This window comes from Trachurus japonicus, chromosome 20 (assembly GCF_045865225.1).
Source record: "Trachurus japonicus isolate A0001 chromosome 20, Traja_1.0".
NCBI lineage: Eukaryota > Metazoa > Chordata > Actinopteri > Carangiformes > Carangidae > Trachurus > Trachurus japonicus.
Genome location: NC_140926.1, coordinates 14,713,986 through 14,832,553, shown reverse-complemented (window position 1 = coordinate 14,832,553; position 118,568 = coordinate 14,713,986). Strand labels below are relative to the sequence as shown.

At 42.1% G+C, this 118,568-nt stretch overlaps 6 protein-coding genes across 11 annotated transcripts; 1 reads left to right on the top strand and 5 right to left on the bottom strand.

Annotated features, from left to right (window-relative positions):
* The first annotated feature begins 3,562 nt into the window (after window positions 1-3,562).
* On the top strand, window positions 3,563-15,233 carry LOC146966667 (xin actin-binding repeat-containing protein 1). Of its 2 annotated transcripts, XM_085763763.1 has the most exons (10): window positions 3,563-3,601; window positions 4,024-4,166; window positions 4,250-4,343; window positions 4,447-4,821; window positions 5,140-5,218; window positions 7,209-7,336; window positions 7,541-7,588; window positions 13,118-13,248; window positions 14,845-15,032; window positions 15,142-15,233. In XM_085763763.1, exons 2-9 carry the CDS (start codon window positions 4,033-4,035, stop codon window positions 15,011-15,013), a joined length of 1,158 nt encoding a protein of 385 aa, XP_085619889.1. In that variant the 5' UTR covers window positions 3,563-3,601; window positions 4,024-4,032; the 3' UTR covers window positions 15,014-15,032; window positions 15,142-15,233. The 2 variants fall into 2 exon arrangements, with proteins under 2 accessions (XP_085619889.1, XP_085619888.1); XM_085763762.1 differs by lacking the exons at window positions 3,563-3,601; window positions 4,024-4,166; window positions 4,250-4,343; ... (3 more) ...; window positions 14,845-15,032; window positions 15,142-15,233 and adding exons at window positions 6,159-6,305; window positions 7,931-12,923.
* A 2,906-nt stretch (window positions 15,234-18,139) lies between these two features.
* On the bottom strand, window positions 18,140-22,756 carry slc22a13b (solute carrier family 22 member 13b). Of its 3 annotated transcripts, none has more exons than XR_015034538.1 (10): window positions 22,354-22,756; window positions 21,869-21,972; window positions 21,407-21,561; window positions 19,910-20,081; window positions 19,704-19,824; window positions 19,522-19,616; window positions 19,226-19,440; window positions 18,944-19,057; window positions 18,629-18,823; window positions 18,140-18,542 (listed from the first exon to the last, which is right to left on the bottom strand). XR_015034538.1 is itself a non-coding variant. In XM_085763760.1 (10 exons), the coding sequence occupies exons 1-10, from the start codon at window positions 22,726-22,728 to the stop codon at window positions 18,470-18,472; spliced, it is 1,614 nt and encodes a 537-aa protein (XP_085619886.1). In that variant the 5' UTR covers window positions 22,729-22,756; the 3' UTR covers window positions 18,140-18,469. The 3 variants fall into 3 exon arrangements, 2 of the variants coding, with proteins under 2 accessions (XP_085619886.1, XP_085619887.1); XM_085763760.1 differs by having other exon boundaries at window positions 18,949-19,057; XM_085763761.1 differs by lacking the exon at window positions 18,140-18,542 and having other exon boundaries at window positions 18,625-18,823; window positions 18,949-19,057.
* A 2,323-nt stretch (window positions 22,757-25,079) lies between these two features.
* oxsr1b (oxidative stress responsive kinase 1b) lies at window positions 25,080-62,398 on the bottom strand. 3 transcript variants are annotated; one of them, XM_085763666.1, is made up of 19 exons: window positions 61,849-62,152; window positions 53,955-54,067; window positions 48,077-48,185; window positions 41,560-41,701; window positions 35,197-35,252; window positions 34,838-34,947; window positions 34,431-34,532; window positions 34,158-34,291; window positions 33,717-33,765; window positions 32,439-32,504; window positions 32,208-32,330; window positions 31,916-31,993; window positions 30,046-30,081; window positions 29,750-29,938; window positions 29,541-29,596; window positions 29,346-29,398; window positions 28,860-28,928; window positions 27,858-27,922; window positions 25,080-27,627 (listed from the first exon to the last, which is right to left on the bottom strand). In XM_085763666.1, the coding sequence occupies exons 1-19, from the start codon at window positions 61,916-61,918 to the stop codon at window positions 27,553-27,555; spliced, it is 1,695 nt and encodes a 564-aa protein (XP_085619792.1). In that variant the 5' UTR covers window positions 61,919-62,152; the 3' UTR covers window positions 25,080-27,552. The 3 variants fall into 3 exon arrangements, with proteins under 3 accessions (XP_085619792.1, XP_085619793.1, XP_085619794.1); XM_085763667.1 differs by having other exon boundaries at window positions 29,541-29,598; window positions 29,761-29,938; XM_085763668.1 differs by lacking the exon at window positions 31,916-31,993 and having other exon boundaries at window positions 61,849-62,398.
* Window positions 62,399-63,315: 917 nt separating this feature from the next.
* Window positions 63,316-65,954, bottom strand: myd88 (MYD88 innate immune signal transduction adaptor). Its single transcript, XM_085763665.1, has 5 exons — window positions 65,523-65,954; window positions 65,125-65,256; window positions 64,557-64,734; window positions 63,809-63,900; window positions 63,316-63,720 (listed from the first exon to the last, which is right to left on the bottom strand). Exons 1-5 carry the CDS (start codon window positions 65,830-65,832, stop codon window positions 63,566-63,568), a joined length of 867 nt encoding a protein of 288 aa, XP_085619791.1. The 5' UTR covers window positions 65,833-65,954; the 3' UTR covers window positions 63,316-63,565.
* Window positions 65,955-68,877: 2,923 nt separating this feature from the next.
* On the bottom strand, window positions 68,878-74,247 carry cry-dash (cryptochrome DASH). Its single transcript, XM_085763158.1, has 14 exons — window positions 74,003-74,247; window positions 73,158-73,330; window positions 72,602-72,695; window positions 72,372-72,502; window positions 72,081-72,229; window positions 71,646-71,734; window positions 71,455-71,528; window positions 71,257-71,346; window positions 70,994-71,073; window positions 70,845-70,904; window positions 70,565-70,722; window positions 70,271-70,390; window positions 69,966-70,142; window positions 68,878-69,426 (listed from the first exon to the last, which is right to left on the bottom strand). The coding sequence occupies exons 1-14, from the start codon at window positions 74,063-74,065 to the stop codon at window positions 69,319-69,321; spliced, it is 1,566 nt and encodes a 521-aa protein (XP_085619284.1). The 5' UTR covers window positions 74,066-74,247; the 3' UTR covers window positions 68,878-69,318.
* Window positions 74,248-75,218: 971 nt separating this feature from the next.
* Window positions 75,219-115,826, bottom strand: map3k22 (mitogen-activated protein kinase kinase kinase 22). Its single transcript, XM_085763722.1, has 18 exons — window positions 115,419-115,826; window positions 106,474-106,557; window positions 105,831-105,875; window positions 98,935-99,038; window positions 97,764-97,801; window positions 93,877-93,976; window positions 93,540-93,656; window positions 93,140-93,254; window positions 90,801-90,934; window positions 89,326-89,399; window positions 87,668-87,729; window positions 86,049-86,120; window positions 85,345-85,509; window positions 83,522-83,670; window positions 83,270-83,401; window positions 81,957-82,086; window positions 80,479-80,656; window positions 75,219-77,412 (listed from the first exon to the last, which is right to left on the bottom strand). The coding sequence occupies exons 2-18, from the start codon at window positions 106,490-106,492 to the stop codon at window positions 77,184-77,186; spliced, it is 1,863 nt and encodes a 620-aa protein (XP_085619848.1). The 5' UTR covers window positions 106,493-106,557; window positions 115,419-115,826; the 3' UTR covers window positions 75,219-77,183.
* Between the last annotated feature and the right edge of the window lie 2,742 nt (window positions 115,827-118,568).

Here is a 118,568-nt window from a genome sequence, read left to right as displayed (position 1 = left end):
TAAGATATTACTGGATGTGCCAAAAATGATGTGAATAATTACTTAAGCAGAGCTCAGCAGAGCAAACAGAATCCTATTATTATCAACAGTATTTAACAGCTATAGAATAAAAGGCTTGGTTAATTATCTAAACATTTTGAACAAAAAAAAAAACCCAACAACAACTGATAAACACGTTGTTTTCTCACATTCACAAATGACAAGGCTGTTTTTATCAAAAGGCGCTGAATGAACACTGACTAGATTACATCAATTACGTGTTTTGGGCAGTGTCACTAGTAGCAGCAGCATGATTCACACACACACGCCACTGCTGAGTCACACACACACACACACACACACACACACACACACACACACACACTCTGCCCACCCTGTGTGTTGTGATGCACGCATATCATCCACCTGAGCTATACACTCATGACGGCCGACCGTGTGAGGTGCATCGTGGTGTTTGTGTGGATGATTTGTCACTCACATGCGAGCGGATGTCATCCAACCAGTATCACAACCTCTGTAGCACTGCAGGCCTCAGACCGTCTTTCCTGTGTCGCAAACAGGATCCTATGCAAATGATTTTTAAGAATAGAAAAGAGACCACAGAAGGTTAAACGGGGTTAAAGATACATAGTGGCTTATGATAACAGAATATTTCTCTGATACCCGATTAGCATGAATCAATATCATTAAACCTGTGGTAAAATATGCTTATATATGTGACAGGCTTAACATTAGTGAGCACAGATCTGACCTCATCTTGCTCAACTATCTGGTCTCAGCTCTCACTGCTGTACATTCTGGGTTATTTTGGTGCACTGAAATAACCTAGTTTGGCCTTGAATAGCCCCACTGTAAAGTTCCCACATAACCCAAATGTGGGTAAGACAATACAGAGCACTGTGTTTTAATGGCCTTTACCGCCCCCTACTGGATTTCCTATAATAATGCCATGCAAGAACAATATGAGAGGCCAGTGTGCTAGCTCACTTATAGTCAGTTTGCCCATTCAAGAGAGGCATGTCCACAATAAAGACACAGACAGATGTGTCTGTGAGTAAAAATCTGTGTCTTCCTGTGGCTTCAGACATGGCGGGTAATCTGCAGGTATTTGTGCCTCTTTCCACCCAGCCGCACATTGTCCTTGTTAACAGCTGGCTGGTGTAAGCGAGTGTTTAAAACGCAGACAAGGCCAGTAAACTTCCCCTAATAACACTGCACAGTTCACAGTCAAAGGCGGCGCATTGCATATTCCCTTTCATCTCTCCAGTGCCTCTGAGACAGAGACAGGAGTGGGTTTTTTGAAGGGAGGGATGAGGGTTGTAGTCAAAGGAGGGGCATGGGAGGGGGGAGACAGCCAGGCTGAATCTCTCATTTTTGCCCCAGGGGTGTGTGCTGCTGCTGTTGCTCTTTCTTTGTCTGAAGACTGATTAACAGAAAGCATGACTAAAGTGAGTGAATATGAATTGTGTGCGCTGACAAAAGCCGTCATTGTCTCGAACCTCCACTGCATTTTGCAAGTGTGTGAAATAGTGGCAAACACAGGTAACAGCCACAACAAAGATGTGTTAAGATTGTATAAAAACACAAATACTACAATGTAGAATATCCTCTCAAGTAAAAGCCTTGAATTAAAATGATCAAGGAAATAAATGTAAAATGAACTTGTGCTACAAAGAGCGTGCACCAAAAATAAATAAAAATGAGTCATCATGCACAGCGGCTCCTTTGAATATTGTAATGCTATTAATGTTTTAAGGCATTAGCTCTAACCACTTAATTTACTGGGGAGTTAATATTTTATAATCTTATCTAATGTTTGAAAGTAAAATCTTAATATCTTTAAATCTAAAATAACTGATAACTTTCAACGACAGCTTTTATGAAATCAATAAAAAAAAGACTTCAAATATTAAACCCACTATTTATGGTATTATATTTCACAGACTAAATATATATATATTTATAAAACAACTACTACTACTACTAATAATAATAATAATAATAATAATAATAATAATAATAATAATAAATCAGCTGTCATTTTGCATTAATAAAAAAGCTGTGTACTTATGCACAGAGATTGTAGCATAGCAATAATGTGTTACAATTACTTAACAGCTTAATGATGGATGTAATAAACTTTCATGTACTGTGGTGTGTGCCAGATGCCATGACCAGTGCTGCGTGTTTAACTCTAATAAACATGGTTTGCAATTTTACAGTTGACTCTCAGGAAAACCCATGTGTGTGTGTCAGGGAGGGGGGGGGATCTGGTTGGGGTCGGTGTGGGTGTCGGTGTTGTCAGCGAGATCATGAGGCAGCAGAGCTTCCTCCTGTTCTTGCTTCTTGACCCCTGAGGGTCAGGAAGTCTTGGAATTCCTGGGCGGAGACGAACTTCTACAACACTTGTTCCCGGCAGGCTTTCTAGGACTACTACACCCCCGCTGGTTGAAATCTAATTTAGGAGCTAAAAACACCTTCAAAAAAGAAAAAAAAGTAGTGAAAATTATTGGTTTCATTCCACTGGAGTTTATAGATGTTGTTGATAATGAGGCCTCCAAATGGGGGCAGAGCGTTAAGAGGTTGCAGCCCTGAGCAACATTGTGTGTCTTAGTTTTAAACATTTCTAGTTCAGTGTGTCATTAAAGTCATTTTTTAACTGATACTGGGGGATGTTGTTGCATCAACCCTACTGGCTCGTCCTCGACTGCACAGAATCACTAAGACCTGGATGCTGTTTTGTACTTAGGCAATGATGAGTAACATTTAGAATGTAAAGCTATTCCGGTCTCTCTATCAGTCGCTTAAAATCATTTAAATGCACCCAACGTTGCTCCGTCTGCAACAAGCCCAATGTCTCATGGTTAAGGTACAAGTGCTGGTTGGGAATTTTGGAAGACCACACGCATTCCAACCTCATGCATAATAGATGTTCTCTAAAATGCTAAGGTTGTTTGTACAGTTTACATTTTGTGGACAGGCAGTTTTTGTGCTGGTACGGTGTTATGCTGGATTGTAAATGTGTAAATGTGTAACCTGGCAACCTCTGTTAATCAGTATCTGTCAAAACCCACGCAAAAAAAAAAAACATCCTCAAAGCAACAGATGATTCACTCATTTCCAAAATGTTATTTGTTGTTTCTTTGTCTATGTTCCACACGCTGCTGCTGTAATGACCCAACTTCCCCTCAGGATCAATAAAGTTAATCTCATTTTATCTTAATGCATGGTCTGTTGCTGCTCAAAGATCGAGTAATTACATCTGAGCTTTGGAGGTTAAACCTGACATCAAACACTGTGGCATCTCCTGGAGACTCGTGTAGAGGCAAAACACACAATAAATACAACAGATACACCGTGAGAGGGATCATTGTTTTCACATCACCTATCAGTATTTCAGACAAAAGCCTTTATTACTAAGCTGTGTTTGGGGATTTATATCCGGTTGTTTGCCACTCTCAACATTTTTCCTAGATCACTTTACACCACCTGTGGTAATGAGGAAGAAAAAGGACTTTGCTCACATCGTGTGCAAGTCTTGTGATGCTGCGGAAGTGCTTGTGATTGTCAGAGAGAGCAGACACTGACTGACATCTGTGAGGTATCTGTAAGTATTCAACTCAAAAGCTGTTTTTTTTCTCACTGAAAATATGAATCATTATCTCTGGTTATTACACCTATTTGCATTGTTGTTAAATTGCATTGTATCTTCGAATCACTGTACTTTGCTATATCTCATTGATTCCAGACTCTGCATTATTGATGTTCTCATCTACCCTTTTTGTGACTAATTGGGAAATAGTGAAGCTTTATAGAGTAGATAAAATTCTCACTTGTGGTGTTTTGATTAAAAAAAAACAAGTTAAACATTTTTGCAGGGCTTAAAGATTAAACAGAATATCACATCCAGAGCCTGCTGATCCAATGTGTTGCAATAACGGCGATAATGTCATTGATTATTCATCGTGTTTTATAGATCATACAGTTATTTTGCAAACTCTGCTCTGCCTTGATGTGATTTAGTAATTTGACATGGAGTGGAAGAGTAACCTGCGGCGCACCCAGTCGCTGAAGAGTGTCAGGTTCGCCCCGTCATGTGACAAGCCCACCTGGTCAGAGACGGGGCGATGGGACAAGAAAGCATCTGTGTCCCTACTGGTTTCAAGGTGAAAGAAACAATCTTACAATAATAATCTACATCTATTTGGGTGCTATTGGATTATTAATAATGCTTTTGTGTGCTTAACAGGTATCAAACTACAGTGGAAGTAAGTGCATCAACTCAATCAATTCCAACTTCGGTCAGTGCTAGTGAAGCAAAGCCAAAGCAAGTGTTGGAAGAGGTAAGATCATTTTTGTGCTGTTTCCACTGTGCGCAACAAAGCAGCCACATGATCAATGCAGCTGCAGGAAAACATGTTTTCTTTCTGCGTGTATCGCTGTCAGATATCACCACCTCTTCTGGAGAGTAAAGAGTCTCATCTGGGGTCTCTGATGAGGAAAAATGAGGAGAGGGAACGGTCTCGAGCCAAAAGCAGTTTAACGCGCAGCAAGTCAATGGGAAGCCTTCAAAACAGCGGCGGCTCCATAGAGGCCCTGAAGGCTTTGTACGAGTCGAAGGCTGCCAAGCAAAACAAGGTGAAGAGCAGCTTCAGAGATGGAAACTTCAAGTCGCCTTACAAGGCGGCAGACATCATGCCCGTGATGAACGGAGACAGTGAGGAGGTAAAGAAGCCCGCAGAGAAAGAGACAAAACGTCCTGCTGATGTACCCGTAAATCACACCAAAGGTGGCGCAAAACAGGATCAAGTCACTCGAAAGGTAAATAAAATGCATCGTATTGGTTTAAGGTCCAGACAAGGAATTTGAACTTCTCAACAGATCACAACAGAAAATACCGATTTGTACTGTGGCTTTTACAAGTATTACTGATGTAAAAAAAAAAAAAAAAAAAAACCTCAGTAAATTGTAATGAACTTTTATTTAGTTGTCTTCTAGTGTTACTTTGTGTATGAAGTTGCCTCAGATCAGATGTACTGATAGCCGTTTCAGTTTCATTTTAAAGATTCAGGTTATATAGAAAAAGATATATGAATACATCTATTTCATGGCAATAATAGTTTTTATTTCCCTCTCAAGGTGGTGAATCAAACCCAGAGAGAAAGGAGGAGAACAATAGGAGGTATTGATTTTGAGACACTTGCAGCGTCTCAGGCTGGTGAGTAAAACATTACTTCCTCCTAGATCAAAAAGATTAATCTCAGTGTGCTCTGTGGTGACCAGCTGGCCTCAGCACAGTGCTTTCCTCACTGCCCACTAAACCTGGGAAATGAATGAAAGTTTAAAGTCTCATTCCACGTGACAGATGTCATAAAATGATCTCTCTGTTGAGTCGTCTCGTAGAACATAGAGAAGAGCTTTTAAATATTAAGTGAGGGGGATTCATTTGGCAGCCAAAGTTTAAAATAAAATAATAAAAAAGGTTAAAAATACATTAACAACCTAATTGTAAAAATCCCAGTCATACATGTTGCAATAATAAAAACACTGAAAATGAACTCTTAACACTCTTCCAGAAACGGACATGTGACCAGTAGAGAAACACAACAGAATAAAACTTTCTATTAAATTTCTTATTCATTTCCTCAGGAAATTTATTTTAATTTGGTATCAACTACTTTATGCAACACAAGACAGAGGCAATTTCTTTACTACCAGTAGGATATTTTCAATGAACAGATTCAAATTTATTGCGAGCAGAGTCTTTCAGCCAGTGCACAGTTGGTCAGTTTAATATGCAAATATGTGGGTTTTTTGTGTTTAGCTTCTCAGCCAAATTCTGTGGGGGAAAAAACGAAAAAACAAACAAACAGCAAAACAAATTAAATGCAATTTGCTAGTAAACATTCCCTTGAAAGCTCTCTGCCAGACCTGTGACTCAGGTCAAAGCTGTGTGGACGGTGCAAATGAAAGGGAAGAGGTGAAACGGAGCTGAATATCAACACAGTGACTTTGCAAGAAGTGCCGTGATTGACTCGACCTGGTGCGGCCACAGTCGGCCACTCCAGAGCGGGACGGAAATAGCCGGCATGTTACAAGTCCTGAATAAGTGCATGAGGGTTAAAGGGTCAGCTGTCACAGGGGCGGGAAAAAGACAGGGGCAGGGGAGCGACTGAAAGTGGCAGGGGCTGCATTACCGGACACAAGCCTGCAGTATACAGCAGCAACATCAGTTAGACAAAAACACACTTTAAGGAAATAAGGCACCTGGTAGGACGCAGGGAATCAGAGGCTGCTCATTTTCTGTAAGTACAGATTTGTGTTTGAAGAATGATCTGTCTGTCAGCTGATTACAATGTTATCTGCATGTCACACGGCTTGCACATGGTCTAACTCTAAAACGTCCTTTTAAAGCCATAAAGTTAAACACCTATATTGATACAGCTAACTGCACTTATGAATGAGAGTTTTTATGGCTACGTGAATATGCAAATACTAGAGTGTTTAAACTTTAAAATCAACAATAGGCTGCTTTGAATATTACAATTAACACTCACCAAACTCTCATCTAAAAGAGTCACTGTGTTCTGCTGCATTTCGCTGATTGCCAGCTGCTGACAGACGACTGATTTATCTTTGCCTTTATAAACAATGTTAATGTGTCATGTATTTACTTTTGCTTTTCTATGCCTAGTCAACTGCGGCTGCACTGACTTGTCTATCTTTTTAACTCTCAGTATGTGTGTCAGTGGAGTCAGGTATCTGTGCTGCTCCACCACGAGTGGTACATTTATAACTCGAGGACATGACAGCTGTTAAATATCTGCTCAGAGAGAGTAACTACTAGTGTCACAAAATTCATGACTATTAACACACCGTTTGTTGACGTCGAAGAAGTCAGCTGTATGCTATTAAAATGAGTCACTTGTTTAAGATGGTCTTTCTCTGAGTCACATGATGTTGTGACAGTCTCCAGAAATACACAGTGCATTATTTTGAGACAAGCCAGCTGCCTTTCTGTCAACTAACGCTAACCAGTCAGCACAAAAAAACTAAACTGCAACTACTTTTATCTTCACTTCAAATCCCAATCTTGTAAATTTGATCACATGCCACAGCATTTACTTGATTTGCCTGTTAACATGGATCTCAAGACATTCAAACCCAAATTTAAGTGGTTAAAGCTGCTGTGTCTGGTATCTTTGCAGATGAAAAGAGAAGGTCGATTGCCGACTTCAGAGACAGCTCTTTCATCCAAACCCAGGGATCCGTCTCAGTCAAAGCTATCTCTGCCCTCTATCTGTCAAAGGTGGCACCTCAGGAACCAACAAAAGTGGTAAACATCTGTCTATTCATTCAGTGCAACATTGTAAAAGATGTCAGAAGTCTTGGTTCTGGCTTTCAGTCAGTGATCATATCTGGAAAACTGGTCGTTAACATGCAGATTTGTTTGTATCCTTTCCTAATTAGCATGATCTAACATGGATCATACGATACAATGCTGAACTATATCATGTAATGAGTGTGTACTTTCATCTAGGCAAAAGATCAGTCATCTGAACCTGGCAAAAGAGTTAAACTAACCAAGGTAAGATAAAACATCACCAGACATTTTGCATGATGGTGTGCCCTGAACTGTATTGTCACAATAATGGAAAAACCTTCCTCATCATTTTCTAAATAGCCGAAGAATGAAAAATGTGATTGCTTTTCTCGTCCTTTTATTTTGATTTATCATTGTGGTTGCATTTGCTCGTTGCATTGGACTCAACTAACACACTGACGCCTGGTTGTGGAAAACAAAACACCTGGCATGATTTGGAAGGTAACACACAACTCTGGCTGCACTCTGGAGCATGGATTTCACTGGATAGCTAACTCCTGTTGAAAAGGACTCACACTGATGAGAACATTACTTTGTTCTTCTAAGATGGACGAAGACCCCCAACAAAGGACAGATGATCTGCCTCCACCTTCATTAGCCAGACAGCAGGCAGGACCAGAGGACATATCTGGGGCACATTTCCTACATTCAGTGCCAGCCCAACTTTCCAAAGAAGAGTTATACCAGCAGCGACAGAAATGTGAGCTGAGGAGACTCCTGAAGCACACCCACCCAGAGCTGAAGATGCTGGATGAAGTTGTGGATGAGGAGCTTGCTGAGGTGTTGAGCTCAGAGACTGGGGTGACAGCTGGTGAAACTGGATACGAGGGAGAGGTCCTCTCAAGACGCTTGATATTTGAGAACTGTGCCTTGAGTAACAAAAATGCTCCGTACACCCCAAAGATGCACATGGCAGATGGGGCGGTGGACGGAGGCGATGTCAGCAAAACATCAGCTGTGTTTGAGGAGAGGCCTTGCAGTGAAAGTGTTAAAGGGCTCATGGAGGATAACAAAAAACTTCGTCCGAGTCCCGCACCTAACAGAGAGGGTGATGAGGAGATGATAAGAATAGATGTTCACGCTACCAGGAGGTTATTTGAGAGTCAGTCTGTGAAAACATCAAGGCCAAATCCAGATAATAAGTTCCATGGGAAGGTTTCTATTTGCAGGGATGAGGCAGGGCCAGTCCAGAAACAAAAACATGAGTTGGAAATGAGTTGCAAAGAGAATCCACATCCAGGGCCATTTGTTCATGCTGTTGGTCAAAGCACTCACAGGACTTTTCCTGAAGGGCAAGAATGTTTTCATGATGAACAAGCCTTTGAGGATGCCCTTACAGGTATTTCAGGTGCAGGAGAATCTGAGGAAATTATCAAAACAAGTGCAGCTCTTTTCAAAAATAACCCGTTTATCACAACAAATATAGAAAGAGAAAATTCCTATGTTCATGGATCAAAATCCCCGATCCCAGTAAGTCCCAGTGTGCATGCATCAAAATCCCCGATCCCAACAAGTCCCACTGGGGCTGCTGAGGATTATTTAGTAACTAATGTCAAGAACAGAGCCCATCTGTTTGAATCGATGCCATTTGATAAAATCAGGCATCAGAACAAGGATGAAATTGAGACGTTAGTAGAGAACATCAAGGAAACCCTGAGTTGCCTTTTTGGCGTTAATGCTATACATTCAGATGGCTCTATCATTGAGGTAAATGAGACAATGATAGCTAAAAAGGCTAAATTTACACTATCACAGAGTGGGCCTGAGATAAAAGATGATGAGGTGGCTGAAGGTGGTGCACAAAACTTCATAGTCCAATTGCTACCACGGGCAAACCTAAAGCCTCAGATCATTTATTTAAAGGAGGATAGTAAAGGAATAATGGAGGCCACATTGGTGAATGTACCTGTTCACCAGCGTCAATTCACTATGGGCCAAGAGACTGAGGTTAAAACAGCCAATGTTGTTCAGCTTGTTGAGGACATTCTCAACCAAGATAACTCTCTGAGGAAAGGAGTGATCATTCAGCAGGATGCCAACAAATGTGCTGAAGTCATCGTTTACTCCCTCCACAATTACTTTGATGAGGAAGATGTGAAAAGTTACTGTGCTCCACCAGGACAAGTTGTGGATTTCGATGAACCAGAAACAGAGAAAACTGATATCTGTAGAACTGAAAATCAAGGACTAAGAAAAGGCATTGTCGAATCAACCATAAGTTGCCTTCTAGAAACTTCTCAAGACCAAACCTGCACAGGAACAATGAGGCCTGAAGTCACAGTGAAAGGAAACGTGAAACTGTTCAAGAGTTGTATTGAAAAGGGAGACCTGGAATATTTGAAAACTCTTCAAGCTGAGCCAGAAGAGGAAGGAGAAGAACTCACTCCAAACCAAACTGAGGCCGAACAAAGCACAACGCTTCATCATGAATCAACAGAGAATCAATTAGAGGAGAGTTCTCCGGAGTGGATCCCAGTGGATGTAAAGAGACTGAAAAGCATGTTCTCTGGAGATCAGAGACAGACACAGGAAAAGCAAAGCAGTCATAAAAACCGTGTCCAACCTACCACAATGTCTCATTCATTTACCAGTCAATCTGTGCCACTTGAAAAGAGCCAGTCCTCTAGGGAAGGCAATGCTGAAGTATTCAACTATGAGCAAAGTAAAAATACCTTTTGGGAGTGTGATGGCCAAGCACCTACGGGCACTTATCCACATCTTGAGACACAGGATGATGACGACAGGGTCCACCAAGCTGAATTAGTTCAGGTGGTAGATGACAATGACGAAATCTCGAACCTCCAAACTGCAATCAATAGCCTCCACCAGGCCACAATCGAGGCCAAGTCTTTGTATGAATCATCCCAAAACAAACAGAAATTCCTTGTTCAAGAATCCTCCCAGGGATCGGTTGCCTTAGGTACAGAAGGTGATGTCAAACACTCAAGAACAGACACAGGATTGAATCAAGAAAATGTGGACCAAAAAGTAGGCTCATGCACTGAGCCAAAGTGGGATCAAGAACCTAAATCAGTCCTCCATCATGAAAATACAGTGACGTACCATGCGAACATTAACTCTGAAAAGGTGCATAGTACTAAGAGCTGCAGCAAAACAGATCAAATAGCCACAGAAGTGGTCCATAAACATTCAGAGGCTGTGACTGAAACAACACCTGCACAACAAGAGGAAGAAGAAGTTGTTTTTGAGGGTAAAGTTAAAGAAGCTTTGGAGTCATTGGGGAGATCCAACATTAATGTCACAAGGGGGGATTTCAAAGCAGCTATGATATATAGAAGCTCTTCCAAACCCCACAAAGAAAGATCCCAAAATGTGGAAGTGGCGTCTGTTCAAAACCCCATTATCAAAGAGTTTTGCCCTTTGACTGAATCCAGATCCATTGACGTGCCATTGAGACAAGACGTCTCCAAGGAAGAGGTGACTGACGCAAATACAGAACCCCAAAGCCAAAGTGAAACCTTAAATAAACCAGCTGCAAGTACTGCCCCAGAAAAAAGCAAAAGGCCTCCTGGAACAAAACCAGCCGTCCCACCTAAACCAGAGCATCTGAAAGCAAAAAAAGGAGATAATCAATCAACCAACACAAAGAATCCCGAGGCAACCCAACCAAATACTATAAGACATGACATGAAAAAGCAATCGAGGGAAGAAACTGTTGCTCAACAGCCGACAACATGGGTGTTGTGTAAGGATGAACATATGGAAGATCCGTCCAAAACAAACAGTGGTGCAGACTCTGGCCCATATTCTTTAGACTGTAAAGATATTCAGATGTCTCAGAAAATTCAAATAACAGATCACGCCCAAGGCTCAGTCGATAACACTGAAGAGAATATTCTAATTCGACCAGGGGAGATAAATCCCACATCAAGAGTGGAAAAACCCCTGGAAAAACCCCCTCTCAATGTGAACATGAATGAAACAGATGAGAGTCATGTAGATTTTCATGAAGCATGCCAGAAATTTGGAGGTAAAAAGGCAGTAAAGAATGCCCCTGTTAAGCCAAAGAGAGTAAAAATCGCCCTGGCTGACAACAAGAGTCCACAAGATACATCTGGAAATAATAACTCAACTATTCTCACACATGCAGATTCAAAACCACAACAGACTATAACTGGTCCGTCCCACAGTGGTGCAAACACCAGTGGACAAACCGCTGACAGCAAAGACAACCACAAGAGAGAAGTAATACAAGAAAGCAAAGTTGAGATGAGGGGGAAAAAAGGACGAACCGAGACAGAAGACGAGCGCCGACAGCGGCTGTCAGTTCACATGGATGAGATCATGAGGGGGAACATAACAGCAGCCATGGAAATTTTTGACAACTTGCGAAAGCAGGAAGAACTGCAGAGCATTCTCTGCCGAGTTGAAGAAATTGAACAGGACACAAGCGAGGTTGATGTGAGGTCTCTGAGGGGAGTATTTGAGAACGTCCCTGACTGGGTTGTCAGTTCCAACAAAATGAAACAAAAAAAGGTAAAAGTGCAACCCAGAGAGGAGAAGCCACCGTTGAAAGATGACCCTGAAAGCAAAGCTTCAATGGCACATATTTTTGGGGATCTTGAAAGAGCCAGTGAGGAAATCATGAATCTAAAAGAGCAGACTTTAGCCAGACTTATGGACATAGAAGAAGCCATAAAGAAGGCTCTTTATTCTGTCTCTACATTAAAGTCTGACTCAGATATTGCTGGTTTATCGTGCCTGTTCAAAGAGTCCTTAGGGGCAGGACAAGAATCCCTATCCTCTACTAATATCAGCAAAATTAGCATCGGGTCAAGCAGAACTAAATCACAACAGGCACAGGAAAGCCCTACCTCAAAGAGACACACAGCTCTCCAAGCTGGTCTCAGTGCAAGCAATGGAGCAGCCTCTGCAAAAAAAGCAAGTCCCCCTTCTTCACCTGCCTTCATCTCTATACAGTCAGCTGCCAGAAAAATGGATAAAACAGATGTTTTGACACCAGAGACCACAATCTGTCCAACATGTCAGCAAAGCCCAAAGACAGAGGAGAAATTCCGGACAACAAAGACGCTGACGTGCAACAGCCCTGCTAAAACCAGAAAGAAGGACCCCAGAAAAGGAGGTCAAAAACAATCCACTCACAGTCCACCAAATCCTAAACGAGAGCTCAGTGTACTTGAGGTGCAGACTGACCATGAGGGAAACAGCGTTATAGGAACCAAAACAGTCACAGAGAACTATGAGAAGACTGATCATTTTGGTAATCGGTTTTACTCATCCAAATCTTCAACAGTTTTCACTACTCAGCCAGAAACCACAAAGTCCTCCACAGGTCAGCCAGTGGTCAGTCAGGTCACAACATACCCAGAGGTTCGACTGCCGATCAATCAGAAACCTTAAATCATTTACAGATAGGATTCAGTCAGTCACTGCAGTGTTTTTCATATTCTTAATGGCAAAGATGTCATGTAAATAATTTATTAGCCAAAATATTAGCCTAAGTATGTTGTTTATCATTGCTTGTTTGTTTATTTATAAAGGGTTATCATTCATTTAAGATGTTCTACTTCATGTTTGATTTATTATCAGCTTGTATTTAACAAAGTTTTTGGCTTACATTTGAAATTAAATACACATTTTTGGTTTTACGTAATGGCTTTGTGTTTGTTGGTATAAATGCTCATCTTTGTCAAAAAAAAAACAAAAACTTTTGGTTTAATGAGGCTTAAAATATCTGATTTTTCTCATCAGTTTCAGCCAACTTCTCAAGAGATGTGCTCTGCCTGTCTGAAGCCAGTTTATCCAATGGAAAAAATAACTGCAGACAAATACACTTTTCACAAAATGTGCTTCTGCTGTAAACACTGCAAGAAAAAATTAAGGTGAGATGCTACAATATTTTACAGGGAAATCACCTGCTTCTTCTCCTTCTTCCTTCTTCTTCTTCTTCTGACACATCAGCCCTGAATTGCATCTGTGGACAACTCACGATGCCAAGCTGGTTCCATGGTAGCCTACTAATCAATGACAAATTCAAAACCATCAATAAACTGAAAACAGATGCTAACACACAATGCAAGTCATAGGCTACAGCCAGAGAGCAAGCAGTAATAATTGACAAACACGGGCACAGGCTATTGGTGAGAAAATAATAATAAACAAATCTGTGTTTTATGTAGGCCTATGACAGTGAAGGTTGGCCTAATGGCGGCGGCAGCTCCAACTAAAGAGGGCTAATATTGTTCTTCATTGTTCGCTGCTACAACGCGTCTCAGCCATAACAGCTCACTAGCATCTGAGCGGAGAAACACTTTGACGACATGTCGTTAATATAAAGTTAATAACTGAATCTCACTCACCATGAAATCTTCGTACAAGTTCGCATTGTGTTTGAGGTGTTATTTCCCCCCCCCTCCGACCATAACTTCCGGCGGACCTGTTGCTGCACCTCACCTGCACTTCCTGCCCTCATCAGTCGCTTATGGTGCCTTCAGTGCCCACCTTATAGTCTGTAAATTACAGTTAGGCCTATAGAAATGATGAATCAGTTAACGTAAAATCATGATTATTTTTTCTATATTACAAACATAAAATAGAGTAAAAAAATAAAAATAAAAAAAGAGAGAGAGAAGAAGATAACATTAGGCTATTTCATGTAGAAAATCTACACTAAAATTCAGTAGCCTTAGACAAATTATCCATTTTAATTCCAGTTCCCATTGTCAAAATTGAGCATATTATTTCAAACTAGCCTACTGGGTGGTTGTTTTTTCACAGGGTGCAGTGCAGCTTTCCCTGCTTGTGTATACAGTCAGTTAAAATAATATTTGACACTACTTTTGCATAAAGCACAGATCTTGAGGCTGCTTCAGGGGATTTCTGACCTCCCTCTTTTTCAGTCACATATTCAAACATTTTCCAAGACATCTTTCAGAAGCAGGACCTTGAAAGCACATAGAAGGTGTTTGCTTATTGTTAGCATCTTTCAGACAGCCTTTCAAGGTTTGCTATCTTCAACTGTGAAATTCCTGTGACATTTCTCAGTCACATCTGTGTCTTAGCTGCATTACAATAAAGACCTCAGAGGATACTTATCATTTGTTTTCCCTATTCAATATTTGGAAACCATAGCTGGAAACACACAGTTTTAGCACAGCTGCAGGCTAACACTACACTGAGTGAAACTTGCAAGGCTGGGCTTTTTAAAAAACATTTATTTATGTATTTTTTATCTAAAGCTATCTAGTACTGTATAAATATAATGCAAAACTTTTTCTTTTTTTTCAAACACACGCAAGAAATATAATTCTATATCAGGGCCAATAGTTATTATGGACTTATTATAGACTAGACTGGTTGATTCATTTACAAAACACTAGCCTACACACTTCAAATGAATCTCACAGCTACAAAACCAAAATCCTTTACCTCCAACCACTTAATTTGTATTTTAACTGACATACTGTTTTCATTTGTAGCATGTACAATTATACACCTTTACACGGGGAGTTCTACTGCATATTTCACTACAAACAACTGTTCAGACGAAAAGGGAATTATGACGAGGGCTTCGGACATGCTCAACACAAGAACCGGTGGCTTCTGAGGAACAATGCTGATGGGGTGTACGATGAATCTGAAGCATAAATATTCAGTGTCAACGTGAGTACCGGCAGGCGCAGCAGAATTTCCTATGTATATTTGTTGTCATGTTCATGATCAATCATTATAGTGGCTTTAAAAAAACAACAAATGTTTTCTGTTTCTCTCCTCAGCTGAGACAGTGAACATGAAAACTCTCCTTGAAGATGTGTTTGAGGCACTTTATGATGCTACTGTCGCCCACATTTCACAGTGTGTTAATCTACAGTATGTAATGGTAATGATTAACTGTGCTTTGATGCATCACCCAAAATCATATTGCAGCAATGGCTTAATCATTGTAAGAAACTGTACTGACAGACACTGACACATCTGAGTGTCTTTATTCATTCCAGTTCATTAAATCAATTGCTTTTTAGTTCACAATTATTACTGTAAGATTTTCTATAGGCTATAATAATCTTTATTAAGTAAAACGGGAAACCGGGTTTTTAAATTTCAAGATGAATTTAAAAAATCAGATCTCTCAATATAAGTGTTCCTTGATCATGAATTCATCAGATCTTGCTTCATACCAAACCCAATGCAAAACCAGTGTAAAAATCATATTGAGCATACGCTATAATGACAAACACATTACAGTAAATTCAAAGGCCCTTCATTTAGGTGCAAATAGCTAGTGAAAGAAAGGGATATTTCAATTCATTAAACAGAGCCAATTTCAGGTGTGAAGAAATGCATTAGTTCCAGTTTTCAGTATACTGCAGAAATTATTCTGACAATAAAATAAAAAATGCTCAGCATTGCACAGTGTGTGAGCTCTGTGTTGACGTGAGGTCATACCATCAGCGTAATTGCTGCATGTGGTTTGATAAAACTGTAGTTGAACTGTTCAGTTTATGACAGTCGGTGACATATTTTATCTTTGTAATTAGTTCATTGCACAATCAACACAATCAATTTAGTGTCTGCATCTTAATCCTACTGTACAATAAACCTCATACAGCTCATGTCATGTAGCTTTCAGACCTGATAACGGATAAGGAAAGGGAGACAAACAAATGTGTATCTGACACACCCATGCACAATTCAATGTGCATACAAAGTCAGGTTATCAAAAAGAAAATCTCATAATCTAAACATCTGTGAACGAAACACAAGTTAGTTAAAGCTGATAACTGCCACTGATAGATAACGTTATGGGGAAGGGTGATGATTTTACAGTGCATAGTTTTAATATTATGTCACACTGGAAATATTAAAACAGTAGGCTATAGTTCATTGCATGTGTGTTGTTTTTAAATCAGTGTTTTAGTCTCAAAACCGAGACAACTATTTAATATAATTTCTTTTCCTTACAATAAGACAGATGCAGATTCTTATTCATCATAATGATTCATCTATTCCATAATCAGTTTAAAGGACTCACCAGCTCACTTCAGTTTGGTGAAACTCATTTTGTGAGTCTCAGGCAGCAGTAAACAGAAACCTCCAGCAGCAATGTGGATGATGTCATATATCACCATGTGATGTAATGGAAGACAGCATGGATGCACATGAGCACACATGGGGTTTACACCATAACCTGCAATAACACACAACGACATGCACCCACCAGGAATCTCATACAAATTTGAAGTCATTAACATAAAGTCTGCTCACTAAAAGAGATATATTTTTGTATTTATAGCCAGGACAAAAGGATGGAATTACCTTAATGACAACAGAGAAATTTGTAAATGATATTGGATGAGAAAGCAGCCACCCCACCAGGAGGACAAAATTTAAATTTGCCAAATGCTTTTGTTCATGACTTGCAGAACTAATTAGCTAAATGCTCCTCAGCCTCAGGCATAATTAGTTAGTGTTTCCATACTAAACATTGTAACTGTGGAACCTCGTCTTCTTAGCCATTGCCAGTGTGATCATGTTATCGTGTCAATGTTAGCATTTAGCTAAAAGCTAGATGTGCCTGTAAGCCTCACAGAGCTACTAGTATGTCAGCACTCCTACTCTTGCTATTTCTAGTCATTGCATCAACCTCATTAATATTGTATAATAAACTTTAAGGGCTTGTATTCAAAATAAGTTTTTCTTTTCTTTCTTTTTTTCAATTTGGACTCATGCCTTTTTTTCAGTGGCACCTCTGAAGTTTTATAAAGGCTAGTTTACTGTAGATGAAATAAAATAATGGCCTTTAAAAAAAATCATCTGACAAAAATGTGGCATGAGTAGTTTTGTTCGAGGTTTGTACCTGCCAAAAAGTGTCTGTACTGAGAGTCTGCTAAATTGATCAAGGACCAAGTTTTTACCTGCTTTACCTGCACATAGTACATTTTATATTAACTGACCTTGAATATATTGATGTGTAGGCCTGTGTTGTTGTTGGGAAAGGAACACTTGAATTGACTGTATTTATCTCAATAAATGCAACAACTTGTGTGAATAAATCAATTTCTAATAGTTTGAATAGGCACCTAACATTCATCTTTAATAAACTGTAACTATATAATAAAGAGATACCGTCTGTGAATGTTTTATCATTGATGAATAACTTGTTCAACAGTGTTCAACACTTTCAATTTACAGTAGTATCTGCATCTTAATCCTACAATAAACCTTATAGTTTTCAGACCCGATAATGGATAAGGAAAGGGAGACAAACCAATGTGTATCTGACACACCCATAATCTAAACATCTCCGAACAAAACACAAGTGAATGTGTTGAAGCTGATTACTGCTCAACTGCTCAGGATAGATAAAGTTACTGGGTGTGAAGGTAACAAGGGTGATGATATTACAGTGCATATTTTAAAATGATGTCACACTAGAAATATTAAAACAGTATAGGCTATCGTACATTGCATGTGTGTTGTTTTTAAATCCATGTTTTTAACATTATCAAAGCTTTGTTCTGTGGATGAAGGTCCCCTTTTACAGTGTCAGAGTTCATGGCCACATGGGGGCAACAAGAAAACCACAAGAGCATCACTCACACATTTGACATCATAAAGGTGGAATTAAATGTTGCTTTTGCCTCCAGCATCCATGTAACATTAGCATTCATTTTGAGTGGTGCTACTTAATGAATGTGAATTCAATCTACCAGCTTTTGAGGAAAATAACACGGCCCCCATGCTTAATTCACAGATCAAGGATGAAGAAAAATGTGACAACAAAATATATTTTTATTTTAATTTTCCATAATAGTCTACAGCTGAGTCATAAAACTGACATACTGTAGATGAGAAAACTCAACTAAATAAGTGTAAAGCAAAATATACAATATACAATTTTTCTATACATACAAATTCCAGTTATCGAACAGAGTATAACTTACTCAGTGAAAACAGATTGTAATATTGTGTATAAAAAAGAAATCTGGTGTTAAATATGAAACATAATACAGTTAAACATGTTTCAGTTAAACCACTGCATAACAACAAATTATTGTTGACACTTTTTCAGCTGAGAAGAAGCACACTACTCCTTCATACGATTTACATTTTAGTGCCGATTCCTGCTGTGACCTCTTTAGGGACGGACCCCGTCTCTGTCTGATCCTCAGGTTTTCTGAAAATAAAAAGATATATATTATTACATAACTGCTTTGACCTTCTTGTTGGAGAAATGCATGCTCTGTTGTGAGAGGGGCTCACGTTGGTTCAGCGTGGTCCTGGAGTTCAACATTGCGGGTTTCAGGCAGTAGTACACAGAAACATCCAGCAACTATGGGGACGATGCCGTATATCAGCATGGGGATGGTGGGATGGTAAACGTCCAGGAGCCGGATCAGTGGAGCGAGGATGCCCGCCACACGAGCAAACATGGAGTTCAGACCAACACCATTCTGTCTGGAATAAACAATGGGCTCATTAGCAATCTCGTGTTAAGCAACGTAGGGAAACTTGGTACTTTCTGTCAGTATGATGTATAATATCATTTTAATATTTTACCTCTGAGACTTTACCTACCTTACCTTAAAACAGTAGGATACAGTTCTGCAGTATAAACATAGACTGTGGAGAAACTGGCAGTTGCTGCAAATTTTCCTAGCACAGCTATGACTGTTACCACTACAGGAAGATCTAATGGATAAATGGTAAACACATTGGAGACACAAATAAATTGACATACAGTGTGTGTTGTCAGAGAGAAAAAATGCACATGTATCAAGGATCACAAGGCAAAGAATGAGATCCCAGATATGTTCCTAATAGATTACAAAAACACTCCATCGTAATGCAACAAATTACCCGTTGGGATAGCAAGAATCCCAAGACAAGCAGCACCTCCAAAGAACAGCACCCCTGCTTGACATATTCTCCTCCCGAAGCGCTGGAGCAAAGGCAAACAACCTACACGTGCAGGAATTTCTACAGCTCCAAAGATGAACTGTGTGAGGTAGATATCCAGACCAAAGTTGCCAACATTCAGGCTCAGTCCATAGTACATCAGACTTGTTCCAAACCTACAAAGTGGGAGAGATATCTTTAGTGCCACCACCACAAAGCTATGGGTGCCAATTTGACAGGTAGAGATAAATACTCACCAGACCAAGCTCATTACGATAGCACGTTTTCTCAGATATGATATCCTGAAGATGTCCAACATGCTTCCTCTTTTGGATGTACTCTCATCTTCTAGCTAAATAATTCAGAAGCAGGAGTATATTTGTAGTTAGTGTTTATTTATTCAGTACGTTTGCGTGTGTGTGTGATTGAGGCTTCTCACCTTGTACAGCAAATCCTCTGGGACTTTCCTCCCATTCACCTTAGCTGCTCTACGGATCTCCTTTATGGCCTCCTTCTTCTTGCCCTGGGTGATGAGCCAGCGAGCCGACTCTGGAAGAATCCTAGAAGGCATATACGAGTCCCTGGTCAAAACATAAAATCTATACCTCTATGGAAATGTTTAGAAATAAACATAAGGCTGCTGACCAGTAAAATACTCCTACAACGAGAACAAGAGGACTGAAGAGCACGAGCTGCAGGATCCTCCAGTTACGGACCAAGTAGGCGATGCCAGACAACATCATCAGTCCAAGAGGGAAGAAAGAGTGACAGATGATTGTGCAGAGAGCAAACTTTGAAGAGTCGCTCCATTCTCCCCCTTTAGAACAAAAATAAGACAGAAAAGGCATCAATTATGCTTCCCTGTGTGTTTGCAGGTTAAGATTTATCTTTTGTTTTTATAACTGTCGGTTTTACAACATCGTGTTTAGCTGATGTCCGTAATGAAAACCTGCAAAACAGACCATAATATAACATATCTGCAGTGTGACTCAGGGCACTGCTGAGACGTTCACTAAAATGTGATTGGATCAACAGACTGAGCTCCCTCAGGATTATTTCCAATGTGCAATATGTGCTGTAAATTTCTGCTGACAAAGAATCAACCATCAGTGACTTTCAGGTGGAAAGACTCGCTTAGCATGCCCTCTGCTTTGCCAAACAAAAGCTTTTTGTTTTGCTTATTAAAACATAATTGGGTCTTTTTTTTTTTTTAATCCTGTCTTTGGCTGGGGTGAGATGAGAAAGCAGAGCCTAAAGTGGAACAAAAATATTACATAATTCTTGAGGAGTATTAGTGTTTTAAAGGCCTGTTTTGAAGTTGGATGTCTTGGTTTCAGTTTAGGAGGCAACACTCACCCCCAAACTTCAAAACAACAGCATGAAGACAAAATCAGCTTATAATACTATTGTGTGTGCACAGTAGCACTATTGCTCTATCAGTGGCTTTAAAGCTTAAATGTGTTTGACACTGGCACCACATGGTGGTAGCACCACAAATTACAGCTATTAGGCGGTTTTAAAGAATTGAGGCATTATGTTGCAGAGTGGGTCCAGGTAGCACTGATGCTGGGGCGCTAACATATTATTTCACAATGGAAGGCATCATCACCCCCCTGTCAACCTCTGGCACACTCACTTAGCCAGATTGGCTCCACTGGAGAGCCAATCATACAGACTAATAAACAGAGTCGAAAGCTTTGATTTAAATGGGAGCAATACTTGTCCAATATGAAAGAGCCTGATTAGGAGATATGGTAACCAATCTAAACACGACAGCTACTGTAGCATCGCTGAGCACGTAACACGTTATGATCTGTTATTATTCTTTGTCTTTATCCCCCTTTTTTCCCTTTTTAATTGTGTTTTTGTTGTGCTGCAGCTTTCCTGATTTATTTTTTGTTAGATTGTTCTTGTCTTGTTTTTTCTCTCTCTCTCTCTTTTTGCTGGAGTGCAAGCACTGTATAATATACAGTAGATAGCCTATATTTGTTTCTTTTCTGTATACAAGTCTCAATATTGTTTCATAACCAACATTTGCCACATGTATACTTGTAATGTGTGATATTCAAAAATCCCAATAAAATATTAATCATAAAAAAAAAGAATTGAGGCATTAAGAACCTTTATGGTATTTGTACCTACCTATCACAAATGCATTGGCTACAATACCAGAAATGGAGATGCCTGCCATAAATTTGAGAACTATATAAACATAGATGTTGGGTGAGAAAGCAGCACTAACACCAAACACCAGGAGGAGAATGTGTGAAAGCAGGACCACGAAACGTCGGCCAAACCTGTAAAAGAATCAAGGCAGCCATTATATACACTGTATAAAATACTGCTCATCATATTGTCAAATGAGTTTAAGCTTGTATTTTACTTTTTTACTTCTAAATATACCATCATTATTAGAAAAAAAAAAAATCAATCATTCTGTGTCATATTACTAAAATAACAGCAGACAACAGACAAGCAAGGAGGATATGTGAAATGTGAATTTTCCTTATCAGCAATTGCAATACATTTCCCAATTTATTTTATAATATATTTTTATTATCAGTTTCTAATTCCTATAGTTGCATCAGAGTGGGGGGTCCGTACCTGTCAGCCATCTGCCCCAACACTAATGCTCCAACTAGAAGGCCGGCCATGTAGATGGACTGTGATGCCTCAATCAAACTGCTCCTGTCACACACCAGGTCAAACTGATGACACCAAGGAAAAAGAAAATAATAAAACTGGTGCAATTTGTTCACACTTGTCATCTTTCGAGGAAACAAACTTGAACAGCAGCATGTATCACAACAGGGATAAGAAGCAATTTAGCCAATTTAGCCTTTGCCAAATTTGGTGGCTCTAAAGGGACTGAAAGTGAAAGTCAGTAAATCACAGATAAGACAGCAGCCACACAGCAAAACTAAATGATCTTATTCACTTAATTGAATGAATTATCCACCATATTAACATCCAGCTAAAACTAATTATTGCTTTATAAATGATCCGGCACAAAACACAACTAGATGTTTGCAGATATTTGCCCAACACTGCTGTTCTGTAATAGTCACTGGGACATTAGGGTCTCTTACCTCTGTTACAATGCTGGAGGCACCTTTGGATGTTTCAAAATCTGATCCATTCATACATCCTGTTGTTGTATTAATCCCATATGCTTCAATCATTTCCAAATCTTTATCCACAGGCGTGAACATCTCACAGCTTTCGTACTCTCCATCCTTGTTGACGGGGATGGTGAGGTTTCTTTGCCTCTCAGCCGTCAGGTTTGGCCCTTGCTTCAAGATCCAGTCAGTGTTACAGTGATGTGGGAAGTTCATGCCAACAAAAACCTGACTGATGACATCGAAACCTACGAAAATACTGGGGATACATAATATAGCCACTAAACGTTTCTGAAATAAACCAAACTCCCCGATCTCCTTCAGGATCTGCCTGAAGTTGCTCATGTTGCTGTGTGGATGTCCTCGGAGGGAAGTGACAGAGAAATGTCCAGCTCAGAGCAACATCAAACCTGACTGTCCTCCTGCGAGTTAATGGTTAAACTAACAATCACAGAGCTTTTATGGCCCTCAAAGTTGCTAACAAACAGACTACCAAAGTATTAAAATGTGACAGGCTGAAGTCCAGCTGTTGTGCAGCTGTTCAGATCTGCAGCAGGGGCTCAGTGTTTACCTGAAGACTTTTGGACTTTAACATTGACTTTGTGCTCAGCAGAAATAAGTGAGCGCCAGAGGATGAGAGTGTGTAATCACATGTTTCAGGCTCTTGTGACGTAATAGTCATTTTATGATGGATATAATAACCAACTTTTAGTGATGTTTGATCCAATCAGATAAAGTGAGATATTGCACCTACTGATTTCTCTGCTTTTATAGTGATTTCTCTCTCATGATTCCATAAAGCAAAGTCTGCAGTGTTGTGAACTTGTGATTTCAGGTCTGAGAGTCTTATCAGGAACTTAGCACGAATGCTCATCAAAGTCTGAGTGGAGTGGACACATGGGGCCTCGTTCTTCAAACCAGGATTGGTCTCTCACACACACACACACACACACACACACACACACACACACACACACACACACACACACACACACACACACACACACACAGACGGAGCCAGAAATCTTTTAGCTTTGAAGTGCAAAACACAAGACTTCTCAAAACAACCACAACACTGAGTCTGAGGAATCACTTTGCTGCAGTTACAAAAAGCCGGGGCTTGGATTTTGCTTTCATACTCTCAGTCACATTATTATTATTTTTCATTGTTGGGCTTAAACTGATTCATTTGCCTTGATTCAAGTTAGGGATTTTAAGCACAACTAATTCACAGATAGTACAATCTGTTTTTTCAATCAGCTTTATATTCTCAATGATGGTTTGTTAGTGTTTATACTGTATTAGAACTGTTTTGCTTATTTCAAACGTATTCATTTCTCTATGTGCTCATCTCACTGGTTTGAGTGGGGATCAGTTAGAAACATGTTGGGGGAGTTAAAACTTGGCAAGTTCAAATCTGGAGTTCAAAGTCCTGAGAACATGACGACAATTCACAGCTGGAATAAAAGCACATTGTGTTCTCACAAATCCAAAACTTTAGACTTGATTTTAGAATACGTATGTACTATTCACAAATCACGTCCCATAGTAACCTTAGAAGAACTCCTCATGTCATGTGCTCCATGCACCAATCTGGATTCAGCAACATTTTAAACTGATAACAGCTGGTTTGCTGTTTGACAACTGTCACTTAAATCTCATCAAACCACACCCTGTTTTGAACTCGTGAATTTTTAGCTGATACTTAAAGATTTTCTTATTCAGCCCCTGAAAGTTATAGAGAAACACTTCAGACTTCAACAGAGTTTTACCTCATGAAGATTAGTTGATCATTTGTCAAGTACAACCCAGTAACTAAAAGAGGTAACAGTCATGGCTGATGCTCTGCTTCACCAAGTCCCCCCAACTTCCTAACAGTGCATTACTAAAATGGCCGGAGCGCCTCTTTAATGTTTAGAAAGCAGAAAGTGGACATACGGACTTTCTCTGGATGAATGGGTCGTAAAAGGTTAATTGCAGTCATGACATAAGATAGCGAGGATAATTAACTGGAAGGCAGTGAGAGCAGAGGAACAAATACAGCTATAAAACAGCTGTAAAATAACAATTACATTATGAGGGAAAACTTTCCTCATTGAAGGATACAGCGGGAAGACAGAAGTGTAAGTCAAAATGGCACATTAAGGTCAGGGTCTCACTGAATAATCCATTTTATAAACAGGAACAACTCACAGAAAATGGAGCATTTAAAAAACATAAATCAGAAAGCGCAAAGAAGAGGCTGATATGCTCGTTCTTTATTGATTAAAAATAATCAGAGAAACATGCTTTGAACTCCAAAACGATCAAAAATAGAGCAAATGAAAAGAATGAAAAAACTGAAAAGAGGTGGAAAATTCAAATATATTACAGCCTAGATGAGTTATTGCCTGGACAAAAGTGTTTTTGTCGTCATCTGTTCAGTTGTTCCAACTTTTTTTGTTTTTTCAGACTACATGTAAGCAGGAAAGAAGAGACAGTTGGAGAAAGGATGAGAACAAAGCCATGAGATCTTCAACTCCATTAGAAGCAGGGCTCAATCTATGCAACACACACACACTTACACGCACGCACGCACGCACACACACATTACAAAGACACTTCCCTCAGGGCTCATACACACCTATCCTGTCCTCGTCTGCTGTCAGCTGCAGACTGAACCAGGAGAATGGCACCAAATACTGCAGTTTGGAAACTTAAGAGTAACATTGGGTTGCTGACTTTGCTGCTCCCCTCGGAGGAGAAGACAGGGTCGACACACCTGCGCATCTTTATTTCAGGTATCTTCACGTGTAACAAGAACTACATTTCAAAGACACTGAAAATCTGAATCAAAACCTTGACATTATGTCAAAAAGAAGAGAAAAAATACACTTGGTCATTTTCAATTTAAGGCTAGCGTAAAATTTTACATGTTTAAAGTCAAAATACAAAGATTTTCTCTTAACATTTTTTTTTATCATCTGCAAGCAAAAAGTTCATTCAATATGGCATCTGGAGGGTTACGACATTACCACATCAACGAATTCGACAGTAAAACCTGACTGGCATTTCAGATCTACACAATGGAGCAGAGTGTTAAATGAACCTGCCACTGCTGCCGGTGCCAGTTAACTGTGAGATGCACATTCACCATCAAAAACATGTTGTTAATGCACACACTCGTCAAAGAGTGTGTGTGTGTCTGAGAGGATGTAACATCTGTGCTGATGACGGCTGTTTTCATTCAAGTTCCAAAACACATTTTTTTATCTTATACAAGGTTTTACAATCATAGCTGAGCTTTTCATAACCAGAGGATGTAAAATCTTCATCTTTGCTATTTAAAAAAACAAAAACATTTGTAGAGTGATAATGTAGTTCTATGACTTAAAAGAACCTCTGTAAACAGCCTCCACTTGGTGTTTCTTAAGTGTTGGAGGCGACTTTTTTGCTGTTACTCAGCTAAATTTTGTGGAAATTCATGTTGGGCAGGTGTTGAGCAGTGCATCAGGACAGCTGTGGCTCCACGGCAAAAAAATCAATTCAAACTTTTCAAAAAGGCAAAAAGTGAAAAGCTGAAGTGAAAAGCTGAATTTTTTTGTCTTTTAAGAGAAAAGGTAAATGAACGTCAAACATGACATACAGTAAGTGATCGTTTGTCCTGCAAAACCGGGGGAATTCAAAGCCAAATTTCGCAGTGTCGTCGTCATCGTCATCGTCTTCCTTCATGCAGCGCTACAACCCACTACATCGTGTCATAGGACAGAAAAAAGGCCAAGAGTGAAACACCCAGTATAAAAACAAATCAAAGCCAAATGTCATTATTTACATACTAGAGGTTAAATCAAATACTTAATGTTTATCCACATAAACAAATATGCACTTAAGTTGTGTTTTTTTTTTTCTTTTTTAAAGAATTTGAGAAACTGATTCCAAACAGACACAAACTAACTCCAACAGACATCTGCTCACACAACAACAGTGGTTTCAGCTGTTGTCAAACATTTTACTTTACAATTTTCAATTAATATTCAAATTTTGAGTATTATTATTATTATTTTTTTTAGAAAAGGCCAGTCTGGTTTTCTAAGACTTCCTGAATTCATTCTAAATCAATCATTTTTAGGAGCTCACTTAACAGGATAAAAATAAAACAGAGGTGAGCAATATCTTAACTGTATTTTCCAAATATTTAATACATATTGTGTTGATTAGTTGAGATTTCTTTTTACATTTTTTTTTTCTTATTATCAACAAATCCCATGAAAAGGCCAAAGCCAGCTCAACTGATTTTACCATGTAGCCTGAGAACTCCTTCCTTACATGCTCCTCCAAATGCACAAAATGTGTATCATTCCACAGATGAAAATAGTCCCAAAAAACAATGTTTACTTCTTTATGAGTAACATTTGCTGAAGAATTTAAATTTTCAGGAAACTTATTCGGCTTTAAAAGAATGAAATTCTCTGTTAATGATCAGTTTTTTAAGATTTAAATCAAATACCAATGGGCTTGGGAGTGAATGTCACACTAGGAAAATATTATTTTGATGTTTTTATGAGATTTGTTGAAGAAGAAAAATACAGAAATAAAACGTATCTTACTATTGGGAGTGTTCACAGTCAGCATTAAATGTTGTCACATTGTAATATCATCTTATAATTGAATTCAAGTTCAAAATAAAGTGAAAAAGTTGACATCAGCACTTGAAACCACTTTTGTACACTTCAGACAACATAATGCTCCATACGGTAACAGGGAACCTCCCCAAAACGTGCATTCAGTAGTTCTGATGAATATAAGGCATTGTTTACACTTATCAGGATTCAAGGGGTGTTAGTTCAGATTGTGCAAATGCATCACATATTAGAGAGAAAAAAGTAACAGAATGAGGGAGACCAGGATGAGAGCTGAAAAATGTTTGCTGTAGGTACTTGCATCCTTCTACGTATATACTGTAAACTTTTTTTTTCCGAGTGATTCTTACACTGTACGTTCTGATACTTCAGCCGACCACCCGAGTCACCGAGGTGGCGTTGTATAATCCTATGGGTGACAAAACGGTACTGTTTTCTTTGGCAGTAGTGGTTTCTTTACAGCCATAGAAAGAAAAAAATGCATTAAACTATTTTTTTTTCATATTTTCACATTTTTTAGGCAAGTCACGGTCCCAGGTAGAACAACAGTTTAACTAATGCTGAGCTGAGCAAAGCCCATAAGTTTGATGTCATCTGGTATTTCAGATCCCTCAATTCCAGAGGCCTGTGAAAACAAAAGGGACAATTAAAAACGGTTAATAAAAACACGAAGGACACTTCACAATATTTAGTTTTTTATCATTATCATTATAAAACTAATACTGAAGTATCAAGTGCAACATTCTTGATTGAATTGTAATACAACAACATAGCTCATACTGTAATGCTTATAGACGTACAAATGATTTTCCTAAAAACAAATTCAAAGCTTTCTATTTGAAATTCTGCACTCACCAGTTTGAAAGTGACATTTTTATTGGCTTGAGGCTCATCAACTATTTTCTGCAAATTTGCAGCAACTGCAAAGAAAAAAAACATGTTTCAGTCCAATAAAAACAAAATATAAATCTGAACCTGAACTACTTACACAAAATATCTCTGGGCAGAAAATGTGATGAAAAATGTGACACATTGGGCCTCACGCAATCATTTTTGTCTGATGACGTTTAAGTCTGATTCATCAAAATACCCCAAGAGAACAAAATGTGTAATTGTGTATATTTTTTCATCCAGTTTTCATTTTATATAAGCCTGCAAAATAAACTGTTTCTGAAGTTACAGATATGTGAGAATATTAAACACTGCTCACATCAGGATTTAAAAATGCAAACATTTGTGTTGCAACTAGTTCAGCTTCAACCCACTAGAAAAATGTGCTTCTAACCAATCAAATTGTCTTGGGCAGTGCTGGCCCTTGACGGAATAAAGAGACTAACACGTTTTCCAACAGTAAATAAGAGGGAGTCGAACCTGCTGCTGTTTTCAATAGTGAACAGCTCAGAAGAAAAGCTTCAGGGGGTTATTGTGACTGTTTAGTGCTCATCCAGCTCTGCCAGCTCACAAGTTCATGAGTGCAACTACATTAGCTCACTATGATGGCAAGATGTTAGCCACACCTATTCACATAGTCGAGCTGATGTCACTTTGTGGTGCAACTGTTGCTTTTTTGAGTGATTTTTAGACTTTAGACAACTCAGGTGTTGTAATGGAGTTGATAGAATGACGGCATTTTTTTTAACAAGTTCTGAACTATAGATATAATAGATAAAAAAGAAACTGTAAAGAAACATTTAAAAAATATGAGAACGTTTGTGAGTGTGACCTCAGACGTGCCACTTAAGAACAAACCTGCCAGTACAAGTCGTTTGTGCACGGGGCCCAATGTGAGTGTGACCCATTTCCAGGCCTCAGGTGAACACACTGAGGTAAATAAATGATGTGTTTTTATCCACTGACCTATTACTAAGTCCCTCCCGTCCACCAGGCCCGCTGACACCAGCTCCTGGGAAACACCATCTGCTGTGTCTGGAAAGTCAGAGCATGAGAGACCGACTGTGACACATGGACCAAAACAGTGTATTTTAGACAAAAAAAACCAAAAACAAATATTAACAAAGCAACTTTAATATGCTCCACAACACTGTGGTTCCTAATGTGACTGTTAAAATAGCTGGGACTGAGCCACAGTACTCAGAGGACTGCTAAAAATAAACAAAAACACGCAGCTGTGTTGCAGCCCCTTCTGTCCCCAGTGCCGACAATTACTGAGAAGAGCTGATGCGTGGTTTCAGCTCTGGGTTACTAGAGCTCCGTTGTAAAAGAGGTAAAAGGTAGAAATTCTCAGTTTCTCTTACTGATTACCAACAGGTCTTAACTTCAGGATATTCTTTAAACCACATCATGCAGAGGTTAAAAAAGCTTAAAAAAAGAAAGTCCACTCACCTCTCCCTGGCATAAATTCAAAGCGGATGTCGTTTAGCTCCTTCTTTGAATTTCTAAAGGAATGAAGGAAAAGAAAGCAAGGTCAGACGAGTTCACTGATTCTGAAATTGCAGTATACTGTATAAAGGTATCAAGCACATGAAAATTGTGTTTGTAAACCAGTTTTTATGTGACAAAATTAAAAAATGAACATACCTTAACCTTAATACCAAACTAATGGGAGCCTTCACATCTCCAAAAGCAGTTGGAGCCTGTCAAAACACAGACAGAAGCAGAATAACAGCTTAGAAAAACAGCCAGCACATCTACTGTATAGGAACAGAAGAAGTGATATCATAAATACAAAGCGGCAACCACATGATGGATACATTTGGAAAACATTGTGTTGGTGAGATCAGACTGACCTGTGTGGGAGCAGCAGCAGCAGCAGCAGCAGTGGGCACGCCTGGTGTGAGAGATGCAGCCTGGGCAGTGGATTGAGTGTTGACTGGTGTGGGCTGCAGTAGAGCCTGGCCTGCAGCCTGAGGTAGTTCTGCCTGACCTGCGGCCATCGGCTGGGGTTGACTACTTAACGCCTCCGGAGACTGGAAAACCTGGAGGAGACAATTTCACTTCAAGTCTTACTGCTGTAATGCTTTCATTACCCCCCTCCCTGTACTGTATAATCTCATTATTTAATAAAGATGAAACAGAAACTCACCTCTGAATTCTGTGATCCCTCCTTCACTCTTGGTGACTGATGGAAACAGATGAAAGAAGGTGAGACTCAGAGAGGGATTTCACCAGGGCGCTTTTTAGCGAAGCAAAAAACAGCACGCATGGATGCGAAGAACACACAGGAAGTGAGAGAGGTAAACAGATTAAAAACGGCTCACTCGTTTACATGTCCCATTTATCAGCCCACTTAATTCATTGTTATCTCTTTAAGATGAATACAGTGATAGATATAGTGGGAACAGAGATACCATAATACTTCAGCTACCTTGGTGATATGAGATATGAGCGTATCTAGTGAGAGGCTTTGTTACTCTCTTGTTATGCTTTCTGGTTGTATTAGGCTCAGTACAATAGCCTCACTCATGGGAATATTGGATTACTAGGATTTTTTGCATCAGTGTGATTACAGCACATCTAATTATCAGATATTTAATTCCATGAATTTGTCAGAAATCAGTAAGATTACCTGAAAACTATCTAGACTGTCTTCTGATCAAGAAATATAAATATGTTATCTATAATTGAGCGGTAAACGAGTGAAGACATGTTCTGCAGTTTCATATTTCGTTGGAGTTTTAGATTTGAAAAGCTAAGAAGCGTGAGTAAGAGGAAAGTCACACAGTTATCAAGTCAAACAAGACAAAAAAACCAAAAAAACGTTAAGACCGATTGCAGCAATGTAGAGTCAGACAGGAAGAAGCCTTGCAGGCTCAAATGAAGACAAACTGACATGACTGTGAGGACATGATGTGGCGTCTGGGGCTGAATCTGATGTCTGATTCAGACAAAGCTACAGGTAGTGTATTCAGGCTGTTGCTGAGGAGACTGTGTTTGTCTTTACAACACACACAGACTTTACTCAGATGCTCAGCCCGGCTCTAGAGGAGTAATAATTTCATACTGGCACAGAAAAGAAAACATTGATTCCTTTGATTATTCTACGCCAGTTCATTTGGGTGTGGAGATGTGTAGAATAATTTAAGTTCAGTTTGCCAACAAGTAGCCTGTGACAAAGCAGCATGAAAGCAGCAGAGAGACTGTAAAATTTGAATTCCTTGATGGCAATTAAACATCAATTACAGGACTGATAAGTAGATTTGGCTCGTATTGATTAAAAGTGATTTTTGTCAGTATGAACAAAAAATGATTTAGAAAGAGAAATGGAAATACAGATGGCTTCCAGGAAAGGGAACTCTCATTCCTATGATTTTACAACTCTCTCAAACATTACTTTCAAATTCAAAGGAATTAATTAAGCTTAGTTTTCATTTATCTTCTCTAAAAGGACAGACAACTACCTTTAATTTCTGCTGTTTTCCATTGAAAACCACTTATTTTGTTCCTTCCCATGTGACAAGTACCTCACTGTTTAAAAAGACGCCTACTATACTGACTAATGGGCTCTGACGAGGTTAACTTGTGGGTCAAATTCCACTTGCATGTGACCAGCATGGGCAGATTTCTGCTCAGAAACGATGCAGTGAACCTTCCCTTTCAACAAACCCCATTGCGTAACAAAGTCCGGTAATCGCTAGTTGTCTACTGATTGGTTAGTGTAAAGTTATATAATAGCAGAACAAAATCAGTGGGGGAAGAGTTTAGCCATGCACAGATTTACCCTGGGAATCAACTTAATGTATTTGTATTGATCTAAAAGTGAAGATGAAAGCTGATAATCTCAAGATAAAGTTGAATATCTGACTAATTGGACACACTAACAACCTTTTTGTGTCCCTACAAGGTCTTTCCTGTCCCTTCTTGGCTGTTACATGTTCCCTAGCAGCTAACTAGTGCGGAGAGAGTCCTTCCTTGTTAGGGGAACGCCATCTGTATTGTTGTGGCAAGTGAACAACCCTGGACGAAGGCAGCTCGAGTGGGTAGGCGAAGCGCACTTGTCGCCTGGGGGCGCTAACAGGCTTCACCTGCTGCTCCTTGGCCGTCAGACAAGAACATACACACACACATACAAGGGGAGACTCAGTGGAGAGACAATGCACAAACATGCTACTGCACAGACATGAGAATGACCATTTAAAAACAGGGTACAGCGATTAAAAAAAGGACAAAGACGTGTGGAGTGTAACAAAAGTGTTAATGTGTGCAGTGCGCGTGAGAGGGAAAAACGTAACCGCGGGTTCACCTCACCCTTAAGGCAGCCACGGCCGCTTTACCCTCTTCGCTTTCTTCATCAAACTCGTCGTCGCTCCATTCCCACTCGCCGTCCTCCGTTTTATGCAGCCGGCCACTGGAACCTGGAACTCGACGTACCTGACACACACACACACAACTGTCTTGTTATAGCAATTAACCAAACATTTAAATGTATTTCAATAAAACCACAGCAATATAAAAAGATATAAACCTTTGTGGTCTTACCTTTTTTGACCTTTCTGTTATTGTGGGCGCCCTTTGAAGTAACTTCTCATGTAAATACTCATGGGTCTGTCACGAGAGGCAAGAAAGAAAAGGATGTCACTACAAAGTTCTCTCTATCTGTTTATTCTGAGTTTAGACTGCTCTCTGCACTGACCACTACACTGAATTGCTCTCAAGCCTTCACATAACTTGACTCCAGCACATACTGCCTGAGTGTGCTGCTGCTGCTGCTGACCCGATATAACCCTGCAAGGCCTCTCCGGTCATCAAAACAAGAGCTCCTGGTTGTTCTCTGCTGAAAGTACAAGACTCACAGTGACTGAGCTTTTTCTGTCCTGGCTCTCAGGTCAACTGCCAGTGTGATTTTTTTTGGGTCTTTAAATAATGGATATTTCATTTGAGAACATGACTTCAAATATATTACTACTGACAAACTCTTGTTACCCACAGATGGTGGCAGATTTCATTAGATGTTATGCAAATCAATGATTATTTGAAAAGGATTCCTTCATTATTCCCACACAGGGGGGTTGCAGTGTCACAGCAGCAAAGGGGACGGTACAAAAAAACTGCAAAATACCAGTTGTAAACAGTTATAATATACAGTAATGTACATCTTCCTTTCCAGCCAATCAAACCCCCCGCCCCCGGTATGCTGATGAATCAACGGTGAGATGACAGAGCCTGCCCTCTGCTGTACATGTAGAGTACAGGAGCTCCAGCTGCTGACCAGGTCATGTCCAGTAAACCAAGCAGGTCGTATTTGGGCTGTGTGACATGCTGAGCCAGCACTCTAGTTGTTCCAGTTGCCAGGGTGCTGGGCAGCCGGAGGCTGGAGTTAGACTGCTTATCCCTGCCTTTGTTAGAAGCAGCTCTGCACGGCCAATAATGAGAGGAATGCTGCAATGACCTCAGTTTGGGTCAGATACACTGACAAATTGAGCCAAGTGAGATGGAGCCTGACTCTCACAAACACCTCAGGGAGAGAAACTTTATTGTTTGTTTTTATCTCTTCATTCCTTTCACATTTTCCAACTGTAAATCATCCTTCGACCATTTCAAACTCTCTGGAGCTAAAAAAAAAAAAACTGTATATAAACACTGAAAGCATTCAGATTAATTTTCAACAGAGGCTAAACTGAGGCAATTTAGACACAATCACTTCTGCAGGCTCAGACTTTTACTCATCAACCAGCTCAACCTGTGCCTGATAGCCATGTTGCTGACTCATTCTCTGCCTGATTCAGTCTCAGGCCCAGAGGGAGCTCGAGCACTTACCTTTGCTTTCTGAAAGAATTTATGCTTCAACAGCTCTGAGGATGTCGGCCTGAAAAACAGCAGAACAACATGAATTAGCGCTGTTAATTTGACTTTCACAGCTTTTACGTTCCCAGTGACAGAAGAACTTGAGATGGTTTGTTTAATGGAACGACTGAAGCGTGGTGGAACAAAGTGATTGTGATCAGGACAATAAAAGCAATTATATGCTGCTTTGCTTAAACGAGTGCTTAATTGTGTAAATCACTGTCCACAAATGCACGTGTCACATTTTTTTGTGCTAAGTGCATAATTAGCATACTGCAGATGAAGCAAAAAAAAACATTGACGCTTTGCATCAAACATGTGTTACATCTTCTGAAACATCTCCATCTACTGGAGGAAAGTATTACATGACAAACTATATGAGCTTCCTGTAAAGAAGAAGAGTAGAACCAGCACCTCTTCTCCGGGTCCTTCTGTAGACACAGGGAGATCATCTTCCTGAAGGACTTGCCATATTTCTTCACCATCTCCTTGTCTGTGATGCCGGTCTCCAGGGTTGGAGGGTCGTTCTGCAGCGTCAGCATCAACACCTGAAGACACCGGAAACATTTTTTTAACTGATAACTCACAAAAAGGTGCAAAAATCCACAGGGGAAGTCAAAATGAACCGACTTTGCATTTGTTCTGCACCATTACAGTAAGTACACGTTTTTAGCTCAGTGCGCTCACCTTCATTGGCGGGTATTTGTGATAAGGTGCAGCCCCTGAAGCGAGCTCGATGGCCGTGATCCCGAAACTCCAAATATCTGCTTTGAAATCATAACCTCTCACCTGCACAGACACATCAAATTCATCTTATTCAACAACTTATTTGAAGATGTTCTCCTGTCAGAGTTTCTCATAAAGTCAAATTATATGAGCCTAGGCACCAGAGTCTTGTTATGGCACCGGGGAATGTTTAGTCTTACTAGAAATAAAGAATAATGGCAACAGAGCTTGGCTTTCTATAATAAGTAATAAAAGATTTAACAAACAGGTTTAAAAAAAGCAAGTAAAACTAACTTTGGGATCTTTGTTGCCAGTTGATCTGAATGTCTGTTAGTGCCTGCTTAGATAAAGATGTGTTGAGGACCGACCTGCTCCATGACCTCTGGGGCCATCCAGCATGGCGTTCCCACAAACGTCTTGCGCACTTTATTTCGAGTCATGTCACCACCTGTGGCTAGAAAGGCACTGACGCCAAAGTCTGGAGGAGGGGGAAGAGGAGAGGGAGGGGAGGGGACAAAGCAGTGAATCAATAAAGGAATTGTCAAGGTAGATTTTCCTCCACACGCTGGGCCTCCTGTGCATAAATATGAGTCAGCGGTCTAACAGGGGTTAAACGAGGCTGCAGCAGAGGTGAGGCGCAACGTTCTGCTGCTTCACACCTCATTTGAGTCACTGGTGACAAGTGACCTGTGCCGGAGGCTTTTTTTGTTGCCTTGTGGGTAAATACCTGCAATTTGTACTGAACCGTCGTCCCCGAGGAGAATGTTTCCAGCCTTTAGATCTCTGTGAAAGACAAAACAAGAATTTGTACGTTACATAAATGCTTCTCACAAGGAGCTTAACATAAAAAGTAGAGACATTTTAACAGAACATCTTTATGTGACTGACTCAGTGGAAGCATAGGGTCTCTTCTTTACTTGGCTGCTTACTAATAACTTGTCAAATTGATTGATTTAGGTAGAAGGCAAAGGCTTCAAAGCGTTCACCTTTAAAGACTTTATTAATCATTCACACACACACACACACACACGGTAGTTGATTTGTTCAACCCTGTTCAGCCTCCCCTGGTGGCGATAAGCCGATTCAGCAGGGACAGCTGTCTGACTGCCTGTCTGCCTCCCTGCACCCTCACACACACACACACAGAGTTGCACACACTGCCGCTCGGAGCCAATAGTGCCATCTCACCAGCCAGACAGAGTTGTCATAGCAACAGACTTTTGGAGACAGAGTCGAAGGGTCAAGCGAAAGGCGAGGAAATAAAAAGTAAAGATGGGCAGCGGGGGTCACCGAGGACAACAGTCAGCTCTTTCTGCCCGTCCTGCCTTTCGGGAAGTGAATGTACATTTTAAAAAAAAGAAAAAAAGACTAATGAGAGGACGTCTCTGACAGGGCGATGTCCCAGAACATTGTGAGCCATTAAACTGACTTAAACATCTTCTAACAGATTGTGTTTTCACACATTAACCCCCCAGACAGATTTTTAAAACCGTGCTGACGGGGACATAAAGAGGAGCTGCAGTCTCACCAGCGGAGCAGTTCACCGTGTTACCAGATGGGGGCACTGGAGTAAAAAGCTTGCAGCTTTTGATGAGACATATATGCAGTTGGATGATTCCAGGAAACAAAGTGGTCTCAATGAATGTAAAAATAGATTTGGTCTTCAGAGTACTGGTTCGGAGATGAGACATGACACAGCTTCCAAGAAACAAAGGCTCACTTTCACTGGGGGCAAATGCTGCAGAGGTAGATGTCACAGCGGGGCAGATTGTTGCCCCCTGGATCACCAAAAAGATCTATTACCTGTGTTCTTGGAAACTTACTGGGTTGAAGAAAAGAGTTGTAGCAAAAAAAAGTGAAGGAGGTGGAGTTGTGGAGCACCTCTTCGCCCGCAGCTACAAGCTGGAGGTACAATCTTTTACAAGCAAGCTACTCAACACTCACAAGGTGCTGAAAACTGTAGAGGACACAACCGGAGCCTCGGAAAGAGGAAGAGTGGTTGTGTAAATGAGAGAAAGTATTTGGGGACTGCAATCTTTTACAAGCGGCCTACTGAAGACACACAATGTGCTGAGAGGACTCAAGAGCTTACGGGTCACAGTTCAGATGTTTGTCCAAAAGCTGCCGAATACTTGAGAGAGTGTAGAGGCCTCTTGAGCCGAGAGAGCAGCTCCAGTAAAATACCACAGCCGACAGATCTCATGCTGACTGACAAGGGCAGGGAGTGGCCGCGGAGGACGAAACGGAGCATGTGTGTGACATATCAGGACCGATACAGGCTGGAAACAAAAGATTGGGGATTCCCATTCCCACTGCAGGGGCAAAAATGACTGCTGGGATGGCAGAAGTATCCAGAAGCACGGAGTGAGATACTGAGATACAGAGCAGGGTGTTAGGTGGCTGTATCGCTGTCTCCTCTAAACTGTGTTTGCACTTATCAGCTCAGACAGAAAGAGCTGTCTGTGTAGTAGTAGATGTGGTGAAAAAACTTTGATGTGCATTTGTGTCTAGACGAGCTACATTACGTAACCAGTCGGAGCGAGGGATGATGTAGGCAGAGGATGAGAAAAGGGGTGGACGAAAAGCGGACATGACAGCCTTTCGCTAGTGGCTTTTTTGAAAAACCACAGTTGGAGACAGACGTCTGTGCTCCACGGCTCTCCACGCTTGTCCCACTGTCACTTTGCTGACCTCATACACAACAGCTCGGCGACATCGGGTCACAATATCTTCCCCTTTTTCTTGCGCTCCTCCATCTGAGGGTGTTAGCACGTACAATGAGGTTATGATTTAAGTCTTGTAATGTGAGATGTTGCTTTTTAAGGATTTGAGCGGGACCACCTGAGGCTGGGAGTATCCCAAAATACACAACCACTGTCCCTCTTCTCACAGGGTCCGGTTCTGTCTTTCACCGTTTTAAGATTCAGGGCTTAAGCACGGGCCAAAGATATAAAGTATTTTAATAAGATATCGTGGGCTCAGTCGGGGCCAATTACCCATTCTGGCCGTGTCACAAGATCTGCTTACTTGTCATCGCACTTCTTTCATCTTCCCAGGGAAAAAAAAGGAGTAGCTGTAGGAATGTCTTCTGCCTCTTTATCTGGAAACGTGCCAGAGAGGCGACCTATGCTACTTGAAGAGAGAGAAATACCCCCCAATGCATTTATACTGAGCTCCCTTAATGATATTGGACAGTGAAAGTCAGTATCTATCAGGCCTAAGAGTCTGCAGCCATGCTAGAGACGAGTGTGAGGCTGTACTTGGCTACTTGTGTATAATATTTGCTGTGTTTGTTTACCATAACACCATGCTAACATTAGCCGATTAACACTAAACACAAACTGCGACTGAGGCTGGTGAGGTGAGGTGAGGTATTTAGCATTGGACAAATTTACTTTTTGACCTGAGGATGAAAAGTTCAGCTCATCGTGATACTTGGTAGGATTCTTCCTCTGGAGACAACGATCAATCTATCCAACAAATGAAATATATCAGTCTGGACCAAGCGACATCACCATCTCCAGAGCTACTTTGCCAACATGGCATTTGTCAGTGTTGAATTAATGAATTAGTGAGTAACTCAGTGGGTTCACATTGAGATGAAGAACTTCAGGCTATGAATCAGAGCCATGACTGTTTGACATCACCATCATCATTTACACTACAGTCATTTCAGCTTGTATAAACTTTACAAATGAATACTAATCTCCATGATTTAGGTTTCATTTTATGCTGGATTTTCAGTTTAATATGCTCCGGTCTGACAGCAGACAGTCCATGTACTGTAGCTGCATCATTCACAAAAGAAGGGATTGAGACGATCTGATCGCGTCCCTCCGCGCTCATTCAAGTAGCACTGAGGCTATGGTTCAATGCAGCAGATTGTAATGCACTGAGAAAAAAAAAAAGTCTGCAGAGTGTAGACAGTCATTAACATTCACAGGAGAGGAAAAGGAGGAGGGAGGGAGGAGGTGGTGACACAATGCACCATGCAAGTTCAAAGAAATACTGTAGCAGAGGAAAAAAGAAAAGGCCAACCTGCAGTTAAAGTCCCAACTCCTACCAGTCATCCAGCCATAATAACAAGAGCAATAATAGCCAGAAGAATAACCGGCATATTGTGCTTATTGTTTTGTGTTGAAAAACATTCCAGCCTGCCAAAGGGTTGCCACACATGAAGAAGTGTTTTGCAACTTGAAATTATTGACAATTCAACAAGATATGTGTGGTCCCTTCATATTTATGATCTACTGAAATGAAATCCAGACAGTAGCCAGGTGGGGACAGCCAGGCTATGAAACTGTCAAGAGGATTTATCATGTTCATCTGGCAGCCACCGCACCTCTCAGCTCCACCACTCACCTCCTGTGACATCACATCCTGGTGCCAGGCTCACAGTGCCCCTCGCAGAGCCGTAAAAAGAGAGTTTATGAGATGCCCCGTGGGTCTACTGTGGAGATGAAATACCCCCCTCCCTCTTTTAACCGTGCCCTTGTTGACCGCACAAATATCTGTCCTGTGTTGTATTTTGATCGCTTTTTTCCATACTGTTCTCATTTGGTTTTCTAAACCAATTTTTTTTATTTCTTATTTTGTCAATTTTTTTTGCTTTAATCTGCAGCGAGAGCCTCTCATCTCCCAGAGGCAGCGGAACTACAGCCATTACCTGATCATTAGCAAACCACAAGGCGGATCATTTCCCACATAGCCTCAGAAGACGTGAGGCTTTCTGAGAATGAAGTAAGAGCTCGCCACGATTCGAAGATCACTTTCCGATGAGTAACTCGCAGGGCTGGTTTTCTAAGACTCCACTGACAAAATCCAGACTGGTGTTCTCCTTTTGTCACGTGTATGGTGTCGACCTGCCGGTCAAGTTAGAGGACAAGTGCCACCTTTGAATCAGCGACTTTCCGAGCTGCTGTGAACGAGGAGGTGGAGGAGTTTGCCGTCTTGTGGTAAATGTCTCTGCCTGCGCCTACAGTCCAGGCCGCAAGACTCTAATTGCTTTTCTGCCGTCCTGGGGGCTGGATGGAACATATCATGTGATGCTTTTCTCTGCCTCGCCCCCCCTTGCCTCTCTCCGTCACCCCTGCCCCGAGGCTCCGGCTCATATGATCCAGCTTACACATGAGGAACGCACAGAGCCATACGTGAGCGTTTTTTCGTCAGCAAGACGCAGATCAACTGGTGTCCTCTCACGTCAATGTTTTTCAGCGCTGGGCTGGGGGGGGGGGGATCACCTCGCATTTGCTTATTCACAACGTCACACCTCAGAGGCGAGGGTTGGACAGATGAGATGAATGGATGATCTATTAATGATTCTCCAACGTCTCTTGAGAAAAGGGCAGAGAGTCGAAGACGGCTTTAATTCAGGAAAAACATTTCCCCCTCTGTGGCTCTGACCGATAACCCTGTCACATTATGCTGGAAGTGGATACTGAAATGCTGCAGCAGACGTACACCACAGTGGACTTTCCTTTTAATTAACAGTGCTTTATTTAATGTTTATGCAAATTTCTATATCTGCCCACAGTTTCTGTAGAATAATGCGATTTTTTAATCAGCAGGGCAACGAGCTGACAATCTGTTCTGTTCATCTGCATGGCTGAAGACAATACATATATACATCCCTCATCCCTGCCCATGGTTAAAGTCTTCAATCAAGCCTCCCTCTCTTGCCTCTCATTGGCATGCTACTCTGAAAGCTGCTCAGCACTTACCCAAGCCAAAAAAGCTATGCATTATTTACACGTGTAGCCTGTCCCGGGCTCTGTGTGTGCCAGCGGGGGAGAAAAAAATAAAAGGACTCATATGAAAAAGTGAGTAATGAATATTAAATACAGAGGAGGTAGTGTGATGGCTTCTACAGTCAGCGTGTTGACTGAGTTCATTGTAACAGCCTGAGTGCAGGGACTTAGCCAGGTCTTGAAATGGCTTAGAGGAGAGCTTTCAGCTTCACATTTCCTGTGGCAGGCAAATCTGCCATTGACACATTCTCCACTTATGCATATTCAGTCAGTAACTCTTTAAGATTATCAGCTCGGAAGTGGCATGTGTTAAGTCTATTTAGAGGTGTCTTGCAGCAGTTTCTGACTTGAGGTTGCTGCAGTGTCGTTAAAACATCGAGGGCTTACATCGTGTGTATGAACTTAACATTAAAAAGAAAGATTAAAAAAAAAAAAGCAAGAGGACACTTTGATTTTCTTTTTTTTTTCATTCCTATCCATTGTTTAGTAGTGAGCCATAAATGCATCGTTAATGCTCTTTCTTCTTCTGGAACACTTGTTGCAGCCCCATTAGTGAAGTAGGCTGCCTTATCTCCGTACAGATCCAAATGAATCTTGTGACCTTTAGGAGTGAAAGTGGCTGAGGTTGAAAATGCCACTTCCTGGGTACAGCCATGTGTCTGATTGGATGAGGAACACACATCACTTCCACGTACTTTACTCTGCACTGAACCATGAATGTGATTAATTAGCATAAGCTGGCAGAGTCGACGGTTACTTTTTTGACTAAGAGAGAAGAAATAACGCCCAATAATGGAAAGAACATGATGGAAACAGATAGCACACAATGGTAAAGGGCACATAATGATGCAATTAGTCACCATGATTAATAGAAATAGCCAGGCTAATGAGCACAGGTATTAGGAAAGTGCCAATGTGAACACGTCTCCATATAATGGTATTTATCAATTATTATGAAATCTGCATTTAAAAAAACTATTATTCACAAGAAATGGTTTAGTTGCTCAATTAAATGTAGGTTTAATCTATTTTTTTTATCAAATGTTCATCCCTCTGTTTGACAGTGGGAGCCTCTGAACAGGTTAGGTTATTACTACAAATAAACGTGCCACTACAAACACAAATGGACACAGACTCCAGTATACAAACACAATGTCCCATGGAGTCAAGGTCAGACAAAATATCAGTACGACAACTATTAATGGAGAGGAGAAAGTTACGTATCGCTGCTCCATAAACCCTCAAGGTGAAGCCTGTTAAAGCCTTGTGTACTTAGCCGTGATGAAAAGTCCAGTGTCACTTTTATTACAGCACCAGCGTGGAGGGGCAACAAGCCTGGTTACCTGTGGATCTGCCCGTTCTTGTGTAGGTACTCCAGGCCCTCGAGCACGTCTTTCAAAACAGTGGCTATGCTGGCCTCGTCCAGGACGCCCGTCTTGTGTTCACCTCGAGAGATGACATGTTTGATCACGTCCAGCACGGAGCCTGGCGAACCAAAAAAAAGAAAGAAAAAAAAAAAAGAATCGGTTATTAGAAAGTCTGGATTTATAACATCGTGCTTCATTTTTCTTTGCTGAAAGCCACATTTGTGATTGTCAGCGTTGGTGACAAAGACGCATGAAAACTATCCAGCAAACAACCCAGGGTAAATAAATTGTCTCGTTTCGGGTCTAAACTGATGATCAAGCTCGGCGCGTCTGTGAGAAAGTCCCCTCAGGCTGGCTGATATCATTTGTTAAGCCTATCCTAAATCAAAACTTATTTACGAAAACACATACTTCCTGGTGGATTGGCAGACATTCAGTCACAATAATTCATGTATAATCTTATATTGTTTGGATAAATTAGATTGGGGGTACACAAAGACCTTTTCCCAGTTCCACTCCCATGATCCACGATGAATTTTACAAGGGGAAAAAACGAATGATTTAGCTGTGCTAAGACAAAGTGCTCCCACCACAAACATCACTATAACCTTTTAATTTGGCCACAGCAAAAAAAAGAAAAAGAAAACAGCAATGGAGGGCGATGAATCCAAACATTCATTACCACACGTTGTATGAATGGTGATCTATGTTGTGCAATCTATGTTTTTAGAAAGTAAAGCCATTATCTACTAACACAGAGAACCGTGTCATTGACTAAATGGCAGGGGGACTTAAATTTATGGTGTCATTACAAAACATTTTTTTAAACTTGGTCCATTGAGCCAAATTAGATTATAGGCTCAGAGGATTTTTGTTTGAAGTTTTCCCACCAAATGAGTTTCATTTAGATGTGGAGCTCACAGCTGGTAATCAGATAACGTGGCTGAGGCTACTGTCGGAGTCATTTCATTATTCACTGTCTACAAAAGCGGCTCTAGGATGTGGCTGTGGATGACATCATCATTTCAGACTCCTCTGCAGTCAAACCCACAAATACAAACTGAGCTCGACAGTTAAAAAAAAAGAAAAAAAAGAATACACAATGTGTGAGTGTTATTGTGGCATGAATCTGCCTCCGAGGCCTTGTGAAGTAGGTCGACATCTGCAGTACAGTGCAGTGCAGGTTAACGAGTCAAACTGTCTGCGTCTTCAGTTACTCCCCCGGCTGAATGGAGAAGTGGTGCAGCTCCGTCAACTTCCCCCCGGCCCGGTTAGGACCGAAAAAAAGAAGACAGGTCACTCGCCATATCTGCCTCAGCCCGGCTCCGGCTGAATAAAAGGAGCGCTCTGGATTAAAAATGTCAGACTGTACGATTTCCTTTGTGCCACTTTCCACAGAATAAAGAACATCTCTCTGAATAGAGGTTTGGTATTTGCATTTGGCATGACAGAAAATTGGGCGACACTGGCGAATGGAGGGGAGGGGGGGACAAAGCAGAGAAGCAAAAAGAATGCCACTTGCCTGACAAGCTTTATTGTGCTGCAGCGAAACACAAACACAAACATCACACTGCCACACTGCCTATCTGTCCCTCCCCTCTCTTGCTCTCTCTCTCTCACACACACACACCCCTCAGCCCCACACACACACACACACACTGAGCAGCACTTGCAAACAAAAGCTGGAAATCGCCTTTTCAAGGTCCCGAAATGCTGTCCGCGACACAATCCCAGAACTAAATTGTGTTTCAGCAGTCGCGCCAGGCTGAGGGGTGCACAGATATTTATTTGCTCAATCACTTCAGGATGTCCTCGCCTGCAGGCAGCGCTCGGACTCGGTCGAGGCACTGGCTGCATTAACCGGAGGAGCTGACAATGACGGGGCCACCTGAGACTGAGACAGTGTTATTGCAGAGAGAGTCTTAGACACGACGAGTGGAGAGACAGAGTGAGGAGGGAGTGAGGGAGTGACGACGGGTTCAGTGGGTTCTTCGTGCAGTTGCAGTGCACAGTGGGAAACGTGCGTCTGAGTGTGGGAGATAGTGGGTGCGCATGCGAGCGTGTGAGTGAGTGAATTGGCAAAGAAGCGGGAGGAAGAGTGTAGGAAGAGTGCAGCCTCGTGTCTCTGATGTGACAGCTCTTTGAAGCTCATTGAGAAAAGACAGCCTGTTTGATTCCCCCCCCACCCCACCCCCACCCCTTCTCTGTTCTGCGCACACACGGCTCTCTCCTCTCTCCTCTCTCTCGGTGCTGCTGCTGCTTCTCGAAACCCCGACGTTCATCTCCTTGTCTCGAGATGGCTGGAGGGAGGAGAGGAAGTGACAAGAAGTGACAGGTGACAATGAGGAGAAGCGCTGAGAGGGGAGGAGGCTAAGTGAATAGAGTCAAGTTGCAATTACAGGGGAGATGTAGTGCTAATGAGCCAACAAATTAAGAGTATGCGATTAAAGGCGACAAAGACGCTAATGTGCTGGACCTTATCCTCGCTCACTCCGCTGCATATGAGAAGTCACACCCTTACTCTATCCATCTGTGTGATGTTTGCACACCATGCATAAGGCTGACCAACCATCTTTAGCTTAGTGTAATTCCAGGAAACGGGGGGAGACGGCCGGCCTGGTTCTGTCCAAAGGTAATAAAATCTGTCCGCCGGTAACTCACTAACTAAAGCTCACTAATTAACATGTTATATTTAGCTTGTTTAATCCAGAAAAAAACGGAAGTGTAAAAAAGGTATTTTCTGCTCATTAGTGAGCTTTAAAAATGTGCTGTTAGGCAGATTTTGTTTTAAACTGCCAAGGTAAGCTGCTGGCTACTGCTGGATGGAGCTACATATTATTTACCGTACAGCAGTAACAATAACAATCCTCTCATCTAACTCTTAGCAAAAGAGGCGAGTAAGTGTTATTCTAAAAATGCCAAACAAGAAAGCAGGGGAAAAAAACTCACAGAAGATGAAAGAAGAGTGTAAAACAAGAAATGGTGTACAGTTAGTAAACGTCTTTCTCTTTAAGCTGAGGTTGCATCGAGGGGAGAGATCATCAAGTGCACACAGCATGACGTGGGCTTTGGAGGATCACCAAATGCCAGCCTTGTCAGCCTCTTTCAGATTCATCTGATTGAACTCTTCATGCTTCATTAGGCTGCTTCAACATGTTGACACTGACTGACAGCTTCACAATCCAAGGGGTCATTTGCATGGGGAAGAATATGGCCTCCCAGACGAATGACACCTGTTGGCCCGGTCTGAACGGTGCATGTCTGAGCCTCCAGTGGAGGAGTTGAACACAAATCACAGGGAATAAATGAAGTCTTGACTAAGCGCGCTGCTGTGTAATAACCAAACCCTTAGGAAAATGTCAAATTATCGTTTCAGTTACATGCTGGATTAGCCAAAACTCCTTCTTTCTCAGGATTCACTCATCCATTAGCTATACAGCTTATCCTTTGGTACTGAAGAAGGGCGGGCTGCACCGTGGTGGACAGGACAGGTCGCCAGGAAGTTAACACAGCTCCACTTCATCCAGCAACATCACCTTTCAAGTGTTTTCCGTTTTTTTTTTTTGCCTGGTCGGAGCAGGACGTTTGAGGCCGAGGGAGAGGATGAGCGAGTGAAGTGGGGAGCGGGACGGGGGTGAGGGGGTGGACGAAGGAGATAAGGACCGGTGCCAACTGTGTGAAAGGACGACGAGGAATGCCAAAGCGGAGTTGCAGGGGCAGAGGGAGGGTGGGGCATGGGAGAGGTTGTGGCGAGGCATGGGGTGGTGCAGAAAGTTGTTGAAGAAGAGGGATTGTTGGCTCAGCCTGAGGGAGGAATCTATCAAAACTTTTAATAAGTTCCATAATTTCCTCAGGGGGGGAATGAACATCATGATACGAAAGTGAAGAAAGGTAGTTTTTGCACGTATATTGTCGTCACTCCACCATCCAGGCTCCCTGTCAGCATTTTGGAAATAGCTGAGGGCCACATCATGATGTGACAAATCCACCTGGCTCCAAAACTTGACTCAAGTCTTTTCATATGGTGAATTCATAGAGTCGGTGACAATCTGCCTTGAGCTGTGTTCCACTCTGAGTGGCACTCGATTGAGCTCGGCAGCGGCGGTTGTAGGTCAAGGAAGTCTGCTCATTAATCTTCTGGGAATGCATTCCCCTGCTTGCTTTGCCATGACTCATATTATACTCTCCCCCGTGGGTTTTTCAGTGGACGTCTCTCTGATTGGAATACAGCCGGTGACAGGTAGCGCGGCGCTCTAACGAAACAGTTGTTCACATGTCAGATTCAGAACAGGAATTTCCTGAAAAGCCCTGAGCTTTCACAGTGTACCAGCCGAAGATCTCGGCTCTGCAGGTTCGGCCTTGCATGGATTTGCTAGAGCGGTGGGGCGGTCTCAATGAAGATTAGATTTTTTTTTGAGTCCAACGTATGACACGATGTGTGAAAGAGCTGGAGTATGCAGTGCCTAAAGCATTTAGGGAATTTGCATGTAAGGTTCTTGACGTAAAGAGAGTCAAATACAGGGTAGTGGTGCAGCATGTGCCCGAGGAAGACCAGACACGTGCTGTTTTGAAAGGGCCAGATGCCAAACAGCAACATGAAATGTCCCACTGATATCTTTGATTGAAACAGAGTGTTATTTGATTTATCTGAGCCTGCACACAGACGTGGTGCACAGTGCGTCACGTGTTGCTTCAGATGTAACAAAAAAAAAAAAAACATCTTGCAGTAAAGGCGTGCACCAAGAGTCAGTAGTGACATAAAACTCACAGCATATGCCACAAAAACAAGTACCTTCTGTGAATTTTGTCTCCCGCCCAAGTAGCTTTTGGAAACGTCCTCAAATTATTCAGCAGTTACTCCGCAACTGCTCCTTCAATCTGCTACTAAACTCTCTCTCTAATGTTGTAACTGTGGTGAATGAGTCGGTTTGAAGTGCATCTCGAACTAATGTGAGTGTACTGGCGAACAAACATGATACTATGTAGTACAGTCGTCTGACAGCATTCTTCTCTATTAGGAATGAGACCTGTAGCAATGCACTCTTCTGATTTTTCACTTTACGAGGAAAAACCATCAATAATAAACAATGTGTGATATATTAATGTCAAAACATGTCAGGGCCTTTTCACATCAGCTGTTAAAGCTGTTCTCGGTCTGAAGGATGGAGGACGGAGCCAGAGTGTGGAGGGTCTCTGTCTCACGCTCCATAAAGCCAGAGGAGCAGACAGGAGCTGGCCTTCCTCAGGCTGGGACACTCTGCCCTGTGGAGAGACGGTCTATAAACCTGACCTCATTTGAGGTCTGTCTCCATGGCAGACGTCACCATGGCCATCGTTTAATTACTCCCTACAATAAAAAAAACTCAACATCAAGGGCCTCTGTTTAACTAGGATAAGGGGAAGGAGGGAGGCCATCTTGAGTGGTGTCTGCTCCTGCTGTGAGGCTGGCCGCCTGCTGCAGCGTCGCTTGGCGGGCACCGTGCCCTGGGCCCAGCTGCCAGGCGGCTGCCGAGCAGCTCATGACTCCAGCGTATCTGAGGGGAGCCAGGCTCGCCACCTGGGCGCTATCCGTTACAGTGGGACGCTGTTTACACAGGGAGCTTGGGACGAAGAAGGAGGGGGGTTAAAAACAGGAGTGTAAATGTTTAGTGTGTGGATGTATCTGTGTACACTGGAGCTTGTAAAATTAAGTGAGTGAGCCTGAAAGCAGGATGGATACGAGACGGGTGGCAATTTTTCTGCCTCTTTGAAAACACATGAGTATTAACTCATCAGGCTGTCTTCACCTCAGAGTTGGAGGAGCCCACTGCTTGTTGCTTGTTAAATGTTTGGCAAAAGATGCCGTCGTCATCTACACAGTGTTTTATTGTCGGAGCCCTCATAAGCCCTTACTCACTAACATTTACATCCAGAGCTACAGATGTTATTTACTATAGTTTAATACTGTATTTGAATGCACTGCTGAAGGAAATAAAAAGAACAATGCAAATTGGAACCAGTGGTCTTTCTCTCCATGGTGGCCTCCTCTTCGTGCTCCTCTCACTAGTTAATTGCAGCGCTGCCACATGGATGCCATGACGCCAGCCTGCGGGCTGTTATTACCTCTGCCCTGTCATTAGCTCCTGCACTGTACTGAGTTAAAGCCCGGAAAGAGCTGCAGCACACACAGGACACAGTGAGGATCAGTGCTGTCACATTCCCTACAATCACAGTTAACATCATCGGCAGCAAGTAGCCCCGCTCTTCCTACTGCCCCTCTCTCATTACAAGGGGCCCCTGCCAAAAAAAAACCTGGACCCTCAAAATATGACTTGGGGCCAAGCAGGATCCTCCTCTTTCTGACAGTAATTTCTTTTTCATTAGCAAATGATGAGATTTCTTTTACTTGTCTGTGCAGGATCCTGACATTCAGATTGATAAGTCGGAGTTGAGAGCAGTGCATAAAAAGGAGGAAGAAATACATCCTTAAGATATATATATGTTGTTCACTTACCGCCACTGAGCAGCTTCATGACCAGCCATAGCTCATCCTTTACCACGAAGGAGGTGTAGTAAGACACGATGTTGGGGTGGTGGCACTGGCTCATGGCCTGAATCTCTTTCTGTGGAGGAAAACACATGAAAGACACATAAGAATTGAAGTTGTAACTAATTATTTTGCTCGTGTCTAATAGCAGAGTTGCTGTATTTGTCTTTGTCCCGGTGAAGCAGGTGTAATCTGCGAACAATTTAAATTTTCTAAGTAAGCTGATGTATTTTCATTGATCGCTTTAATTATCCACCGGCTTCAGAAGCAGAGCAGAACTTAATCTTGTGCTGTTGTGACAATGAGATGAACCGTACAACACAAAACAAGACAAAACACACCCTGCTTATATTTTCATCCGATGCAAACTGTGCCAAGAAGCTATTCTCATTAGACTCCCACCAAAAAGGTATGAGAACAGCCTGGAGACAAACTGAATGCAGTCACAATAAAAAAGGGCTGTGCCTTTGATGCTGCAGCTATTCTTGAAATTTAGTGAGATACTCAAGATCTTAATGACGTCAGTGGTAGAAGAGAAATAGACTAGGTCAATATAATGCATATCTATGCAGAAGCGAAAAAAAACAAACAGCTAGAGCTCAGCCCTTTTTACAGCTGTAAAGGTATTTTTCTCTGTGTGTGTGTGTGTGCTTGGAAAGTGGTAGAGCTGAGGTAATGCTGGCACAGAAGTCTAATCCATCACTTCAGCACCAGTCCCAAAGTCATTTAAGGATAGACAAGCTTCCTAAGAAAAAGAAAATCTAGCTGACTCCGGTGTTGGGACCACTGATTCACAAGAGGCTTCGCTTTTGTCTCTGCACCTGAATACTTGACAAATGACTGAACCTGTTACTGGAGCTCCATAATAATTCACAGCACCTCTGTTGTTGCTGCTCGCTGCGAAAATCCCCCATAGAGCTGCTAGAGAGTAGAAAACACTGGGATACATGGAAATGAGACCGAAAGAAAATATAGGAGTATTTACATAAAACATTATTCAAGGACATCCAGAAATAATATTTTAGACAAGTCCATGTGTGTTACTACCAAAAAAGAAAAAACATTTTATTAACTTATCACAATGAAAATCACAGCTCTTTTAACAAGGTAAGTCCGACCTGAAATCATCAACAATTTCCTCAATATTATGGAGATTTTCCCTCTTTATAGTCTTTGTGCTATACAATGCCAAACATATCATTGGTCTTCAGCATCTCTGTATTAGATATACACCGTTGCTGAGAGATGAAATCAATAGCATTGTTCCTCCTCTTCAAATTTCACCGTTATTAAATACAGTGTTGCAACTTGCACCATGACAGGTGCAGCACCACACGCCTGTCAACTGAGAAACCTTAACACGGGAGTGGAAAACATCAATTAAAGATTAAAGGGAATCAATCGATACATGCCCGAGGGTCACACAGTAAGCAACCAAAGCCTTATGTCCCATCAGCATAAATGCTTAGCTTACACAAAGTGCATTAGCAGCAGTGTGCTTCAGCTGCAGAGTCATCACTATTGAGTGCAGGGGGGGGGGGGCGTCAGTGAGTGCCTCAGCCAAGAAAAGAGCAGGACAGGCCAGTGACATCATGATGCCAATAGAAGCACAAGACAAAAGAGGGTTAAAAACATGAAGCGACTCATAATAAGGGTGGATACAGACGAACCCATTAGAGCATGATGGGTGAAAGACGTGTTCAACAGAAGGTCAGACTGACCGACAACAGACCAACAGGTGAGCCCACATACCGGTCGGTCTGCTTCTGGACTAAAGCCGTTTTTGATTATCAAGGCGGTCTAATAACTTCCAGTCTGTCCGGGGCCAGACGGCGAGCCCTGTGTGTCGCCACCGCTATCATCCTTTGTGTGGACACTCCAGGCTGAGAGAGAGAGAGAACAATAATGATATAGCCTCTTAGCTTCTAACTGGCTTCACTGGAGCCTAACCCCCCTCTTTCCCCCACCACCACCACCACCAACCCCGCCTCTGTTCTCAGCACAGTGGAAGAGGCAAGTCCCCGCAGCTCTGTGGGCCAGGGTAACCCCAGAAAAGAAAAACAATGGGATAACTGGGGAGGATATCGCGCTCCGGCAGTTGGCAGGTTTTCCCATCTTTTTCCAGCAGACAATGTGAGAATCAGAGAGACTCTTTGTTGTGGGGATTAGGTCACTGTAAACCTATGCTGCAGCAAAGACGCTGGAAACGTTCTCGCTGCTTAAAAACCTCACTCACATCTGCTTCTTTCTATCTGTGCAGCTTCCAGTGTGCGACCTTTGACGCCGGATGAAATTTAAGCTTTTGTGAAAATAGTTTTTCAAGAAATATCACTGCTGACTGGAAAACTATGTGCACGATGGCACGGGCGCTTTGCTGTACTGTATAGCCTCCGTTCAAGACTCGTTCAAGGAGCATCATGCATGGCAGGTTATGTAACTTCTCCTGCATGAACTCAAGCTTCGTTTGCCTATAAATTTTACATCAACTATCGACTCAGTCATGTGAAACAGATTGGTAAAAGGCTTCCTCAAGATAAACATTTAGTTGTACTGTATGGAGACCAGTTATCCGTTCATCTACAGGTAAAACTCCTCCAACAAGTCCATCAAAGACCAAATGATAACGCTTCAATCAACAGCAATGACTCAACCTTTTTAAAATTTCTTCCAGACAATTCTCCTCAGTGGGAACTCAATGTTTTAAAGTGTTTGAAGGTGATGATAAACATGTTCACATGTTAACGCCAAATACAATAGCAGGTTCCACTCGACAGGCTCTAATTGATGTGTTGGATCAGACAGAAAGTCAAAGAAACCTAACGTGTTTCATTAAAACTGAACAGCAAGTGTTAAAGCAGACGTCATCAAATGTTTGGTAATCAACAAAATTGATATTTGCTTCATTTTCCTCCATCTAAAGATACAAATACAAACAAAAAGAGGGAACTATATCCTCCAGCATCTTTCTTTATCTCCTTTGTGTTTGATTATCGGTGTTGCGATGACCTCATGTGAAAACATGGGCACTCCTCCAAACTGCAAACCACAAGTGACACACCGATCTGCCCCCACCTCATACACACACACACACGCACACACACACAGTCCCATGATAACATCTTCAGATTTAATATACAGTACAAGTCATTGAAGCGCTTATGGCAACCTGTGTAGGACATTATTGTGAAATGAATTGTAATAATGACCATCTGTGTTACGGCATGCTGCATTCGATTAGCATAGTATACAGTATGTCTCCTTACCCGCTGCTTGTACAGTTCACTATAAACTGTCATCTGAAATGATAATATGACGATTAAGCTTTCACAATCAAATGTCACTCTTTATTAAATCAATTTAACAACTAGTTTATTAATGAGAATTAAATTGCCAAGAGAATATATTTTTCCTCAGTCTAAACTGTTATGCTCAAGTAATTGTATAGCTACATACTGTGGTTAAACAATACTTTGACATGAGAAGTGAACTTCCGTGAAATAGAAATATGGCTTAACTCCATATTTTTGTGGCGGGCCAGCAGGCCAAAAAAATCCCAAATAAATAACAACATCAACTGCTCCGGCCCCTCTTTCCACCCTTGGAATAAAACTGTTTTTCTCTCCCTAATGGAAATCACATTGGTTTGTAGAGTTGGTAATCTTCGACCACTATCTCCAAAACATGACGAGTCAAATTCCTGTTTTTACCGAAAAGGAAAAGACAGTGAAATCGAGCATTTGAAAAAAAAGAACAGAAACTAGCCCATTGTACTTTGTGATACGTCTATATATTAACAGTGATGCCAAGCAGAAGCCAAGCCAAACACTAAACCCTTGATATGTGTAGCCTATCAATTATATATACACAGGTTCTCCAGGAAATAGACCGGTCCGCACCAATTGTGTTCTTCTATATTAGGCCCGATCCTTTGAGTGTTTGGCCTGAGTGTGAGGACCTTGAAACTGAGCAAAAATAAATAAATGACCTATTGTCACAAACTGAATACAGTGCTGGGTCACAAACTGGTGCCACAGAATCACACTGATGGCAGACACACAGAGAAGCCACTATGGAAGCAATGTTACGTCACTATCAGTTACTCAGAGGCTCACACACACACTCGCTCACTATGACCCAATCTCACTGCACACACACACACGCAAAACTACTGAGGAACAGAGAACCTGCTGATCCGCAGCCGACAGGAAAACTGTGATGTTAATGCTGAGGATACGGATACAACTCTTCTCCTCCTTCTTGTCTATTTTCTCATTATCTGAGTATCTTATGGGATTTTAAAGTCCAGCGTGGGTTCATTCTGTGTAGTGAACCACACATTACAACATGGGAACACTTCAACAACAATGCTGATCTTCTTTGTCCTGGAGGTTTTAATGCACAATTAAAGTCAATGGCTGAAAATCTTGTGTAATTATGTAACACTGCAAACAAACCGCCTCCTCCTCTGATCTAGTTTGAGTCACTCAAAAGCGCCTGTCCATCAAACTGCTGTGCCAGAAATAACTACAACATACCTCTACATATGGACACACACACACACATACACACACATAGATACACAGACAGGACAGATAATTGCTTTTCTGAGTTTCACAGGTAAAGGTTTCTGAAAGGTTAAAGACCCCGCAGGCTTCTTTAAAATCTACGGCATCCTCTTTTTAAAGCTTCTTCTTTAGAGAGGCAATCTGGGTTCAATTTAATGCTTCCTAGACATTTAACCGGGTACCCAGCAGGCTGTGGAATTGGTTTGAGGAGGAGGTGAGAGGCAGAGGAGGAGGGAGGGGGGGCAGGAAATCCGACCTCGCTGTATTCCATGTGACCGCCTGCTCCGAGAATCCGGGAGCAACATTCCCCTGATTCATCCTCCAAAAAATCGCGGTGAGGGGGCTCCTCCTAGGTTTAGTGTTTCGTGTGAGTAAGATAAGAAATCTGCCGTTCGTCTCCGGTCACGATCTTCCATGCGCACATACATCACGTTTATTTCCTCACAGGTTGCCTTTTGATGACAACTAATAGGAGGAGGGGACTGGGCAAAAAAATCAATCAATCAAACTTCTGCTCTGAGTTAACAGATGGTCATCGTGAGCAAATCCTGAGATGTGGTGTCTCTGGGTGACCGCTACAACACAACTTTGTCCCAGTTTTTGCCTGAGCCAAGTAGCACAGCGCCTTCCCCCATTTGTAACAATAAAACAGATGAAATTATCCTTTAATAGACTATTCTTAAAGTATCTCATGCCTCTCTGGTGATCACTTTGAATTGCCTTATGCCTGAATGGTGCTATATAAATAACCTCACCTTAAAAAAATAAATGGTCCGACTTTGACAAATCGTTACATGGGAGAAACGTTGCCGTCTACAAAACCAGAACAGGCACAAACGAGCACTTGATCATGTCTAAGTGCGCGGGGAGCTCCATATAATCCTTCCACCTCTCGAGCTCAATCGTAAAAACCACGACGTCATACAGTAAATGATGAGCCAAGCAGTGGTGCAAGATTGCATTGAGGGTATAAAGACACAATACAGCCCTGAGGAAGATGTCCCATGGTGGTCTAATAGTTTCCTGGCAGCGAGCGGAGTCCTCCCTCAGAGAACAACCGGAATAGTGTTTGAAGTGACAGGGATGATGGGAGGAGGAGGAGGGCACGGAGAAAACCGGTAATGAAAAGCAGAGGTGGAACTGAGTCCATCCACACACACACACACAGAGACCGTGGAGACAAAGCCTCTAAATGAAATCTGGTGTTTTATGCCGGCAGCACCCTTTGATCGAACATGAGAAGTAACAAGGTCACATAAATACTAGGTCTAACTACTTACCAGGAGTTCATCCATACTGGTCTGGCACTTCTCTAGGTTGATACGTTTGATGGCCACTTTCTCCTTGCGTGGTAAACAGTAGGCCGCCTGCACCACGGCTGTGGCTCCACTCCCTGAAAACACACAGAGAAACAACATGTCATCATCATCAGCCCGATTACGCTTCAGTTTAATAATATCAGACATCTTCGGAAATATAAAACTCTCCGTGCTCTTGTAGAAAACCAAACTTTGGCAAGACCGAGCACAATCTTCTGCAGGCCATATCCACATCCTTCAGCTGCACGTCCCTTCCCTCACCCCGGTCTTCCTAGGATAATAAACCTAACTTTCATCCATTACCGCAAAATCCTCCGGAGTTCAAGGAGGTTAAACAGAGTTTTGCTTTCGACAGTTCATCCGATTTCTCTTCGCCACAGCTTATCTGTCTATTCATCAATTATGAATCAGCTTTCCCAAATCCCGGCTGATGGAGCAGGTCTGACAGGGGCCAGTGACTGTGCTAAACCAAGCATATCTACATGACGATGATCCTATACAGTGGTGGCCTTACAGAGTTTAAAAATCTCTCTCTCTAAACCCTCCTCCTCTTTTTTTTTTGTATCTTATATGTCTGGCACAATCTGATGGGTTCGTTCACCGTGTGCATTGAAAAGGGGCAAGATAGAGAAAATGTAAGTAGCTCTTAAACTAAGACGATCCAAGTAGATGCAACATGGTGAGGCCCTGAGGTTGTGCTAAAAGAGAAGAAACTTAGAGGGTAGAAAATACAAATCTGAATCGATACTTGATAATATATGCAGTTTGGTCGTTTGCACCGGAACTGGACAATGTTAATGTCCTATGCTTTTCCATATGTGCACTTTATGAAAAGCTGGAAACTTTAATCAGCCTTATTTTCCATGCTTTTAAGACAGTGTGTAAAGTTGGATCATAGCAGCAGTTACAAGTCTTTGCTGGTTTATAACACCACAAGTAGTATTTTCATGGACTGGCAATATTAGCAAAGAAAACACAGATCACAATCTGGATAAAACTTCAATCGTACACTGGGCTAATCTTTATTTTGAATAACATGTGATAGCCTGAGTTAAAAAAAACAAAAAAAAACTTGTAAAATCCTCCCCCCTGGAGAGGTACGCCTGTTGTTCATGCATCGTGTGAGGTCATTTCACTGCCCCCTCAATGCTCTTATTTGACGCCATGCGCACACGCACACGCGCACGCACGCACGCACACGGTTTGTTTCCACAAGATCTCTGGTGTATAAGTGACGCTGAGCAACGCTGGGAGCGCACTCTCCTCTGGCAAAAGGCTCGAGTGAGAGAAAGAGTGAGCGGTGAGTTGGTCCACCCTCCAGTAAGCTTTTCCTAACCTCCCATGCCCTCATCTTCGCTATGCCCAAATATTAACAAAGTGCTCATTGTTTGGAGTTTTCATTGAGCCAGCAGTGTATGGAGGTTTAAAAAAAAAGGGGAGGGCTGTATTGATGAAAAAAAAAAAAAAAAAAAAAGTTCCCTGACTTTAATTAAAAAGTAAATCTGTCCCTGAAGATGTGACTGGTTTTTATTGAACTGTTTTCATTCAAGATAATTATCACCTCAGGCTTTCAATGAGAAAAGCAGAGAATGTAACAGCACAAACTTATTCAATATAGCCGAGACTGAGATTAACCAGGAACTCTTGCTCTCTAAAATAATCCAATAAAACTGCAATTTCCTTGTAATTTTGCGCAATTGACAGATAGAAAGGGTCACTGAATCATCCTATATATGTGAAAGCCTCATGCTTCCTACAGCTGCCGTGGGTGCCGTGTATTGACTGCAGCCACTGACAACATGCGTTTTGGCCTCGCTCATCTCTCCAGCATCCAAATAATCCTGGAGATCTGTAAATATATCCCCCCACCCCCTCCCACCCCCACCACCACCACCAGCACCAGCAATACCAAACAAACCTCTGGAGGCTGGCCAGTGATGGGGAGCTCAGCCCAGTGAGGACGACAGGGAGCCAGTTGCCCTGTACACAGTGGAGTGTAAATTCCTCCACACAAACAAACAGCCAGTCGTCAGGGGTGGCCAGACAAGCTGGAGAGCATGTGTTCTTGTACGTATATGTGTGTATGTGTGTGTGTGTGTAGGGAGGATGAAAAAAAGGGGGATGTTGTTGGGTTTTTGCAGCAGGCGAGGTCAAAGGGCACAGAGCCACTCAAGACCTGTAGAAGCTAATACGGACCTGATGCTCTTTGATATTTGCCACTTCAAGGTTACGCTGCTGCACTATGTCATATCAAGTCACATGGTTATTATTATTACACATCGGGGGGGGGGGGGGGCTTTGAGGTTCCAATCAAAGCAGTTAGTGTTTATATGATGAACGATGATGCACACAGACCATTTCTCAATGCAGAGCTTGTTTTTAATGCTTGATTAAACATTAACAAGGCACAAGTGAAGTCACAAAAAATGTCTTGATTTATAAAATAAGCCGCACGCCGTCATATCTCGGCCATTTGCGCAGATAACATCAATACCACCCTCTCCATTAGGATGAGAGGGCGCACGCTGAAGAGCCAGAAACTCAGGCCAACATCTAATCTGCTAAACAGTCTGGCACCGACACTGGCTGCATGTCAAGAGAGACCGGTGTGGGTTCTTTTCTTTTCTCCTCTTCTTTTCCTTCTTGTTCTTCTTTAAATTAATTAATAAGGGAAGGAGTCTACATTTACTATCAAACTGTATGAATTAAAAAAGAAAAAAAAAAACTTCAAAGTTTGGCTAATATTTGCTATTTCCAGAGGCACAACAACATTTGGCTTGTTTTGGAAGTGGATAGCTAAATCAAATCTATATATTAAGTTACCACATTAGGCGAAATCAAATGAAGATGATCCAGCAGCCAGCTGAAAATGTGGCCTGTTGACATGGATGGCCGAGGGACACCAAGCTATGTAAACTTCTTTAGCTTGTTGATTTTCATGTTTCATATTTCTCCCACTCTCCTTCTTTATCATTTTATTCATATTTATTTTTTTAAAGTATTCAAAAAAGGGACAAATATCACTACAGATGCTGTTGAGGCAGCTGCTTTATTTTCCTTTCATGTGTCAGAGCTGAGACCAAAAAATTTCCAATGAAAGCAAACATATTTTCTCAGCAGATAAAGTGCTGATGAGCGTTTTATGTTTCCAGTAATTAAGATCTATACTTATCCTGCAATTAGTCAAGAGCTAGTATTGATCCAAAGCATCTAGACTCATCTGATCCTGCATTCAGCGGTAAGTTTACGTTTCACTGGAGTAGTTTGTGTTTGAATGCGACTTCATTCAGATGCATCATCCTTCCTGACATTTACTTTCATACTGTACTGTGTGTGCAATAATAACAAGGTCTATTCTGTGATAGCGGAACAAGATGCAGATGGCGTGAAACGACTTGATCGCTTCTGTGTGTGCGGGGGGGCGGGGGAGGGAGGGATTGACAAAACATTAATGATATTTTAAAAAAAGGCGGCCAATGTTTTCTGTAAGCATGTTTCCCCTAAACAAGCCAAGCCTGGCATGGGAAACTTCACGAGTTGCTACACTGGTAACGTGTGAACAAGACGCACAGGAGCTGGAGCCGGAGCTTTCTCTTTCGTAATCGACTAAAGACTTTAAGCTTCTATACAATGGCGAGGGCATGTCGTTGGTGTGTACATGCGCGTATGTATGGAGTGTTTGCGTGCCTGCTGTTGTGCTGCATCTCTGTCAAGTCCATTAAAAATGCATGACAGCAAAACACAAAGGAATAATAAAGAGAGTAACAGGCCCACTAAAGACAGGGATAAGGCTAGTGCATTACACTTAATTAAAATTATTAAAGCAGCTCAAAGGCCATGAAAACACCAGGAGGCTGTTTAAATCTCATGGTTTTATTAAAGAGCTCATGAGAAGTGAATTCCAAATAAATGATACCTAACGTTACGCGCCAACGTTTTCCTGATGAAAAGGTGAATACATTTGGCCGGAAGGGGCTAGGTTAGGTTAAGACAGAACGCTCACTGTTCTGGTACTTTTTTTTAACGTAAAAAAAGTGTACAATAATATCTTATCAGATCAGCTTGGCCTTGAATTACCTTCTTAATGCTGGAGGTCACTATGTGAGGCCTGTGTGTCAATGTCCCCCTTCATGAGCTGTGCGACCAGCACTTTTTGTAGTTGCAGCTCTTAGTTTGTCTTTTCCTGTGCTCACCAGGCCGGACCGCTGCCGGCCTGACGTCAGTTGTCTTTTATTACATTTCCTCTGCATACCTGGCTGACATTCCGCACATTATTCAAAGATACAATGAGAAATGTCACACATGACCAGCAATCGCACCACTTTTTAGTGTCTATTTCCCTCCCCACTTCCGAGGAGGTAACGCTTTAAAAATGGATGTGGCCTAAACCTTTGAGCTGATATTAAATGAGAGATATCTTCGCCCGGGGGGTTGCCTGCAGTTGTGGTAACAGCATCATACCAATGTTTTCTAAAATCATCCGAGAGACAGGACAAGCAACAGGGAGGAAACACGGTTGCCGATGGATACAAAACAGTGGGAGCAGAAAGTTTCCAGTCCAGATTTGCCAACATGAATGATACAAAGCCTGATCCAAAATCAGAGAGAGAGCTGTACTTTTTTCTCTCATGGGCTCTGTCCAGTATGATCCAATGCTCACTGGGATGAAAAGAGGTGGGTGTGAACCATGTAATAACAAGTCCTCTTTCCATGGGTAAGTTACCAAAACAATAGCTCTGCTGGGTATGCAGGGCCATCCTCCTCAGCACACCAACCATCCAGCTGAGCAAGAGAGCTGCAGACAGCTTCGCTGGAATGAAACAGCTTATACAATATCTCCCCAAGAGTTTCTGCGAAGAGTTGGGGGAGCAGAGGTGGGTTTATGTCTGGGAGCTCGGCTCGCTCCTGTTCTCATGCGCAGATTTAGTTTAGCTTGATTAAGCCAGGCCGCCTGCTGCGGTTTCAAATGCTGCATATTCAAGTAGAGCTGAAACAATAACTCAGCTCAGTGATGATCGATCAGCAGAAAAAACGATCAGCGACTACTCTGACAAACAATTAATATTTACTTTTTGAAAAGCAGGAATGACAAATGTTTTCTGTTCAGCTTCGCAGTTATGGATTTACTCCTTGTCCTGCGTTACAGTTAACTGAGTATGAAAGTTTTAAGTGTTGGTTGGACAAAATAAGCCATTTGTTGACATCACCTTGGATGTTATTTGGCCTTTAGCACTCTATGAGGGGCATTTTTCACAAGTTCCTACCATTTTATTGAACAATACAGCAAGTTATTGGATGATGAAAACATTTATTAGATGCAGGCCCTTAAATGTGGATTTCTTGCACAGAGTTTGCACTGGGAACAGCATACAATGTGCTATGCTGTACATTATTATGTTGTGATATTGATATAAAATCCACCCTTATGATTTAATCAGCGATGTCATAAGAACTTGCAAAATCAGTAACACTGCTGGTCGATGATAGAGGGACACTCAACACATTTTTACCTGCTACAGCAATCAGAAAAAGGTCTAAATTAAACGTCTCGTATGTATATTTACCGTCTACAACAGTAATAATTGGGTAATTTGCGGTACTCAATACTGCATTTGTGTTTACCCACCCGTCTCCTCAAATAAACACAGAACACCACAACAGCCCACCCTGACTGATTGTGCAACTTCCACCACATGGTATGCAACCCAACTATGAATACACACTACTGACTTTAAAGCTCAAGCAACGTCTTTGGTCACTTAAGGTCAAATCCTCCCTAATGAAGCTTACTGTTTTCCCTGAGAAAGTTAAAGTCCCTGTTAAGTTTTACAAGTTGACAGTATGAACCCCTGCAGGGAAAAAGGTCAAAACCATAATGACATAGAAGTGAATTCAAATCAAGGGTGGCTGACCAGGCTACATGATAAGGACAAAAGCTCAGCTTCACTGTTAGTTTAACTCAGACTTTGAGTTAAACTATTGAAATACTGGTAATATGGTAATCAAGCAGGAGACGAGAGATCTACAGGACTCTATGGCAACAGGTTTAATATGAAGAAAAAACAGATGCCAAACAGGAGGAGTTTTCTTGTTAAACCTTGGGAGAGGCCACAAGCCGACAGTTCTGTTAATCTAAATGATATACAAGGTAGATCAGCTCCTTTGGATCTAAGAAACACAACTGGTAATCAGCTTATGGTCATTTATAAAAGGAGGGGAAGAATCTAGGCTGACTGCACAATTCATTTCCGAAGCTAAGATGATAATCGTGATCCCCTCCCCTTACCCCAAGTGAGCATGCAGCAGTCCAGCCTTGAAATAGCCTTACCAGTCTCAAACCTATGTTGACAACTTGTGTCACACACTGCTCAGGAAAATGCCACAGAGCTGGTTTTCTATACAAGAGGGGCTTTATCGCTGTGTGTATGCTAAATTGCAGGGCGTTATCTTGCGGGGTGCCCCAGTTCAAATTTTCCAAGAAACCCAAGAGGAAATGTAGAAATGGGTTGAAGTTAAATTCAAGTTCTTTAAAAATATACAAAAAGGTTAATTTAGAGCGTGCAGAATGGACCCTCTATAAACACAGATTCCCTGTAGAGGAAACACGCACCACTTGGGTAAAGTAAACCAGAGGCACAAACTAGCTGATTTGAGAGGACAATACTTTGCTTATATGTTACACACTCCTCCTTATTCTCCTTCTCCCTACTCAACAAAGTTAGCCAAAGGTAGGGCAGTTATTTGTGGGGTGGGACTGTTCGGGACTTCACAAATAAAAGCTGTCATTCCTCAGGTCGGCCGACCTGTTAACTACCCCCAGGACAAGAAAGGTTCAACTTCAGAATATCCTCCATCACATGGAGATGATATGAGATACATGCTACAGCCAAAGTCAGAGATCACTAAAAGTTAAAACTAACTTAAACCCAAATAATTCAATCCTAGATTAGGTTTAACAAAACAATATTGATTTGATATTAACCTGTAAATTCTTGAATAACATTTTTTGTGAGGGATGTGGTTAGAAGCCCCATAATACTGATTAATCTCCAAAGCGCTTATGCATAACTGGATTAATTCAGGCAGTAAATTGCCCAAAACAATACCCTACTCCAGGAGGACCCATGAAATATAATCTCTGTGCTCTGTATTGGTAACACAAGTGTATTAGAAATATACAAATGCAGTGTTAGAATACCCAGTGTATCTAAATTAAAAATGGGCGTGAACGCACACAGTCTATGCCAGTGTCTTACAACAATAACGTTTCATTTGTGATTACATTGCTTTATCATTTGCAATGCAGTGTCTTCCCCTCAATTGAATGATTAAGTTTGACATTATGTCATTTGTGGTGCCACTTTTGTTTTAAACACTTCTCACGTCTGTTACAAATTTAATGATACTTCAATTTACATATAAACGACGCCCTCTGGCTGGAGCATATTTTAATAAAGTGCTGGAGCTGAAGCTGTTAACACGAACCAACTGCTCAGTGAGCAGCGGTTCTTCTCCTCATCTCCAGCAAATAGTCCGAGCCGCCGGAATAAGACAGTAACGTTGTACCGCTCGTTTACTACTTCGGCGCAGCCCCGGCGGACGGAGTAGCGGCTCTCACTGGAAACATCCCACTGACTCCAAGTCACAACACCGCCCGGCTAGGATTTCCAAGTTACCAAACGCGATGAACTCAACCTATCTGAGGAGAAAGAAGATGCCTTCAGCCCGCTTTACACTGGAAAATACCAGGGCTGGTGTTCAATGGGGTAACCCCCCGTTTTAAGTGAGCTACCGGCTGAAAAATCAAAGTGTCGGTTCACACATACGTTAGGCTAACAAGCTAATGGTTACATACCAATCACCTCGTGTAGCTCATAATCATCTTTGTTGATGGACCAGGGTTGGGAGCTCAGGTCCTCCGACATGGCTGAGGGATCCGCTGGGGCCGTACTATCTGTAGAAAGGTGGTGAATCCAGGGACTGTGCGTAAAAAGAAGTCAAAGTAATCCAAACAGGACCAACAAGGGCGACACTTCCCCTTCTTTGCGAATCCTGCAGCACTCCTGTCATTCCCAAAGTTTGACACTAGCCTAGCAGCCCCGCCTACCGCATTCTTACTGAGCTAATGTGGACCTTCCCGGCGGACATGTTGAGTGTGGGACGTTGCACCGCCTGAGCCCGGCGGACCGCACTGAAGTCAGCGGAGGAAATGGTAATTGATAGGCTACAAGCTGGCGGCGAAAATGAAGAGCTGAGGCGAACACTGGGAAATATAAACTCATAAGTCCTGTTGTTTAAAATTATCACTGTAGTTATACCACTGAATCGTATGTTAAAGGCAAACACAAGCCACTGTAAAATGTTTAAATAAAGTGAAACGTGCCCCAAAACGAATCAATTGAAGTTGCCATGGTTCCGCCACACTCTCAATGGCGGATTGTTTGAAAGAGGTTTAATTTTGCCCTGAGTTTTACGTTGCAGGATACACTTTTTCCTCATACAACGAACAACCCCTGGCTTATTTTTCTAAAACTGACACATTGTACTTCAAAGTCTTTAGACATCTGGAACAATTAAAGCACAACATCACATGTAGGTGTGTATCGATCTAGAAAGTGTCACCTGAAAGGCAAATATGAGGGCATACAAAACCATAAATGGAAGCGCGTGTGAAAAGGGGCGGTCCAGGAGCATCCTGCTTTCTGATTGGGTAGTACCGCGCACATTGTTTTGTGATTGGATGTTCATGCGTTAACTGTGTATTTCACCCTGCTTCCTCATTACAGCGTTCAATTAGCGACACCTCTGGTGGTGTATTTTATCACATGCAAGGAGTTACACAATCACGCCTAGAGAAACACAGACTGTACATTTGCTTAAAAATGAATGAAATTGAACTGAAGTTGTTTTGCATTTATTTTGAAGAAATAATCTTTAGAAAATTATTCAAAATACAATAAATTCACTTTGTAAAACTGTTACAAAAATTACTTTTATCAAAAATACACAATCAAATGTAAAGACATTGTGATGACAGAGAAAGTGAGAGAAAAAGTCAGGTGTCAGCAGTCAGTAAAACTGCACAGGGGGAAGTAACACAATCACAATATGTCTTCCTCTTTAGGTTCAATCTCATTTAGAAGTTGACTCATAAGAGGAAATGGCCAGTGCAGAAAAAACAAGGTTTTAGTGAACACTTCTTACATGCTTCTCTAAACAAGGACAGGTCCTCCTCACCTTTACAACTGAGTTACACAGAATATTGACAGGAAGGCCTACATAATTCTTGAAATTTTAACATGACATTGAGGCTGTGTGCTTTCTGAGAACTGCAGCTTGAATCTCATAACTGTAATGTACAGAAATCACTGTGTTGTCTTCAAAGCAAAAACATATATATATACCATATACACAGGAAATCACAGGTGGGTTCAGATGCCAGTAGGATGTGGATTGAAAGCAACAGCGCATAGCTGGATGTGTGATGTTTGACCATTGTGCAATACAAATTATTTGATGGGATAATTAAGGCACTTTTAAAACACAAGTGACTGCCTGTGCCTTGTCCATAATCATGGCAGTGACAGAGCTTTGGCCAGCCGTACCCAGAACCAGGCCTGTGTGCAAGGTCTGGTGTAGTCACAAACGGTGAGGAAGCGCAAGATGCTGGGGAATGGCTTTGTCATTGATTTATACACCACCGGGATAAGCCGTTTATTACGGGCACCTGTAATGGTTCAAAGAGGAGAGGTTAATTGTGCATATGTTAGAAAAAGTAACTCTGAGATGTTTAACAACCCAAAAATATAACTTACCAGGACAGAGGCTGAGGGCAAACTTTGTCTGAAAGTCGCAGGCATCACTGTCGAGGTATTCATCAGAAATCACCACCACCATTCTCTTACACCTACACAGATGGTGACATAAACTAGTCATTATCAAATGGCAGCTGACAGGAAACTTAGATTTCTTTCTCTCAGGTGGCTTTCTATATTTAGAATGAAACTGAAAGTTCGGCTTTCCACAATACCTGAAACTTTCGACTTTCCATTTCTATTTCTATCAATCACAAATAAAAAAGTGGAAGTGAAGCAGTGACATCAACATATTTATAGCATCAATTAATTATTTAGATATACCATAAATAAAAAAACAACAACATCATAAAAGTAAGCTGTCTCCAAGATAAAGCACTTATCAGTTGTATGTTTTATTTGGAAAATAGCCATCTTTGTTTACATCACAAGTATGGTTTCTTTACCAGCAAGCCTGTGTTTAATATTGTACTTCACACTGGTCCCACATGGGGCTTGAAAGTTCGGATGAATTCAAAAGACCCACAAACCATGTAGGATGCCTGACAGCCTTCGTTATGCAACAAATAGAGTCACATGACAACGGTGAAAGAGAAGGGAAAAGATTAATCTGAGTGCAATGGGAGTAATACATTGCAGATGGAGCATCTAGCTTGTTTTAGATGTTTTGCCAAGAGAGAGCTACTGAGGAAACCTTAAAACGCCCAATCAGAATATATCTGAAGGTGGTCACGTGTCAATATCCCACCTCTTCTCAATGAGTTCACTGGTGATGGTCCATACACAGGAGCCTGGGAGGACATCTCTGTCGAACACACACAGTTTTATCTTGTACTCTGTCTGTTCCAGCTCCCGGATCATCTCATGGACGAAGTGAAAGTCACTCTGGCAGTAGCAGATGAAGGCATCAAACAGCTCAGGAGTACCTGAAATTAATTCACATTAATCACTTTAGGTATTGCACAACAGCTTGCAAGATAATATGTTCACATGAGAACATAAAAAAAAGAAGCAAAATATAGTCCACAGAAGTAAAACCTAAGCATTATCCGGAAACCACAAGGCTGCGCAGAGAACTGGGACAGTGTTGGTGCAAATGTGCGATTAGTGCTTCAGATAAAATAGGAGGGAAGTTGGAGCCCTTCCTGTATGAAACTTTACCGCAGAAAATAAAACCGCAATCACTATCTTGAGAGTGTCACTTGAGCGGATGCACAGGCTTTTAACCCTAAGTTAATAACTTCACAAGAGAAACACAAAGTCAAGCAGAATACATGTGCAGTAAAACAGAAATTGTAGGTTTATCAAATCCTGACCTTCAGGGTCATCCTCCAGGGTGATACCATTCCTCTCAGGGGTGCGGGGCACACAGCTGTCCACCTCAGGCACCTGAAGTGGCGGCTCAGCCTTCTTCTTTTGATTCTCATAATACCTCCTCACATCCTCATCTGCCACAAAGGAGATGATACAGAGTAGATGGTAAATACAAAAACAAGATAGGTTATACACTTATACACACTGGTTATAGCCTACACTTAGGCTAAGTCAAGGGTTTATTTTATTTTATTTTATTGTTTTCCACTGTGGGGGTACACGGAACGTGCCATGGAGAGAGTTAGAGCCAAATGAAGTGATATAGTTTTCTTGTCACAATGAAAAATGCCCTTCAAAAAAAGAAGAAGAAACTTAAATTTCCAGAGTCACTTAAACGCACCTATGTAAACCTGAAGATCCTCCACGACGTCATTTCTGTCCACTTTCTTCAGGATTGACAGCAGCTTCCCCACCGTGGCATCAGTGGACCGGGCCTGCCAGTCGTCCAGGACCATGGCGGTGGGGTTTTTAGTCTCTACATAGTTCTGTATCTCCCGGTAACTAAAGTCCATCTCCTCTGCGACGGACATCCAGTCCGAAGCCACTGCATTTCTAGGATTTAGGTAGAGTCCCAACTTTTTCCTCACCGTCACATTCAGAGCGGAGAGGGGGATTGAATCCACGTCAACATCTGGATCGGCACACGCCATGTTTGCGGGACGAAGGTACTGTATGTTTAGTTAATACATGAATAAAGCAAACATAGTAACAACATAGCAGTCGCGTTTCCTTGGGTGTTGCGCAGCCCTGTCTAACTATTGAACACGGAAGTGATGTCGAATAATGTTTGCAACAGCCTGCGTCACATGAGGGGAGGAGAAGTGTTCCGCTACTGAAACCAGTGCATTTCCATCTAGATTATAATAGCTCTTTACTGGCACTGATCAAAACTATACCTGATTATAATTTCAGCGGTGGACTCTTAGTAAAATGTACAGTAAATGTAGGTATTCAGAAACTTTTATTCTACCTCAATAGCCTAAGATTATGAATGGATGAAATTTACTAAGGTCCATCACATTAGAGAATTTCTTTTTTATTTTGTTAATCCAAGCAAACTCAACTTGATGACAATGAGTGTGTTTCCAAACTTATTCAACCACAACAACAATAATAATACTAAAATTGCAAGCAACAGGTCATCAAGACAAAACCGCAGAGTGGCAGGAAACATGTCAGACAGCTTGTGAAAGGTGTTTTTTTGAGGGTTTTTTCTTTAACAGCAATCTGATGGTATATGAAGGTAGGCTACATCAGTTGGACTAGTAAGTGGGAGAACATGTGTTTCCTCAAATCCTCACAAGAACTGTCCCAGGTCAACACCTCAGTGTGCAAAACAGATTTCACAACAACAGCGCAGGTTTGCATAACTGGAACTTCCATCCTTTTGAGCATTGTCCATTGGTTTTGCTTGATGGCAAATAGCAGGTTTTTGCTTGTTGAGAAATACAAATCCACGCCTTTATCCTGAAGGTGTTTGGGAGTGCGAGGCAGGCTACTTCCTCTTTCATTATACTACTCTGAAAAAAGGGAGAACAAACATCTTCTCTTATTGGGAAAGAAGACATTGCATCCAAATCCTGTGTAAATGTCAATGTAAAGAAAGTATTATCTGAAAAATGTACTTAGAGTATCAAAAATAAAATGTAAGTGGTAGGTCATTGGACATTATTTGATTGTTAAAACTTATACTTAAATATATACATGGCATTTTTAAATGATAGCTTGTAGAACCAGAGCTAAGTTTACTAACTCTCTACAGTTGATCTAATGACCTCCAACCTCCAACCTTTTCTGCTGGACTGTGACATTATAAATGGACTTTTGGGAATTTTTCCAATCTTTGTTCTGTCTCACTATTTTATATTTCGGCCTTTTGGCAGCTTGAATAAGTATCTATATTAAATCATTTGGAAGTTCAAAGGGGAACTGCTCTTTGATGGAACTTCTGTTAACTCGACCAAATCTGGAACAAAGCAAGGGGCCCCAACCACCCACTGCTTTGTTGTGAGCAAGCCAAAGACATGGGGAACCACTGGTTGGATTTTGGATATTGCATATTTGCATATTATATGTTGTTTTAGGTGGAACCCTCGACGGAAAAGAGACATAGAAGTAATTGTATCTGTGAAACGAACAGTGGGGTGAAAAGTGTGCAACATAAAATATCATAAAGCAGAAGTACTCTAAGTGTAAATACCTCAGGAATTGCACAAGTGAATGTACAGACTTTCATTTTAAAATGTTGTTTGCAACTGCAAAACTTGAAAAATTTGTTCAAGCAACAGCACACAATCATACTATCCACTTCCCTTTTTTTCAAAGCACCCACCTATTTCTTAACATGTCTACTCCGATGGGGGTGGGGGAGGCCTAACCAAAGAGACACATGAGCATGTGACAGCGCAGCAGTGCTGAGGGTCCTGGGTGTGTGCAACTCTGGAACCCACCGACGGACGAGGTCACCCTGAAGCAGACACCCAATAATTATTAACCCAGTGACTGACATCTCCATAACAAAACTTTGCTCACATTTCAGGTGATTTCATCACCATCAGTAACAAAGTGTGACACATACATTTTATACTGTGATGCAAACATGACCAAACTCTAGAAAAGTATAACGAAACAAACAATTAATTCTTCATCTCAAACTCATATTATTGTCATAGTCGAGTGCTGTAGATACCAGCGCTGTGCAGCCAGTTACCAGATTTGCAGCAGACATCATGGTCGATCTGTGAAAGAAATTCAAAATGTTGAGGCCTAAAATAAAATAACTTAATTATTTCACAACTTAACAGTAATTACTAATTGCAGGATTATTTGAAGATACAATTTTGCCTTTCACCCTGAATTACTTACCAGAAAGTATTCAGGCCACTTGGCTCCCTCATACTAGTCCAGTACCAGACCTTTTCTGAAGAGGCTGGCAACATCACGTCGCCCCCTGCTGGACATGAAACCTGTCATCGGCAACTCAGGTTGACATCCAGGAAGGACCCTCCTGTTCTTCATGATAATGAGATATGTACAATATATGCAACGTGCCTCTTTTTGTCACTAATTGTTTGTTACTCAATAAGGGGAAAACAGTCAAACTTTCCCATTAGTTGAAAAGTTTCTTGTGTTTTTTTTTTACATGGCACAGATTTAACTTGAAGACCTGTGGTAAAATCACCTTAATGTGAGCTTTACATTCATTTGTATTGCATAAAGATAATGAGATGAAAACATGAGCTAATTCAACCTGAAATTGAAAGTTGTTTTCCAATTTACAAACTTGATGTAATCCCAAGTGGTCCCAACTATCTCCACAAGGTTACAATCAAAGCAGGGGGGAATCAACTCCAAGTCCACGTCTGAATCAGCACAAGCCATGTTTGTAGAGTTTTCAGAAAAACCTCTGAGATGACGTACGTTCAATTAAAATATTAAAAAGTTAACATAATATGTAATGACAGGCTGGGTGGTTTGAAATACAGAGTTACCTCAGGGGACCCCAGTCTAGCTGTGCAGAACTACTACTGTATGAGACTACAGTTTTTTATTTACTAGCACTATTACATTATAGTAAATATTTAATTATATTTACTACCATGTGATATATTAATCACCAAAATATTCAAATAGAGATTTGAAGTTCAAATCTAATGCTTACGACATTGCACAATGAAATCACATTAGAAAAACTCTCCCTTTTAGTGTTTTATTTCGTAACTGCCTCAAAGAGGCAACCCTGAGAAATTATTACAAAGTAACCACAAGTATGTATCCAAACTGACATGATAAAATTGCAAGGAAATAATCTGCACAACGACACAAGTTATCAGATCAAGTCACAAGATTCACCGCATCAAAACAAACTGCAGTGCGGCTTTTCCTGTTGCTGCTGCACGGCAGAAAAAAAGCAACAGTCTATGAGAGGTGCTTCACAAAAGCCCATATTTTTGTGTACATCAGTGAAGTTGAACTATTTAAGTGGAAACGTGCATTTCCTCAAATACTGATGACAACTTCCCCCAATCTTGACCCCAGTATGCATCATTGATTTCACAGCAACAGTCCACGTTTGCATCACTGGATCTTCTGTCCTCTGAGCATCGTCCACATTTGTGTGTTTGCTTTAAGGCAGTTCACAGATTCTTGCTCCTAGAGAAATAGAAATCTATGCCTCTGTCCCGATGCTGTTTTGGAGTGTGAGATGCGCCTCTCTTTCCTCTTGGTGAAGGCCCTGCACCGCTCTGAGAAAACAATGGAGAGGACAGAGTTTTAAAATGTGTGAAACATTCATGAGAATGGTATCTGGAAGTGAGGATGTAAGCATTTGCAGCTCGCTTGCTCAATACACAGAAAGTCGACTCATCTGAGATCAATGAAGAGACAATTGATGACAAGCCAAGAGAGGATTGCTCAAACTTCTATACTTTAGTAATAACAACAATTAGAAGACGAGAAAAACAAGATTCAACCAAGATAGGGAGAAATCCTCAAACCTGAACAGGTATGGGCTAAAAAACAAAAATCACTGTAAATCTCAGATGGTTGTTTTTTTTTGCATCTAGTAATTTAACCTTTCCAGGGGAGCAGGACAGAAAGGAATTAACACTATCCAAAAGCATTTTAAGATTTGAGATGGAGAGCCTATTTCTCTGTCTGTTCTTGTCGAGACCAGACTTCAGCGTGTCCCAATTGTGACATCACTGTGGATTGTGCAATGTGTGCGTGTGTGTGTAATCTAGTGTAATCATACTATCCACTTCCCTATTTCCGAAACACTCACCGGTTTCTTGTTAACGTGACGACTCCACTCAGGTGCCATGACGATGGGAGTGGGGTAGGTCTCACCGAGCGACACATGAGCATGTGACAGCGCAGCGGTGCTGAGGGTCCAGGGTGTGTGCACGTCTGCTCCCCTGATCCCCTGCAACTCTGGAACCCACTGACGGACGTAGTCACCCTGAAGCCGACACACAACCAACCAATAATTATTAACCCAGTGACTGACATCTCCATGACAAAACTTTGTCAAAACTTTGTCATCACCATCAGTGACAAAGTGCAATACATTCTTCGTCTTAAACTCACATTATTGTCATAATCGAGGCCTTGTTTGATCATGTTAAACTTCCTGTTCTCTCTGGGGTCATTTCCAATACCAGCGCTGTATAGCCAGTTGCCGTAGTTGCTGCAGACATCGTGGTCAATCTGTGGAGGAAAATGTTTTTAAAAAATTAGAAGATTTTTTAGATTATTAATAGAAGAACTTCATTATTTCACTGTATTTTTCAGACATAACTAATCATGTCATATATAGACTAATTATTGTTACGTTTTCAAAAACTTCTAAACCAACTTTAACCCTGGATCACACTCTCTTACCAGAAGGTATTCAAACCACTCTGCTCCCATCCTCCAGTCCAGACCCAGATCCTTTGTGAGGAAGCTAGCAACGTTTTGCCGCCCCCTGTTGGACATGAAACCTGTCATTGCCAACTCTCTCATGTTCGCATCCACAAAGGGAACTCCTGTTCTTCCCTCTGTGATAATGAAATACATGTTAGTACCCAGCTGCTGTAACATAGTTAACAATTCATTCTGACCGTTTTAATTTAATGGAGAATATTTCATAAACAATAATGAGGATAATTATGGTGCAAACCTTTCCATGCATCGAAAAGCTTCATGTCCTTTTTCCATGGCACAGATTTGTCTTGAAGACCTGAGGTAAAATGACCTTAATGTGAGCTTGACGTTCATTTATAATGCATAAGGAAAATAAATAAAACCCAAACATTGGGCTAATTTTACCTTTAAGCTGGAATAGTCTGTTTCCATACTTGACAGCCACAAACTTGAAGTAATCCCTCCACAAAAGCTCAAAAATCACCCTGGAGGACAGAGGTGAAGAGAGTCAAATAAGTATTATTTAAGAGTGTTGTATTCCAAAAGGAAATTTACATAATTAGCTTCAGAGGTAGAGGAAGAACCGAATATCTACCTTACCAATGTGACCCTAGCTTTATTAGTCTCCAGTTTTTTATTAGATTATTTAAAATATACTCCAAACTCACCAATATGTGCTCTGATTGGCTGTCCGCTCCCTCTCATACTGCTTGATCTGATGATAGATGTACCTGGGCGAAATGCAACCCCCTGCCAGCCTGGAGAAAGCCAGTGCAGCACCATTAGAGACAGATTCATCACTGACTTACACACATTAATCTCTAGTAAGCATTCAGTAGTGGAGGAAATAAAACAGTAACACTTACCAAGGTGCAAATTTAGTGGAATAGTCTGCACCAATCAAGCCATTACGAGTTTCCTTGTAAGTTGCAACTTTATTCTGGAGAACAGACATTCACTATTTTTATTACATAATACATCACCACTTTTTTATTTTTTATTTTTATTGTTTTATAAACAGCAATTAGTGTCCATTCGTGATAGATGTTGTACTCACAGTGTCCCAGAAATAATGTTTGAGTCTAGCCAGAGCCTGACTTTCACCACCACCACAGGGGAAGGCTGAGCGAGGATCATTTAAAGGCTCTATAAGGATAAAACAGAAACGCATTTTAGCATCAAGCTGCTTCATTCATGTTAAAGACTCCCCGATGTACACTAAGACACACAGAATCATAAAAGCTTAATCGTATACATGGAAATTAATGAGAACATCCGTGCTCAGCATTTTTCCTGAAAATAGCAGCAGTATTGATTTACTTAACAGAAGCACTCCATACACTTGACAATTTGTTCTTCGTAACTGCCAGCAGCATACGGAGACATTCACATTTAATAAGCACATAAAATGAATGTATAGGATATTTCTGAAAGAGAGAGCCCTTGAGTCCAACCATTTATATTGAGCATAACCAGACATGAGGACATTCACCTGTCTGTTGCAGGTCCTGTGCTGTGGGGATGTCTCCTTCCTCGAGCCCTGGAGGAAGAGCCTTCAACTGTTCAGGTGTTGGAAACGCAGGCCTCACCATGCTCTGGGTTTCAACTGCCTTCCTGAACTGAGTGTATACATCGGGCAGACTTAAAAAATAAAAACAGGAGGAAAAATTACAAGACATTCCCAACAGTTAACACTTCTTAAACTATGCACTAATAAAAAATACAATTTCCTCTTGACTGCATGCCAAAAAAAAAGTCTTAGACGAACAATGTACCCTCTCACCTAGACATGCGATGAAATGGGAGATCATCTCTGTGGTACAATGTGCTACCCCAGCAGGTGTGAACTTTAACCTTCATCCGTGCACACACATCCTTCACCTTTTTCTCCACATTCAGCTCTTCTGAAGTCACCTGGGACATGAGCATGTGACCAACAATGTTAACATCACCAGACAGTGGTGAAAAGCTGCAATTACTCACATCAAATAGAGAGAACGTGTTAAAAACTACCTCTTCGTGGAAAGCCACAGTGCTGACAGAGCCCAGTTGCTTGATGAGGTCTGCAACAACATCCTCTGGCTTACCCCGTCTCACCACCAGGTTGCTGTTACACAAGCATGCACAGACACACACAAAAAAAAAACACATAGACACGTAAGTCCCGGTTCACATCATGCCAGGCAAGCTGCATCCTGGGTAGAGCCATTCCCCCCAGCCCCCCTGCAGACCGGGAAACATGATGAGAACTGTGTCTGCAGCAGTCATGTTAATGTAAACATACATAACCCATGATAAGCCCAGGTGTGTCCTGATCCTGTTGTATCAATACTCATGAAATCCTAGAAAACGGAGAGGCTCTGCACTGGGTGTATGTGTAACAATAATGGCACATAATTCGTTATCATTTGTAAAGTTTGTAAGCAGATGATAGTACTTTAGTGCTGTAACAAATACAACTGAACATTGAAAAAAAACTCTCTAAAGTCTATAAAATAAAAGCAATAGAAGACGCATAAGTTGAGGTCTTAAATAGGAAGATGAGTCCATGGATGACAGTTTTTATTACCTGCCCTTGTTGAGCAGTGTATTTCTGAGGTCTCTTATACTGTCCAGTAAGAAGCGCAGGCGGAACGGCCCAGTCCTTGGTAGGTTGTAGTTGTATGTTCCCACATAATGTCTGGGGTCGAAGCAGTACAGTGGGACAATGTACTCTGCATTTCTTTGAGCCCAGTGGAAAAGCTACACAGACAGAAAAATCATGACGTGATGAAATTGTAATAGAAAAAAAAACGTTTAAGAAAACTTGAAAAATTACATTTTTATATTAATGTAGACATACTGAATATGCAGATATGTTAATATGCATACATATGTAGCACATTTGATTCAGGGTAAGGTGCTATAAACCAAAAGTAAGGAAGTAATTTCAATTTTGTTTTACGTCTCTTATTTTGAAAACTGCTTCCTGCAATCTACACCACAGTCGATCTACACATGTATGATCAAAGACGGTTTAGAAATATAGCACAGTATCTTTAGTATGATACAATGTGCGTCTACCCAAGGCCTGGTGTTTCTTCGTATCTTAAAAAGGTTACCACTAACTTGAGAATGAAAGGCAGACTAGCGAAAAATATGTTTGACTTTTATTCTGATAGCACTATACCGGAAGTATAATTGTTGCTGCAGCTGACGAAACAAAAATGCCCTTTTGTAACAGCAAAAATACTATAGGTTATATGCCATTTTCCACAAACGTTTTCAGTCATGTTAACCGTTAAATAATAAAGGAATTCACATTTATATTCATTGAACACGTTAAGTTTTTAAAGGTTAGGGTTGAATTGGTTCTGTGGTGTTAAATAGCATCGGACTTCACAACTAGCCTACGTTCACAGTGATCACTCTTACCTCGTTGTCGTGGAGACGCAGGTCGTTTCTCAGCAAACATATGATAGTACGGGAGGTGGACATGTTGTCCGTGGTGGAAAATGCAGCAGCTGTTTCTTTTTACAGACACAAACACCTCGCCTCGCTTCAGTCAAAGCTGTGTTGTTGTGTCTCACCGGCGAAAGCGCTCCTACAGAGTGGTGGTGAGCCCCTCACGTTTTGAGACACGACGTTGCACAACGTCACGTTTCATAAGGATGTTTCCTAACAGCTGCTCCGGGATGCAAACACTTTAGATAACTGAGTCCTCCACCTCCACTGCTCTCATTGATGTGACTCTTTATTTCATCATTGTTAACATTTAGCTCTGTGCCTCATGCTTTACACATTAATAGTTTCTTTTCATTTCTTTTAATGATTTAAAAAGTTTTTTTTCTTCTTTTTTCTTTCCCTCCCCAGAGGGCTTGTTTGGTATGTTTGGGCTAGTTTTTACCACTTCAGTATGGCCATTATTTAATTTTGGAATAAAAAAATATTTTATAACCTCTTCTCATGAAATGAAATGATCCTCGATAGAGAAGAGTAGGCTACCTTCTCAAAACTTATTGGTCAATCTCCTCCAAACTTATCACTGTGAAAATTAAACCACATACATAACCTTTAGGCTATAATAGAAATAAAACGAGGAATGTGTCTGAAAAAAACGAAAACGAAATTATTCCAACTTTATAATGTTATAAATCCCAAAATGAGAATACCTCGATTAAGATTCATCCAAATTAATCAGTTTTATTTGGTGAGGAAATTGCCTAAAAATACATTTGATGCATCAGTGTCTCAGTAGTTTTTGATAAATGTGAGAACAATCTGCCTGAGGGAAAGACTCTGTGTTTGTTTTTAAGTCTTGCCTCAAAGCTCATTCTTATCAAAAGACATTTTATGATTTTACTAACAAACTGTGTATTAAATCATGATTGTTTTTAATTGTGATGTTTAATTATTGTTTGTTGTTTTATGTTGTATAGTGCTTTATAAATAAGATGTATTCTTATTTATCATGATTATAAATTTAACCAACTGACTGTTGTTCATGCTAATAAAAAAAAACACACACACACACATAAAAGACATAATGTGACAATTTTCTCAATATAAATTAATACATACTTTGGATAAGAATGATCAAAACTGCACAACAGTTTGATTACAAGATGACACAATAAAATCACACAGGAAATAGTCTTAGACCTTTGATTTATTAAGTTAAATGTACAAAAGATCAATGACTTGATACATTTCATGTTTCAAGGCTTTGTCATTAAGACAAAACAGACTGTCCCAATCAAAAGCCTCCCAGCCTTTTCATACTGCCTAACCGCTCTCAAAGAGACAATCATACATCCTCCTGTCTAAATCACAGTACAATCTACTGTATAACGTAGCTATTTCATCAAATAGATTTGTATATAATGTAAAAGAAATTTCATACAAAAGTGCAGAACAATATGTATTTACAGTATAATCTTATTTCCATATAAAAGAACTTCAGCAAGTCTTGTGTGTGTTCACTACTGAACAGCTGCTCACTTTATTAAGAAACTTCCCGCTTTGGCAGTGAACATTTGTGTTTACAAGCAGATTCAGATAAGGCACTGACAAAGGTCTAAAAAGATTTGATCATTCTTTAAGTGCCACTGTATTACAGCCAGCCACAACACATCCAACATCAACCCCCCCCAAAGTTTCATCTCATCTCCACTTTCAAGAATACAGCATTTAGCTCCGTCTTTCCAACTTGACCCTTTTTGGCGACTTATATTATGCTTTATCTCACATGACACAACACATAGAAAGCTGTGCTGTCGAGTGGTCATTGACTGACTCCATTCATATCGTGTGAAAAGCAAAGTAAAGACACGGGGTGACTGGATTCATATTGAAATAACGGCAAAAAATGTAAATGAGACGCTTCCTTCATGCTAATTTCATTATCTCTCTCTTTTTTTTTTAATAGCAACATAATGTGATGTCAATGCATCGGATTTGGTCTGTGCAGTCTAATGTGCACGAAGCTGCCATAACATAGACAAGGCTACAGGGCTTTGAGGTGACACAACAAACCAACATGACTAATACTGTACATTAATCTAGTCTAATATTCATGAAAGCTCCTGTCTCTGAAACTTTTCTTTGACCTTTCTGAGTGGAACAAGGCTCACTGCATGGGACGCTGGGATGGATGTCACAGACTCCTACCGTAGTGTTGGTATTGCTTAACAGACATTGCACACTAATGCAAAAGTTTGGTTTTTTTCTTCTTTACATTGGAACAAACTACACAATTTTCTTCATGAAATCAGATTTTAAAAAAATGCATCGAATAGAAAAATATCTCCTCAGTTTGATTATCTTGCATGTTGGAAATGTTTCAATGCATGATATCAAAAGTGCAATGTTGACAGTCCTTCTAAATGGGGTTGTGAGTGCTATGAAAATAGGGCAATACAACCCTCTAAGATGTTAAAAAAGACATTCTTACTTACAAAGTCTTATTGTAAGGCGTTGACGAAAATACATTTACATTTTTCTCTTGGTGACAATAGAAAACTCATCTGCTAAGATGACTTTGCATGTGGCATACAAAAATATTTTACCATCTTGATTTTACTCACAGCTAACGCAGACTGATGAGTGACTTACAGTATTATCAGATGTGATCAATCACCAGTCAGCCACGACTACATAGTGCCGCCTGGCCAATCCTACGCACTGTTCTGTGGCTGTAGATGAGTGTAAAGACCCGGACAACATCACTTTCCTCTCTAACATGGGTCACTTCTCCTGCTCTTGTTATAAGACAGCAGTCTGTAGCTTGTGAGACTGCGAAGTGCTTTCTTGTCAGTCACGTCCCGAGGGAACTCGCTACGACGCCTCGGAGGACTGTGGAGGTCTGACAGTGGTCAACCTGGCCTCTCGGTAAGTAATCCGGGTTGAGCTAGTTGGTGAGAAATGCAGGGGGTCCTGACAAGGCAGACACTGGTGATAGATGGCAGGGCAGGAAGTTGGAGTGTACTGAGTCCTAGAGCCCGGTGACGCTAGGTGGGGGGGGCGGGCCCTGGGGACGGGGCGGGCCGGAGAGGAGGGGAGGCACCGGGGCCGCGGAGGCCTCGCAGGCAGGGGAGGGGAGGGGGGTCCGGGGGCCTCAGAAGCAGCCCTGGACGAACGGGTGGCTGAGCAACACGTCTGCAGTGGGCCGCCACTTCTCCTCCACAAACACCTGCCGCAGGAAGTCCCTGCACGCGTCGGACACGCCCTCGGGAAGCATGGGCTTCGTAGGCTGGGTGGCGATCTTAAAAATGGCCGCCATGGCCTCATACTCCGCCCAGGGAGGCTTCTGGGTCAGCATCTCCACAACAGTGCAGGCAACACTCCTGGAGACAAAGAAGTGGATTGTCAGAACATTGAATATGATATAAGTTTATAGGCCATTTTGATGGACTGTTATCTTTATATGGATCTATAGAACAAGATCTTATGTATATATATATATATAGCTCTAGAAAAAATAAAGAGACCACTCTAAAATGTTCTCAAATCAGCTTCTCTACATGTATGGCAGCCATCGATGCCAGTGTCTATCGAACTCCAACACAAGCACACCTCACTCTACTTAGCTGATCATCACCTGAACCAAATCATATTTAATGAGGAAGAAAGATTATAAATAAATAAAAAAAAACACTGCTGTGATTAAAAATTGGGATTATTCCACCAATTTTGATTTCTAAACTCTTCCTAAATTTAAAAAGTAGTGTTGTGTTGTTTTAAAATGAATATGAACTTGTTTTCTTATACAAGGTCTGAAAACACCAGAATTTTTTTTTTGTTATTTTGACCTGTTGCCATTTTCTGCAAATAAATGCTCTAAATCAGTGGTTCTCAACTGGTGGGTCGGGACCCAAAAGTGGGTCGTGGACCCGTTCTGGATGGGTCGCAGACAGCTGGTCAAAAAATAATATTTAATGCACATCTGATGTTGGACATGTCTTTTATTTTGAAAAATAACTTATATTGAAAGGCACACGAGACACGTGAACACATGCAGTTGTAATGCTCCTCCTCAGTTTCTTATTAATGTGGCCTGACGCAGTGAATCTTGTTTTGTTTTGTGGGTCTTTATTTTGTGCAATTTGATATTTATTCACTTGTGAATATGCTCTGAATGCAGAGATGCATTAGAAGTCAAATATATCGTTTTGTTGGTCTCCATTTTGTGCAGTTTGATATTTTTTTATTCACTTCTGTAGTTGTCATGGTCCTCCTCAGTTTCATTCATGTGCTCTGAAATGCACTTTGCTCAATAAAGAGCAAAATGAGTTTTTAAAGGCTTAAAAAAAAATCTTGGTTTGAATTCTATAAAAGTGGGTCGGGACTTAATGTCCATGGGAAAATGTGGAGCCCAGAGTGAGACTAGTTGAGAACCCTGGCTCTAAATGACAATGGGCCTCATTCACGAACCGTTCTTAAGAACAAATTTGTTCTTAAGTCCTACTTACGAAGTTTTTACGAAGATTGTGGCATTCATGAATGTTTTCTTATCCAGAATTTGTTCTTAACTAAGAACAAAATCTAAGAACAGTCAGGAGTATACTTACGCACTTTTAGGTGCTGAGACTTCTGCAAAAATAACCGATTATAGCGTTTTCTTTTGTTCTGCAGTTGTATGACATTATATGATTTGAATAAGAATTATTTTCTTATCTTTTATGATGTTTTTAATAATCATATATATTAATAATAATAATTGACAAATCATTGCAGTCTCTTAAAAAACATTATAGACACTAAATTCATATCATATCTTTTTTGGGGGGAGGGGGGGCATACAGCTGCCGATATGATTTTTTTTTTTTCCTAATTGCGGGCTGCAACAGTGCACTTACTGTAAGTGTTCACACTACACACAACTGTTTTTTTTTTCATATGTGATAATATGATAATATTTATGATGGCACACGTGAGAGTGTGGTCTCTCTGATAACAACCGAAGAGCTGCATCCACTGCTGACTCTACTAAATACAGCCGAAATATAAATATAAAAATATAAACTAAATATAAGCCTTTTGCTTGTTTCTTTGTTTCATTCCTGCCGCAGTAGCGCCACTTCACTACTTAAGTTCTTTTTACGTTTGGAGTCTGGTGCTCCCTCCCAGATTTTCATTTGAGCATTTCAACTTTCTTTCTCACTCCACCTTCTCTGCTCAGTGCCTGTGGGTTCTGTTTGCACACGGCCCTGCAGTCTCATGCCCTTTTACGGGCATTGAGGGGGCGGTTACCTATGCTAATCATATGTTAATTAGACTCACCTGGCACACGCCCTCAACTTACGAGGAGATGGCATTCATCAAGTAGGAACACAGCTGCGAACAATTCTGAGGCTTACGAACGCGTTGATGAATCTGACGTAGGGTTTTCTTAAGGAATCTCTTAAGAACAACTTAAGAAAGAATCTAAGAAGGTTCTTAAGAAGATATTGGTGAATGAGGCCCAATATTTTTATTTCCAATTTGGGATAAATTTTTGTCAGTAGGTTATAGAATGAAACAAAAGTGTTCATTTTACTCAGACACTTACCTATGAAAAAAACAGAGGAACTGATCATTTTGAAGTGGTCTCTTAATTTTTTCCAGAGCTGAATATACCGGTGTATATATACTGTATACTTTTTTACTTTATTGCATTGTCTGATTATTCTGTATTATGTTTTTCGTTGTCTGTCTGTTAATTTAAAGAAAAAAAGAAAAAGAAAAAAAAAAGAACAAGATCTGTATTGTACATACAGGTGCTGTACAGAAATGACTCCAACTATGGTCTTAAATACCAGAGTTGATCCTTTACACCTGCTTAGATTGGAAAACTTGACTTTTTGAACTTGCTGGAGTCCACCGAACAGTACTACATTTTAAAGATTTAACATTTTATTAACTGAACCGTCTTCAACCTTTGCTCACATACCGAACATACCACCCTTCAGTTTACTGATTTACCCGCCCATCTACCTCGATAGCTTTGCTGCTATGTACATGGCACCTGTATATTACACATAGGACAGAGCATTCGTTTTGAAAATTGCGACAAGGACTAGAAAGACAAGACAGGAGATGAATCTATTGATACTGTTGATATTTATGTGTTTAATAAGTGTGACACAGCTGAATCACAAAACTGAGCATTAAATGCCATTGGTGTAGAATTTGATTACACTATATTTAACAGGACCTCTCATGCTGTTTTATTTACCTCTGCCTTGTATTGACAGATAGAAAGACATTTGCTCACAGACACACATGCCTCCAACACCGCTCCCACTGAATTTATTGCTTTACCACCCACCTACAGAGATGGTTTTACTGCTTTGCGAATGTGTATTTTTGCGCTGCGACGGTCTAATCTCCCCTTTGGGTCTCATTACAGTTCCATCTGATCTTATCCTTACCATACATCAGCCTTCCGGCCGTATCCCTCCCCGTTGATGACTTCTGGGCTCATCCAGTAGGGGGTGCCAGTGACAGACTTGATTCCTGTACCAGACATGCAGATGGTCTGGATACGTTTGCTGGCTCCAAAGTCTCCCAGCTTCACGTTCCCTGAGGAATCTCTCAGGATGTTAGCACCTGGTGGAACGAAACAAAAATGAGCTCAGAATTATTCACGACTCTCCCGAGGACTGTCAATATCCTTTGAGGGATACTTTTGACAGTTTGGGGGTTCATTTAATGTAGTTGGCCATTACGGTGTCTGTGCCAGCACTTCAACTGACAGAACAACCTGAGGGAAAGGTACTGTAGACTTTTCCGATGGTTTGACTGAAGTCACTTTTAAAAAAGTACACTTCATATAAAACACCACAAAGCTCAACGCTGCAAACACTGAAGTTTATCTTTCTTTGACTTTTCTCACATCGGGGAAACGCGTCACTGATCTACACAAACTAGAAAATAAAACCCTGAATAAACTGTCTGTTCCACATGAATCAAATCCCGGCACCCTTCTGCCTCCTTCCTTAGTAATTTTCCAGCATGTAGCTGTGTCTATCCATTTCCTTCAGACGCTCCACTTGTTTGATCAGTGACTAATGTGCGCCACTCAACGCTCACTCTCCACACCCACCGAAGGGCACGGGGGTGACAAGAAGAGATTGAGCCGTAACCCTTTTTACTCTTTACTTCTCACTTCATCAATCTGTTTCCACCGCCTGTACGTTTTGTCGTGAGGTTGTGAGACTTTCCAATAAATCATGTTCACTACATTAAGGTTTTGTTTGGCCCCTTTGGAACATTACAGAGACTTTATAGTCGAATGTCGTGGCTGCGATGCCAAGCTTCATCCGAAAACCGCATGTGCTGACAGCTTCTTTTTTACTGCGTACAGAAGAGCTCTTGTGCGGTGAGATGAGCACGCAACATATATTACACATGAAGAGCATTTATAAGTGAAAATCCCACCCACATACAGTCTCATAGAGCCCAGCTATGTCCTGTGGGACCTACTATATTTTTTTCCCCCACCAGACGGTATATTTCCCTCTTCTTGGCTGCGGCTGAACGAGGCAGTGACTCCCAGAGCTGTGGGCAGCCAGACTAAAGCCTTTCCATCCGGTGTTGAACATTTTTAGACTGGACGATTTCACCAGCATGAAGCCTAATATATCTCAAAGGAGGGAGTTCAAAATAGCACATTTTTCCAGGCTCATTCTGCAGACGATGAATAACCAAATGAGGAAATGTCAAAGAGAATAAAATGAATGAATCTGTAGTCTCCGCAGCAACAGTTGTTGCAACACGAACCATAAAGATGTCACGTCCTCTGTTTACACACTGTGTCTCGAGTGTGGGTGTGCGCTGGTTATAAATCCAATTAACGACCTATCCTGACCTTCCCAAAAAAAAAAGAAAGATAATCTCCTTCTCTTACCTTTGATGTCTCTGTGTACAATCATGTTGCTGTGCAGGTAGGAGACTCCTTGGAGGATTTGTCGGGTGTATCTCCTCGTCACCTTCTCCGTCAGTGCCCCATAGGCTTTAAGTTGGTCCTTTATTGAGCCCTGGAGAGACAGCAGCACACAGAGAGCAACAGAAAGTCAGTGGGAGGCTGAGAAAGGTTGAGAAACGCAGATAAGATCTTTATATTGGCTGCACTGTTAGGTAATTTTTACTGTCACAGCTGTAGTGAATAGAAATAAGAAAAGATTTGTTTGGAGTGTTGCGCACAATGGAGGTAAAACGATTCACTGTCTGATATGATTTTCGGGAGAATGTGGTTGTTTCAGCTGAGGAGGATTTATTTTGTTTTGTTTTGTTTTTTTTGCGAGAGGAGACTCCAAGCCAAGTTTTTAAGTACAAAACCAAGTATATAAACACGCACTGCGCTGAAAGAAATCTGCTCCATTTTGAGTCCAAACACCTCCAATCTCCTGCATTTCCTTTCATTTCCTGTTTTCATTTCCCCACGAGGAAATTGAAGGAGCGAAGAACTGATCCACTAACACCTGTGACGCACTTTTGCACAGTGAAAACAAAAAGCGTCTCCCGCTCCAGTTTCAGCTGTCAACAAGACACCTCGGCGGCTCTCCGGCTCTAGGCAGGACCCCCCCCCCTCTCCACCCCCCTTCCCTTCACACTCTCACCCCCCGCACCTTCCACCTCCTCCGACTTCCACCCCCTCGAGCCACTAAAGTGTTATCGGTCAGCCGCAGCGGTGCAGCCGCGCTGAGCAGTCACACACAAACTTGGCTTTGTCACCTCTCCCCACTTGCCTCTGCCAGATTTCCAGTGAAACATAAACATTTCCAATTTCCAGACAATGTGTGACTAAGACGCTCAATGCCACTTCGAGAAAAAAAAAAAAAAAAAAAAAAAATTGCCTAGGAAATATTAAAAACAGGCCCGGGGACAGGGTCCACAGGCGACAGCAGCTCATTAAGACGCTCATTTAGAGAGAAAATGATCTCATAAACCGAGCAGTTCTGCTGACATCAACCACTGAGGACACGTTTGTTGACAGCTGGTGACATTTTAAAATTGGTTTTTAGCAGATGTGGGTTTTGCACGAGTTTGATTTGATGTTTTGTTTTAAAATATCTGTGTAGGCCTACCTACTGCCAGAGCCAAAACAACTTCAACTTTGACATCCACAGACCTTATTCATTATCGTAGCTGCAACAAACAACGTCACAACGACAACGTGACTCTGATAAATTTAAATTACATGCCCTGCAGTCTACGCACCCCTGGCATGAACTCCACGAAAATAGTGAGTTTTTTCTGCTCCAGGTCCCGAAGGCAGCCGTAGTACTGGACGATCCTCTCGTGACGTAAATTCTTCAGCAGCTGAATCTCACACTCCAGAGCGTTCACCTCCTGCAGAGGAAAGAAGACGCAGAAAAACAAAGGAATTGAAGGAAAGCGCCGATAATCTTGAATCTTTGCACTAAAAGATAATGCACTTATGAATAACAGATGTGAAGTGTTCTCTCTCACCTTGCTGGTTTCTTGACAGTCCGGTTCAAAGGGCACCTGCTTGGCGGCGAGCTCGCGTCCCGTGTCGGCGTCGTAGCAGAGGTAGACCTCCCCGAACGCCCCGCGCCCCAGGAGCTTCCCTTGTCGCCAGTTGACCGGCGCCCGCGGTGCTGCAGGAACAAAATACCAGATAATGAAAACCCGCCGGTAAATCATTCTGTTGCTAAGCTCCCAGAGGCAGACTGATCCTCTGTGATATACAGATTTGAACAAACATTAACTCCAAAGTGCACGTCAAAAACCCACCGCGAGAACCCGACCGTAACTCGCATATAGCCTAGTAACTTCACCGAGACCAGACGTCAAATCCGCCGCAGGCTTGTTTAATAAATTCCCACCGCAGACTCTCAGAGAGGGAGAAACCCCAGATATGAGTCAAACCGCGCTCAGCCGACAGAAAGTTGTCAAAACCTAGAAAGATCATCTCAGCGACTCTCACACGCGGCGGGCCCAGACTCTCAGGCTTTGTTTGGGTATTAACAGGCGTCTCTGTGGCCGGGTTGGAAGGTTTGGTCGTGTGTGGGTGAGAAGGACACCGGAGGCTGACACGCCGACCACAGACTTCATCTCATGACAAAGACAGTTTCTGGGCAAACGGCAGCCTGATGTGTGCTGAATGAGCACAGATGTGATTAGTGAGTCTGTGACATTGCTCAATCTGGGGGGCTGATAAGAGTAAGAGGGGGATTTCTGCCTGTCTGTCGCTCCGTACTGCACCGTGTTATTCTGCATTTCTCCCTCTCTCTCTTTCTATTTACTACTGAAGAAATAAAGCATGTTTGACAACCACAGAGGGTTTAATTGAAAGAACGTTATCCTTGTTATGTCTCTTTCCATAATGGCATAACACACTCAGAGCCCTAGACATTACAAAGTGTTTGACTTTGTCCTTTCTAAGTAATTTATTCCACCCTCACATACTCACACTAATATGTATCATCACTTTGCTTTTTTTCTTTCATTTTGTATTTTGTGGTACAGTACACTCATACAAAAAATACTCTTATTTCAGCCCCTTAATTTGAGATATACAACTATATTTTCTATAAAAACACTTCTGTCCTCCAGGACAACCGGGACACAAGTGAACTACGCCTCAATAAAGAGCAGTTAAATCAAATTAAAATGAGTTTTTAAATATTTGACTATTACCTTTATCACTCGGGTCTCTGATACATGACTCCAATCAACTTAAAAGAAGTTTTAATCAGTCATTATTTGACTATTACCTTTATCACCTGAGTCTTTGATACATGACTCTGATCAAGATTACAAATCTGTCCAACTATTGTGTGCCAGCTTTCAGCGCTTGACACGTTTTGATGGATTAACAAAAGATCGATAGATAGATTTACTGTATTGTTGCAGGAGGGAAAATTATGGTCAACGCCTGCACTTGTTCATGTCTCACAAATTAAATAGTATAGATATAATACAGACACATGCGACAAATATGCAGCCGGAAATACAAATATATATTATAAGGTTTGCAACAGTAAAGTAAAAGTCTTAAGGTTTGATACTCAGCTCTGCTCTTGACGTGCAAATGCAAACAACGAGCCTGAACTTTGTGTGTCCATCTCTGGGTTGAAAGTGAGGGGTTTTCATTTGTCTGATTATCCACAGGAACCAGACAAATACAACACCAATCAACAACAAAGGCCCAGAAACACAGTTTATTTAACAGTGTTTATGTGTTTTTGGATGAAATTCTCCTCCCCTCTCCTTGGAGCGTCTCTGTTCCTCTATTTCAAAGTGTTTCAGATTTTAAGAGAACTACTCACACTTGGCTGTACCACGCTGGCAGCTTTTGTCAGTGGTGCGGCCCAGGGACCGCAGGTCGCTGTACTGCAGCGTGCTGTCTCCATTGTAACTGCGTGTGCGACTAGAGGGAACCAGCTGGAACAGGTTCTCTTGTGGCATGAAGCTCCGGGGAAGTGTCCTGCGACCTGAAAACACACACACGGACATATTACTGACTCAACATGCGACGGCTGCGGCGTTTCTTTTGTTTTTTAACACTGTTTTCACACAGTTATTTTACAGGTGGTGTGCATAAAGTCAGCTCTTGGCCCCGAGACTGAGGGCCAGCTAGAGCACAGTGCCTCTCGCCGCTCCGTCCCACTTCCCCTCAGACAGGAAGCAGGGCGCTGTGTTTTTATACAAGTTCGGGTTCACCACAGGGAAACGTAAATCACTGCTAGCCAAGGTTAGCCTCTGAGTAAGCAATTACTAGCAGCTGCCTGGAAAAGCAAGCCAGCACTTTGTGTACCAAATCTAGACGATCTACTATTCAAATTAAAGAATCAAAAAAATATTTAATTTGGAAGTAGAATGAAGTGGGAGGCTGTGAGGAGGAGGCACTGCAAAGAATGAGCTCCTATATCATCTATCCTGAGCATCTGTGTGTCTGTGTTGTCCTCTCAAAACCATAGTAACATATCTGTTCAATCTGTGCAATAACAGTGTTGTTTGTGTTGTTTCTTACGGTCTCCATAATCCTTGCTGCGATTGGGCAACTGGAACTGGCGAGGGAAAGTCCCTCCTTTCCCATGGCGACCTGAAGAGGGAGCAGTGAGGCAGAGGTGACAGGAAGCAATTACAGCCTCAGCAACCAACAGTTACAACACTTCTTCAGTTTGTGTCTTTTTTTTCACTAATGCGAGGCTTGATGGCTCCGAGCTGGTGAAACACACATGATGCACCGACATATTGACGTGCAATGAGGCCGACAGAAGTCCACACGTCAAACCCCTGACAGACACTACATTGCTTTTGCTCATCTCGGCATGTCAAATCAAAGTCGGGGTTCAAACCCAGCAGAATGGAAGACAGCTTTTTACACACTGAACAGAGCCGTTGACTCGCCTCGCTGCAGCCAAGAGAGAAAGTGAAAACAGCTCATGTACGCTAGGTTAGCCTTAGCTCTGAACCCAGTGGAGCAGTAACTAAAGGCAGGTGGGGAGCGCTGCTGACGCAGGCGAGCGCTGACACTCACTCACACACACACACTAAACGGAGCCACTTGCAATTGAAAACAGCTGTTCTGTCAGATGACTGCCTCCCCCCCCCCCCTTTTTGTGGCCGTATCCCCATGGATACGGGAGTTATTTTTTGTGTTTGGCAGCGCGGGATGGAGAGGAAAAATCTACTCACAGGGAATGGTAAACAAATACTGTAGCTCTCAGCAGGAAGGGCCACACAGCTTTACATCAGGGAGGGGGGGAGTGTGTATAGGCACGTGCGTGTGTGCGTGCCGCCGTGCCCAAGTGAGTCCTCAAGTACTGCTGGTGCAGCTATATGAAGCTCCCACACTCCCAGTGTATGTACACAATGTGCACATTTTAATTTACAGCAATGGGGGAGGCACATGAGAATAAGAAATGACCAGATTGGAAGAGCTGCTCCACTGTTCTCAAGGATTAGTGCGGCGTTATCTCTCATCCTGCTCTATTTGATCTGGGTTCTGAAGGGAAAGGGGACAGACAGAGACCCCGAGGGACGAGGACTAGACGGGCAGGGTGGGGGCATCAAGAGGCGAGGGGACGGAGCAGGGGAAGTGATCATGAAAAGGCTGGAAGAGAGACATGAATTAGGGAACTGGAGGCAGACGAAGAGCGGACAGGGGAGATGGGACGGGAGACACAAAAGGGGGAAGATGATGGAGAATAGAGGAGGGAGAGTGCGAGATAAAGCAGGAAGAGTTATGATACTATCACACTCCTTTCATCGCCCCGTAGGACGCAAGAAATACAACCAATATATTAAACATCTTCCAATGACCCATTCCTCATTTTAAGTGCAGACTCCTTGATAAAACCATCAAATAATATCATCTCCTGCTCATTAGTAATCTCCAGAGGACACTGGTGATCAGGAGCGACGGGAACAAAGCTTTTAGTTCACGTTCTGTGAAACTGATTGTGTGGCTATAATTACCACAGAACAAAAAAATACAAACAGACAAAAACTTTTTTTTTTTTTTTTTTTCTAATAACGAACAAGCTTTTGGCGCCTCTCTTTATCTTTCTGTGGTGTTTGAGCCGAGAATTAACACGGCAGGAAGGAAGCAATTTTTAGAACGGCTGCAGATTTCTCCTCTCTTACCTTTGTATTCATAGTTGAGGTTCAGGTAATTATTGTCACGGTTGTTCTGTGAGAAAGGAGGGCTGGAATGACAAGAGAACAAGAGGGGAGGCACTGAATTAGAGGAGATAAGCCGAGAGTTGAGATTAACGATGGAAAAGTGAAAGTGAAGTGCGTGGTGCTGCATTCCTAAAGTGGCAGTGAAACTATAATTATGCGATTAAACAGGCCGATGTTTTCTACCATTCAACTGTTTTAGAGCACCCCCATTTTTCCAGTGTTTATTGAAATAACCTTAAATGGTGCAGAGCTAAGTAAACTGTTCACAGTAAATAAAAGTTGAAGTCACTTAAAACTAAGAAACAATGTAAATGTCATGTCATTTCAAGCCTTGAGGACTTGTGCAGACAGTTCCTACAGGTTGATGACTTGCACATTGTGTCTGTTTAAAGAAACAAAGGCTTTTTGATTCATTACGTTGCACGAGGAAAATGCTGTACTGCAGGAAGCAGTGCTGCATGTCGTTGTCAGAAAGGTGAGAAAGGATCTGACAAAGAAAGACAGACTGGTTGGTCGGGGGTTCATCCCACAGCAACGTGACGGCGGCTTCACCACGTGACGGAGCAGCAGCAAGCACAGACTCCAGATTAAACTTTATGGAGCTGGTTTGGGATTAAATGAACAGACGGTTAAAACAAAGTGCAAGATATACAGTACTGTATGTGGGAAGTTTCTAAACAATGAGAGTTCGGATGTTAAATCAGTCAATAATTTAGATTAAATTTAAGTTTCCATGATTGCTTTTTATCTTTTTGTCCTGTGTTTCAGTCTTTTTCAGTCTGCGCTGTGCAACAACTAGAAAACGAAGGTGCTCTGAAACTTTTTACTGGTGGTGTGTATATATCCAAGCCCCAACCTCCCACTCTCCCCGGCCGTCTGTGGCCAGCCCTGCCCCGACGACCCGCCAGAGAGTGACGTCTCTGTTGACCGCAGGGCGGCGTGGGGCCACGAGACCCTGGATAAGGGGCACGCATGCCCGCTCACAGGGAAAAGTTCCATGCACTCGTTTCCTGCCATTGTTCTGCAGCCTGGAGCCCAGATAAGCCTCGTGCAGGTAGAGCTGCTTCCGTCCTACTCTCTCTCTCTAAAGCTCAGTCTTGCTCACTTTTCCTTTCCCTTTGATTCATATTCATTCTTTTCACTCTCCAGTCTCTCCACTTCACTCTCACTCTTTCACCACTTCTCATTTTCTGCCTCAGTTTTTCCCTCTCTTCCCCCTTCTCACTGCTTCACATCTCCCACTCAGTCTCTGTTTCTCTCTCCGATGATAACGGAGGAATCCAGGCGTCCAGATAAGAGTTTTGTCGTCATGGCAACAACAAAGTGACCCCGATTCCTTACTGTAGGCAGCCAGCCCGGGCCGGGGTCAGGCGGCTCTGCCGGCCTTTAACCCTGTTTACAAACTTCACCGCGGCTCCTCTGGTTGCTTCTGTGTGTAAATGTGTTTGCAACATACGCACTCACTTCCAAGTGTGTTAACAGGCATCGTTGCTGCTGTGATGCAAACTAAGTGTGATGTCTTTGAAAATACCGAGCGAGCGTGTGGCCGTGTGCACATGAGAGATATAGATCCACGCAGGCGAGGTTCATAAATTACACACACGCTGCATGACACTCACCTGTCAAGTGCTTGATCTATTGATTGACAGCTGTTGGACAGTGAATTGTCTGCGCTCCCAAAGGGATCCAGCATCTGGCAGAGACAATAACACAGAGTGGGTCACAGAGTGTGCAGTCATGTGTGGGCCAGTGTACAGCAGTGCTGATAGAATAGTTTATAAAACCGCAGTACTACAGTATGTAAGGTTGTGGTGTATGTCTGAGACGGCTCAATTCAAAAGCTCCATATAAATGTCCACTGCAGACATATTACATTTTCACTGCTAAAACCACAGCTATTATCAAAACATAATATTTTACAGTCATGGAAATAAAAAGACGGAAATGTTATAAATCTGTTATTATATCAATCAATATTTTCTACATCATGATTTATCTTGGTTCCAGAAAACATTTTGCCCAAATTTTTGTCATAAACACATGATCAGAACCGCAATTTCAATATCATCTGGGTTGAAAAGCTGTAAACTTCTCCTTTAAAACAACTTAAAACAGTTAAACAAAAGGAGACTGACTTCGCCAAGAAGTGTAAAAATGAATGACTATCCTCCGTTTCTGTTTTTTGGTAACTGTCCATGACAAGCACGGCTCTCTTGGGACGTCCCGGTTGAAAATAATGGACAAGTCAGATGCAAACAAAGACACTACAAAGACAGTGTGGTGTTCTCTCAAACCAGTCCAACAGAGGAAAAGAAATCAGACCTCTGTTGTGTTAAAATCATTAAACACACATCTCAAAGTGGTTTCTTCTGTGTATATCTGGGTCGCCAGCCAAAGCCAGGGCAGCGTCTGAGCTCCGACTGAAATTATTCTGATAGAGTGGGCATGTTTCTGTTTGGTTTATGAAATAAGATGTATATCATAAAGGAGTGTTTATCCAGAGCCTAGTTAAATAATGAAGCTTTTTTTAAAGGGATAGTTCACCCAAAATTCAAATTTCACTCATTATCTACTCACCCTCATGTCGACTAAGAGCTGTGAGAATTTTCAGAGTCCTCCGTGCCTTCTCGGAGTTACGGGGGGGTCCGCGCAGCAGTATTTGTCCATATGACGGTTGTGAATGGATACCACTTTTCTTCGTCCAAAAAGACACACCAAAAAACACCCAAATACCTCCATACTGCTCGTCTGTAATGTCCCTCTTGTATTGAAGCCCCGACATGAGAAATTGTTCCACCGGTCAGTGCAAATTACGCGATTGAACTGAGACACTGGGAGATTCCACTACAAACAAGCTTAAATTATAGACTTATTCAATTTTTTTGGTGTGTCTTTTTGGACGAAGAAAAGTGGTGTCCATTCACAACCATTATATGGACAAATACTGCTGCGCGGACCCCCCGTAACTCAGAGAAGGAACGGAGGACTCTGAAAATTCTCACAGCTCTTAGTTGACATGAGGGTGAGTAGATAATGAGTGAAATTTGAATGTTGGGTGAACTATCCCTTTAATTGACTTTGCATAGGCTCTTACATTCTGGTCCAGGCTCTCAGGGATGAACTCCCCTTCGCTGTGGATGCTGGTGTATGATCCCTGCCGGGCGATCTGCTGCTGCTCCTCGGGGACGCTGCCTGGAGGTGGGGACGTCCGACCTGTGTGCAGGGAACCTGGGGGGGGAAGGTGACAGCAAAAGGGAAGCGAAGGAGGAAGAGAAGGCAGCGAGGAAAAGGAGAGACAGAGAGGTGAAGGCGAGAAGGAACGGAGATGATGAAGAGATGAGAACGAGGGGCAGAGGGGGAGAAAACAGCGTCGCCAGTGTTATTCATGTGCTGGAGTTCAGCAGTGCCAGGACTAGCAGAGATGATTTACTAAACCACACCGCCGCCACCTCTAACCTCAATTAGTGTGACAAACGCTCCCCTGACTGAGCTGCAGCGGACACCGAGCGCTCGTCCTTGACAAGTCTGACTGTGGCTGACAGGGGGAGAGTGTAAAGTGGCCTGGATACTAAGACGGTTCTGAGTAAACACTCCTTTGACCGAAAGCCAAAAGTCCTGCTTCTCTCTCCTCTCCCCTCCTCTCCTGCTGCTGTACGTCACCGAGGTACCCGGGCTCATCACATCCTCACTCAACCATCCAGTGTGACCGCTCTCCTGTCACCTTTCATCTGCCACCACTCCCATCTCTCAGCCTCTTCTCCTTCTCCCGGGCCGACTCGCAAGGGGGAATCGACACAGAGCCGGGTAATTCTATACAATTTATACGAGAGTCGCAATGTTACTGGATCTACGTGAGAAGGATTGGCGCCGACAGCGATCATAAAGTGTTTTCAGCTGCCACGCAAAAATGCAAATGTGACGCAGAAGAAGGTTTGTTTCTGCACGTGTCTGAGCTGGAGATATGACTGAAACATTGACCTTTCTGGATAGACCTGATATAAGGGGAGTGAAAAGATTCAGGCATTGGAGACGGGAGGAGGAGGAGGAGTGTGGGGCGGTGGGAGGTGGTAGGAGGGGAGGGGGGGGGGTTCAGTATTTCACAGAGCAAAAATAAACCTTCATGCTGTGTTACCAAACAAGCCAGGAGGGACAACAGAACCGGAGCGTGCCGTGTTATGGAGCCGTGAAGTGTGACATGACAAGAGAGGGACCTTTATCCGTCTTAAAGGAATAGTTTGACATTTTGAGATTTCCTGCTACAGAGTTAGGTGAGAAGAATGAAACCACTCTCGTGTCCTTAGGTTAAATACAAAGCTACACCTGGATGGAAAGATGGAGAGGCAGCTTCCTAAAGTAAAACAAGATATAGTGCAGCTCAAAAGTCAATGTAAATAAAATATACACTAGATGCTGGCAGGTGTCGTTTGTTACTTTTGGGACAGAAGTCAGTACCTCGTCAGTCAAACCATGTACCATCAAACATGATAAGACATTTATTGTCATGTTTTTTTAAATTTGTTTTCTTCTTCTCATTACATTTATTATTATTGTTTTGCATTATTCATTCATGTATGCATTTTTCCTTTCTTTCCTATATTTACTGTATAATCACTTACTTTTCTATTTATTTTTTGTTATCATTTAATTATTTCCTATTTTCTTGTTTTTACTTGCAACAAATTTGGTTTTTGAATATGTTCTTCTTGGGTGAGGTTTTCATATAAGCCCTTTTGGGTTTCATACCTCCCCTTTGCACATCCCAATCATAATGATTATTCATACTATTTTAAATGATATGTTCAAGCAAAACAAATAAATGATAATAATGATAATACAATAATAAGTACAGTAAGAGGTCAATTTCCGCTATGCACAATCTTTATGCTTAGCTGACTGGTTGCTTGCTGTAAGTTTATATTTATAAAGCCGTTTATGAGGACGGAGCATCATTTGTTTTCTCAGCAATTAAGTAAATAATCATGAGTCGCCTTGAAACAAGTTCAAAATCAAAACTCTCACTGATCAAGGTGACGACGCAGACGGAGGGGAGCTGCTTGGTATGAGAGCAGAAACTCGTCCTTGCTCTGTCCTGTCTTCTCCGTGGCTGTTAAAGATGATACTTTCACCTCCTATTTGCATTTTTCTGTCCAGACAAAGCATGCCCCTCATCCTGCCATTAACATTCCTACGACACTGGCATCACACTATGTTGTAAATTGACACTGACAGAGGCCACCCTCGAGGTTTTAGCAGAGGAGGGGGACGAAAAACCTTGACATCAGCAGGAGGACGGAGCTGCGTGCTTCTTGCTTCCCTGCCTACTCTCTCTCTGTTTGTTTTCTTCCTACCTTGATTTGTGCAAACGGCATCTAACAACTGCTCTGATCGCCCGTGATTCTGCATTTCTGAGTGTGTTTCTGCGTGCCAGCTCACCCGTCGAGTGTTTGCGCACCCTCTCTGACCCCTTGAGCAGGGAGCCCTTCAAATCTCCCAGTGACCGCGATGATCTCATCTCGCTCTGTTTGTCCCTGCTGTTCACCTGTAGGTACTAAAAAAAAAAAGGGAAAATACATAGGAAGTGGGAGAAAGGAGAGAAAGGGAACAGGACCAGAGGAGGAAGTGAGAGAAGGGACAGCATTACATCATCGTCCATTTACATCACCATATCAGTAAAGGAAGTTTGCTTCCTTTAAGTTGGCGTGCCGATGCAGATGACAGAATTCAAATGTTTTGTCGGTCGCTTCACTACTTCAATGTGTGAACTCAACGTCTAATTCTTTGTATGACAGCATATCATACACTGTACTGCTGTTAACATTCACATGGGACTCACATGGTTGTTCTTGGGGGTCTTGAGCAATATCCTGAGGAGCCCATTGGCCCCTGAGCTGCAGCCCAACGTCTGCACCGCCTGATCCAGTTCCTCCTGGGTCTTCAGCGGCTGCAGCAACTGAAAGGACAAGAAAACATACAGCACATGACCTTTTCCTTCCCCATTGTTCCATAATAACAGCATGCAAATGCATCAGTGCATGCGTGACGCACGGTTTCTGTAGCTGTCATGCGAATGTCGCATTGATCTAACTTTCGGGATTTTAATGGGGGAAAAAACTTTAAAAATGCAAAATGGTAAAACTCAGTGGAGGGAGCTTGACCGGTTGTTCTTGTACCTCCTTCTCCATAAAGAACATGTCCATCTGCTGACCAAAGGCCTCCGTCACTTTCTGCAGCAGCTCCTTGATCTTCAGCGGCCTCTGGAACGGGATGATTCTGGGAAACGGAGCAGAGCGGCAAGGTCAGAGGTCGACGTCACGTGAGGAGCGTATGTGGTGTTTGGCTGCAACTCTCACGAGCACAGACTCACAATTTGATAGAGATTTTGGCAGAACACAACAACTGAGTGACCATCGTACATGCTTGTAGCTTATAAGTCTATCAGCACGCTCAGGATAGACATTATGACAAATTACATTGAAAAAGGAAAACGTTTTTTCCCTCATTCTTTCTTCCTTTTGCGGTTTTCCACAAGCCAACATCTTTTTAACATTCGTTTAGATTGAATGATAGCCTGTTCAAGCTATATTATAACAGTGTTTCCATGGTAACATGAGGAAAAATGGACAGGTCAGCCGGGTCAAGGAGAGGAGTGAGCGCAAGCAAGGAGGCCTTAATCAATGCAGTGAAAACAGACTCTCTGATGTACGTATGCCTACGTGAACGACTGAGTGTGCACACTTAGTCTGTCTGTCTGTGTCCGAGCTTATCAGTGCTGTTTGTAGTGCGTGTATATATGGATGCGTGAGTGTTTGTAAAACTCTACATGCATGAGTGTGCTTCCCAATCAGTGTGTGCATCAGACACTGTTTCAACACCACTGGGCCTCTCCACTAAGCCAGCACAAAGGCAGATGGGAAACTTCCTGAGAGGAAAGGGGAAAAAATCTGGAGCGGCAGCAAAAGCAGCAGGATGTGTGTCTTTCCCTCCTCTTTTAAAGAGTGACAGAGTGAATGATACAGAGACGCGGAGATATTTACAGACTCCGAGAGAGAAAATAAAGGAGACAGCCTGAGAAAATAAAGGAAAGACAAAGAAAAGAGATTCTCTCTGGCATCTCTTCTCCTCTCTTCTCCGTCTATCTCCCCTCACTCTCTGCTTTTGAAGAATCCGCAGCCCACCATCTCTTTATAGTATCCTGATAAAGGAGTTGTTTTTATCCCATCATTTCCTCATCAGAGGCCAAAGCGCTGCCTATCTTAATGACTGCTCACTGGTTCCCTCATTTGAGGAGAGGATTCTGGGAAGAGGGGGCCTGCAGATCAGAGTCGAGCAGCGGCACAACTAAACGCTCTCCGTCTCTGTTTATACTCGGCGATGATGTGTCTGATAAAGAGCTGGAGGGATGTGGAGGAGGAGGAGGAGGAGGAGGAGGGAGAAGGGGGGGATGAGGATGCTGCTCCAAAAGATATGGCTTTCCTTCCTCTGTGAAAGCATGTGGACACACACTGAGGAACACGCATATTTGTAAAAACGAATGCTCATGCACATCCCAGCACACTCTCTCCTTCTCGTGAACACAATCACAGTCATATATACACAGAAAAAAAAAAACACAACGTCTGGCTCTGTTCCTTCACTCTCTGGCAGGAGACCCTGAGGCAGAGCCAGGGGAAGAGAGAGACACAGCTCCTATTTCCTGCCCTAAACCTTCAGCTCTTGCCAATGAAAAGAGAGACCGTCCAATTTGATTCCATTGTGAACAGACAACACGGTTATCCTGACTCAGGGACTCCTAATACCTCAAGTGCTGTTGACGCTGCTCAGATGTCCCATGTAATTCACACTGGTGCTGCAACTCAGATTATAATTGGGCAGTTTTGTTTTGTTTTGTTTGTTTTTTAAATAAAAAGCCAATAAAATGTCACCACTGTTCTCAGGAATGAAAGGAATTTTCTGAATTCCATTAAAATTTAAAATATTAAACTTACTCATAAGTGCCTCTATAATCAGGCTCAGGAGTTTCCTGCTCTGTAACTCAATCTGAAACTATTTTTTGAGGAGGGCTCAACAAAGTTGTTCAGTATGCTTTCATGGGATTTTTATTTTATTTTATTTTAATGCTGCTTGTGTTTTATAGTTTTCCATCTGTGTTTTCTTACTGATCTTAGAGTATCTGCATGAAGGCCCATCAAGAAATGGAGGGTACTAATTCACCTGACCATAAATACTATATTGTGCAGCTTGAGCACATGCAATCATTAAACATGGAATATTGTAGGACAGCAATACTGAGGTGTGAAGACAAAACTGAGTCATGTTTCTGTCCACCTGTCAAGTGTAAATCCAATATTCTCTTTCCTTTTAGTTGGTTTTTCTAGCTGCTAAATGCGCCACTGTGTTTGCAGCCAGTTGTCTGTCTGCTGTTTGGTGCAGGGCAGGAAGCGTACGCTCTGCTTTATCAAAGCTTTTCCGCTAAAAAAGCTGCTGCCTGGCCTGCTGCTGATCCAAATGGAGAGAGCGAACCAAAACATTATAGTTGTGGGCTGAAAAAAACAAAACAATGAACTGAGAGATGCTAAAACGCTCTGTAGAGTTGTGACGAACTGAAGAATCTGGCGACAGTTCATCACTATTTGTAACTTTTTTCATATACATATAGTTTATAATGCTAATCAGATGTTTTTATTTCACCCTATTGATTCCCAAAAACAAGAAAAAGGTCAAAGCTCAGACAGGCATAACATGGTGCGAGCTAACTAACAACATGACAGGAGACGAGAGGAGAGAGAGAGAGAGTGTGTGAATTGACAGAGTGAATAAAAAATGAATAAAAAAAAGTCTTTCAAAATCTATGAATGGAGTCTTCCAGAGCGAGCCGTTGTCTGTCTGTTCCAAGAAGAGCGGGGAAGCGCGTGAGAAAGAGAGGAAGACTGCGAGACAGAGAAACAGAGGGAGGCAGAGACGCAGGGAGACAGGAACATGAAAAACTCGTCTCTTCCTCAGCAGTAGCCAATTAGGGCTGTGAAAAAGTGAGAGGCCCAGTGTGAAACCGTATTCTGGTGGAGGAGCGTGCCGTTTCCCTTCTCTTTCTCACTCCTGTGAGCCTGTGGCTTTCTAATCACAGCCTCACTGAACCAATGCCTCTTCCTCTGGTCTATAGTCTGATGAATCAAAGCTATTCTTCTTGTAGGCTCTGGTCAGTCTCCCTCTGGTAATTTCTGCTGTAATAGTGCACCCTGTGTTTGTCGCTCTGCCCCTGAGGAGTTGTTTTGAGCTCTTTCTCTGTGTGGGTTTGTTGAATGAGGTTTTAATGGGGACAAAATCTTGTCTGTGATATTGAACCTCTATGAGGATGCAACGGCTAAGAGCCAGACAAGGACCTGAAGGCATCAGACAGCATCCATACATGGAGCTGCGATTCCCAGCGTAGACAACATGTTCATGAAGTGCATCACCAAATAAAGACCCTCCTGTTCTAAAGGAGAGTTATTTATTCTGGGCGCCTCACTTTCAAAGTGCTTGGATGTGGTAAACAAACTGTAAGGCACCTTGGTGGAAAGGCTGCTGGTCTCCAGACAGAGTCAGAGAAACCACGCTCTGCCTCTTGAGTAACTCTAAAGCTGGTGGCGTGAGGGAGAACAGATGGCGGCTGGGTGAAGGACGTGGACGACAGAGGGAAAGCACAAGAAAACACATAAGATGAGGAATTAATTTGGGGTGTGTCTGGAAGACTGGACACTGGACTGAAACACTTGGCACTCCTGCATGTCTCTTTGCTCACTCCTTCTCTCAGGCCGTCTCTTTCTTTTTTTTTTTTTTCCCTCCCCCCCCGCCTCCCCTCCCCTCTCAAACGGCCTGTCCGAGGAGTCTGAAACACAAGGCCTCGGCTAAATGTCAAAGCAGGAATTTTTCCCTCTCTTCATGCTACTCTGGCATGTAGCTGTGATTTCCCCTAGACACAAAATCCCAGGCATGGCAAAGCATAACAAAAAGGATCCGAACTGAAGAGTTAAGGCTTGGACAGAGGAGCAGAAAAAACAATAGAGAGGTTCCAACATACCGTTTTTCTCTCTCATGCTCCAGCTTGACTCTTAAATCCTGTCGAGAGGAGAAATAACAACAGAGGGGAGTTATGGAAGTGGAAATTAAAAATGATTCATGGTTGTATATGTGGGATTTAGGCTGCTGAGTAAATGAAAGCGATAAGCGAGGGAAGGAATTTAAGTGACAAAAAGCATTATAATGATACATGTTTCGTATTGCTGTTGCTGCATTTTGCTCTGCAACACAAAGACAGCTTCAACGTGACTCGAAGGATGGCATAACACAATCTAACTTTTCTATTTATAATGTCATTACCCAAGGGAGCAGGAATCTGGAGGAGCCTGTAAGTCTGCATGAGGTCATGGTGATAAACCTACACTGACATCATATCAGCGCGGGCTATTGGTTGGAAAGCGGCTAACTCACAGAGGACAGCGGCACTTGGAGCGGAAACTCTCTCCTCGCTCCTCACTGTTTGTTTATGTCTCATCATAAACATTGGTGCTTTAAGAGGATTTGCCAATTATCATTCCACAGAGAGGGAACAAACGCACCAGTAAACGACTTCAGAAAGAGGCACAAGGTGATTGAGAGGAATTAAATCCTAGAAGCACTGAAGTTTCTAGAGTACAAAAAAAAACATGAAGGAGAGTGATAAGACGTCCAAAATGTGCCTGTTCATTATTTTTCAACAGTTTCTACACTGCTCTACCGTGGTCATTCAGTAAGAGGATAGTTAACCAGTGACAATTTTTTATTTTGTACAAATGATACATTTAAAATTCTCTAATGTCAATGCTATAAAGCTGAGTTTGTTCTGACACAGTGGACCAGATACTTTAAGTGTTTTTTTTTGTGTGTGTGTGTTTGCCTCCAAGTGTCACCTCTGCTTTTCTGAGCAGATTCCATTATCCTGAGTGGTAGTGAACACAGTGCACTGTCACATTAGCAAAGGCAACATGCTTGAATAGCAGAATAAGCTGCTTTCAGTTGTATTCTTTCAACATCTACGGTGCAACCTTCACCTGACTTTGGCACCCATCAAACTGTTCATAAAAAAAAGAAAGAAAAAAAAAAGAATAGAAGAGAAGTGAGGCTGAGGTTTTGTGTGCAGACTAATTGAGCTTTAAACTAACGAGTGGCCACTTTTAAAGAGATGCTACATTTAACCCATGTGTAGCAAGTACCTGTTTGTAGAGCAAGGTTCTGTTCTTGGGCTTGTTGTGCTGGGTGTAGCAGCGCCCCAGGGCTGCCAGGTCCTTCATGATGGAGTTCAGCGCCTCTTCGTCGTCTAAGAAAACAGGAAACACACATCACTTAAAAGTGCAGCTGCTGTCAATCATCTAAGGATCAACAAACCCACTGAAACAGGTTTGCATGAACTTCCTGATGACTGATACCTGACATTATCATCACTAATGATGAGATCACTCATTGACATTTAGCGGAGCAGAAAGGTGAACATTAAGGAGGTACTGTAGGTGTGATTTCAGTATTTGTCATGTCTTTGCTTCAGTGTTGTTGGTGTTGGGTCAGATCAGACAGTGAGGCAACACCTGGTCTGTTACTTCCTGCTCTGATGTCATCAATGGGCTTTTCCCCAATGAAAAGAATCCAGTACTTTCTCTGTATCATAAACCAAATCAAGATGTGATCTAAGACAAGAGAAGAGAGCTTTTCTTTGCACGGTCTTTGAGGTTTGAGGGAAGGTGAATTTTTCTGATGCTGTGGATAAACCTCAGTGCTGATTGCTCTCAAACTCTCTACTCTGCATACAAAAGCTGCCAGAGAGCAAAGGTGTTTAATAATGCAGCATGCACGTCTACGAGCGCCTGCCGCAGAGGGCAATGTGGTCGCGAGCGCGTTGCCTGGAGCTCGGTAATTAAGCACTTTTCACTTCATTTCATATCAGTGAAGAGATTTCAGGAACATACTTCTTTAGCTGACGGCAAAGACTGATGTTGTCTTTTGTCCAACACCGACAGATTCTGGATGAAGGCTGCTGCAGGCTACAACGTGAGCAGTGATTATTGACTCTGATGAAGGAATCGGAGGCTAAACGAAAGCCGTTTCCAATTCAAGGGAAAAAATGTGTCAGGTGTGGAGTGTGCACGAAAAAAATCTTGCTCAGCATCTAGATGGTTCTCCACGTCGCAATTCACATTTCCTGCTATGCACAATAACACACACTCTCATGTGTGAGAGGGGCAATCATGCAGATGAGCATGTCAGACATTACCATATCAAGAGACTTTAATAGAACCAATTATGTGAGTGCGGTGATTACAATATAAAGAAGAGGCCGTTGACCTCGGCCGACGAGCTCTGGGTGCATTCATTATAAAAACACACTGACACACAATGTTCACAGGGAAATCAGAGCAGGTGTATGCCATGCAACACAAACAGCACCTGCAGGAAAGACCACATTCTTCTAAATAAGAAGGATCCGTGTGTGTGTGTGTGTAAGTGAGTGGGAATGTCATTCACATAGCAAGTGTGTTAGTGGCACAGGGAGCAGATGGGGTCTGGGTCTGGGATGCCATTTGATCTGGTTCACACTGCATGGCTCTTGTGGCCAGCTGTTTGCCGACAGTGGGCCAGTCCGTTAGGGTTCACCCAGCGGTCACAGTGCGTGCACACACACACACACACACACACACACACACACACACACACACACACACACACACACACACACACACAATCAAACGTCACTTTACATCTAACTTTTTCCTCTTATAATATAACCCCTCAATTCATTTTATCTATCAATTACAATGGGCTTTATGCACAGCTCCACTACTTCCTGAAATAAGCCAGCTCCTTTACTTCCTGTCTTACATTATTGGACCAACTGATTAATCCAGGTGTGTCTGCCCCCACAACAATGGTCAGACACACCTGGATTATCAGTTTGTCCAATAATGTTAGACAGGAAATAAAGGAGCTGGCTTATTTCAGGAAGCAGTGGAGCTGTGCATAAAGCCTATTACAATTATATGCAAATTCCAATATTTTCAGAAAGACCTTTCAATACAAGTCTGGAGAAAACACCTGAATTAACTTATTTGAGCTGTTATGGAAACCTGCACAACGTCCATGTATCAATAAATTTAAAGCAGAAGTAAGCGATATTTTTGTGTTAATATAAGTCTTAAATAGTTCTATCTTCCGACAGCAATCACTTACAGTACATAGAGTGTTTGGACCGAAACACAGGTCTCTCAGTCACTCTGCTCTGCTCTGAGCCGAGGAGAAAACTTTTCTCGTATCCTACAATTTTTATCCAATGAGGAGAGAGAACGGCATGCAGGGCTGTGTGTGCAGCCAAGGGATGCGCCTGAATGTGGTGACGTAGGGACGAGGACCAATAGATCCATGACGAGGGCGGGGGCTGCTAACTCCATCAGCTGACAAGAAGTTATGGTGCGTTCAAGGCAACTCGTAACTCGTGTTTTTCCGACCTGTGAAGTGGTACCAGTTCGATCTGGTCCGAGTTCACGGGTTGGAAGTTACGAGTGGCCGTTATAGTGACTTTCACAGGTAAAACAGGTTGGAAAAACACGAGTGGGTTGCCTGGAACGCTACAAAGTGGTAAGTTGTGACTTGAAGCTGTAATTTACGGTTTCAAAAGCCTGCCTGGAACGCAGCATTAGCCAAAACGACCGGATCGCTTACTTCTGCTTTAAGTTACATCACAAACAGCAGGGTTCAACGTTTATAGGCCACACTACACCAAGTTGTATTTGGGTAATGGTTGACAGACCCTCAGAGATGGATGTCTCAAAATCTGGACGGATAAAACCCTGCCTGCACCTCAGAGTTCAGTGAGATAATATGTTTATTCAATATGGATGATTTAATACCAATATCCAGCACTACTTGGAAATCTCTGCTGACTTAACCTTCTGTCAACTTTCTGTTTTCCAGTCAGAAACATTTCCCTCCACCGGCTCTCTCAAGCAAACCACAAACTCTCATTCTGGCCCAGTCAGCGACGTGCAAACATAAGCTGAGGTCAAACAACTTCGACGGTCCGTCTCACAGATGAACGTCTTGTTTGACAAACCCCCCGATATAGCAGCAGGAGTGAAGTGAGGACTGACGTAACTCTTCTCTCCACTGACCTGCACACTCCCTCCGCTAACAGAGAGGCTAAAAGAGGAATAGTGATAAGAGGAGTTACACCCACAATCTCTGCCCACAGAGCAAATAGTAAAAACAGAGCGAAGAAAGGGCTGATATCCTTGAAATGAATGAAGACACATGAGGCATACTGTCTGGTTTAATATGTCAAAACAGCAAAGTAACTGAGAACTTGGTGTATAATTTGAGAAAACCTAATACGTTTTACCAGTAATGTGAAGAATGTGCCTATTAAGCACATTCCTCTATGTATCTACGAGTTAATCACTACCTGCGTGGGCTGTTTGTTTGTGATAACACCAGGCAGTTGTGACACAGGTGAGCCACCTCTGGTGTCTGCCTCCCTTTGCTTTATTTATTTCTTTTTCTTTTTTTTTTTTTTTAAAGATAAGCTTAAGTGAGCACAAGGGAATAGAGTGAAATCACGCCTACAAACATTATGTAAACAACCTGCGTATCTCCTGAGGCGAAACCACACGATGTTCCTTCACCGCACAAGACTTACATACTGTGTCAAAGTAAAAACTCCCTGTTGGGACTCACAGAGGAGGCCCTGGTAGTTACAATATAAGCTGTCAGCAGCCAGTGAGTGACTAACAGCTCAACCAGGCCTGTCCTCTCTCCGAACAGGAAGGAACTGAGTCACTGTCTCTGTTCTGAATATGGAGCTGGGCTAACCAAGTTATTCCACATCAGGAAATTAATGGATTTTTGATTGAATCAGTCAAAGACAGACACGAGGGTAAAAAGCATTTCTCCATGGTCACTCTGTGGCCACACTGAAAATAATACCTCATCTCTTGCATATACTGTTCACAACAAATAAAAGGCTGCAGGGTTTTTCAATGATTAATTACTGTATTCTTTATTATTAATAAATCTATAATCTACATCCATAAAATCTCCAAAAACAGAGAAAATGTCCAAAATGTGATGAGGTCAAAACCTAATATAGGCCTGCCCTGAACCATACATATATGACACAGAGGCTAAACTAAACTAAAGTCTTGTTTAACAGTCGTTAGATGTCGCTATACAGAGTAACTGTACTCATATTTGCATTCTGCCTGTGTTTGTCTGTTTCAGCCCTTTATTTCTAATTTGCTTCCCTCCTACACTCTGTGCTCACATTTACAGTATTTTAATGCGGCCGAATCCCCAGTAAAGCTGATCTCATTTACATGTTTTTTTCTGTGCATGTTGTCAGACAATGGAACAAGTATGAATTAGTCACCGAAACAGCCCATTCAGAGAGAGGTGTGCCTCTCATTCACTGGGCCAATTCTCGAATATGGATAGTAGCTCGGTTGGTCCAAAAAGTCAATTAGAGTTTGTTTTTTTCCCTCTTTTTTCATGCATTGCTATGGAAAATGTTCATGACAAATAACTTTGAAAGAAGAGAGGCCAGTGGGAAAAGGCCAGAACTTGACAGAGCAGCGGTGTGACTTTATCACTCTCAGTCACTCAGTCAAGGGTACAAAGCAACCAACAGAGGCGTGTGTATGTGTGTGTGTGTGTAATCTGTGTGTGGACATCATTTACTATGTGTGAGACCAGTGCCGTAACCTATGGAGAACAGGAGAGCGGCCGGGAACAGTGGGAGTGTAGGTTGGCAAAAGGGGGGGGCAGTATGAGTGTGAGAAATGCGTGGTGGTGCACAGTTGAAATGGCTGCCTAAAAGCAAAGTTATTACATCACGTAGGTCTGGTCCGCAGCCACTGCCAGGCTGAGGCCAGCCAAGGCTAACCACCGGCACAGTGGAAAGCAACCAGCTCGCACACCAACCGCACATCGCTGCCAGGGAGCAGCCTCACAGAGTAGCTGCTACACACGAACTCTGGGAACCTCGGGTCACAGTAACCCCCGAGTGGCTTGATAGTTTCTTCTGGTATATGGAGACTGAGGATACCTGTGCTTTAACTTCCTGTGCTTCTTGTTGTGTCTTGGGTAAGATGTGAGTAGCATAAGAAAAAGGGGGGAATTCCAGGAAGCTAAGCAGAGTGAGCAACATTACACAATAGCGGCTGATTGCTGGGCATTGCATCATCACTCTGCATCTTTCTTTCTTTTTTTTTTCCCAGGCTAAAGCTGAGAACTGTGGAAGTGGCAGTGGGTGAAATGAGGCAGGAACTCCTAGTCTAAGATAGTTTACATATTAAGAAGAGTTATTCTTCTGTAGATTTAACTACAGCTCAAAAAAGACAGTTACGAGTTCTCTGCAGCCAGAACAGCTACGAGAGTTTTGGCTCTAAAGATGCAGGCACATGCTGCAGCCTCGGGAGTGTTAAAAGAATAGCCCTGGCTTTAAAAGGCTAGTGCTGCAACTTGCAAGCTAACAAAGTGTGTAAGGGCCTGCGAGGCAAAGCCTGTGTGTGACTGCGCGTTGTGTATGTGTGTGTGTGTGTGTGTGTGTGTGTGCGGCAGGCTGCCTGAATGAAGACATTGAGGGGATTTCCTGGTGCCGAGAGACACATCATGGCAAAGGCATCCAGCAGGATTAGCAGCTGGAGCCAAACGTGTTCTCACTCTGCAGCAGCGGCAGCAGCAGCACGGGCCCGGCTCTGACACACGACACACACACACACACACACTCAAGACACACACACACAGATACTGCTGCTATACAAACTAGGAGGCACGGGAAACTCTCACGCACCTTGCTGTGTTTGTCGAAACCGTGCTACAGCTAATTTAGCACCAAATGGGTGTGATACTTAAACCCCTCAAGTTAATCTTACACCAAGAATAATGACTGTGTTGTAATGCAGCGTATTGTGGGTGTGTGAAAAAAAGCACTTTGTTTGAACAAGGTCTACGGCTACGCTTAAATTCTTTTCATTCAATGTCTGCAAACATTTCCATTCGACATCTGAAGGCTGCAACATTCCTCTTCTCAACCTGGGTATGCTATATTACCACCATGATGCAATGGAAATGTGATGACAGTTTAAATAAGGGTCCTGTGTTTATATATATTCACTTTTTTCCAACTTTACTTATATTCTTTTTTTCTGTGCAGGCTAGGCTAAAGGTTTACTGTTAGTCACCCTACCAACACTTAAAGCTCATTTACAAGACCTTTTATAAAGTCTATCCATCGGCCCTCTTCCTCCTCCTCCAGAAAGACTGAGCTAATACTGTAGCTACACGCCACTGGCTAACAAGCTAACAAGCTAAAACTTTGACAACAACGTTTTTAACTTCTTCTGCCTTGGGGATATTTTACACCATGTTTTTTTGTTTTTTTGTCTCTCAAGACATACTGTATGCTATTTATTTATAATTAAAAATTACTGGAGAAAAAAAAGTTCTCAAGCTATCTTGCCAAATTTCAGTAGCTGAAATTAAAACTGAGGCAAGCTGCCTCTTAGCTGCTTCTGGTCATTAGGCTAAACTAAGACAATCTAACCAGGACGGCCCTAGACTTAAAGGGGAACTATGCAAGTCCGGCTGCTTTTCTGCTGTTATGCTAACCCTCCTCCTGGCCATGTGCATTTGTTTTCATCAAAGCTGGTGAGAAATCAATCCATGGAGTGGTGGAAAACATTATACGTGTGTTACGATGTGTGTATTTGTGTAGTCTTATCTGTGATTAACAAGAGATTATGGGTTATGGGGCGTGTTTGTGTTGCTGTGTTGCCGACGGAAGCTGGGCTTGCAAGGTTGGTTTTCGACCAAGAGACGCTACGTGGAAGGCAGGGAGCCTCCATTTTCCCTGATAACAAGTTACAAGTCATTTATTTAACCATCACAACCTTCCAAAACTTCTCAATCACGGTGAACATGTAGTATAGTTAAGGTAAAAATCTTGCACTAATCTTATCATCAAGGTTTTAGAAAGAAAGCCATGAAACATACTTGCCAAACAACCTCTATCACACTATCTCCAGCACTAACACAATGCAAATGCATCATTTAAGAGAGTTATGGTTACCTTGTGAGTTCCTGTGCTGTCCGGGTCCATTTTGGAGACCGTCATCTGAGGGGAAAAAACCCACCCAGTCAAAAAAATAACATAAATAGCCAATTCTGCTGTGCTGTTTTGTATAGAAAGCACTTAATATATGATTTTGAGATTTGTTTGCACAGGTCAGTTCAGCTCCTCAGCTCCTCCAGGTGTTATGTTTGTGTACAGGAGAGTACCTCCCTATTGTTTTAGTGGTACACTGTATGGTTAACCACAGTGTGCGTGTGTGGGTGACTATCTGCATGCGAGTTCACAGGTGTAATATGTGTGAATAAACAAACTGAAATTGTGTTTACTTTCATTGTGGGAGGGAGTTATGGGCTATAAACCTCTTATGCTCAAGTGTCTGTGTCATTTTCTTTTTAAAGAAAAAAACGAAAAAACAACATTTCAACAAAGACCAATGTAAATAGACCAATGCATGTGCACAACACGAGGCCATCTGGAGCTGTTAACAGTCATCTCACACTTTTCCTCTATTGTGCATGATTTATTTTTCTCTGCAGTGGAGGAGCAGTGAGAGTATGTTATGTTTTGTATGTTTCCCAGTCACTGAGCACGTTTCTGTAAGTACGTCCTGTACAGCAATTTGATTTTGAATACTACTCACCCATGTTTACTGTCATCATCAGGAAGTGGCCCTGTTGAACTTGAGCACAGAGCTCAACTTCTCTCTGCAAGCGAAGACTTCACCCTGGGAGCAAAGCAACGAAAAAAAACAACAACTCAGTTTCAACATCCAAGAAGTGTGCCATTTTCCTTGAGCTTAGGCTTCGTGCACAGAGTATTTCTGTGATTGCACAAAAACGACAAAACAGGACGCAGGTGGTAGTTTCAACACAAAGCCCCCCCACCCCCCCTCCACACACACATTGGTTTCCCTGCTTCTTTTATTTATTTAATCTTTATTTAACCAGGATGGTCTCTTGAGGTTGACATATCCTTTTCTAAAAACTCCTGGCAGACAAATAACAACATGGCGGCTAAGTGTCGCATTTGATTATGATAACGCAGCTCGATCACGTCTAAATCTTCGTGCATGCCCTGGTGTCTCTTTATTGCCACTCTAAAGAGCCACAAGCCAGCAGCTGTGGAGGAATTTGTCAGTGTTTGATGATGGAAGAGCCTTGTGCCCTTGAGATCCCATGGTGCAGCAGCGAGGCAGGCGTGGGTGTTTGCCTAACCGCCTGCCTCAGGTAAAGACCATAAGCACTTCAAAGACAAAAACCAGAACCTTCTTTATGCATTACGCATTGAGCACAAAGCAGAAAAATGGTTGTCACATCCCATAATGGAGCAATACAAAAAAGAGTCTTTTAGATCTGACAGTTTGTTTTGTTCTACTGATGATAGTCGGTAAAGAACAGAGACAGAAACGCAACTGTTTTGCAGAGTTAAACAATTCACATATTTCAACACGGACAGTTTATACATTCACTAAACCATTATTTCATGTTGCAGACTGATGAAAGACTGATTTTTCTTAAACATGACAGTCACATCCTGTGAGAGGCTACTTGCAGAGAGTTCTCTCATCAATTGCAGCCTGAGCAAAAGGGGAACAGAAACTAGAGAAACAGCTGCAGTATTGTACATTGCGATATTAAAATTTGTGTGGTCGGTATGAGCTGCTGTGACCATTACAGCATGGGCGAGAAAGCCGCGTTGGGCTGACCAAAGAGAAGCTGCAAGTTTCAGAAAACCAGAAAATAAGTTATTCATAGAGCTAGATTTAAGATCTATTTAAGCCAGACTATCTACATTTTGCTGAACAGCAGATCTGGCCACAAGTAACAATTATGGGATAAGGGAAAAGGCTAAAATGTAACGTAACAGTAGCACAAGAACAGAAAAATTCAACGGACCGGGGAGTTGCCTCATGTCAGTTGTATGGAAATATCTAGTCAAAGTTTGCTAACTTTAGCCACCACTAGCTCCTAGTCATACCAGACCACGTGAGGCTGGGAGTGTATTCAACAAAGCAAAGGGAGATTTTATTTTATTTTTCTAATGAATTTCTAAAGAAGGATGTGCTATTTCCTTATTTCCTATTTTAAAAGTCAAACAGATGAAAACGCAGATGATTTACATCTGATCATATCTCGTGAAAGAGGAAGCACAACAACAGTAGTTGCTACTGGCTGCAGGCAGCCGCACAAAGACATGTCTAATGTTTGATATCAGGGATGAAGTCTCACAAAAAATCCCTCCATTCTGCAATATGACATTTCTTAATCATTATTTTTTTGCGGCCAACTAAATGCCACTCCACATACAGTAATTAGTTGCACAGTCCCCCTGAAAGAGGGAGGCATATACGGAGAAGATAATATACTGGGTAACACTATGCATCCATATTAGGCATGCAGGGAAATAATGCATAAAGTATAATGAAAGAGAAAAAGAATGATTGGAAAACTAAGAAGAACAGGAGCGAGGGTATAAAACTCCCTTTTGCAGATTCAGTTTGTGGGAGTCTGGCCATCAACAAATTCCAACACCAGTTCTTGAGAAAGATACTAAAGAGCCTCCAGAGAGATTAATGGCAACACTCCCCAGATATTTTTCTTGAAACTTCATTTGCTTTTTGTTTGGCTACCTCCAGTGTCCATGTTGCATGTGCGTTTTTTGTGTGTGTGTGTGTGTTTTCACAGCCTGCACCACTGTGTACAAAATGTATCTTTTACCCCCAAATATTCAGCTCAGACAAACGCTCCAGCCCGTCTTCAGAGACACAAAACAGCAAGCGCCTCTTTGTGTCAGCCAAGAAAACTTTTCATAAAAGCAATAAAAAATGGCCACTGGAGCAATTTACAGCCTGAGGGGCAGGGACCCAGGGTGCCAGCAGAGTCTGAATATGGGAAAACGCAGCACACGGCTGTCAGTTGCCCAATCACAACAGCTAAGGAAGTGGAAAAGCTACAACATGAAAGCATAAATATGAAGCCTGAGCAACAATGTTTCAAAGGTGACCACTTTTCTGAGAAAAGGGTTGGGGTTGGGATGCTCTAAATACGTCACAACACGAGCACTGGATGTTGAAAAAACCCCAAATCAGGACAAAACTGTGATATACTGTGCAACTGATATGAGGCAGCTCAGTGTGAACAGCAGAGGGACGGGGCTATGATATGTCAGAGCTCTGTATCAGGCTGTGCTACTGTGGTGCTGCTGACCACACATGAAAGAGATGAAGAACAGCCACAAGACAGGTGGTCTCCTAGCGCTGCGTCGCCCGGTCTGTTGATGCCGCGCACACACAAACGCGCGCACGCACACATGGGAACAGAACAGCCCCAGTCCTAATGCCAGTGAGTCGCCAGATGGCCCATCTGCTTCGCCCCTCTGCCCAGCATGATAGCAGGCTTGTGGTGCCCACTGATCGCCAGCCCAATTCTCCACACACGTCTTGGCAGGCGGGCAACGTGACAGCCCCGCTTGTTGAAGATCAAATGCTAATCGCCACTCGCTCTTGTTGCTCCGCTGCCACGCGTCCTCCCGGAGAAGTCTGCCTGTCTCTCCCCCCTGATCATTTTGTGAAGTAAAAATCGCGAGATGAACCTACAACTCTGAACATCCAGAGGTGCTCGAAAACACACTGTGACGCACTTCGCTGTCAAAATGGGATAACATCAGCGTTTGGGCCAATGTTTCACTGGCAGAGGCCTCTCCTTTGTCGCAGTGTGAGGGCTGTGCTGAAATGACAGAGGAAGTTAATTAAAAAGACGACAGCAGAGGATGGGATTTCAGAGGTTTGTGGGGAATTGTTTGAGCCAGACAAAGCAGAGAACCACACGCAGCAATTTTTTATTTTTGTTGGAATGACTGAACAGGAGGAAATCACAGCCAAGACGATGAAGGCGAGCACGTATATGCATATGGTGGTCTATCCTCGTCCAGCTCTGTTACATCACTTTCTAACTGAGTAAACAATGTGTCTGTAGGTCTCTGAGGGAAACTCCCCCCCTCTTTAGATTAGAGAAGTGGAAGGCCTGCTCCGCACGCAGCTGCCCGGTGGCCCTGTGCGGCATGACCTCATGCCTGACATCACTCTTGCGGAGTCCCAAAGAAAATCGCCATTTCAGAGGTCAGCTGCTAAACTTTGCAACACGCCTGTTTCTGCTCTCCCAGCACAGCTTGGTCTGCAGAAATCACCGAATGCCAAAACATACAATCCATAAAGAGGATCACAGAGAGCAGTAGGTGGGGAGGATGAGACAGCTGCGACAGCTTGATCAGCCGGGGTCAAGGCGCTACAGCGATGGAGACCATAGACGAGGAGAACCCCGGTCCCTCAAAGGTCACGAGAGCAAAGACCGTCAACCAGAACAACTGTGAAAGTGATACCGAAAAACTGATACTCTAGACGTCAATGGATTCCTAGAAAAGGTCTTTCGCAAATACAACCCCAACTTGGTAATACTTGAAATGCTGTATCCATAATAGAAACAAACAATACAGATTTGCAGTGTTGATGAGATCACATCTAATGCATCACAGGCCTGACATCAGGCTGGTCACAATACCCTGTAGGCTGTGTGAGTTGCGACATGGGCAGGAAGTTAAGAGTGATTAGTGAGCCATGGATATTTAGGTGACTTACTCTTTTTAAAAGGTCAGCGGCGGGGGTGTCCTGTCCCCTGAACGCCTGCCAAGACTGCACTCTGGCCACCCCACATGAGTCAGAGGGGTTACACTGGCTGGTTCTGGGAAGTAAGACAATACTGTGTGTACCTTGTGCACGCTGGAGTGAGGAGGCTGATGGTTTTCTATGCTTGAGTGCTGGGTGGTGGTAGGAGTGTGTGGGCGGGAGAACGTCACTCCGTGCGGGGCCCCGTAACTCATTTATCATAACCTTGGCTCCCCATGCTGTGTATCACAGGACTTAGTGTCGAGAAGAGATCCAGGCTCTTTAATGGCGACACAAAGGCTTAATAATGTCTTCCTACAGCACATCAAGAGGATTCATCCTGTCATCTGGCACTAAATCCATGTTTTATTTCAAATAGAGGAATTTCCCTTTTGATACGAAGCCATTATTTACACTTTTCTACCTTTTGTTTCACTTGTAAATGCATGCCAATTTGAGCAACTGTTTCAGAGTGCCAGTTACTCAAGTGTGCTTGATCTCTTTGTTTCTCTGGATGATTTTCATCATCATTCATCCGTTTGAAAGTAGAGAGACTCAATTTCAAATAACCCAACGTGATGATTGTTTTCTTCAACTAAAAGCCCAGAATATGAGTATATTCATTGTTTAAGGACATAAAACAAAGCACAGAAGCAAATCGAAGCTGCTGGCATGGCTGTGGACTTGTAGTCTTTTTTTGAGTTTGACAAAAGGGCTGCACAGAAAAACATTAAACACTTCCCTATAAGTATCAGAAAGGTGACCTATCAATCATTTCAGTTAAAGGGATAGTTCAACATTCTGGCAAATTGCCATAATCCCTATAGTTTTAGGAGTAGGTTCGTTACCTTTAATTGTTGGTGCAAGCTATTTGTAGAACGGTGGAGCAGAGCCGCGAGCTGCTCAGAGCTACACTACAAGATGAGACGGAGCAACTGCTGCGCATCAGCAGTTTTGCATGAATTTACTTCGATAATTAAAGGTAAAACTCACTCCTAAAACTATAGGGATTATGACAATAGGCCAATTTGCAAAAATGTTGAACTATCCCTTTAAGTATTCTTCAATTTGCTTGATTTAAAAAAAAAAACACATTTAATTTAGTTTATAATAGTATAAAACAGAGATAACAAGCAACCCTTACCCTATATCCTAACATTTGATGATCTTGAACAAGTGAATCTTCATCACTTAATGAACTGTCACCTCTGGCTTCTTGTTTTGGACCTTTGAAATTCCAAGGAGTCGCAGCAGTCGTAGAGGAAAGTAGATGGCACAATCAGGGCCCAATGAGGAGCATGAGTAGTGGAGCTGGATGCAGGCTACTACGTTACTCAATCCGCTGGTACCAATCAGACTCCAGTGTTAGAGAACCTTCCTCAGTGAATGTGATGGCTCTATTAGCTCAGAGATAAGTAGGGCTGTCTGCCATTATCATCAACCACACAACACACGCTAAAAATAGCCAATTGAAGGAACTGACTCTCGTGACGTTCACAATACATCCACTACTTGGATCACCAGAACCTTATCCCCCCCAAGAGGAATCTAAGCACAATCTGTGAAGTAAGCTGTATTTTCCATTATCCATTATGCTTTGACATGCTATTACAAGCACTTTCATTCATTGCGTTTCCCCACCCAAATGCAGCCATGCAGAGACAGCTCGTGGACCTAAACCCATTTCACGTGGCAGAATGTCAAACAGCTGTGGTTCGGGAAGAGGCAAGAAACTATTTGTGCTTCACCATCAAACCTTTTATCCACGGAGAGGCTCTCGGTTCTCGGCTTTTGATACTCAAGAGACCGAGTGAGCGTGATAATGAAAAATCCAAAAGCAATTTTATGATTTCATTTCACCCGATTTCGTTTCACACCTCTGCAACAAACTGCAAACTCGTGTCACATATTCATATTTGACTATATTTGCTCCAGCGGACATAAAATAAAACCCAGTTGTGGTATTTTACGTAACTTTGTACACAATCTTGTCCTCAGTGTTATTGTATGACCTAGTCTGGCTCTATGTTGTCTATCCGGCTGTCCTTGCAGCCTCGGGCTCTGCTGCAGCTGATGGCATTGTCCTTACGGGCAGACAAGCCACGCAGACAAAGCTCAATCAGGACAACTTCCTCTTGGTTTCTGCAGGGGGGGAGGGGGCGCCGGGCCTTACTGGACTTTCACAGATAAAGAAAGGCAACCCAGACTAGACTTCGGGAAGTAGTCAGACCCCTTCACTTTCTCATTTTTTGTTCGGCCGCAGGCTTAATTTAAACTTGACATGGTCATCGCTGAAAACAAAAGAGAGGATTTCTTTTGCAGACCTCAGCAGTTTGTAAATCCAGTGCAACAACAGCGGCAACTATTTCAGCGGTTCCTGCTTTTGCGTCATCTTGGGTGTGCCGCAACCAGCTTAGCACACCTGTACTTGTGCAGTGCCAATCCCTCATCATTGCACCTGACCTCCTCCTCCTCCTCCTCCTCCTTCTCTGTCATATATTGAAACTGTGATTGACTCAAAAGCAACCAGAGACTAGTTTTCATGGTTCTGCAGTGATTTCTGTGACTTTGCCAAGCTGGGCGCTGAATCCTTTGCCGAATTCAGAGGTTACATATCCTCCAGAGACAGTTTATCGGTATTGTTCCCAGTTCATTGCTCTCTGTGTCTTGATTTGCCTGCCAGTCTCTGGAGCTGAGAAGCACGATGCTGCAACTACCTTACTATTCTGTAGATACGGCCCAATCCAGGTTATATTTTTGTTTCACCAGACTAGAAAATCATTTTCCTACTCTCATGCGCAGAATGATCGGCACCATCTGGCGATGTCTGAGCAGCTTTTTCAAGTCTTTTTACCAAAGCGTGGCTTCCCTCTGGCCACAGGCCTGATTGTTGGATGGAGTGCTGCAGGGACAGTCGCCTCTCCATCACTAAAGAGGTCCTCTGAAGTTCTGTTACGATGGTTACTTGGGTTTTTTCCTCGCCTGACTTTAAAGTTTGTTCAGACAGACAGCCTTAGCAACAGACACGGGGGTGTTTACTGTCCCAGTGTTGGTGCCTAGCCTACCTTTGTCCCTGTGTGACTCAGAACAATGCTGTTGCAGAGACACAGAGAATTTATTTGATATAATACTTTTAAAAACGCAGCATCCTCCATTTCCCAAAATACAATCAGCTCATGCTTGTGTCCTTTAACCTCCAGACAGTGGATCTATCTACTGTCTAATGTTGGAACACACTCGGCCTCTTATAACACTGTATCAGTCTAAGAGAGAAAGACTATTTCTAATGACGAATGTGTTTTGTTTTTTGTCATAACCAAGCAACGGGCCTTCGAGGGATGATCGTCGGTCTCCTTATGAGTCACAGTCACCTTTGAACTCCACCGCTGGCTTCTCTGAGAGTTCAACATGTGATAGCCTTGACCTCGCTCTCCACTGAGCGGGACAGCGTGAGGACGGGGGGTTCGTTCTGATGAAGACACTCGGCTAATGACTCAAAAAGGAGCCAGCGTGAGGTGACAGCAGGAAGTTAAGGGGAGTTATTAATGAACTTTTCTCAGAAGTGAGTGAACAGAGCCTTGCATGAGGGGACTCTGTGGTTCATGACATGCTTTCAAATAATCCCCTGAAGAATGACAAACCAGGCTTTCTCTGAACTTTGTTTTATTAGAATGAACTGAGAAACCTCGAAGTCTCCTTCAGCATGTGAAAAACAATACTGACCCTGCACCGGGGTATACCTGTGGAACAGAAAGTGGTGCAATAAACTCTAGTTTCAGCTCTGTTTATATGAAACTAGTCCCATTAAAACACAATTAGTAAACCATCTCCTCTGTCTCTGGCTGGCATTTCTACTGTGGGATCCAGTCCTGTTATCAGCCAAATGGATTGTTTTGTTTGAGGCACACCAACCATATCTGTGGGCGGCTTCTACTTGACAGTTTGACTCTCACTTTAAGGCTATTTCGAAGCCCCAGGGGCACGCCAATGTGCTGATAAACTCATCCGTCAGTTTGCTGTTGCGACTCCTGTGAGTGCAGTTCATATTGATTTGATTTGATGAACACGATGGCCTCATTAAAATCTAATTTGGCGGGCTGTCTCAGAAGTCTGCCGTCACGGGGATAAGAGCAGAGCAAAGGACCAAGCTCACCAAGTATCCTCATCACTTTAACACCCATAATGGCATTAGGACGCTTTGAAAATGCATGGATAGAGATGGGCAGGGAGCAGGAGGAGAGCTGGGTGGAAAAATAATCAAACATGAGACTAAAGTTTCAGGACAAGGAGTAGGCTACAGCGTTTTAACTGACCACTGTGAATCACAGAGGTCTGGTCAACTGACAGCCGAGAAAAAAAAATCAAAAAAACTCAAAAAGCACAGGGAGGATGAATGAGTCTTACAGGCACATATGACAATGACTTTCCAGAAATCACTCACAACTCCACACATGCAACTTATGCTATGGCATTTACCATAGTTCAAACATTGTCAAAACAGACTTTTGCACAGGAAATAACACCTAAAAACATTGTGCACACCATTATCCCAGCAACTTCATGTGAATCTATTAACAAAGCATATGTTCTTACAGTACAAAAATGGTCTTTTGGCTCTGAAAAGGTTTATTATGGACCGATACTTGGCCATATTTAAGTAATCTAGGAAACAGTTTGCAGTGAAATGTGCTGGGGGTTGTCTGAGTAACTGTTTCCACTTGCAGGAAGGCCTCTACAGTAAGGCTGGTCTAAATAAACACATGCTTACTGCTTTAATAAAAACACTATGTCCAACTACAACTCTCCAAACCAATAACTAATGCAAGTCTACTTTAATGTCCTGGTACTTCAAACAGGAAATAACAGTACAAAAGCAGATATCTTGATAAGAAAATGAAGTAAAAAAATGCAGACTAGACTCTTACCTTGTTATCTGTGTGACTCCATGTTGTTGTTGTGGCTGCAGGATTTGTGAAGATGGCTTGACTATAAGAGTGTTAAGTTATCACAGATGAGCGAAAAGGGAGAGCGGAAAAATCCCAACAGATGCAGAGCAAATCTTCCCAAAACAGTGGGTCGGTATCCGGAAACTGCGCTCTGTACTGAAGCGCAGAAATTACAAATACCCGCTGTACTCAGACATTGAGATCTTCTCCTCTGCCAGGTGCATAATCCAGAGATCACGGTCGCATTAAGGAGGAGGAATTAAACTGCAAAGCGGCTGATGTGTCTCAGAGTAAAGTTTTTTCTTTCAGCCCCTGCGCTTCGCTTGTCTCCACACTAACACACTACAGAGGAGCTGAGTTTCTCCCTGGAGCTGCGCCTCTGATGTCAGCAACAACGTGAGCTCCAGGAAGTGGTGACGCTCTCCGGTGGTACGTTTCCAAGGCAGCGGCGCCAAAACTGCAGGGTGCACCGCCCCCGCGTGGACACCTGGGGCAAGTACAACACCTGACCCCAGAGACTGGAGTTCAAGTCACTAGAACAAAAATATATGATACTAGAAATGTGGGAAAATCTATATTTACATTAAATTCAACATGTTAAAACAAATATAACATAACATAACATAACATAACATAACATAACATAATATAATATAATATAATATAATATAATATAACATACTGGTCATACAATATAACATACCGGTAATATAATATATAGTTAAATTATTTTTGTTGTAAACAATATAGGAATGATTAATAATATTTGTCCAATTAATGCAAAAAAATGTGCCTATCTATTTACATTAGCCTACATGCATACTTGATATATCAAATGTTGATATTGTGGATGTTAATGATAAATGAGGGGGACTACAAATTGATATTTGAAGAGAATATGTGGCAAAACATATTTAAAGCAGATATCAGGGGCACGGCCGTTTCGGCTAATGCTGTGTTCAAGGCAGGCTTTTGAAACCGTAAGTTACAGCTTCAAGTCACAACTACGACTTGGTAGCGTTCCAGGTAACCCGTAGCTCGTGTTTTTACCGTCCTGTTGTCTGTGAAAGTTCCCTATAACGGCCACTCGTAACTTCCGACCCGTGAACTCGTACCAGATCGAACTGGTATGACTTCACAGGAAGGAAAAACACAAAGTACGAGTTTCCTTGAACGCACCATGAGTTAGCAGCCCCCGCCCTTGTCAGGCATCAATTGGTCCTCGTGCTACGTCACCACATTCACGCGCATCCCTTGGCTGCACACACAGCCCTTCATGCCGTTCTCTCCCCTCATTGGATAACACTGTATCCCACAAGGAAAATTTTCTCCTCGGGTTACAGCAGAGCAGAGTGACGGAGAGACTCGTGTTTAGGCTGAAATACTTCATGTAAGTGATTGCTGACGGAAAATAGGACTATTTAGGACTTATATTAACAAAAACATTCCACTGATATCTGCTTTAAGATTTTCACAATAAAATAAACACTGAAAACTGAAAACCTTTTTTCAGTATAGCTGTCCTCAAACAGTATGGCTGCCATGTGCCTGTATAAAATTAAATGATGAAATGTATGTTAAAGCAGATATCAGTGTGTGCAGCCAAGGGATGCGCGTGAATGTGGTGACGTAGCACGAGGACCAATTGATGCCTGACAAGGGCGGGGGCTGCTAACTCATGGTGCGTTCAAGGAAACTCGTACTTTGTGTTTTTCCTTCCTGTGAAGTCATACCAGTTCGATCTGGTACGAGTTCACGGGTCGGAAGTTACGAGTGGCCGTTATAGGGAACTTTCACAGACAACAGGACGGTAAAAACACGAGCTACGGGTTACCTGGAACGCTACCAAGTCGTAGTTGTGACTTGAAGCTGTAACTTACGGTTTCAAAAGCCTGCCTTGAACACAGCATTAGCCGAAACGGCCGTGCCCCTGATATCTGCTTTAAGGGAATTTTTGCAAAAGCGACAAAATGTCTGTATATTCTGCATTAGGTATGACTGCAGAGGTGGCAGATGATGGACTGGCACTTGATGAACCACTCTGTATCTTTACTGAGCTGTTAGTTTTGTGTAAACGTGTTTATTCTTCGGTGTGTGTCCACCTACTCATCATTAGTGCGCATAAGTAACTGTGGCTGTCCATAGTAAACAGACAGGAGCTCCTGCTTGTCACAGGCCCCCCAGTAAGGAAAAAGCTTAATGGCTCAGTAATTACTCAGTCCTTACAGAATGACCAGCAAAACATTTCCTTCCTTTACACTGTCTGAAAGAGCCATTAGGAAGTTGAACTTTACTTGTGAGTAAAGACACTCTTAACATCTGTAAACATCTGTAATATCTGGACGCCGAGTCCTTATTTTTCTGGCAGCGTGAGGAGCATGTTGTGTTCAATCAGCAGACGCATCAACGTGAGTCCCACACTAATGGGCCATGACAGTAGTCAAATGCAGCAGTGTATTGTGAGGCAGGGATTGAAGGTGTTGTGATTTATGTCACTACACTTAACAGATTTCCGTTTGCTTGTCAGACTGCTGAACCTTTGCAAATGCAAGATAGAAAGGAGGCGACCTGTGCGCGAAAAAGGTTTTCATAATGGGTACTAAAAATGTAACCCTGGGCAGAGCTATCTCCTCTTTTCAGCACATTAGACCAGACTATCAGAATAACAAATGCTCCACTGACCTTGGTCCCCACATCGCTCTCTTCAGATTAGTTCCACACAGCACTGTTTTATTGTGATCAGACATGCCCTTGCTCTGTGTAAGACTTCTCGAGTGCAATGAATATCAATTGAACATTTGCATCTCTCTGTGGATTTGCAGTGCTTGTAGATGCCTGTACAGCTGAATCGCGCTTTAGACGAAAACCACAGGCAGCTGTTATGAACAATAACAACCTGTGTGCGCACGAGGGAGCGTGTGTGTGCGTGTTTCTTTTTTTTTGCAGCATCATCCCAGAGTGTTTCAGATTTACAGTATCCAGAGAATAGCTGGATGACTTCGCCGTCTGTTTAATCAAACAGCTTTTCAACATTGTGTAAATGGGTATCAGGAGTTTTTTTTCTTCCTCTCTACCATTATTTTTTAATTACTCTGTTGAATCTGTTTGTCTGCCTGTTGGAAAACAAAA

What these genes read in the sequence shown, in the direction of transcription:
- LOC146966667 (XM_085763762.1), top strand. Translation starts at nt 7,931, where the DNA reads ATGGACGAAGACCCCCAACAAAGGACAGATGATCTGCCTCCACCTTCA.
- slc22a13b (XM_085763760.1), bottom strand. Translation starts at nt 22,728, where the DNA reads ATGAGCAACTTCAGGCAGATCCTGAAGGAGATCGGGGAGTTTGGTTTA. An exon ending in AGCCAATGCATTTGTGATAG is followed by an intron (nt 20,082 to 21,406) that starts GTAGGTACAAAT and finishes TTTGTTCTAAAG; the next exon opens with GGGGAGAATGGAGCGACTCT. An exon ending in CAGGACCACGCTGAACCAAC is followed by an intron (nt 18,543 to 18,628) that starts GTGAGCCCCTCT and finishes TTTTATTTTCAG; the next exon opens with AAAACCTGAGGATCAGACAG.
- oxsr1b (XM_085763666.1), bottom strand. Translation starts at nt 61,918, where the DNA reads ATGTCGGAGGACCTGAGCTCCCAACCCTGGTCCATCAACAAAGATGAT. An exon ending in TAACAGAAAGGTCAAAAAAG is followed by an intron (nt 32,331 to 32,438) that starts GTAAGACCACAA and finishes TGTGTGTGTCAG; the next exon opens with GTACGTCGAGTTCCAGGTTC. An exon ending in AGTTTGGTATTAAGGTTAAG is followed by an intron (nt 29,399 to 29,540) that starts GTATGTTCATTT and finishes TCATTCCTTTAG; the next exon opens with AAATTCAAAGAAGGAGCTAA.
- myd88 (XM_085763665.1), bottom strand. Translation starts at nt 65,832, where the DNA reads ATGGCGTGTGCCGATCCAGATGTTGACGTGGATTCAATCCCCCTCTCC. An exon ending in GGATCTTCAGGTTTACATAG is followed by an intron (nt 65,257 to 65,522) that starts GTGCGTTTAAGT and finishes CCTTTGTGGCAG; the next exon opens with ATGAGGATGTGAGGAGGTAT. An exon ending in CCTGGAGGATGACCCTGAAG is followed by an intron (nt 64,735 to 65,124) that starts GTCAGGATTTGA and finishes AATTAATTTCAG; the next exon opens with GTACTCCTGAGCTGTTTGAT.
- cry-dash (XM_085763158.1), bottom strand. Translation starts at nt 74,065, where the DNA reads ATGTCCACCTCCCGTACTATCATATGTTTGCTGAGAAACGACCTGCGT. An exon ending in AACATTATTTCTGGGACACT is followed by an intron (nt 71,529 to 71,645) that starts GTGAGTACAACA and finishes TCTGTTCTCCAG; the next exon opens with AATAAAGTTGCAACTTACAA. An exon ending in GTCACGTTAACAAGAAACCG is followed by an intron (nt 69,427 to 69,965) that starts GTGAGTGTTTCG and finishes TTGTTTTCTCAG; the next exon opens with AGCGGTGCAGGGCCTTCACC.
- map3k22 (XM_085763722.1), bottom strand. An exon ending in ACAGCACAGGAACTCACAAG is followed by an intron (nt 99,039 to 105,830) that starts GTAACCATAACT and finishes CTGTTTTCTTAG; the next exon opens with ACGACGAAGAGGCGCTGAAC. An exon ending in TCGTGGAGTTCATGCCAGGG is followed by an intron (nt 82,087 to 83,269) that starts GTGCGTAGACTG and finishes CTGTCTCTCCAG; the next exon opens with GGCTCAATAAAGGACCAACT.